The sequence below is a fragment of the Mastigoproctus giganteus genome, chromosome 12 (genome assembly GCF_048544385.1).
Source record: "Mastigoproctus giganteus isolate SK-2022 chromosome 12, ASM4854438v1, whole genome shotgun sequence".
NCBI lineage: Eukaryota > Metazoa > Arthropoda > Arachnida > Uropygi > Thelyphonidae > Mastigoproctus > Mastigoproctus giganteus.
The window spans coordinates 54984465-55089486 of record NC_143586.1 but is presented as its reverse complement, the minus strand read 5'-3'; the positions used below and the strand labels follow the sequence as shown (position 1 = coordinate 55089486).

At 36.7% G+C, this 105022-nt stretch overlaps 1 protein-coding gene across 1 annotated transcript; it reads right to left on the bottom strand.

The window, feature by feature from the left end:
- Nucleotides 1–3721: 3721 nt before the first annotated feature.
- Nucleotides 3722–82514, bottom strand: LOC150077076 (transmembrane protein 145). The gene is made up of 6 exons (XM_090385782.1): nucleotides 82033–82514; nucleotides 69346–69520; nucleotides 33624–33857; nucleotides 19926–20063; nucleotides 5808–6063; nucleotides 3722–3926 (listed from the first exon to the last, which is right to left on the bottom strand). Exons 1-6 carry the CDS (start codon nucleotides 82512–82514, stop codon nucleotides 3760–3762), a joined length of 1452 nt encoding a protein of 483 aa, XP_090241908.1. The 3' UTR covers nucleotides 3722–3759.
- Nucleotides 82515–105022: the final 22508 nt, after the last annotated feature.

The following is a 105022-nucleotide window of genomic DNA, read 5'->3' as shown; positions in this document are numbered from 1 at the left end:
GAATTATCAAAAAAAAAAAAAAAATCTCAGGGCTAAAATTTCTACGTTATATTAAAACTAGAAAAAGCTGTCTTGATTTCATATAATTCATCTCCTGATCATCAAGTTGGCTGTATGGTGAAGGATGAAGGTAAAATTAAAATGACTAAATTAAAAGTGATTCCTATAAAAGAACATGTGACCTTTCTGCAAGGTTTGTAATTACAGAGGGTAGAAAAATTATATAGATGAACAGACTAAAGGACTCAACACAAACTTAATTTTCAATAAATATTCCACATTAACTAATGGAAGCAAGGTAGAAAAGAATGAATGTGCGTGCACACTTGTGTGTGTGTGTATGTGTGTGTGTGTGTGTGTGTGAGAGAGAGAGAGAGAGAAACATGACAATAATAAAGTAAGATTTCTCAGCTAATAAGCTAATGAAAAGCATGGTAATTCTGAAAAAAAAAAAAAAAAAACAAACCATTATTCTGCAGAATTTTATTCTATAGAATGAAATGCAAGTATGTTGTTAATTAAAGAAATGCACATTTGCACAGCATTATGAAAACCCAGTGGAAGTGCTGTGATATACAAGGGCAGGTCATTATGTTACACACACACACACACACACACACACACACACACACACACACACACACACACACACACACATGGGGGTGGGGGATTTATGATATACACATTGTACTACCAATTACCCATTAACACACATAATATCATTTTTTTTTTTTGTGTTTTTAGATGTGAAGATATGGATGGACAAAGTGACAGACAACAGCCATTTACATCAACGATATGTGATGGAGTTCCTATCCAAATCGGGTGATCAGTCAGCCACATCTATCCATAAAAAATTCATTCCTGGCAGTCTATGGGGGACCAGACAATTAAAGTAATGTCCAGAAGTGGCTCCAACAGTTTCAGAAAAGTGATTTCAACATTAAAGGCAAACCAAGAGCCAGAAGACCAACATCTGTCACAAACAATGAAAAACTAACTGGCCCGCTCATTCAAAATGACAGGTGCATAACCACCAGACAAGTAATGGATGCTGTGAAAAGTCAAAGAGAAAAGTTCCATCATTAACAGACTGGAGTACAAAAAATCTGTTCTTGGTGAGTGCCTAAGCTACTCACATGTGAGATGACAGCTGTGAGGAAAGAGATCTGTGAAGATCTTCTGGAGAGGTTTAGTGCAGGTGGTCCTTAGTGCTTTAAAGAGGTTGTCACATGTAACAAAACATGGCTCTTCCATTATGATCCCCAAAACAAATGACAATCCATGAGATGGGCATCACTTGTAAACAAAAAGCTAAAACTTTCCAAATCATATACAAAACTTATGGCCACCACCTTCTGGGATCAAAATGGTATTGTTTTTAACCGATTTCTTACCAAGTGGAACAACCATCAACTAAGAAAGATACTGCTTGTCTCCAAAAAAGCTTAATCGAGTTCAGAAAAACAAAAGACCCGAACTAAATCGGCAGGACATTAAGTTTAAACAGGTTAATGCAAGGCCACACTGCACAAATGATACCATCAAACATCTCCCAGCTGAGGTGGAGCATAATGTCTCACCACCTTACAGATCTGACCTCATGACATCAAATTTTTTTTTTTTTTTTTTTTGTTTTGTTTGGTAGACTGAAGCCATTCCTGCACACAGTAAAGGTGTTTAAGAGTAATACGGAACTCATTTCTGACATTTAACATTGATGTAAACATCATCCTCCTGATTTTTACCAAAGTGTGTTCACTGTCTGGAAAGAATGCTGGAGAAAATACAGCAAGTGTGGTGGTTCTTACATTAAGTGATATTTTCACAAAGTTGAAAGACTATATTATGTATGTGAAGTGTGGTTACAATATTTCAGATAATAAAGATGTTGCAGCTTACAGTGCATTATTTATTGACCCTCCTTGTAATTGTAATTATTCTGCTGTAAGTATGATTTAGTATTAGCAACAAAAATTTCTTCATTCCCTCCAATAATTTATCCAGAACTTCCTTATATTTATTCTATCTACTTTCACAATGGTGAATAGAAGTTTATTCCAAAAACTGATTGCTCTTTGACTGAATGTGAGTTTCTATATATCTATTCTGCAACCATCCTTTTTCGATTTAAATTTAGTTTATTCAACCCTTTTAATGCCTTAAACACTTCAATCAGGTCACCATTCAGGTGCCCAGTTTGCAGACTGCAACATACAGACCCCCAAGTCTTTCTTCATTATGCTTGTTATTTTTCACAAAATATATTAAAACAAAACTTTTAATTCTTTTGGGAAAAAAAGAAAAACATTATCATGAAACTACAGTCTCTTTCAGTTTAAAATTTATAAAACTAAAATAAGTATAACCATCACGTGATGCAATGTAAACCAGCCATATTTCTTCACACAAAGCTGCAAAGAAACATAACATACTCAATAAGACTTTAGGAAGGTATATAGATCAAAAGCCACTAACCTTGAACAAAGCAATTAACTGCTCAGTTAGTAAATCACTGCAGCATTGACAGATGCCAGAGATCAAAAATAAAAAAGTGTATGTTGTATTGTTTAAGGATTTTCTTTTTGATGGTTATATTTTTTTCATAGCCAATCAGATTGTTTAGCAACAAAATATTTCATTAAAATGATATTCATTAAAGAAAATTATTTTTACATAAAAATATAAAGTATATTGACAAGCAATGTAATGAGATGTAATTTCATTATATCGAATAATTTTGCTCTGGCATTTACTATACTGACTTATTAAAATTAATAAAGTAATATGAGCATGAAACTGACTTCAAGAATTAAACTGTAAAAGTTAAAATAAATCTAAAAAATATGTGATGCAAAACATTTTCACAGTCACAAAAATACATTAATTCTCTATACAGTAAAGCACTACATTTTTTACAGGTATGGGTTAACACCTATAACAATGCAAAAGTTACATTTTGGGAATTTCACTTTGTATAAATCATATATGATTAAGATATATGGTATTTTACCATTTCACATAAGGTATCATTATAGCAGCTATCCACACCATAACTATCTACAGAAAATATTTGGCCAAAATTAAGTTAACTCTATAGCCTTCTTAAATATATATAGTTTACATTACCAATTATTTTAGCATTTCCCATATCTCTAAAATTTAAAACAGAAACATGGAAAAATTGGAAAGACTGCCAATTAAGATAACCACGCTTATGAATTATATATGTATTTCAATATTTTATTACCCACCCCAGTAATATATATATATTTTTTGAGATATTTTGTGTGAATTCTTTAAAATTTTTTAACATTTATAAACCCCTTAATGTTCCAATTATGAAAAGCACTCTGCTCACAAATATATATATATAACAATAATCAAACAAGGAAAACAATCATTGAACTTTTTAGTTTTTTTTTTATAAAGATTTGTAAAAACATCCCATACCTTTTGAGCTCTTGGAACATTTGGGGAACTCCATCAGACTTATATATATATGAATTATATACATACACATTCTGTCATTCCCTCACTCCCAGTAATAATTTTATATTTTTAATTGCTTTAAATCAATCTGCTGCCACCATTGTGAATTCTACCAAGTGTTTCCACTGTTACAAATTACAAACCATGTTCCAATTATGTCATGAAATATAACCCCACCCTTCCCAAAAAAAAAAAAAAAAAAAGGCCACAGAGCTTTTTAGTTTTTCTTTGGTAAAGCAGCAGGATAAAAACACATCCTTTCATACTTCATACTTTTTGAGGCCTCGGAACATTATGGGGAGCTTCATTAAATTCTTCCAATTCTTCTCCCGGATCAGATTCTGATGCTAGCTGGAAATACTGCTCACTGCGAGTCGGCCATAGAAGATGAGCCATAATAGCAAAAGCAAGGAAATCAGCACTGGACGTGATTCCTAATGTTCAAAAAAATAAATAAATAAACTAATAAAAAGAATTTCTGAAATATTTATGTACATTTTAAAGTTTCAAAAACAGAAAATATAATGTGCAATAGAAGATACCAAGAATAATTTTATAATAAACATATCTTTATTAGTATATGACAATGAGCTTTATCATCTTTTGAAGTAGTTTCCTTTTGAGGCTATACCATTTTATCAATAATACTGCTGCTGCCATTGTGGAAACATTTCTGGAACTTCAGAAATGTAGCTTGCATTTACAGTTGCATTCACTTTAATGCCATCAGTCATAAATGGTGTAAAAAATTCTTCCCTTCACTGAACTTTTCTAACTTCAGAAAGCAGAGAAAGTTTTCTAACTTTAAATGATATTTGAAGTTTGAATCGATTCCACACATCTAGCAAATAATATACAATCATCTATTTGCATTTTTTGCAAAACTGAAATACGGAGGGCTGCTCCACTTGTATTCCCCAATTTCCAGTCCCAATTTCAAACTCTAAATACTCATTATATTTTCCAAATTATATATCTATTATTTATCTTAATTATATATGCTAAATTTTTATCTTAATAATATAGTCTATTATTTTATATCTTTATATACCTCACGCTTGCACCTTCAACAAAAGTTGAATGACGTAAATATCTCCCAACTCAACGCATCATGGACTAAGTTGCCCAAGCACCATAAAAATTCAAACAAATCTTTATATCAATATTTATATTTTTATTACGTCAAAGGAGTCTGAATATGAACATTGAAAAATAATTTTAATAAGAAATAAAAAATGAAAATACAGATGATTTTGTATGTATGACCAAAAACTTTAATTTTATGGTAATTCTGAATTTTCTGTGATAAATGAAATCATAAAAAGTTAGTGTTCTTTCATGCTGCAATTTTTAGGAAACTTTGAATGACATTCTTCTTTCAGTTTTGTACTGAAAGATTTCATTTTAGTGTTGCCATATTGCACTTCATAATCTGAAATGCAATATGGCCTCAGATACTATAATGCACTACATAATGATAACATCATAATCAGAGCATGCACCATATAATAATGATAACATCATAATCAGAGCATGCACCATATAATAATGATAACATCATAATCAGAGCGTGCACAATATGGCCTTAGCAGCCCTTATGCTATTAAACAACATAACAACATAATCAGAGCAGAGATAATTTAGAAAACAAAAAGAGTACCTATTTTTTTTTCTCTCTACTTTTCATACCTGGCAACAAAACACTGAGAGAGAGAGAGAGAGAGAGAGAGAGAGAGAGAGAGAGAGAGAGAGAGAGAGAGAGAGAGAGAGAGAGAGAGAGAGAGAGAGAGAGAGAGAGTAAAAAATAACTTTTAAATCTAAAAACCTAATTTAGTTATTTATTTATTTACATATCCTTTTCGCAAATTTCTGAAATTTATAAATATCAGCAGTGGGGTAGTGTTGTTTGCACTTCCAATTATATAATAAAAATATGGTACACAAGATAATTTAGCAAAAAATGTTACTTAGAAAAAAAAAAACAGTTATTTTGTTAGTTAATATATTAATTTTTGGTATTACTGTATTAAATTATTTACATTCAAAACTGGAACTACACCTAACCCACAAACCACAAAATTACTGAAAACCCTGACCAAGGTCAGTAACCCAAGGGTTTTGACAAGTACCTGACCCAATGCAGGACTCTAACTGAAAGTCATGAGATTCAGCTGGCTTTTAAACGTACAAAACCTTCAAGATATAATGCATACTTTCCTTTCCAGCTACAAGTTCCACTTACTTGTAAGTGAAAAGGCATTTTGTATTATAAACTATAATACAGAAATATAAAATATGAAACGTGATATACTTACCAAGGAGAAGTTTTAATCTCCAAAGAGCAGATATCTGCAGAGCTATGAGAGCAACTACTGGAAGATAAACAAACCATACAAGAATGCCTGCTCCAAAATGTACATAGAATCGTAACTTAGCTCTATCATTTTCATCTAACATAGTAGATCGCAATTCATAAAGAAACCAAACCATAATCACTAATCGGAAGATAAGAATAATGCAACCAGGAAAAGTCTGGTATTCATCAATATCATCAATAACATCAACTTCAGTCTGAAAGAAAGAAAAAAAATTATTTCAATTATAATTCAAAAAGACCACATAAGTTGCTTTTTTTAAGGTTATTTTTGAGAAATGCTTTATTTTTATTACTAATAACATTTCACTTTTTTTTTTCACAGTATCTGTATGAGATTTTATTCTCACAGAAGAGAAGAATTTCACCAATTATAAATACATATCCTAATTAGCATGCTTTCAGAAATCAGTCTCCCAATTTCTAAAAACAAAGATATTAGCATTAGTAGAGGCATATGATGCAAGAAAGCAAGCTTATTCAGCATCAGCCAAAAAAAAAAAAAAAAAAAAAAACCACACACCACTCCCATTTCACCCCTCCGTTCGTTCGAAATACCTGTCCAGTTGAGCTTTAAATTTGTTTAGGCTATCAACTTCAACAACAAGTGATGGAAGTCGGTTCCACCAACCAACCACCCGCTGGCCAAAGGCAAATTTCCGCACATCTATCCGACATCCGTCCTTCCTCAATTTGAATTTATGCCCTCTGAGGTGATTATTCTGAGCAAGATGAAGAATCCCATTGGCATTGAGCATGCTCAAACCATTCAAAGCCTTATACACCTCTATCAGATCACCTCTCCGGTGCCTAGTCTCCAGACTCTGTAATTTGCAAAACTTAAGCCTTTCTTCGTAAGAGCAACCCTTTGTTCCATTCACTAATCTTGTTGCCCTTCTCTGTACCCGTTCCAGCAGCTCCACATCCTTCCTGAAATGAGGCCTAACCATTGCCTTATACAAGGGAATAATCACCTCCTTATCCCTGCTAGAAAAATTCCTCTTTATCATTGACAAGACACCATTGAGCTACTCTTGCAGCTCGTCTGCACTGCTCAGAGAACTTCATATCTGCCTGCACAATTATCCCCAGGTCCTTTTCATTCTCCACCACTGTCAGTGTAGTACCGCAGAGTTGATACGTTGCTCTGGGGTTACTGTTTCCCATATGTAGTACTTTACATTTGTCAATGTTAAACTTCATTTGCCACCTCTCAGCCCATCTGTTCAACCTTTCCAGATCCTGTTGTAGCAGCATAGCGTCAGTAGTGTCCTTAACAACCCTGCCAACCTTTGTATCATCTGCAAACTTGGACATTAAACTTGATATCCCATCATCAATATCATTCATAAACACCGAAAACAACAACAGACTCAACACTGAACCCTGAGGAACTCCACTAATAACATTAGTCCACGTTGAGCAGTGTCCATTGATTACCACTCTCTGTCTTCTGCCACTCAACCATCCCTTATCCATAGCAGCAATTTGCCTCCAATGCCACACTGCTCCAATTTGTGCAGCAGTCTTCCATGTGCAACAGTATCAAAAGCCTTTCTAAGATCCAAATATATAATATCAAAGTTATTCCCTGCATCCAGTTCTTTTGTGACTACATCATAGTATCCAATCAAATTGGTCAGGCAAGACCTGCCCTTAACAAAACCATGCTGCGTCTGAGCTATAACTGAATTCTTGTCTAGATGATCCTGCAGTGCTTCTTTAACCAGTGCCTCCATTAATTTACCTGGAACAGAAGTTAAACTAACAGGTCTATAATTACTTGTGTCAGCCTTTGATCCTCCTTTGTGAATTGGGGTTACATTTGCACATCTCCAGTCTATGGGTACCTCCCCTGAGTCCAAAGAAGCTCTCATAATTATGGCTAGGGGCTTGCTTACTTCCTTTGCTGCCTCCTTTAATATAACTGGATAGATCCCATCCACCCCAGGCGCCTTTTTTATGTTTATCCTCAACAATCTCTCCTCCACTTTCCTCTCAGTTATTACAAAATCATCCAGCTCACTGCCAATGTTCACTTTACCTACATCATTCTCCTTCCTGAATAACTCCTCATGCGTGAATGTAGATGCAAAATACTCGTTTAAATTGTTAACCACCTGAGCAGGATCCTCAACTGTTGAACCATCAATATCCAGTGGACCAATCCGATTCATCCCTTTCCTTCTTGAGTTTAAATATGTAAAGAACTCTTTTCTGTTTTTCTTTGCATCCTTTGCCAAGGATTTTTCGTAGTCTGCCTTTGCCTGCCTAATCTCCTTTGTGACTTGGTTACAGACCAACTTATATCTATCATAGGCTTCCATGTCACCCATTAATTTGTATGTATCCCATGCATTTTTCTTCTCTGCCACATGTCTCATTAGTTCATCTGACAACCATTTAGGCCTAAACCTTGAACAATATTTCTTAGTTGGTATGTAAAGCCTGGTAGCCTCCGAGATTAGTTCCTTGAATGCCTCCCATTTTAAGTTTGCTGTTGGTAACATCATCAGTTGGTCCCACTGTATAGAATTTAAATACTGTCTCAGACCATCATAGTCGCCTTTACGAAAACAAAAACCCTTCCCTTTACCTCTGATGGTAGTTACCTCCTTGAGTAAATCCCACTTCAACACACTGTGATCACTGCCACCTAGTGGTTCATTTACCTGCAGATTCTTAATGCATGAAGAATCACTACTGATAATCAGATCAAGAGTATTGCTCCCTCTTGTTGCCTCACGAACATGCTGATGTAGAAAACAATCATCCAATAAATCCACAAAAGCCTTGCTAGTGTGCGAGTGACCAACCCACAAATTCCAGTCAATATCTGAGAAATTAAAATCCCCCATTATAAGAGTCTCTGATTTACTGGCCCACTCTATTTCCTTGTACAATGTCTTATTATACTCATCAGAGTCATTAGGCCTATAGCACACTCCTACTCTCAATTTTGATTTCCCTATGCTTATGTCACACCAAACTGACTCGACACTGCCCTGTCCATCGATGTCAACTGGCTTCACTTCCTTGGACTTTATGTGTTTCTTAATTAATAGCATAACCCCTCCCCCCTTCCTATCCTGTCTATCCTTTCTGTAGACGTTGTATTCCCCAAATTCCAGTTCCGCATTACTTATATCTGTGTGACACCACGTCTCTGATATCCCAACAATATCTGCCTTTGATGTTTTGAGCAATACCTCAAATTCATCAAATTTATTTACCAAACTCCTAGCATTGGTGTACACGCAGGTATACATGCACCTGTTTCTATTCTTAGCTACCCTAACACAACCCATGTGTTTACTTGTACTGCAATGACTCCCAGCAGTCTCTGAAATATCCTGCATCTTGTTTTTCAGGCTTCTGCTCATTTCAATAGAAGCAGTGCAAGAATCACTTCCACCTCTGCCAGTGGCTACTGTTAATCTATTAGTCCTTGTATCCCCCCCAACTAGCAGTTTTCCGACCCACCTAACACTGCCTCGACAGCATCAGCAAAAATTCTTGCACCCTTTCTATTTAAGTGTATCCCATCCCTGTAGAAGCAATCTCTCCTGTTAACAAGTACAGTCCAGGCTGAAAAAAATTCTACCCCTTGAACCTTGCACAATCCCTCCAGGGCCGAATTGATCGACAAGGCTCTCATCATATACTCCCTCCTATCGTGTCTGGGCAGAATTGCAGACACTTTCAAATTCAACCCTAATTCATGGCTTTTTTTCAACAGTGACCTGTACTTGCTAAGTAATTCCGCCGGTCTCCTACTCTTAATATCATTAGTGCCAACGTGTACAACTATATCACCTTTTGTGCCCTTAAAAGATGATATCCGCTCTACAACGTCATCAACCTTTGCCCCTGGCAGACATACCCTGGTCCTATTCCACCTATCCTTTTTACAAAGCATGTTCCCCGTTTCCCTGACAATAGAGTCACCAACAACTACTAGTTCCTTTGGGACCAGCGCATTCTGCCTAGGGGGCTGCCTCTGTGTTGCCTGATGACCAAGTGCAAGCTCTGGCGTTGATGTGGGCAGCTGAGAGCTTGATGGGCCCCTCAATTTATTTCCTTCGAGGGCATCCACCCTGTCCTTCAAGCTCTCATAAAGGCCCATAACAACGCTGAGTTGTCGCCTGATTTCCTTACACTCCTTACATCGTGCACACACAAAGACATCCCCCTTGGCAGTATCATGTCCCGTACCCGACTGCTACGCAAACATCAAGCAAACAGTGCATTTTAAAAGACTGTGATTCAGAGGGCAACTGCCCCCCTCAGTTCTCCCCTGAACCACAGCACTCCCATTAGCTTGAGCCTTTTGCTTTGCTGCTCTGGTCAGAGTCATGATTCCGATTTAATTCAATAAAATTTCAAAACAAAAATTAAATCCTTAAGTTATATCCCAAAACAGTTATGTTATATATATATATATTTTTTTTTTTTTTGGTATCTAGTGTTTTCTACGAGTTCCCTTTATACAACTTCCGTATCACGTGTACCACTATAGTTATGTATTAATTATTTGTTACGATTAAGTCGTTATATATATATATAGAGTTAAAAATACAATTTAATTGACAATAAAGTTTATCAAGATTAATAGATTTACTGATTAATTGACAATATTATAATATGCACTATACTACACTAAGCTTATGCTATCGTGTAAAAATGGCAGGAATTCTCGAACGGTACTTCTACGGACTCGTAAGTATTGATTTGCTTCCAAATCTCGCTATCTCAATTTAGAATAAACTAAGGATCCTGACTAGGTCTATAATCTACTTATAGAAGATAATTTGATATAACAATTGGTTAATAAATCGACTAAATTTGGTTAAAAAAAAAAGACCTCTCGTTCAATTTGCAACACGTGGATTTGATACCGTTACCGATACTAAGTAATACCTACAAAATCTCTGTCTAAGTTAAACTTTAAACTAAGTATCGTAACTAGGAATATAAAGCTACTCTAGAAAATAAATTAATTTGACAATTTAAGCTAATAAATCAGAAAATAAATCAGGAAAAACTTCTCTGTTCCAAGAGCTCTTCAAGGAGCTTCGTCAGCACAGGCTAACCTCGAACCCAGACTCCATCAACTCCTATATCTTATATCTTATATATTTCTAAACTTAATTCTAATTATAGATTAAAAACCACTCCATTCAGGGTATACTTTCTGTGCAAATACTATCAAGTTTATTGAAAATAAATGATAAGTGAAAAAGGTTACAAAAAACATTCCAATAACGCAACATCTTATGTCAATTTTAAATCTGTGTGGGTTATCACCGTCAAGTCTAAAATACAGAAATGACTGTTAGTGATTGTAGTAATAGTAATAGAGGTATGTGATGAAAGAAAGCAAGTGTATGAGCTTATGTAGCATCACCCAAAAAAAAAAAAAAAAAAAACAATTTCACACATCTATTCCCTCTAAAAATTTTGTCCAGTTCCTCCTTGAATTTATTTAAGCTATCAACTTCCACAACGACAGATGGAAGTTTGTTCCAGCAATTAACCACCCACTGGCTAAAGGCAAATCTCCGCACATCTATTCTACAACTATCTTTCCTCAATTTGAATTTATGCTCCCTCAGTTCGCAATCTGAGCAAGCAGAAGAATCGCATCAGAATTCAGCATGCTCAACCCATTAAAGGCCTTAAACACCTCGATCAGATCACCTCGCAGGTGCCTACTCTCCAGCTACTGCAATTTGCAGAATTTGAGCTTTTCTTGGTTTTCTTGGACCCCTTTGTTTCCTCTCACCAATCTTGTTGCCCTTCTCTGTACACGCTCAAGCAAATCTACATCCTTCCTAAAATGAGGCCTCCAGTCTTGTACGCAGTACTCAAGGCGTGGCCTGACCATTGCCTTATACAGAGGGACAATCACCTCATTTTCCCTGCTAGCAAAATTCCTGTATATCATTGGCAATACCCCATGACCTTCTCTGGCAGCATGTCTGCATTGCTCAGAAAACTTCATATCTGACTGCACAATTACTCTCAGATCTTTTTCATTTTCTACCACCCTAAGTGTAGTACCACACAGTTGGTACATTTCTCTGGGGTTATTTCTACCCATACGCAGTACTTTGCATTTGTCAATGTTAAACTTCATTTGCCCAAATTTTCTAGATCCTGCTGCAGTAGCACGCTGCCATTACTGTCATTAACAACCCTGCCAACCTTTGTATCATCTGCAAACTTGGACATTAAGTCTGATATACCTTCATCAATATCATTGATAAATATAGAAAACTAGAGTGGGCCCAATAGCTAACCCTGGGGCACTCCACAATAACATTAGTCCATGAAGAGCAGCATCCACTGATTACCACTCTGTCTTCTCCCACTCAACCACCCTTTTATCCTTTGTAGCAATTGCCTTTAATACCATACTGCTTCAATTTGTACAGTAGTCTTCCACGTGCAACAGTGTAAAAAGCTTTCTGAAATCCAAGTATATGATATCAGAATTATTTTTTGCATCCAGTTCCTTTGTAACCATATCATAGTATCCAATCAAATTTGTCAGACAAGACTTTCCCTTAACAAACCCATGCTGTGTCTGAATTATTACTGCAGTCTTGTCTAGACGATCCTGCAATGCATCTTTAACCAGTGACTCCATTATTTTCCCTGGAACGGAAGTTAAACTGACTGGTCTGTAATTACTCATGTCATCCTCTGATCTCCCTTTGTGAATTGGGGACACATTTTCACATCTCCAGTCTATGGGGATAAAATTCCCATGGACTGGAGATAAACAGAGAAAATATAACACTTGACAGTGGGGAGCAGAGAATTATATGTGGTATTGTAAGTACAGGGTAAATATGACAAAAATACAGCCTTTTCAAGCAGCAAAAATAATAAAAATTGAAAATATATTAAACCACAAAGTGAAATGAATGACTGGGTATTAACACTAAAAGCTAGGTAAAAGCAGATAAAGTTACTGAAGTGGATGGAAGAAGACGGTATAATTTTTCTTTAAATAATTCAGCTAGTAATTTTACATTTTTATATAAATTACAGGTGGACCTTATATGTGATAATTTTTGAAGCAGCAATTATATTTTATAATTTATCCCCCCACCGAAACCAGAGGTTGCTGTAAGACAGGTACTTATTCTTATAGATGATGCACTTTAATTTTTTTTCACAAATGCAGGAGTTCAGCTTTGTCAGGGATGTGTTCATTCATTGGTTGCCAAAGTGTAGAGCTACAGCTACTCAACTCAGCCCACATAATGGGTTGAGAGATGGTTAAAAAAACTTTCTCTGAAGAGATCAGCAGATCTGATCTCTTCTGATCAGAAGAGATCAGCATTTACTACATATCTGAGAACATGTACGTATCTCAGATATGTACATGTTCTCTTTATTTGGTGCACAACTATTAAATGCAATTTTTTTAAGTAGACCTTATATCTTTCCTTTCTCTAAGTGTAGTGCTGAAGTTTATGATCACTTGTACACTGGAAAAAGAGAATCACCAGATACTTCTTTGATTTTTCTCACTTCTGCAATTTCTTTCAACTTCAATGTATTCACAAAGTGATTTATTTTTATCTCTTCAAATGTGCCAATGCTATTAATATTAATATTAGCAAAACAATGCAAGGAAGCAAGCTTAAACAGCATCAGCAGAAAGAAAGAAAGAAAGAAAGAAGAAGAAGAAGAAAAAAAAAACCAAAAAAAAAAAAAAAAACACAAATTTGCCCTATTTCACTTGCTCACCCTTCCCAATAATTTATCTAATCCTTCAAATTTATTAAACTGCCTACTTCAAACAATGCTAAAAGGAAGCTTATTCCTATCAGTGTTGTTGAAGTAGATACCAATTATTATATCACAGTCACCAATTATGAACATTCAATCTCTGACCAAAAGAAAATTTTAAAACACATTTTGCAACCATTCTTTTCCAATTTAAATTTATGTCATCTTGTGTGTCATATCAGAAAATGTAAAGATAACAATAGCATTTGGTTTACTCAACCCCTCATGAAGCCTTAACCTTTTCTGGAGTATATACACATTTTTATATGGGCATCCTGAGGAGTAATGGACATACATATACATATCTATTTTCAAGGTTATTTAAAATAATGCCTCAAACTATCTTAAAATTTTAGTAGGTGTTGCCATCTCTTATCTGCACATCTAAGTAACTTTAGATATGGCTATAATATATTTTAAAATTGGATTAGGGGGGGGATCACACCTGTCAGCCACTGATGCCTGATTTGGCTTAAGAAATCCAAAATTCTGTGGAATTCAGATCCAAAAGTTCACAAAAAATTGAATCAAATATTACACAAATAGAGGTATAAGATGGTAATTATATCAAAAAAGGAGTGCAATGAGTTTTTTTTTTCCTACCCAATTTTTAAGAATAATCCTATAATTGGCAATTTTTTTTATAAAATTCTGATTTGATTTTTGACAATAACTTCAATCTAATACTGGGAAGACAATTCAAAATAAGAACAGCAGAACAAATTAATATTTAAAAGCATTTATATATAAAGTTTTCATTTTAAAAATTTTCAAAATTTCACAAGGCAGTTTACTCCACAGATGCCATTACTCTCATTGCTCTTCTCTGCATCCTTTCCATCAACAGATCTAAAATGTCCTAAAATGAGGTGTCCAAACCTGTAGTATGCAACATTCAAGATGTAGCTTAATCATTACTTTAAACAATAGGATAATTCCCCTCTCTCTCGGTAAAGTTCCTATATATCATTGACAAAACTCCACAAGGCTATCTGCACTGCACATCTCAGGAAAATATCTGGGGGAGGGTCTGCCTGTGCCATCACAACGATGCTCCTTATCAAGTGGGGATCATAAGTGGAAGTAGTTTGGGGACAATGTCATCAAAAAGTGGACACGCAGAATATATTTGGAGCAGGTCCAAGAGACCACAGGAACATCTGTTAGTACATCAATAATCTGAAGGGAGCTGCATAGCCAGTGGAGGTTCACTGAACATAAACCAATGAATCTTACCATATAATGTTTCATTCCAATAGACATGTATGAGTGTGTGGAGATTTTGCAGAGAATGCTTCCTATTGGAGGGCATCATCTCAACCATAAAGTTTAGTAGAGGGGGTTCAACAGCATGAGGCGGTTTCAGCTGGTTCATGAAGCCCATAATTGTCCAGAAAGTCCAAGGTGGTTTTTTTTTTGTTTGTTAATAATAATGACCTTACACACAAAAGTTTGGTGGAAACCTACAATACTCTAGTAAAGTGTGTGGGTTGAGAAGACAAATGATACTTGTTGACACTGGACTTCAATTTCTGTAGACTGTAATTTTCAGGAAATACATATGAAGTAAGGTTGTTCCAAACTGAAGTAGAAGAGATAAAAGAGGAAGATAAAAAGTTAGTTCAGTGAATTTGAAACTGTAAATGGATGTTGACCAACTGGCACAAATGTTTAGACTATTTTAGAAGATAGAAGTAGAATTACAGATGCTAATTCAGTAAAACAATACCAATGAAAACATTTGCAGAAAAGGCCTATAGCTGAAACTGAACATTTATAGAAAGGCATGCAGTAGAAACTGAACATCTGCAGAAAAGGGATGCAGTAGAAACTGAACATCTGTAGAAAAGGGATGCAGTAGATACTTAACATCTGCATGAGTTGAAGTGGAGTGAGTCTGTGAGGAATCATTAATTAATATGACTGACCTCTTTTTTTGACCTCTTGTTCTACTTGATTAATATCTGCATAAAAGTGCCTTCCAGCAGCATGTATAAAATTTTACCAGTATCTTATGAAATGAACTAAACTAGTAACATTAAGCAGTTTAGAAATATAACTGCTTAAATGTTTCAAATTTGTTTATTTTATGGTTTATGATTTAGAGCTTTAGTATGGAAGTTGTATACAATTCAAATGCAGCACAAACAGATTTATTTTTGGGAGTGGAGTGAACTGCAAATTGAAATACCTTTTAATACACATTGTGATTTAATTTATGTTTATATGAATGCAACGCATCCTTCAGGTCAATAATACTCTGGTGTTGAAAAGTTAAATTGCATCTTTTTTTTTTTTTTTTTTAGATAAAATTCTGTTCTGTAGTTTTACATGAAATTTAATGCTTTGATGTTATTTAATACAATAAATGTAATATATATCAAAATTTTTAGCTGCAACATGCACAGTACACAGGCTATAAAATGTGCACTATGATAGCACTACTCATCTCAAAGTTGATATGGTAGAACTCATCCAATCAGCTTTTTCCTTGTGCAGAATGCAATGCAGATGTCAAAAGGAATGGCAGGGTGCTTCAAGCTGATGTAGACAGAGCCTTACATATGTCAGGAATGGTAAATGCAAGGTTATTGCAATATCAGTAGAAAGGTGTTACAAAGACAAGCTTAAAATTGGTCATATTTACAATCCCAGAATGACTGTTAACTGGCACTAATAGTGAGACCCAGGACATTCTCTCTCTCTTTCCCCTGGTGGCTCACCCCACCACCCACTTGCAACTCCCACCATCTGGGGTGCCTCCGTAGTCAGGTGGGAAGGAGCAGCAGTGCGTAGCACACGCTTCTTGATTAGACCGGGGTTCGAGCCCGTCTCCACCAAATACGGAAGATGCGGAAAGGCTAGGGAATGACCACCGCATATCCCGGAGCAATATGGCCTTAGTTGTTAATGCTCCTAAAAACCAAATAACAACAACAACCCACCATCTGGGCCAGGATGGGAGTCTCCCTTTCAAATCAGGCATGTGCCTCAACTACTGCCCCCCCCATTCTCTACCCCTTCTATTCCACATTCTTCCTATTTCCCCATTATCTCCTTTCCTTTCAAACTCACTTCTATCTATCCTCCCCTTATTTCTTTTCCAATAATTCCCCCCCACCCTCTGGGCACTCCTTGGATGCCTAGGCTACCCCAGGATTTGCCACGCCACAGCTATTTTCCTCTGTGTTCTGGTCCACCACCCCAGGGCCAGTGATAGAAACTGGGGGTGTTGGTGGCTCTCCATAGGCCCTCAGGCCAGAAGAACAACACAACCCACACTAATACCTCAACAAAACCCACCCTGGCCTTATACAGAGTATTGTATTCTACACAGAGTAGAGTAAAAACATGGAGTTGGGGAAAATCCCCGGTGCCACCAGACAAAAAACACTGTCTCTCTCTGTGGCCATAGGAATGAATTCAAGGCAAAATGTATGTGGATGGCTTTGGTAAAAATCTATCAGAGACAGCCCATAGTTTATGCTTCCCTGACTTCTCCTGTAAGAGGTCAGGAAAACACAAACAAAGAACCCATCTGACTGTATAGAGAACAGTACATCTGTAGTTAAGCTAATGTGCTTCATAGATGAATTGAGATTATCTTTGAACTAATTCTTGATGTATTTTCATCAAAATAAAATGTGGTACATGCTCCCATTCAGAGGGGTATTGCTAAAAAAAAAATAGTACCGGAATGCTCGTTGATTAACTACAAACAGTTAAATATGCGTTTTTCATTTGCAAAAATAAATAAGTCAAAGATTGGAATATTTGTTCAGTATTTATTTATAACTATTAAATAAAAATTTCAAAAGTTAAAAAACAAAGACAAAAAAATAAAAAAAATCAGAAAAGAAAAAAACAAAAACTCCAAAATAATAGAAAAAATACTGTTCAAAAGAATCATAGCAATTCCCATACAGGATCGATTACGTATTCTTGTGACTGCCCTTTTTGTTTGTTGAACAGCAGAACAATGAAACCACAACCAAGTTCGGACATAAAAATTTGGATTCCATAATTCTAATGGTGGGACCTGTAGGTTAATAAACAAAAAACTTGCCGTTGTTGAATCTCTTTATCTAACAGTACTTTAGTAAGAAATGTTCAAGTTTCATTGAGAAATTTATATTTTTGTTTTAAAATAAATTTTTAAAGAAATCTATTAATTTTAAAGATCACTATTAATATATATTTTTAGTAGCAATGGGTAAAATAGATATTATTCCTCCCTCCCCTTTGGTGTATAAATTTAATGATTTTCTATTATGACATTTAGAAAAAAGTACCGGAATGTTGTTCTGGTGCATTCCGGCCCGAATACACCACTGCTCCCATCCTTCTAGCATCATGTAAAGAACCCACTATCATGGCAGTAGTCTGATGGGCTGGGAAGGCATCATAATGAATGTCTGCATCAATCTCCATATTTATGAGGGAGGCACCTTAACTGCTCAGGGTCACAGGGATGAGATCTTTCAGTCCAACATGAAGCATTTCAAAAGTTCCCACACATCACAAATTCATTTTCATTGATGCTCTTTTGCACAGGACACAAATTAAATTTCTCAAAAATTAGGATATACTTTATGTAAAGTAGCTAGCCAGAGATCTGTACCCAAAAATGGACACGTCAAATGATCCTAAAATCTCTATCTGCTAGATCTGCTCTTGAAGCAGCTTGAGATCCAGTACCATAAAAGATCTCATTGTCAGTTCTGTAGAGAGAAGTATGATTGCTATGGGTAATATTTCTCATTAAATGCCTGAATTATGTAGTATTTTCACGAATGAAGAAAACAGAGGCATATTTCTTTACAATATCAACATGATTGAGTCTTATAACAATACCCTTCAAGAAAAGATTTGCTAAAATTTCGCAGTGACTTACCTTTTGGAGATGGTAACACAATATGATTTTCAAAATCTTTTGTTTTCAGCTGGGTTACACAGATTTTTACTTGCAACAGTGGAGTTGATTACAAGGACTGAATATAAAACTTTCACTGAAGATTTTGTTTTATCGTGTGTATATATATTTTGAATCTTTTACTGTATTTTTTTCCTTCATATTTGTAATTCAATCAGAGAGAGACTCAAATAATGCAAGATTGCAAGGAAATTCTGATTCCTCCAAAGTCATATTGCTTTCCTATATGCCATTAGTTGCAAATTTCCTTCTCTAACCAGTTGAAGACGGAAGGTTAGGAATAGCCAAAAGTCATGTGCTGCAAAATCAGCAAATAAGATGGATCCAACATGACAATGTATTTGTTGGTCAAAAGTTGCTAGAAGGCAAGTGACATGTGACACGGTACATCTTTGTGGTGAAGAAGCCAACTATTTTTCAATTTTTGGGGCATTTGTGGCAGATTGAATCTTGACCATTTTAAAATTTCTTGGTAGCAGGCTGCATTAACAGTGATGTCTTCCAAAATTAATTCTGATAACACCATCCCCTCACTGTCAAAAATACAATCAGCATAACCTTCACATGTGATTTTGACTGCCATGCCTGTTTTAGCCTTGATTGTAACATTGTTTTCCATTTAGAATTTTGAATCTTGGTCTCTGTATCATATCCATAAACCCAAAGTGCATAATAACATAATTTTTGTTAAAAATGCTCAATTCAAAAACTCAGATGAAACAAAGACTCAATGATATCTTTGATCTTGAGTGAGAATGTATGTGGAACAATTTTGGCACTTGCCTCACACCTAAATCTCAGTCAAAGGTCTAAACTGAACTAAATGAAAGAGATGTCCCCCTCAGCAGTTTCTCAAATAGTCATACATTGATATGATTGAATGACAGTGCAAATTTTGTTGATGTTCTGATCTTTTAGGATGTTGACACAAATGTTTCTTTCTTCAAATTCAAGCGAAAAATTTCCAACACAAAAACATATGAAACAACTTGAAAACTATTTTTTTGTTTTCCCCCTGTCCTAGCGCCACTTCCATAAACTTGTTCACAGGTTCAAATTTTGTCATTTTCAGTACACACAACAAATTAAAAAATTCTATTTTTTTTACTTTTAACTCTTAACTCAAAATTATCCTTTCAAAGCTAACTTCAATATTTTACCTACCAATAAATTAAATCAAACCAGATTAAAAGAGAAGGTACATTATAAAATATAGGTAGGAACTACATTTGAATTAGAATTTTTAATTTATAAATGTACCAGTCAGGCACTTTAATAAGATCAAAGGTAAAGAGAAACTATGATGCTATTACTACTTACCATATTCCAAACATATAGCAATACACCCACACAAGTATATAAAAGCCACATGCAAAATAATACAGGTTTCCAGGTAATTTCAATGCGTGTAATAGCCCAGCCTTTTGCCAAGAGCAACAGCAAGAGCATGAACAAACTCTAAAAAAAGAATGAATAAAATTCAGGAAAAATTAATTTCTGTAATATGATTTGTAATGAAGAAAACTATACTTTTAAAATAGTATAAAATCAAATATATCAGTAAATCACTAGCTTCTTGTTCTTGAGAATTTTGCATACTGACTATTCAAGCCATAATGTGACAGTTATAGTACTCCAGTATTCATTAGTTAATCTGCATATCATACACATTAAAATACCTGGAATAGTCATCCAAACTCTCTCTCTCCACCTGAAACTGTTTGACTGAAATAAATTATTGCTTAACCACCTTCATGATTTGTGAAAAAAAAAAAAAAGCTTGCATTTCCTTAAAAGAATTAGGAAATTAGATGATGCGATTACAATATTAGAGAAGAGGCTGGACAAATTGATAGATCACACAAAGCACTGCCACTATTTTTACAGGCAGACGCAAAATTATACATGCAAGTAGTTAAATATTACAAGATATAAAATTAAGAATAAGTCTTATCTAAAAAATTATTAGGTTAATACATTAATACTGGCCTGGGAAACCCAAATCAGCCACTTCCAAAAACAAATTTTTCAAGGGCTTCATAAGGAAAATAAAAATCTCAATTTTTGCCATAACAATAAAGTTTATTTAATGAGAAATTTGTTTGTCATAATACTGACTTCATTTGTCGTTATATACTACAATCCTTTAACAGTGATTCTGACTGTTCATGTCACTGTCACTGAGCTTCAACACAAACTTTAACAAATTTTATTTTTGGAGGGGGAAAAAAATTTAGAAAAGTGTTACATTCCCCAATTTCATAAATGTTGTTGTTATTGGGTTTAAAGACAAGAGCTGCTTGAGGCCAAATTGTGTCTATTCATTGTTTAATTGCATGATCCTATCCAAATTTTATAAATGGGGTGACACTGATGACATATGATAAAATAACACTTCATCTTTATTATTATCATCATCTGTTTATTCCACAAAAGGAAACCACCCCGGAACGGCAAAGCGCCAGGAAAGTGCCAATTACATGACAGGATACGAGATGCTACGGGCAGTGGGTTACATATACTGAACAAGTAGTTGTTCAGTATATGTAACCCACCATCAGTCTCATCCCGAAATATTATATATACATTTTATATTTAATATACAGGGTGATTCTAAATTATTGTCGGGGTTTCCGTGGCCTATAATTTTCAAACTGGAAACAAAAAAATAAAACTTATGGAATATGAAAGTGTAACTCAAAAAGTTTTGTAATGAATGGGCCTGGTGTACTGGGGTCCATGGTTATGAAAAATATATACAGTGATAACCCAGTTTAATATAATACAATAAAATATACAATAGCAGAAGCTTTCGAGACTGTAGCATCTCTTTTTCAACTGATAATTTGATTTGAATACAACATATATAGTGCAATGAGCTGAGAGTGAGGCACGTTATTTATTCAAGCTGGTTACCTATTGTTGTCGCACGGACGTGCGCTGTTTTACTCCAGCATTTATCCAGCGGTAAAATGGTTGTCTCTAGGATGGGGCGCAGACGTATGCCTTTGCAACAGTTTATGGCCTTTGGATTGTTTAATATATTAAGTGACTCTAGCCATACTTTTTTAATTCCATAGGCGGTGGCGAAAGTGTCGTGAGTGGTCTACTATTTCGAAGTCACGTTTGGGATCAAAATTGTGGTTGGCTGCCCAAAAATTCTCCGTGCCTGTGGACTGGTCAGCTTCGGCAAGCAGGATTGCTCTGTCATGCTCCGTAAGGCGATCTTGATCCCAAACATGACTTCGAAATAGTAGACCACTCACGACACTTTCGCCACCGCCTATGGCTAGAGTCACTTAATATATTAAACAATCCAAAGGCCATAAACCGCTGCAAAGGCATACGTCTGCACCCCATCCTAGAGACAACCATTTTAACGCTGGAGTAAAACAGTGCACATCCGTGTAACAACAATAGGTAACCAGCTCGAATGAATAACGTGCCTCGCTCTCAGCTCATTGCACTATATACGTTGTATTCAAATCAAATTATCAGTTAAAAAAGAGATGCTACAATCTCGAAAGCTTCTGCTATTGTATATTTTATTGTATTACATTAAACTGGGTTATCACTGTATATATTTTTCAAAAAGTTTTATTGCCTATAGAATCAATACTGCAGAATGCTAAACTTCAACATGCGTGCCTTTCGTGGCACGTAAGATGTCCAAGTGATATTCAATTTCCCTCCAAGTGTTCTCCAGCATTTGTGCTGTAACTGTTTCGATCGCAGCATCAATTCTGAGCTTCGGTTCATCGAGGAGGTCACAGGGGTCTTGTACACAATGCCCTTCACGTATCGCCACAGGAAGAAATCAAGCGGCATAAGATTGGGTGAGCGCAGAGCCCACAGAATTGGTCCACTACACCCAACCGCCAGGAAAATGCATGTCAAGAAATTCTTGGACAATAAGAGCCCAATGTGGCAGTGCACCATCTTGCTGGAACACCACATTTGGCTGATGATTTTCCAACTGGGGTAACAGATACAGCTGTAGCATGTCCAGATAGGTCACCGCTGTCACTGTTTTTTCCGCAAAGAAAAAAGTACCCTAAAACTTCCGAACAAGACAAAGCACACTAGACATTGACCTTTGGACTATCTCTTTCGAATTCTCTGATGGCGTGAGGGTTTTCTGATCCACACTCTGCAGTTATGATGATTTACTCTCCCTGATACGTAAAATGTTGCTTCATCACTAAATCTCCATCTCTGAAAGTAATTTTCATCGAGGGAGGTCACAACTTCAATGTTTGACAAAATGTCTTGGGCAAATTGGAAATGGGCAGGGTTTATCGATTATGCAGGCTTTAAAGCCTGCACAATCTGCAGTTTGTAGGCATGGAGGTGAAGGTGGTTATGAACAACCCTCCAAACAGTTATCTGTGGTATACCTAACTGCAAAGAAACTCATCTAGTTGATTTTTGTGGGCTTTGAGAAAACACTTCGTGGATTCAATCAACATCTTCCTGCAAAGCATTCGGTCTTCCTTCTCCTTTTCAGTACAGAACACTACCAGTCTCTTGAAATTGCTTTAACCAATGTCGGATAGCATTATCTGAAGGTGGATCTTTTCCATACTGAGTTCTGTAACGATGTTGCGTTGTGATAACGGACTTTGTTTCGAAAAACCAAAGTATGCACATTGCCTTCTCTTGAACAGCTGCCATTTTGAAATAATGCTCAATATCTCCCAGACATCAATGCAGCAAGTACAGTGTTGCCAAATAAAACTGAGTTACGCTTTCATATTCCGTAAGCAGTTTTATTTTGTTGTTTACGATTTGAAAATTATAGGCCAAGGAAAGCCCAACAATAATTTAGAATCAACCTGTATATTTACACATTAATAATTCTGTACATACATTATACAAATCATATATTTACAATTCAGTAATTCCATATATAAATTATATATTTACACAACTGTTAGTGAAAGTATATTTCCTCAGTCAATAGCTTACCAAATCATTATTGTTCTTAAAACAGAAAGTTTCACTTTTACTCGCAATTCTTTGGTATGTTGTCACTTTGCAGCTGATTCATATTTAGTGTCTATAAGAATTCTGGAAGATCTCTTTCCGGTATGCTGCATCCTCACAGTGTTTTTCGACAACTATGTGCAGAGAGTTAAATATTTTTGCTGCATTTGATGGGAAGAATCTTTGCAGGCTACTAAGATTGTTCAGGATTGGACCCAGTCCACTCTGCCTGAGAGCATTTGTGCGGGAGTGTGTATGTTCCTGTTAATTGTCCACGGCATCCAGGATGTGATGTTAAGGTTTGAGCAGAGAATGGCCCTTGAGGGTGGCCAGCAACTCTGTTAAGCCATCGCAAGAACTAGTACTCGATCCCAAGGATGGACTTATAATGTGAATCAGGAGCTGAGGACCAGATTTGAGAGGCGTACATTGGAATTGGCAGGACACACTTTAAAATGTACTTAGTCGCTAGTTGAGGATCCCTAATTCCTACCAGTTCATGTCTAGTAGCCCATAAAGCAGCATATATTTTTGTCTTCATATGGGCAAAGTGTTGAGAAAAGGTGAGTCTGTCATCCCATTTAAGGCCCAGGTCAAGGTGAGAGTGCACTTTTGCCACACTAGACCCATTCACAGAGATCGAGATGTCAATTTTATTCTGCTTGTAAGTTATGGCCATTTGAGCAGACTTCTGTGCATTAATATGAAGCCCAATGCAATCCAGATAGCTCCCAAATACTCAGATTGTGCTATTTGCAATCTGGCAAATACCTTCTGCTGATTCATGGTCTTTGGACGTGATGAAGAATTTAACATCGTCAGCATATGTTATAAAATTGCAGTACCGAGAAAGAAACGGCTCCAGGGTGACCACAAAGAGGATAGCCAAAAGAACCCCCCCCCATGGCACTCCTCGTGAGATGGTAAAGCAAGATTGTAGCTTTTGGTGCTTAACAGTAGGTTTTCTTTGTCTGAGCAGGCTGCTTATTATGTTTAACAATTTTCCTCTTATATCAAAATAATTGTATGATTCCTTTTGCCTCAAAGGTGGTACTTGTGCATATGTTCGTTCCGATATTCCCTGTCAGAGACTTGGTAATTTGGAATCACTTCTTTTCGATCTTCTCTGGCTTAAAATCTCTCTACCTCATACTGTCAAATTCATCTGTTGTCTCTACCGTTCTCCGAACTCTACTAATCACTTGGAACTCTTTGACTTCCTCTCTTAGCAACTTGACTTTCTCCAGTCCAACTTTCCTAACAGTGAGGTAATTTTCCTTGGTGATTTTAATGTTTCCAACTCCAGCTGGTCGAGATGCTGAGGCTTTCGCAATTACTAACGACCTCGCACAGATTGTTCATTTACCTACCAGAATACCGGACAATCCTAACCATACAGCCAACACACTTGATCTTTTTCTCACAAACAACCCTTCTAAGTACATAGTCGAAGTGAGTGGTCCTTTAGGCACCTCAGATCACAACTTGGTGATTGTCTCTTCTCCAACGGAGCCTTTATCTCATGGCTATTCCCAACCTCGTGTTGTTTGGTATTACAAGAATGCAAAATGGGATGACCTGCGAGATTTCTTTTCTTCTTTTCCTTGGTCAGATTACTGTTTCAAAACTTCTGATGTCAAGGTTTGCTCAGATTGTGTCAGTGAAATTATTCTTGCAGGAATGGAATCCTTTATTCTACACTCCACATTAAAATCTCGTCCTTTATCTAAACCTTGGTTTTCATAATAACCGCACAATACTAAACCAATCATTATTAAATAAAATAAATAAATAGTGTTGTGTTATATTAAAATAATAATGATACAAATAAATGAAATAAATAGAATGATATAATTCACCGGATAAAATTGATAAAAAGGTAACTGTCTGTACAATAAAATATGAAATTTTAAACTGCAATGAATAAATTACAATACACAATGTCAATAAAACACTTTATCTAGTCCTATTTAGCTTCTGTAGAAACACGTGCTGAGAACAGTGAGCCTGCTGATACTTAAGGATGTGCTGTACAATAAAAAGCTACGGTGTTTTAGCGCTTTTATTATCCTGTGTTTTATCTACATTGTTTATTGTAATTTATTCATTGCAGTTTAAAATTTCATATTTTATTGTACAGACAGTTACCGTTTTATCAGTTTTATCCAGTGGAATTATATACATATCATTCTATTTATTTGTATCATTATTATTTTGTATCATTGTTATTATAATATCATTATTATAACACAATGCTATTTATTTATTTTATTTAATAATGGTTGGTGCAGGATTGTGCAGTTATTATGAATATGAATATTCCCAACCCTAGAGGCCTATTAAAGTCTAAACCTTGGTTTTCCAATGAATGTGCTAAGGCTGTTCGAGAGAATGTTGCATATCGTAATTGGCTTGTTTTAAATTCTTCAGTTTCATTTTCTGCCTAAACTAAAGCTCACAACAATTTTAAAGCAGTTATTAATCAGTCCAAAAAGATTTTGAACAGGCTAAGAGTAGAAAACTTGCTTCTTGCCTTAATGGTAGCTGAGCATTCTGGTCTCTTGCCAAAAGCTATTGGCCACAACTTTTGCCCATATCTGCTCCCACCTGTCAAAGCTAGATGGTTCTATTGTCACTTCAGCCAAGGATAAAGCTGACCTGCTAGCATCCCATTTTTCTTCCAACTCATGTATTAATGATCTTGGTAAAACACCTCCCAACATTCCCAACACACTTCATGCAATGTTTCTTGTGGTCTTCCGTCAAAAGGATTTTGACAAACCTTGATGCTCAGAAAGCTCCAGGTCCTGATGGTATTTCTCTTCTTGTTTTCAAAACCTGTGCTCCTGAACTTACTCCTGTTCTTTGCTGCCTTTTTTCACTTTCTTATTCCAAAGGTGTTTTTCCTTCTGCTTGGAAATCTGCTCACATCCAGCCAGTTCCTAAAAAAGGGTGGCAAATCCTTCCCATCCAATTATTGTCCCATTGCAATTACTTCTACTCTTTCTAAAGTAATGGAGAAATCAATTAACCGCCAACTCTTAAACTACCTAGAAACCTTCCATCTGATCAACGATTGGCAGTATGGATTCTATCAGTGTCCATCTACTGATGATATTCTGGCTTATGTTACCCATTTATGGACAAATTCAATGGAAAGGTTCAGTGAAACACAAGTAGTTGCTCTTGACATCTCAAAGGCTTTCAATCATGTTTGGCATAAAAGTCTTCTAAACAAACTTCCATCTTATGGTTTGCCAACTGTTTTTTGTAATTGGCTATCCAGTTTTCTCTCTGATCGCTCATTGAGGGTGATGGTAGATGGCTCTCTGTCTTCTAACTTCTCCACTAATGCCTGTGTTCCCCAAGGTTCAGTTCTTTCCCCCACTCTTTTACTCTTGTATATTAATGACCTTCTTCCATTGACTGGAAATTAGCTTCAACTTCTCGAATATCCACTACCAATTTCTTAAATGCCGATCTCCAGGTAATTCTTCAGCAGGACAAAGACAACTTAGTTGATTTCAATCCTTCTAAAATTCAGTGTTGTCTTATATCTCGCAAAAAAGGATTCTTCTGCTCCTATGCTTATCTTTGGTGACACACTGATTTCCAGGCAAGATAATATATCTGTTTTTGTCGATTACCCTGACTTCTAATCTGTCTTAGCACAAGCACATTACAAATATTGCTTCCCCTTCACCTAAAAAAATTGGTTTTCTCTTTCACTCTCAGTGTTACTTTTCTTCCAAACAGTTGTTCAACTCTGTACAAATTGCAAATTCGCCCTACCATTGAATATTGTTCCCACATCTGGGGCGGTGCCCCCAATACCTCTCTCAGGCTTCTTGATTCCATTCAGAAGACGGCAGTTAGGTTAATTAATGACTCATCTCCAACACAGTCTCTCCACTCGCTGTCTCATAGACGTACTGTTTCTGCTGCACGCCTTTTCTACAGATACTTCCATGGACACTGTTCTTCTGAATTGGCTTTTATGATTCGTGCTCTCTCTTTCAAAACAGTCCAAACACGTGCCTCTACCAGCCAACATCCATTTACTGTCCAACTTCAAACTCACAGAAGAAATTTTTCATCTTCCTTGTTTATTCATTCAACTGCAGTTTTCTAGAACAACCTTCTTTCATACGTATTTCCTGAAAATTACAGTCTACAGAAGTTCAAGTGCAACGTCAACAAATATCTTCTTTCATCTTCTCCACTTCCAATCCAAGCAGGTTTGGAGTTTTCATAAAAAAAAAAAAAAAAAAAAAAATCATTAAAATCCCAACAAATGCCGGAATTATCTTTTTTTTTTTTTTTTTTTTTTTAATTTAGTGCTTTCTGCATGACATAAAAGGGTTTCCAGTAAGTTTTTTATTGTTGATCTCCCTGAAATGACTGAGTGCAAATGTGGTGGTCTATGGCTGAAGCAGTGAGGGTTGATGGTAGAAAGCAGTGCTTTTTCAAATACCTTCTGTAGGGTACAACTAACAGAAATTGGTCTGTAATTCTTAGCCAATTTTGGGTGTTTAATCTTTGGTATTGGGGTTACAATGCAATTTTTCCAAGCTTGCGGGAGCGCTCCTGATTTGATGATTTCCTGATAGATGTGTAGTAAGAGATCTATTATAAATGGGTTACTTATTTTAAGGATAAACATTGGAAATTTATCTGGTCCAACAGTGGCCTTATTGGGCAGATCGTTGATTGCCTTCATTACGTTCTCTTTGGTGATTTGAATTTCACTCAAAGGTGGTCTTGTTGGTTCCTCTTGTGTTGAATACTTTCGCTTGTTTAAATCTTTCAGGAGGTACAAAATTTTGTTCCTATTATCAGTAGTCTCAATTTGATTCAGTCCGGGGGGGAGGGGGGGTTACCAAAAGTGTTATTAGCCCATTCCTTGAAAACGCATTCGATCATATTCTCTGTGCTATTTCTATTGTTAACAATTCTTTTTGCTTGTCTTAATTTCTTATAAACAACATTGCAGTGTGCCTGTCTTTTTGATTTGATGAAATGTGCTCTCTCCTACTTATAATGAATGTGATTGGCAGGATGACCTGTTCTTTGTCATTTTCTATACAGTTTTTGCTTCTTAGGGAAACTTGCTTTCATTTGTGGGGTGAACCATTCTTTTGTTCTCTCAGATATTTTGAACTAAATTACATTACAGATTAAAAAGAGACAATTGCTGGAAAAAGCATAACATAAATCTGGCTGTATGTGGTTCACTGGAAGTACTGTTTGTTTCTTATTTGGTTTTTAGGAGCATTAGCAACTAAGGCCATACTGCTCCGGGGATATGCGGTGGTCATTCCCTGACCTTTCCGCATTCTCCGTATTTGATGGTCACGGGCTCGAACCCTGGTCTAATCAAGAAGCGTGTGCCACGCACTGCTGCTCCTGCCCACCTGGCTACAGAGGCACCTACTGGAAGTACTACAGTAACAAAGGTTTACTTTCCTTGGAGGTCTGGGAACAAGAGACTAAGGAGAACATTAGGAACTGTTCACTGGTTACAGGTTGGATACCGTCATTCTCACATTCTCAGCTGAGATACACCATTGACTGTCATAGCAGATTTCCTAGGAATGATGGTTACAAATACACAGGTAAATAATTACATAGGTCATTTTCTGATTAGATATCGACCAGTGTGTTTTGACAGGTGCTTTTTACGTAGAAAAGATTTGACCTACTCCATATACCTGTACATTTTATGTAGAAAAGCGTGTGGGGGAAAATCCCACTAGTCTAAATTAATAAAATTTTCAAATATTTCAATTTTAGGTTTATCATCATATTTATTTATTCACCTTAATATTGAAAAGCAATGATCTTTTTCAGGTTGTAAATTTTCTAAAGTGAGCATTTAAAAGCAAAAGTAAAGTATTTTAAAAAAAAACAAAAGTAAGTCATATTTTTATCATTTTAATAAAATCTAAAAAATAAATCACTGACATAGATTTGTTGCACATAAAAGTGCTGGGAATCTACATTTTTTACATATAGCCTGAAAATAAAAAAGTGTAACATGAAAATAGAAATCCTTTTACGTGTAACAAGATATGGAAAATGTGACACACGATTTTTTTCTCTAATCACTCTGTGCGGCCCACGAAACAAATCTAACTTTGAATACAGTCCCCGTACGGGAAAAGATTGGACACCACTGCCTTATGCAATGGTGTAATCACCTCCTTATCCCTGCTATACTAGCAGAATCTCTGTATATCATTGACAAAACACCATGAACTGTCCTGGAAGCCTGTGTGCACTGTCCAGAAAACTTCATATCTGACTACACAATTACTCCCAGATCTTTTTCATTTTCCACAACTCTGAGTACAGTACCATACAGTTAGTATATTACTCTGGGGTAACTGCTATCCATATGAAGCACTTTGCATTTGTGAATGTTCAACTTAGGTTGCCATTTCTCAGCCCATCTGCCTAACTTTTCTAGATCCTTTTGCAATAGCACACTGTCATTAACCACCCTGCCAACCTTTGTATCATCTGCAAACCTGGATATTAAACCTGATATTGCTTCATCAGTATCACTGATAAATATAGAAAACAACAATGGGCCCAATGCTGAACCCTGGGGCCTCCACTAATAACATTAATCCATGAAGAGCAGTGTCCACTGATTACAACTCTGTCTTCTCCCACTCAATCATCCCTTTATCCATAGCAGTAATATCACATTACTCCAGTTTGTACAGCAGTCTGTTATGTGCAACAACACAAAAAGCCTTCCTAAAATTCAAGTATATGATAAAATTATTTTTTGCCTCCATTTTCTTTGTGATCATATCAAAGTATCCAATCAAATTGGTCAGACAAGATTTCCCCTTAAAAAACCCATGCTGTGTCTGAAGTATAACTGCAGCCTTGTCTAAATGATCCTGCATTACTTCTTTAACCAGTAACTTCATTATTTTTCCTGAAACAGATGTTAACCTAAGAGGTCTGCATTTACATTTACTTGTGTCACCTTTTATTATTATTATTAGCCATATGGTGCAAGGAAGCCTGATGCTTATGATACGCCAACCGAAAAAAAATGAGTTATCGTGAGAGAGAGAGAGTGTAAGTCAAAGTAGAAGGGAATCGCCAAGAAAGAGAAGAATGATGATATCCAGCTCAGGACCTTGGATGTGCCAAGCCCACACTCACCAGATATGGACACCCTGGGTAGTTTGATACCCCTTTGTGAATTAGGGACAAATTCGCACATCTCCAGTCCACACGGACCTCCCCATAATCCAAGAGTGTTCTCATAATTATGGAACTATAACCCCTGGTACGTATGGACCAACGTTTCACTGGTGAGGTCTACCAGAAGCTCTTAGGAAACCAAGTGCACCCTGTCATGTTGCATTGTTTTCCCAGACAGAAACAGGATCTTCCAAGACAATAATTCACTGTGTCATCAGGCATGCACTGTGCACTCGTGCACAGTGCATGCCTGAAGGAAAGGCTTACTGATCACTAGTCGAGAATAAGGTAGGACTTGTTAAATTAAAGCCAAGTGCCTATTCAAGCAGTATAAACTCCCAGTTGGTAATTTTATAATTTCCTAATGTACTCTTATATAAAGTGGTTGGGACTCTTAAAAAAACAATGCATGTAAAGGAACACTGCATGTTAATAAATGTTATTGTTAAAAAGTTTTTAAAATGAGAAAAATACTGTTTAGTTTTTAGAATTAAAGAAGTGGCCACCAAATCTTTTATAGTCAAAGTCTTAAAATTGTGATCTGACTTGCCATGTTAATAACTTTAGATTCCAAGCAACTTTGTAAAGATCATTTATGTATTTCAGATATGAAAAAATTGTCTATGAAGAGAATATACTAGTACTATTTACTTTTTTAACAATTGTTCACTTAAATTGAAGTTCACTTAGGTGAACTGGACCTGTGTTAAATAAAAGTTAAATAAAAGAAGGTACCATATGGTTCCCTCTTTTAACTGTGCATAGTTGGACAAAAATTATATAAAGAAATACTTTTTTTTTAAAGTTCTTAAGTTAAGGATACAAGGATCATAGATTTTCAGAAAAGTGGAGAAATACTATCAGGACCAAGATTGTTAAATTCTTCTGACATCCTTTCGACAGAAGACCACAGGTGGCATTAAGTAGACTGTACTAGGATTGGTAGGAGATTTACCAAGATCATCAATACAAAAGTTAGAAGAAAAGCAGGATGCTACTAAGTCAGCTTCTTTAGCTGAGGTGGCAATAGAACCATCAGGTTTTAACAGAGGTAGGAGTACAGATGGGCAAAATTTGCAGCCAATAGCTTTGGAAAGCGACCACAATGCTCAACTACTATTTGGACAAGAAGCAAGTTTTCTTCTCAAAAATCTAGAATCATGAATCTGTTCAAAATCTAGTTTGGACTGATTATAATAACTGGTTTACAATTGTTGCGAGGTTTAATGAAGCAGAAAATGAACCTGAAGATCTGGATGCAAGCCAATTGCAATATGCAACATTCCCATCTTGAACAGTCCCAGCATATTTAATGGAAAAACCAAGATTAAGACAAAGAGATTTTAAGGTGGAGTGTAGAATAAAGGAGTTCATCCCTATAAGAATAATTTCATTGACATCAGAAGATTAAAAACAGTAATCTAACAAAGGAAAAGAATATAAATCTTTCAGATCATCCAATTTCACATTCTTGAAATACCAAATAACATGAGGCTGACAATAGCCATGAGAAAAAGGCTATGGCTGGAGAAGAGACCATCACCAAGTTGTGACACAAAGTGCCTAGACCACTCACGTTGACCATATACTTGGAAGGGTCATTCGTGAGAAAAAGATCAAGAGTGTCAGCTGTGTGATTAGGAATATCTGATATTCTGGTAGGCAAAGGAGCAATCTGTGCAAGGTCATTAAGTAATTGCAAAGTCTCAGCATCTCAATCAGCTGGGTCAGTATGACTATAAAACTGAAACCAGCTGAATTTGTGAACATCGAAATCATAAAGGAAAATGACCTCTCTGTTATTAAAGTTGGACTGGAAAAAGTCAAGTTTCAAAGAATGGAAGTCAAAGATTTTCAAGTGATTAGTGGAATTGGTAGATTGATAGACAACAGATGAAATGACTGAATGGGGTAGAGAGATTTTAAGCCAAAAAACATTGAAAAGAGGAGATTCCAAATTACTACGTCTTTGACGGGGGAATGTCAGAGTGGACAATGCACAGCAAATAATTAGGACAACTGAAATGAGCAGTGGTTGAATAAACCGATAAATGGGAATATGCCACAAAAAAGTAAGTTGAAGCTTGGCAGATGTAAGTGGAAATGGACATTATTGACATTGGAACTGAGACTACACATTTGTGAAATGAAAAACTGTTTAAGAGATTTAGATCTTTTTGCAGACAAGTTTGTTCTATTAGCATGACTATTCATAATGTATTCAATAGTAAAGAAAAGGAGGAGGAAGCGTGTTATATGAAGTAATGAAATTTTTGGATATGGCAAGAATAAACTCAACTCCTTGGCATAACGTGGCCTCAACAATGCCCTCTGCATACACACTACTCGGAATCTCTCCAATCACTATCTGGCAAAGTAGAGACAGCGAAATTATACACTTGCTGATCCAGACACACCTCCTAGAGAGTTACCAACAGGTTCAGTCCAGTGCACTATCTAGCAGCGGGCCTGCAAGTACCCTCAAATTATAAGGAAGATTGGATCTCACCATGATTATCATCGTTGCTTCAAAATATATCAATCATGCTGTATTACGGAAGAGGTAGAGTTTGCCAGAACACACAATGATGAACTTTTTTTTTTTTTTTTTAAAGTAAAGTTTTCAAATCATACCGAATTTTTGAGAATTCTAGATTTATGAGGTTTTACAATACATAAAGGAAGTCATTCAAGTTGTAGAACAATGCAGAGTGAAATTCAGAAATTTTAGCTAAACCAAATATGTTAATTCGCTACCTAATATTAAAATCACATTATAACTTTTATTATGAACCATGTACTTACCTGAGAAAGTAAATGCATAACCTCACCAACAATTCCTAACACTTCCACTCCTTCACCATCCACAGCAAATTTAACCATGTGGACAAAATTACAGAAGACAAATATCAGTTGAAGAACTGCAGAACTAGTAAATAATCTTGTGATGTGGTGATGTTGGTGAAAAGCAGCATATAGTTGCAAAGGTACAAGTACAAGGTACACTGCCAGGAAGCCAAGATACATTTCGACAGTACCCTTTAGTGAAAAAATTAAATTTAATTGTGCTGAAATACATATATAAACACAAATTCATTAAAATATTTCTGAACATGAAGAAATGGTATTACTGTAATGCAGTTTCTTGGATAACCATGTATTACCACAGGAATGGATTGAAGAAAGAGTAGTGGCAACCAGGTAACAACAGAAAATGCAATTTACTATTACACAATTATTGATTACATTCCTCTAATAATAATTAATGCCCACTTGAACAACCTTTTCCAGTGTATATGGAGTTCTTCCAATTTGAGGAACAGGTGAAGTTGCAGGGACTTTTGTCAGGAGTATAGTAGATGCTCCTGTGCTTATGATTCCATCACTCATAAGCACTGGAGTTCAGAAGTTGCATAATAATTGACAAATTGACTAACAAATATTTTTGTTTCTTACACAATTTAAATCAACAATGGTGCAAAAAGAATACACAGTAATAATGTGCACTAACCACAGGATTGCTTGACACAGCATGACAAAGAATGGTACCTTCAAAGGATTACCAACATGCTTCTTTGTTCTTGCCAAAGTTTTTTTTGTCAAGAAGACCCCTTGATAGGGGCACTTGCTGCTTTGACACTTCAATCCAGGTTTGTAGGATTAACCCCTATGTCTCCTCTAATGCAATGTAACAATGTGTCACCTTCTCTGTAGTAACAGCTAAGTATACTCTTGCAAGTCCAGTATGCCATGTTGCTCAGTGTAAAAGGTAGATCAAAAAACTGCTTTCTGATCTAGTTCAACCTCCAGACCTAGAAAATGACTTGTCCACTATCTCCCAAGCTTCCTATAGAGATGCAGGATATTGCATTCTATATTCTTCAGTGGTGACCCAACAATTACGAGACTCATCATACACAGTCACAATTAGACCGAAAGGCTTTCATTCATCAAGAAACTGTCCAACACAGTATTACTTCTGCTCTATAGCTTCATGTAAACATATGCAAAATCAGCATCAAAGTGCCCACATGCAATCTCAACATTGATCTATGAACACTGTTCAGCTTGGTGAACATCATTCAGACTGGTTACTAGCCAATATCTACATGCTGCACCTGATGTACAATATGAATGCTGCAAACAACACCACTGCTGGTTCCTCACTTTTTCTTCAATCCTTGTATTATAATTTTAAAGATTATTAATTTCACATTACCAAGAAACACAAAGTTGATTAATATTTCACTGAACCATGCCATAAGTCAGTCAGAAAATGTTACATAAAAGTTAGCAAAGTATGTTGATTGTTAAACAATCATTTAATCTCCTTTATTTTCAACATAATTCTTGATTGACAAATAACAAAATTATGCAAAAATTTTTACTTTTGAAGACAAAAAAAAAGTAAAGTGCAGCCATTATCAACCCACTGCAGGATGGAAGCCTCCTCAACAATTCATGTTGAGGGAAATGGACCATAATCTGCCACGCTGGTCCAGTGCGGGTTGGCAGATCGACCATATTCAGTAGTCAGGGGCTTGAACCCCAGTCTACTCAAAGAGCGTGTGCTACTGCACTCCCGCTCCTGCCCACTCGGCTACGGAGGCCTTTTGAAGACAATGTTCAAACATTCAAGATAAAAAAAAAAACCACAATTTATTTTTATTTCATAAAAATAAAGTAAATTTTGACAATTCCTTCTTTTTTGATACTGGCTTGCAAATTTAAGTTTTTGCACTGAAAGACAAAACAAAACACTCTTCAACATGGTCTTATTTCTTATTGCCAACACCATCTTTTTCAAAAGAGTGCTAGTACTGCACTACTTTCAAGTAAATAACATCATGAAAGAAAAATATTTTGCAATTTATTTAAAAAGTGTCATCACCATGACAGCTGTTTAAGTTGTGCTGCATTTCACCAGAGGATGAATAAGCACAGTTGAAGTAATTCTGGCAAAACAGTTCCAAAGTGAAGTGGTTATGTGTGAGCACCATATAGTGAATGAAACTTCAGCTTCAAGAAAAGAAAGGCCTAGAATAAAAAACTATCTTTATTTGAAACAGCTGACTAGGTGGTGTTATCTTTTAAATAATAAAATTAGCAATTTGAATTAAGAATATTCTTAGAGAACAAGAATATTTTCAGAATACTCTCCAAAATTTATTCTCAAGAATTATCCATCACTAAATACACCTATTTTAGGAAGTGGCACATTTGTGGAGCAATTTGTTGAAAAAGTGGAGTTAGTTAAATGTGTGTGTGTTTATATGAGAAATCGAATAAATAGAAATAGGGTAGGCTTCTAAAATAGCTAAATAGTAAACATGGAAGTACAGCAGTAAATGCATTTGAACTGACCATGATTTGAATTACCATTAAATACACTTCATGACAATATGCATATCAATTGACAAATTCTAAACTCCTTTGATTTGTGTGGTTGCCAAAATATAAACAGAACTTTTTTTTAAATTGATATTTTTAGTGAAAGGGGTAGGACTGCCTAGCTATTCTACATGGTGATCATTTTAAGTGAGAATCCATGAAAATACAGTAATAACTTTGAAGTCAGTCAGAATTCATGAAATTTACAAGTAAAATTTTTATTCTCCAACTTTATTTAATTGTCACAAAAATGTTGAAAATTATTACCACAGTGATCACAAAATAACTGAAAATAATGAAGCATGTTCAAAAACATTGCCTGCATGTTAGAAGTGATAATAAAAAGGATGGTGAATATGTTACTTTTCAATTCTACCAGAGTGCATGGATTATTATTGTAGGCATTTTCTCTGACACAGCCCCATAAAAAGAAAAATAGTTAACAGATCTGGCAAGCAAGGTGGTCATATCTGGTTTACAGCACTGCATCTAGATGTTGACAAAGCTCTATGCAGTTCATGGATGGTGAAATGTCGGCTTGGTCATAGATGCATGTGAAGTGTGACTTGTGCTATCTTGCTAAAATCGTGTTTTAACAATTACCTCCTCAGTGAGATGTTTGAGGAATTCATGGACTATGTCAGTTTACTGCTGAGGTTAGGATTGTTGTTGTTGATTAAGGGTTTTAAGACACAAGGGCATCAAAGGCCAAGATGAGTCTTTCCAGATTTTTTTTTTTAAATGTAACTCAATTATTTTCAGATTTGTTTGTCAAATCGGATTTGCCAAATGAAATTAAACAGTTCATCTAGATTTGCAGAGTTATCTAATATCTATTGAAGGGTAGGTGGATTCTGATTATTACATAGACTTTGGAAGCAAAGTAGTTTGGAATTCCTGAAGCACGGGCATACCAAAAGGATGTGTTTTACTGTAAGGTGAACTTGGCATTGAAAACATAGAGGGGGATTCTCATTAGCTAGTAGATGATAATGTGTAAGGTGAGTGTGGCCAATTTGTAGTCTGGCAAGCATTACTTCTCTGCAACTTTTTCCGATGCTTGAGTTCCATATTTCTGGATTTGGTTTTATTTCTTGGAGTTTATTGTTGGTTTAATTTCTACATATCTGGGTCCATTCATCTTCACTTGCTCTAATAATAATTGGCCTAAAATCAGTGTATGGTACTATCATTGTTTTGTCTGGCAGTTCTGATGCTGACTTGGCTACATTGTCTGCTTTTTCATTGCCTTCTATTCCAGAGTGTCCAGGAATCCAGCAAAGAGTTATTTCAGAGTTTTTCTTTTTTGACATTAGTTGATAAGAAAGCCAATTTCTTGTAGAAGAGGATGGTGAGAATGTTGTTTATCCTGTATGGCTGAGATAGCACTGAGCGAATCAGAATATATTAGGACAGAGAGAGACGACTGTTGACATATTTCACTTAATGCAAGCTGTATAGTATACAGTTCTGCAGAAAGTATGCTGCATTCAACTGGAAGGGATTTTGAGATTACATGCGAAGGGAATACAGCTGCTGCATCTACATGTGAGTGGGACTTAGAGCCATTCATATAGATTATGAGTTTCCCACTGTATTCTGAAATATAGTTGGCATGTAACTGCCGGATGTTAAGTGACGGAATGGTATTTTTTGACCACTGAGCAAAGTATAGATCAATGTCTATATCATGTCTATTCCATGGAGGTAAAGGCATATTTGTACTTCCGCAATTTTATTGAGATCGATTTTCCACTTCTGTATTATTTCTTGAAGATGTACCCCAGCAGGTCTGGGTTCATTAGGCTCGGATTCGTAAAGTGTTGGCCAAAGAGGTTGGTTGAGATATACCCAGCAAGAATGAGATGGAGAGCTTCTTATTTTGACAGCGTATTGGCAGAGTAGGTGTTGTCTTCTAAGATAAAGCAGAGGGTCATGTGATTCAATGTACAAGCTCTGTACTGATGAGGTTCTATAGGCACCCAGTACAGATCAAAGGGCACAGTGTTGGATGGTGTTCAGAGACCGTAAGATGCTGTTTTTAGCTGAAGCATATACAATATCTCCATAATCTAATCGTGACCGGATTAGAGCACAATATAAATTCAGCAATGACTGCCTGTCAGCACCCCAAAATGTTGAGGATACTGCACAAAGGATGCTTAATTTCTGGAGGAATATAGTTCGCAAGTAAGTTATATGCTTATGAAAATTAAGTTTCGTGTCTAAAATCAAACCAAACAATCTTATGGAATCTGTCATTGGTATTTCTCTGTCTTTCAGTTTTAATAGAGGTTCCGGATGAAGGGATCCCAATTTACAGAAGTGTATTGCTGCTGTTTTCCCCTAGGTTAATTGATAGCCATTGCATTTTGTCCAAGTTTCAATTTTGTTTATTGCTATCTGTAGTTGTGTTTTAATGGTAGCAATGTTCTATGATTGACAGGAAATAGAAAGATCTGCATGCATATAAGTTTCCACCGTAGCTGGGATGTCTCGAATAATGCCATTGGTATATAACACAAAGAGTGTGGCACTTAAAATCGATCCTTGAGGTACTCCTCCTTCTTGCGTGTGAATTTTGGACACCTCATTCTGGAATCGTACTTGAAAGGTCCTGAGATGGATAAAATGCCATCTGGTCCAGCAGAACTATCTCGAGAATTCTGGAGAGCTTCGTGGAGTTAATTCATAGTGAGTGGAAGGTTATAAGAATAAGATTGATTTATAACAAAGTTAATTTTATATTTTTTCACAGACATTTTTTTTTGCATCTAAATGAGTCTTCATAAGATTGAGATGATGAAGTGACTGCAAATGTTTCTGCTAATGCCTCTGCAATGGCGCCTACGTAGCCAGGTGGGGAGGAGCAGCAGTGCGTAGCACACGCTTCTTGATTAGACCGGGGTTCGAGCCCGTAAACACCAAATACAGAGGATGCGGAAAGGTCAGGGAATGACCACAGCATATCCCCGGAGCAAGATGGTTTTAGTTGCTAATGCTCCTAAAAACCAAACAACAACAACAGCCTCTGCAATATCAGTTGGAGAAGAAATATCTATTCCTTTCAAGGACAGGATTGGGGCCTTGGTTTGTTTGATACTTTCCACTGAGGATACAGATCTTTCTCCAGATTATTCTGGGGTCGGTGTTTCTGCAAATGGCAGACCTGAATCGAATCCATGCATCCTGTTTAGCTCTTCTACGAATTCAGCGTGCTTCAGCTTTCAGTCATTTATAGTTTATAAGGTTCTCCGTTGTAGCATTTTGGGGAAAAATGTTCCAAGCTTTATTTTGTTTTCTTTTGGCAAGAAAGCAATCCCTTGTCCACCAACCTTTATATCTTTGTTTCGTAAAGTTTACTTTCGGTATTGCACTGGCAGCAGCTCCAAGTAGCTCTTCTACTATATGTCTAGTAGACGGATAATGTCTAGTGCAGTGGTTTTCAAATGGGGTGCCGCGGCACGCTAGGGTACTGCAACGACATTCTAGGGGTGCCGTGTAATTTGGGTTTAAGTTACTTAAAGTTATTTTATTATTTTTTTTAAATTTGTATATTTATTTCATTATAAAAGGTGTATGGTATCCATTGTACCGCATCTTTTTAATTTTGTGGTCATCTATAATCGATCTTTATTTAGTACCTCTATATAAAGAAAAAATATTACCTAGGTATATATATTAAAAGGTTGAAAACCACTGTGTTAGGTATTTCTTTTGGTCTAGGGGTGCCGTGAAAAAATTACTGGGTCACTAAAGGCGCCGTGAACCAAGAAAGTTTGGGAACCTCTGGTCTAGTGGATAATGATAATGTCAAAGATAATGTCTAGTGGCATTATTAACAGACACAGTAAGAATCAAGGGGTTATCAAATTGGATTGTTTTCGAAAACTTCTCCCAGTTAGCTAGGTAAAACTTCCACATAATTCGTTGGTTAGATGCAGTGCTTTTTTTGTAAAAAAATAGGTGCCGGAACTCATTCTTTGCTATCTAGAAAAATTGAAAATTAGAAGGATATGAAAAGTACTCTAATTCCCCCCCCCCCATGATATTGTTACTTTAATAGTAATTTTTTTTTTTTAGAATAGGAACAAGAAATTAAGTATATTAACACAGTTTATTAAGCATAAATTTATTATTCAAGTATATAAATAAATAAGTAAAATGTGAGTAAAATAAGTAAAAATAATTTCATAAAGTTTTTGTAGAATATTCCAAATTTTTATCAAGTTCTCATCCGACACCCTATGCTGACTTCTTTTCCTTCTTTATATCGGTTGCTGAATAACATTTCTGAAGCAGCCACGAATCGACATATTTTGCTGGATCGCAGCAGGTCAGCGGATGGCCCACAATTTTAAGAAACAGTAGTGAAATTGTTTTTGTCATCAACAAAGCGCTGGTTGGCGATCAGATTTACTTCTGAAAATCCTCGTTCACATTCATTCGGTGAAACTGGTATCGTACTCAGAGAATTCATCAAATGCTTCAATTCTTCGGAAACCTGCTTATCAATTAGGTATCCCCGAAATCCATGAATTGCATCTTTTTCATTTAACTGGAACCTAATCGACAATTTTCTAACTTCATTTTCACCAAATGCCAACAATTCATGTTTAGAAGGTTTAATACCTTTGTTGTCCTCGTTTTCCTTCTCTCGTCATCGGTATTGTCACTAGTTCTTAAATTAAAAAAAATTTTTTTTTTTTTAAACTGTCCAAAATATCGGTATCATTCGGATATTAGGGTAAAGTAAAGTGTAAACAGAGATAGGGAAAATTTTCGGAAAAATGTGGATAACACACTTCCGTGAAATAACAGATGATTATTTGTCGCGGTAAAAGAAAATCGCTTTTCTAATTCTCGAACGGGGCACTTACGGTTGATTCATAGCGGTGTCTAACCTATGGCCCATGAAGAAAGTGAACTAAAACAGCATTTTAAATTTTGTTAATTATCAAAAACATTTTCTAATTAAATGTTTTTTTCAGTAAACGTAATTGTGTATTGTACTTAATAAAATTTTTGAATATTTTCAGTTTTACTTACTTTTACATGCAACAGATAGGGAAAATGTAACACACTAAAGAAACTTTGAATTTTTTTGAATATGGCCCCGGTACTGGAAAAGGTTAGACACCACTGCAGTAGAAGGTGGGCCAGAGTCCATTGGGAATACTCCTTGATCTGATCACTCTTGACCAGCGCGACTTCTCCGTATGTGGGACAGGTGGTCGGATAGGTTTTAGCAGGTACCACTAAGTTACACAATACTAATCACTTTAGCTCTATTAATTCGCGCAGCAGCACTATTTGCCTGAAGGCCAGAAATGCAAACAGGCCGTACCAAGTTAATTCTCTCCTAATCCGTTCGCTATATGAAAATTTTCTTCCCTCAACCGAAACTATTTTAAATGTAACTTCCAAGGGGAATTCAAAATAATTAAACAGAGGTCCGACTGAGTAATTTAGAATTATAAAAATGGTTATACAGTTTTATAAAGAAAATATCTTAACAATAGACAGTAAAAAATGCAAATTTAGTTAAATCATTTTAAGCTTATTTGAATAGTAGGTAAACATGTGAAAAAATGTATGGAATATTATAAATTTCGAAGTGCATTGCATCCAAATGTCACACGTCACTGTTAATAAAGGTGCCTGTACACGTTACCGTTGCATACTGTCACAAAAAAAGCACTGGTTAGATGTATAGTTTGTATCCGTCTGTATTTTGCAAATTATAGGAATGTGATCACTGTTGTGAAGGTCAGTTAATACTGCCCAATCAAGGCTAGGAAAAATGTACAAGGAACATATGGACAGGTCCAGAGCAGAGCTTGATCCTGTAGGCAGGTAGATATAAGTATGTATGCCAGTATTCAGTAATATTAAGTGATGGTTATCAAGTACGGTTTCGATCATCCTCCCTCTACGATCTATGTTCGAGGAACCCTACAAAGGATAATGAGCATTTAGATCACCTAGAAAGAATGAGCAGTTAGATCAACAAGTTCTGCAGTGGAACATGAAATGTTTGGTGGAATATAAATGGAGATAAAAGTGAGATTAATGCCAAGAACAATACGAATGGCTATTGCTTCTAGAGTGTTGGAAAGCTGGATAGGTTTGGATGGTATATTACTACGAACTAAAATTGCTACTCCTCCTCTTGCTGGAGACTCAGAACATCTGTCATGTCTATATAGCATATACCGTGTGAAGTGTGGGGTATAATTTGATGATAAATAAGTTTCCTGTAGACTAATGCATGCGGGATCATGCTGGTACATTAAGTATTTTAATTCATCAAGATTGCTTCTTAGGCCTCTACAATTCCACTGAATGATTTTTCTGCATTACTTGGGCGTAGGTTAGGTGGATTGGTCTGATTGTTTGGTTTTCCCTCAATCCTGTTTATATTTCTTTCATTTTGGAAAGACTGGGCAAGTAATATCCATCTCATCATCAGCATGTAGCAAGAGAACTGTATCTTCATTATATGACTTCTCATCAATTTCCATAGTTCAATCAGTTGGTTTATTTTGTGTATGATGAGCATCTTTCTCTTTTGTTAATGTTCCTGACTTGGGGACATCTTGTTGTGGCTTGGATGGCTTTGTATTAATAAAATTTGGTGGACTCTTGGTCTTTGTTGCTGTCAGTGTCTCACCATCTGCGAGGATGGATCTGGCCCATTAAGCAAGAGATAATTTAGGAGGAATAGTAATATAAGTCTGTGTTGAAAGTTCTTTAGTATTTTTGACTGCATTGGAATATGATTTGGAAGGTATCACGTTTAATATCTGTTTTCGTGCTTCTTGGTATGTTACATTTTTCTCTACCTTGTATTTCATTATTTTCTTTCCTATTTTCCATGATTTGCAAGTTCTAGAATATGTGGGGTGAGCATCTTGGCAAATGGGACACTTTGGCATTGATGCTGTACATTCAGTTTGGGAGTGGTCTGATGAGCCACACAGGGGACAAATGGCCTTACCTTGACATGCTGTTTGAGAATGACCATACTTCTGGCATTTAAAGCATCTAAGTTGATTTGGAATATATGGTCAGATCTTACAGAACAGGTAGCTAGCTTTTACTGATGCTGGGAGATTTGAAGTGTTGAAGGTAAGGATAACGTTTCTTGTGGGTGTAAGGACACCATCTTGTTTGTTCGTAATTCTTTTAGCATTGATAACACGTTGTGCTTTAAGTTCGTTCTTCAGCAATTTCTTCTTCAGAAACATTACGGAGGTCCCATTTTGAAATGACTCCCTTTGAGGTGTTTAAAGTTCTGTGTGGGGTTCAGAGGTGTATTGCTAAAAAAAATAGTACTGGAGCACTCGTCGATTAACGACAAATAATTGCCTACGCTTTTTTCGTTTGCAAAAATAAATAAGTCAAAGATTAAAATATTTGTTCAGTATTTATTTATAACTATTAAATAAAAATTTCAAAAGTAAAAAACAAAGACAAAAAATTTTAAAAATCAGAAAAGAAAAAAACGAAAACAAAAACTCCAAAATAATATAAAAAATACTGTTCAGAAGAATCATAGAAATTCACATACAGGATTGATTATGTATTCTTGTGTGACTGCCCTTTTTTGTTTGTTGGTCAACAGCAGAACGATGAGATCGCAACCAAGTTCGGACATAAAAATTTAGATTCCATAATTCTAATGGTGGACCGTGTAGTTTAATAAACAACAAATTTGCCACATGTTGAACAAGACCACGGGATCTTTTCTCAGTTAATATTAAATTCATACTGCTGAAGCCATGCGCGCATTCAGAAGAACTGCAAGCTATAATTTTGGGATAAGTTTTTAAATGTTCCAAAGACCACCATTAGCTAAATAATCTCTGTAGGCATTCAAACATTTTGTGAAAGATAAATTAAAACATTTACAGAGAGATTATTTCATTTTCTCCAAATCCAAGATCAATTTCAGATGGCCATTTGCTTGGTTCAAGAATTTGCAACCCTTTTATAATGTCTGAAGTCGAAATTCCTTCACTAAATTCAGTAGAATCTGTACTAACGTTCAGCCTAACGCTTCATATTATTAATAATGCTGTTTAGAAATTGATTTCTATAAATTAATGTTACTTTGTTATTGTCTGTTAATGTTACTGAAAATAATTGCATTTTTTCAATAGCAGCATCTGAGGCTTCTAACAACTTTTTTCCTTTTTGAGGATCTTTTAAAAATTCCAAGTAACAAATTGTATGACGAATCAATGTCTGCATATACTATTGTCGTATCTCTTTTTTGCAATGACTCTGAAGGAATCAATAGCTCAAACAATACATCATACATCAGGGCTAAATTTAGAACAAACTGTCTGGATGAAATTCGTTTATATAATCCGTTGAACATGGATTGTTCAGTTTTGTTTCAGTTGTTATCTTTACTGGTATTTTCAAAATGATGACATAAAGATGCAAAATTTTTCCAAACTGCTGATACGGTCTTAAAGGAGCTTTCCACCCACCTTACATTAAATATCCATCCAATCCTTTTATTTTCTTCGTCAATGCTGGTAGTGCATACTTCTATTTCTCTCTGGTTTTTTGAAGATTGACTGTACAAAGTGTACAGCTTGTCCATAAATATTTGAAAATGGTTAATTCCATGAACTTCTGATATTGCATCTCCAACTGATAACTCAAGCTGATGGTTTAAACAATGCCATATGATCAAATTTGGATATTTTCTAATAATTTATTTCCAACTCCAGATTTTCTGCCAGCATAACACTTGCCCCATCACTCGTAAAAGAAATTAAAGTGTTTTAAATATTTGTCGTGAAATCCGTATTTTTCAAGACATTTTAAGAGACACTGTGAAAGCTGTTTGATCTGGCAATTCGATTAAATCAAGAAACAAGTAATGTGAATCTTTCATTTTATTGGTTTCACATTTTAAATAAATAATCAGAGTAGATTTCTTGCTTAGAGTGGTAGACTCAGCAATGAGAATTGATAAGTTTCCACGATGTCCACAATTTGTTGGCACAATTTTAATTTAATTTGCCTTGAGGCATGCTCTATTATATTAGTAGCACTTAATCTTGAATGCAAACCATGAGCAATAACAGTGCCATTCAATTCTTGAAGTTGTAACAACTCAAGATGGTCAGAATATGGTCGATCACATTTCACAATATAATATGCAGTTCTAAAAACCTTACAGGTGCTAAAAATTTTGAAGTCATTCATTTGATCAATTACCGCTTCTAAATGTTGTTCATTTGCAGCTTGCAAGATTTTTTTCAGCCTGTATATGAAGTACTTTTTGAATGTTCATAAATTTTCACAAAGATGTCAAATTGTGCACTTCTATCTTTGCCATAAGATGATACCACTACCAAACTCCATTTCTTTGAAATGCTAACTCCCTACGTTTTAGACAGCCCTAATTTTTTTACAGCAGCACAAGTCCTAGTTTTCCAGAGTCACATGTAAGACAAGGATATGCTTTTTTTCTTCTCAGTCCACATGTCAGCATTCCAAACATGGGGTCAATTAAATTTTAATTCTGCAGCATTGTTTCTCTCATCTTTAGATCTTGATGAAAAAGAAGAGGTCATGTCGATATCATTTTAACATGTTTGTACATTTTCTTGCACAGTTTTCAGTATTTTTTATCAAGAAATCTATTTAATGTTGTTTGCTTCATTTTTCGCTCATTTTGTATTTAATGAAAATTTCTTCTTTTAATTTTTAAATACTGAAATTACGTAAATTTAAATTTATATATTTAAACCAATAAAAATTAATTTTTACCTTAGAAGAAACAGTAATAAATAAAAAAATAAATTAATTAATCTAAATAGTAGAGCTCGATCATAAACTCACATCTACATATTATATATATAATACATATATGAATGACAAAAAAAAAAAAAAAAAAATCCTGCATGTCGTTCTCCAGAAGACTATATGATCATGCCACATCAACTGTACAGTAACTGAATCAGACTTCAGACTCACGGTTCATAGAACAACCAGTTATAGCGTTCAGCTCATGGTGGCGAATGAAAATGCGCCGTTCACATGCATCACAACATATCTCATTCATTGGATCTCTTAATCTAACACATTGTATTTTAGTAAGAAACGTTCAAGTTTCATTGCAAAATTTATATTTTTGTTTTTAAATAAATTTTTAAAGAAATCTATTAATTTTAAAGGTTACTATTAATATATATTTTTAGTTTTAGTAGCAATGGGTAAAATAGATATTATTTCTCCCCCCTTTGATTATGCCATTGTTTCATAATATCAGGTGTATAAATTTAATGATTTTCTATTATGACATTTAGAAAAAAAGTACTGGAATGTTGTTCCAGTGCGTTCCAGCCCGAATACACCACTGGTGAGATTATAGAAATGTGAAGGCCTCCGAATGTTGTTTGCTTCAGGAGTTGCTAGAATGACTGGCATTAGCTGTTTCAATAAGGAGATCCCCTGAGCGAAGTAGTTTGACAATTTTAGGAGTACCTGCTACGGCCTCAATGCTTTTCTGCACAAGAAATGGAGATAAGCTGCTGAGAGGTTTAGTTGACAATAAATGTAGAATTAAGAAAGCAGGTAGTTCAGGTGAAGAATCATCTTTTTTGATTCTTTTTGCTTGAGATGACCCAAGTTCATGTGAGCATGTAGGCTCTAAAGTTGGTGTTGAGGGATTCATAATTGCTCCTTTTTGCCCTGAGTATTGAATTTATACTCAGATTACCAGCCCTGCCACGTGGAGGCAGTTGTGGTGCCACCAGTGACCAAGCGATAAGAGGTTAGTGGTTAGAGAAATTAATTATATATATATAATAGAAAGGTGTCTTTCCTTTCTTGTCAGGAAGCTTACTTCTTTATTTAGGAAGAGCCAAAAATAAAAAAAAACTTTATAAAATAAAAGATTTTAACAATCTCTCTAACCAATCACTTGGAAAAAAGATGCTTTCAAATCGCTACAATCACTCGCTTGGCACTCAGGGTCCTGAGGTTAGGATTTCCGTGAAGAAGATGGATTCAACAATCCCATAGCAGGTTATTACACACCACACTTCAATCCTCATAGGATGAAGAGAAGTTCATGTGCTGCATAGGTATTTTCCATACATGCCTAGATGAGTATTTTGGGAGTATAAACACCCAGCCAAAAGTAATCAACTGTAATGGCTTTGTTTTCTACACTCTGGTAGCAAAAGTTGGTGCATGACATGCACTTTATACAGAAACAGTTTTAATTTCCTAAGTGATGCATGAAAACATCCAGATGACATTCCCTTTTTGTTGTACATGTCTCCACATCAATTAATGTGGACTTTCTGCCAGGCTCTCCTTAATCTACACTAAATTCCCGACAGTCACAAAAGTAGATGTGCGAATACAACTCAACATTAACATTAAGTCTCCAAAGAATATGGAAGCTTGTGAAAATGTTACATATATTTTCACAAGTTTCCATATTGCAGATTTTGATGATCCTGAATAACATAAGAATCACCAAAGAATCATGTTGAGTAGTTTTAAATGACCATTCTGAGATAATCCTCCACCATAAACATGCTCCTCTATACTGCATGCTATGTTCATTTACTTGTTGCAGTGATTATGAAAGTTCAGAGTGTTATAACTGTATTTACCCAAGAACTATTTTTTTTCTTCATTGTAATACAGTTATACAACTGTTAAAAAAAAAAAGTTCTTCTTTGGGATGAGAGATAAGATTAAAAATAAGCTCCTTATAATATTTACAGAAACTATAAAGACTTGATTGGAACTGTGATGTCTTTACTGTTTAGTTTGCATTTATTGTTTATATTGTCAAACTCACATGAATATTTGTATATTGTAGAAAAGGAAACATATCTTTTTATTTAGTTGGTATATACATATAATACTACATTGTGCTTAATAAATAAATTTTCTCTCTCTTAAGCACATACGAGGAGATATCAAAAAGTTTTTCCTTGACCTTCTTGTGTGTATTCTATGAACATTATATTTTACTGACTGCATTGCTTGTTTATCTAGTAATATATGCCCGAAGTTTCATTGCTATAACTCATGTTTCTTTTGTTACAGAGCTAAATGTGTGACAGAGTGTGATCATGGATAAAGTTGAATATCGATCCATTATCAAATTCCTATTTTTGCAAGGCAAACCACCAAGCACTATCCATGTAGAGATGCCTATTGTGTATTGTATGATGTTGTAAAAATTGGTGGATGCAGTTAAAGTGCAGCAAGGAGATGGTCTATGATGAGGAAAAAAGTAGATGGCCATCCACATCCCGCAATGCTGGATTCATGATGAAAACTGAACAGCTGATCCTGTTCAACAGTTAAACAAATAGTTACTAAGATAAGCTATTCACAATGATTTCAATGATTTGAATATGATTACACAATTCACAATGATTTGAATATGAATAGTCTCAGCATGATGGATTCCTCGCTTGCTCACACATCTTCAGAAAGAAAAAAAGGCAGGCCTGCTCTGCTGAACTGATTACCATTTGTGACAGCAACTCTGACCTATTTTCTGTCTGATTGGTGACTATGGATGAATCACAAATACATCACTTTAACCAAAGAACAAAACAGATTTCAAAAAAACAGAAACTTCCATCATCACCAACTCCCAAAAAGGCACAAATGCAACCATCTGCTGGAAGGGTGCTGCTGTCAGTTTTCTGAATTGAGATGGGCATTATTGTCACAGTTACATGGAAAAGGGTACCACCATCAATGCATATTACTGCAGCAAGGAAAAGCGACAATGTGGAATGTTCAGCGAAAAAGCATTAAATCCATCTTTAAAAGTAATGAATACCATTACTATTAAAGGTAGATCATTCAGAAAGTCATATTTTCTCTTTTAAAACAGAAGACAAAGTTTTGTGAAATGAAACAATTTCACATACATTTCAGTCTTTCAGGTAATTACAGATGTCTTCTCAGTACAGTTCAAATTAGTATTAGTAATGGCCGCATAGTGCAAGAAAGCACTATGGCTTATGCTGCACCAGCCAAAAAAAAAAAAAAACACAATAAAACAATGACAAAAAAAAAATAATAATAATTAATAAAAGAAAAGGAAATTAAACCTATCATCCTATGCTCTTCCCTCACCCTAAGGTACTATCCAGGTGACCTTTGAATTTCCCCAAACTGTCAGCCTCTACCACCCATGTAGGCAACTTATTTCAGTAATTTATAACTCGCTCGCTAAAATAAAACTTGCTGCAGTCCAATCTAAACATTTCACCCCGTAACTTGAATTTATGTCCCCTAGTTCTAGCATCATTTATAATCTTGAAAATTTCGTCCTCATTCATTTTACTGATGCCTCTCAGAGCCTTAAACACTTCAATCAAATCTCCTCTAAGGTGTCTAGTTTCCAAACTCTGCAACCCACATATTCAAACTCTTTCTCCATAAGGATGCCCTTTTGCCGATCTCCTCAGGCAAGTTACCCGTCTTTGCACTCTTTCAAGAAGCTCAATGTCTTTCTTTAGGTGTGGTCTCCATACTTCAACACAGTATTCCAAGTGTGGTCTAACAAAAGCCTTATATAATGGGATTATCACATCCCTATCTCTACTTGCAAAAGTTCGATAGATCATCAATAGGACACCATGGCCCTTCCTTGCAACTAGTTTACAATGCTCAGAGAATTTCATGTCTGACCGTATCGTAACACCCAAGTCCCTTTTCTCCAGTACTGGGTTTAGTTGAACTCCACCAAGTGAATAAGTTATTTTGGGATTACTGTTTCCCAGGTGTAATACCTTACACTTTGTTGGATTAAAGCATAGATGCCATTTTTCTGACCATTCCTGAAGTCTATCTAGGTCTCTCTGAAGAAGCTCAGCTTGACAGTGATCATTAACTACTCTACCGATTTTAACACCATCTGCAAATTTAGGCATCACGCCCTCTATCCCTTCATCGATGTCGTTTATGAAAATTAAAAACAACAGTGGTCCTTGGAGAACCCCACTTCTTACATCAACCCAATCTGAGGAATAGCCATTTATCACAACACTCTGCCTCCTGCTATCCATCTAAGGATTTTCCCAGTGATTCCAACCTGTTCCAGCTTATAAAGCAACTGCGTGTGTGGAACTGAGTCAAAAGCTTTGCTGAAATCTAAATAAACAATGTCGAAATTACTCCCTAAATCCAGCTCGTGAGTGACCCTTTCAAAATAGCAATCCAGATTTGTTAAACATGATTTTCCCTTTACAAAACCATGCTGAGTATCCTTGAGAATTTCAATTCTATCCAAATGATCCCGAATTCCACCCTTGATCATTGTCTCCATGATTTTCCCTACTACTGAAGTCAGACTGTCAGGTCGATAATTTCCCACTTCACTCTTAGAGCCACCCTTATGTATTGGAGATACATTGGCACTTTTTCAATCCAACGGAATCTCCCCAGAGTCTAGTGATGTTTGCATAATTAGCCTCTATGGTTCAATGCACGCACTTGCCGCCTCCCTTAAAATTATAGGGTATATTCCATCAACTCCAGGAGCCTTACTGGCCTGTAGGCTCGAAAGTTTTTTCATGAAATAATGTTGCGAAATTTCAATATCATTAATTACATATTTTTCAACTTCGCTACCACAATTTCCCACTGCCACAAAAGGTTTTTCATTTGTAAATATCGATGCAAAATAACTGTTGAGTTCATCTGCAACGGCAGCTGGTGTATTTAATACTAACCCCTTTCCCTTACACAAAGGTCTGATCTGGTTTGTCCTGCTCTTGTTGGCATTTATATATGTGAATAATTCCTTGTCCCCCCTCTTTGCTCTGCTTGCTAGTGATTTCTCATAAACTGCTTTTGCCTGTCGAACCTTTTCTGTGGCTCTATTACATATCATCTTGTAGCTGTTATAGGCTTCAGTACTTTTTATTGCTCTAACCTTTCCATGCCACCTTTTTCTGCTCAAGTAATGTGGCAACTTCACTATTCATCCGACTTGGAACTCTCCTCATGGAGTATTTTTTTTTAATGGTAAATACGCATTCAAGGCATCTGTGATTAATGTTTTAAAAGCATACCACAGTTCAAATGTATTCATTCTCTGTGCGATATCTACCCAGTTAATAGAGGCCATGTAGTACCTTAAGGCATTGTAATTTCCTTTTCTGAAATTAAAACCCATTCCTTTGCCTTTTACTACTGTTATCTCTCTCATCATCATCCACTGTAGAACTCCGTGATCACTTCCTGCTATTGGTTCCTCTACTGTCAGCCATGTTATGTCATCTGATTCATGGGTGATGATGAGGTCTAGGATATTCTTTTCTCTAGTACTTTCCCTGACATGTTGATACAAATAAGTCATCTGGTTGATTTAAAATTTTTGTTCCCCCATGTCGAGTTTCCTTCCCATTTACTCCAATCAATTAGAGGCAAATTGAAATCACCCATAATAAGACATTTACGCATACTTGCCCATTCCATTTGCATGTAGAGGCTTTCGTCATAATCTTCACAATCACCTGGTCTGCAGATTACTCCTACTTGCATTATACCTTTGTTTCCAACTATCTCACACCATACAGATTCCATACCAGCATGTGAAATGTCTGAATCCTGGAAAGCTATTGTCACACTCAGGCCGCTTCTGATAAGAAGCATTACCCCACCATCCCTTCTATCTACCCTATACTTCCTAAATACATTATACAAGCCGTACTGAAACTCGTCATCCCCAATTTGCGGGTGGCACCACGTCTCCGTAAGCCCTATTATGTCCGCATTACTTGTTTTAACCAGCAGTTCGAATTCACTCATTTTATTGACGACACGTCTAACATTACTATATAAACAATTAAGACTTACTGTTCTTGTATATTTAACTATCCTAACACAACCCTTGAAGCTTTTTAGGCTCTCTTCCCTGGCATTAGCTACCAGCTCACTTGAAATGTTTCTGCCCCCAGAACATCTAGATGATATGTCCAGTTGGGGAAACAGATAAGAACTCTTGAGGTATGTGCAAGAGTTACTTTGACCAATATTATCAGATAAATGCGTGTCAGTATTACCCCCCCCCAACTAGCAGTTTCCCTGAACCTTTAAGGTATCCTCGATAATACTGGCAAAAACGTTTGCACCGCCTTTGTTTAAGTGTATCGCATCTCTACAAAACAAATTCCTTCTACCTACAAGTGTGGGCCATGCTGATAGAAATTTCCCCCCAAAGCCTTGCAGAGTCCTTCAAGTCTTGAGTTAATCCACAAGGCTTTTATAACATATAATCCCTCCTATCGTGTATGGGCAGAATTGCAAACACATAGACATTGTGGCCTAGCTCATGGCATTTCCTCAGCATGGTACTGTATTTTTCCGACAAATCGTCAGATCGTGTATGTTTAATGTCATTAGTCCCCACATGAATAATAATATTCTCTTTACCCCCCTTAAAATCTGATAATCTGTTGGTGACATCATTAATAGTTGCTCCCGGCAGACATACCCTGGTTCTACTCCACCTATCCTTATTACAAAAAATATTCCCTGTTTCCCCAACAATGGAATCTCCTAATAAAACAATGTCCTTTTTAACAAGAGTAGTTTGCACTTGGTTTTTCTGTTTTGAGGCCCGAATTGGGTGTGCATCACTTGGTAGATTGCTGGAGTCTTGAGTCCCTGACGAGCTCCCAGATGCATTATTTTCGAGGGCAAGCACCCATTTTTTCAGTGACTCAAATTGTTCCATCAGTGCACCAAATTGTAATTTAAGATCGGTGCACTCCTTACATCGATCACAAAGAAAAGAATTCCCAGGTGAGCTATGATTAGTCACCAAGTCAACCTTGGAAAACATTCCACAGGTTCCACAACGGATTAAATCATGACTTATCCGTAAAATACCATCGGCTATTTCAGTGTGAGTCACGTTACCCTGTGACGTGTTTAATGCAGATATCGTAACTACCATTATAAAATTAGCTAAATATCAATGAAAATTAACTTTAAACAATTATATCTATAAAATAATAAAATATCAAACTGTTACAGGTAAACCTATAACAAAATAATCCAACAATATCTAAATAAATCAAATATCTAAAAGCACTAATCAACAGTAATCCAATCCACTTAACTGAGGAGCCCTGACGAAGCGTGTCCGCTCACCTCTAATGCCAACACTCGAACGTAAAAAGTCTTCATCGTTCTCGTGTAAAAAGTCTTCATCACTTTTAAGAATGCCTTTACGTATTGGTGATACACTAGCACAACTCCAATCCAACAGGATCTCTCCTGAGTCCAGTGATACCCTTATATTTAACCTTAATAGTTCAATGCACTTTTTCGTTGCCTTAATAAAAATTAATGAGTATATGCCAGTGGTTACCAAACTTTCTTGGTTCACAGCACCTTTAGTGTCTCAGCAATTTTTTCACAGTGCCCCTAGGTCAAAAGAAATGCTTAGCAGTTCTGTTTATTAAGTAGTTAGGTCCAAGCAACTTAAGTAATGTTGAAACTGTGATAATGTTGACACTGTGAACTACCTCGCGCTAATAGTTTGTGCAGTGTCTGACAGATGTCACGTATTGCTGTGTTTCCCTCGAAAATTTAAAATATCCAATGGCGCCACTGTGAGTTCGCTGCAGCGACCTGGGGTTCAGCAGCACACTGTTTGGAAAATGCTGGTATATGCCATCAACTCCAGGAGCCTTATTTACCTTCAGACTTGAAAGTTTCTAAAACAATCTTCTGTAATTTCAATGTCACTAATTTCATGTATCCCAGCTTTACTCACAGTTTCTCCCAACCACAAGGGGCCTTGAATTTGTAAATGTTAGTGCTACCTCTTCACAGTTCATCTAAGACTTACCTGCACCCATTATGCAAGGGTCTAATCTGATTCATTTCATTTTTTTGCATTCACATACTTGAAAATCTACTTCTAACCATTCTTTCTCTCTTAGCCAGAAATTTCTCATAATCTGTCTTTGCCAGCCTAACCTTTTCTGTGGTACTAATAAAATCAACTATGCAACTGTTACAGGCTTCAGTACTTTTTACTGCTCTGAAATTTTATCAAGCCTTCTTTTTCTTCTCTATTAAACTGACTAGCTCATTATTCATCCATAATAGAACCTTCTCCATGCTGCATTTTCTTAATGGTATATATGTATTCAAGGCTTCTGTGATTATAGCTTTACACCTATTAACTGAGTGTGTCAACATTTAACATATGGGGGAGTGGCCACAACATATTTTTTTACTTAAGTTTGAGGTCAATGCAACATTTAATTGTCTGTTTTGGATTATACAAGGACATACATTGGCGATTTGCTGAATAGTCAATGACTGAAATAAAATCATTTTTGGAGTTCACAAGCACTGATGTCCGCATTAAGAGGTACAGCTTGTGAATTCCTAGTTTTATTATTATTCATATACAAATGTGGACTCGTTTTTTTGGTGAGTGTGGGCATGCATCTCCTTGGGCCGGGGGTTGAACTCTATAGTCATTTTAGGCATAATGAACATTATCTCCTACTCTTCTATCTACAGAGAAATCTGCAAGTAGAAAAACTTATCTTTTAAATCAGCAACAAAATTCCTTCACTTAGCTCCTAAGGATCAACACCCACTTCCTACCTTATCTCAATTGTAGGCCTATTAACAGGTTCACTGCCGGCTTAACCTACATCCTTAATGAACCAAATTCAAAAATTATGAGATGAGACTGAATCAATCTGGATTGAGGAAAGCAGAGACATGTTTGGCTTTCTTCTCATTATGGTTGAATTAGTCAGCTGCAAGTGAAGGATGCTTAACAAAAATATCCAGCTTTTCTCCCATCAGACCAGAAAGAAATGGTTCTTAAAGTCATGTAGTTTTTCATCCGCTTTGATTAAAAACCCCTTCACACATATGTGTCAACATGCAGTTAATACGTTAAACACGTTAAGGAAGAAGACATGGTATGGAAAAAATTAATGATCATTTTAGCATTAGTAGAGGCATACGATGCAAGAAAGCAAGCTTATATAGCATCAGCCAAAAAAAAAAAAACATTCCCATTTCACCTATCCATTCACTCCACATGTTTGTCTAGTTCTGCCTTGAACTTGTTTAAGTTGTTGAGCTCCACTACAACAGATGGAAGTTTGTTCCAACTAGCAACCACCCGCTGGCTAAAGGCAAATTTCCACAGATCTATTCTACAACTGACTTTCCTCAATTTCAATTTGTGTCCCCTCAGGTGAGTAATCTGAGCAAGAGGGAGAATCCCATCAGCACTGAGCTTGCTCAAACCATTCAAGACTTTATACACTTCAATTAGATCACCACGCAGGTGCCTAGTCTCAAGAAGCTGCAATTTGCAGAACTTAAGCCTGTCTTGGTAACAGCAACCCTTTGTTCCACTACTAATCTTGTTGCCCTTCTCTGTACTCGTTCCAGCAGCTCTGCATCTTTCCTAAAACGAGGCCTCCAGACCTGTATACAGTAATCCAGGTGTGGCCTGACCATTGCCTTATACAAGGGGACAATCACTTCCTTATCCCTGCTAGTAAAATTCCTGTATATCATTGGCAAGACACCATGAGCTACTCTTGCAGCTTGTCTGCACTGTTCAGAAAACTTCATATTTGACTGCACAATTACCCCCAGGTCCTTTCCATTCTCTGCTAACCTGAGTGTTGTATCACCCAGTTGATACGTTACTCTCTGGGGTTCTACTACCCATAATGCAGTACTTTACATTACAAATTCATATTACATTACAAACTTAGACATTAACACTGATATGCCTTCATCAATATCATTGATAAATACAGAAAACAGCAATGGGCCCAACACCGAACCCTGGGAGACTCCATTAATAACATTAGTCCATGAAGAGCAATGTCCATTGATTACTACTCTCTGTCTTCTTCCACTGAACCATCCTTTTATCCATTGTAGCAACTTATCCTTAATGCCATATGGCTGCAATTTGAACAGTAGTCTTCCATGTGCCACAGTATCAAAAGTGTTCCTAAAATCCAAGGACATGATATCAAAATTTTTTGCATCCAGTTCCTTTCTGACCACATCATAGTATCCAATCATATTAATCAGACAAGACTTCCCCTTAACAAACTCATGCAGCATCTGAACTATAATTGCAGCCTTGTCTAGATGACCTGCATTGCTTCCTTAACCAGTGCCTCCATTAATTTCCCTGGAATAGAAGTTAAACTAACAGGTCTGTAATTACTCATATCACCCTTTGTTCCCCTTTGTGAATTGGGGACACATTTGCACATCTCCTGTCCATGGGGACCTCCTCTGAGTCCAAGGAAGCTTTCATAATTAAGGCTAAGGATTTGCTAACTTCCTTTGCTGCTGCCTTTAATATAACTGGATAGATCCCATCCAGCCCGGAAATCTTTCTTATGTTCAATTTCAAGAATTTCTCCTCCACTTTGCTCTCAATTATTAAAATCATTTAGCTCCCTGGCAGAGTTAGATAAACTTCTGGCATTCACCTCGCTGAATAACTCCTCATGTGTGAACGTAGATGCAAATACTCGTTCAGTTTGTCAGCTACCTCAGCAGGTGCATCAACAATCGAACCATCGATGTCAAGTGGACCAAACTGATTTATCATCTTCCTTTTAGAGTTTATATAAGTATAGAAGTCTTTACTGTTTTTCTTTGCATTGTTTGCCAAAGATTTCTTGTAATCTGCCTTCGCTTGCCTAACACCCTTTGTGATTACAGACTATCTTATATCTACAACAGACATCTGTGTCTCCTGATAACTTATATGCGTACCATAGATTTTTATTCTGTCACGAGTCTCACTAGGTCATCCGACATTCATTTAGGCCTAAACCTTGAACAGTATTTCTTAATTGGTATGAAAAGCCTAGTAGCTTCCAAGATTAATTCCTTGAATGATTCTCATTTAGAATTTGCTGTTGGTAACGTAATCAGTTGGTCCCACTGTATAGAATTTAACAAATCTCTGATATCACTCTAGTCACCTTTACAAAAGCAAAAACCCTTTCCTTTATCCCTGATGGTAGTTACTTTAAGTAAATTCCACATCAGTACATTGTGATCACTGCCCACTTAGTGATTCCTTTATTTGCAGATTCTTAATGCATGAAGAACCACTGCTGATAATCAGATCAAGAGCACTACTCCCTCTGATTGCCTCTCGAACATGCTGCTGTAGAAAACAATCATCCAATAAATCCAGTCTTGCTAGTATGTGAGTGACCAACGCACAAGTTCCAGTCTATATTAGATTTTTATCTGTACAGTACAGTATGATGCAGCAGTATTTTAAGTTGATGTGATTTCAATGCACTGTACACTGTACTGATGATTTGTTTTTTAATGTTTATTACTGATAACAACTGTAATTGCATACATTGTTTTATGTATTTAAGATATTTGTTAGTTGTACTACTTTGTACAATATTACAGTGAACCTAAGATATACTCAATTTAATATAATTTTCTGGGTTACTTAGGCGAAAATAACCAAATAATTGAAGTACTGACTATCTTTTTTTTTTAATGTGAACCCCAAACACGAGAGGTATTAGAACCTATAGTACTTAGTACCGTGCTTGGGTTTGAGGTTAAGAAGACGAAAGAAGATATTTGTTGACATTGGACTTGAACTTCTGTAGATTGTAATTTTCAGAAAATACGTATGAAGGAAGGTTGTTCCAGAAAACGGCAGTTGAATGAATAAATGAGGAAGATGAAAAGTTGGTTCTGTGGGTTTGAAGTTGGACAGTAAATGGATGTTGGCTGGTGGCGGCACGTGTTCGGACTGTTTTGAAAGAGAGAGCAGGAATTATAGAAGCCAATTCAGAAGAACAGTGCCCATGGAAGTATCTGTAGAAGAGGCATGCAGCAGAAACAGTGCATCTATGAGAAAGCGAGTGGAGAGACTCTGTTAGAGATGAATCATTAATTAACCTAACTGCCCTCTTCTGAATGGAATCAAGAAGCCCGAGAGAGGTTTTGGGCGCACCGCCCCAGATGTGGGAACAATATTCCATGGCAGGGCAAATTTGCGATTTATACAGAGTGAGCAGCTGTTTGGAAGAAAAGTAACACCGAGAGCGAAAGAGAAAACCAAGTTTTTTAGATGCAGAGGAAGCAATATTTGTAATGTGCTTGTGCCAAGAGAGATTAGAAGTCAGGGTAATCCCCAAAAGAGATATATCATTTTGCCTAGAAATCAGAGTGTCACTAAAGATAAGCATAGGAGTAGAAGAATCCTTTTTGCGAGATATAAGACAAGACTGAGTTTTAGAAGGGTTGAAATCAACTGAGTTGTCTTTGCCCCACTGGACAATTACCTGAAGATCGGCATTTAAGGAATTGGTAGCAGATTTTCGAGAAGTTGAAGCTGATTGAGCATGACAAGGTTTCTCAAAATGGAAAGTTGAATGCAATGTGCTATCATCGGCAAAACTATGGATAGGATTTCCAGTCAATGGAAGAAGGTCATTGATATACAAGAGGAAAAGAGTGGGGGAAAGAACTGAACCTTGGGGGACACTGGCATTAGTGGAGAAGTTAGAAGACAGAGAGCCATCTACCATCACCCTCAGTGAGCGATCAGAGAGAAAACCGGATAACCAATTACTAAAAAACAGTTGGCAAACCATAAGATGGAAGCTTGTTTAGAAGACCTTTACGCCAAACACGATCAAAAGCCTTTGAGATGTCAAGAGCAACTACTTGTGTTTCACCGAACCTTTCCATTAAATTAGTCCATAATGGGTAACATAAGCCAGAATATCTCCAGTGGATTGACACTGACGGAATCCATACTGGTGATCGTTGATCAGACGGAAGGTTTCTAGGTAGTTTAAGAGTTGGCGGTTAATTGATTTCTCCATTACTTTAGAAAGAGTAGAAGTAATTGCAATGGGACGATAATTGGATGGGAGGGATTTGTCACCCTTTTTGGGAACTGGCTGGATATGAGCAAATTTCCAAGCAGAATGAAAAACACCTTTGGAATAAGAAAGTGAAAAAAGGCAGCAAAGAATAGGAGTAAGTTCAGGAGCACAGGTTTTGAGAACAAGTGAAGAAATACCATCATGACCTGGAGCTTTCTTAGCATCAAGATTCATCAAAATCCTTCTGATATCCTTTTGACGGAAGACCACAGGAGGCACTGAATGGAGCGTGTTGGGAATGGTGGGAGGTGTTTTACCAAGATCATTAATACATGAGCTGGAAGAAAAATGGGATGCTAGCAGGTCAGCTTTATCCTTGGCTGAAGTGGCAACAGAACCATCTGGTTTGGACAGAGGTGGGAGCAAAGATGGGCAAAAGTTGCGGCCAATACCTTTGGCAAGAGACCAGAATGCTCGACTACCATTAGGGCAAGAAGCAAGTTTCTACTCTTAGCCTGTTCAAACTCTAGTTTGGACTGGTTAATAACTGCTTTACAACTATTGCGAGCTTTGGTGTAGGCAGAAAATGAAATTGAAGAATTAGAAACAAGCCAATTACGATATGCAACATTCTTCTCTTGGACAGCCTTAGCACATTTATTGGAAAACCAAGGTTTACATAAAGGACGAGATTTTAAAGTGGAGTGTGGGATAAAGGATTCCATTGCTGCAAGAATAATTTCACTGACACGATCTGAGCAAACGTTGACATCAGAAGTTTTGAAACAGTAATCCGACCAAGGAAAAGAAAAGACGTCTCGCAGGTCATCCCATTTTGCATTCTTGTAACAACACGTGGTTGGGAATAGCCATGAGATAAAGGTTCCGTTGGAGAAGAGACAATCATCAAGTTGTGATCTGAAGTGCCTAAAGGACCTCTCACTTCGACCGTGTACTTAGAAGGGTTGTTTGTGAGAAAAAGATCAAGCGTATTGGCTGTATGATTAGGATTGTCTAGTATTCTTGTAGGTAAATGAACAATCTGTGCTAGGTCATTAGTAATTGCAAAAGCCTCAGCATCTCGAAATGCTGGGTCGGTGTGACTAGAAAACGGAAGCCAGCTGGAGTTGTGAACATTAAAATCACCAAGGAAAATTACTTCACTGTTAGGAAAATTGGACTGGAGAAAGTCAAGTTGCAAAGAGAGGAAGTCAAAGAGCTCCAAGTGATTAGTGGAGTTGGGAGAACGGTAGAGACAACAGATGAATTTGACACTGAGGTAGAGAGATTTTAAGCCAGAGAAGATCAAATAGAGGAGATTCCAAATTGCCAACTCTCTGACAGGGAATATCAGAACGGACATATGCACAAGTACCACCTTTGAGGCGAAGGAATCATACAGCGAATAATTTGGGCATCTGAGATGAGCAGTAGTTGAATCAACCGATAACTGAGATTCTGTCAGAAAAAGTACATGGGGTTTGGCAGACTGCAAGTGGAAATGGACATCGTTGAGATTAGAATTGAGACCACGTATAATGAATTAGGAAGTCCTTGGGAGGTTTAGATCTTTTCGCAGATAAGCTTGCTTTATTAATTTGACAATTCATGGTGTATTCAATAGTAAGAAAAAGTAGGTGGGACATGCTGTATAAAGTAATGAAATTTTTGGATATGCCGTACATGTGGTAAGAATATACCCAGATCCTTGACATAACGTGGCCTCGACAATGCTCCCCGCATACACACTACTCGGACTCCCTCCAGTCACTATCCGGCAGAGTAGAGGTAGCAAGATTATGTAGAGTAGAGTAGAGGTAGCTTCCGGATCAGCAAGATCACTAGCTGATCCGGAAGCGTGCTAGAGAGTTACCAATAGGTTTGATCCGGTGTACTAACTAGCGGCCAGTCTGCGAACACCGTTTTAAAACTGTACCCTCGAAATGTAAAGAATATTGGATCTCACCACGACGTTCATCGTAACCTCAAAAGTCATCACTCATACTGCATGATGGAAGAGATAGGGAAGGGTTGACTGGAACTTAGCTCTAGAGACTAAACAACATGGGTTCCACCACTTCAAGCCTCCAATAAGCAAAGTGGTGGTATTTCACCGGTTGATGAGAGTCATCTACCACCTAGTACTGCCTGGTAACATAGAGGGGCAGCGTTCCTCCATGTGGTGTGGGCGCCACACCTCGACCCCTGCTTACGTTGGTTCACACCTGGGTAGTCACCCACCATGTACTTGTGCATGGAGGTTATACCCAGGATTACTAACAGTCCCACCATCGTGAAGGTGCAAGCAGAGGATTTGGGGGCGCCTCCGTAGCCAGGTGGGAAGGAGCAGCAATGCGTAGCACACGCTTCTTGATTAAACCGGGGTTCGAACCCGTCACCACCAAATACGGAGGATGCGGAAAGGTCAGGGAATGACCACCGCATATCCCGGAGCAATATGGCCTTAGTTGCTAATGCTCCTAAAAAAAAAAAAAAAACAAAAAAAAAGAGGATTTGGCTGTCACAGACCGTCCGGACTTCGCCGAAATTGGGTCCACTTGACTTGAGTGTCACCCGAATATCAGTTCCATCAGCATTTTAGACTCCCAGGTAGCAAGTACAGCTTGTCTGGCATATCTGAGAGAATGTCTGTGACAACCTCAAATCTGACTCTTTGGAAAGAACATAAGATTAATTTATAGTGTCGTTCCAATGGGAAATAGATTTTATCAACCAAAAGTTCATAGTCTGGCATGTAATGCAGGAATGCACCATATCAAACAACTAAGTACTTCCTGTACACACTTTCTCCACATATCTAGAGGGATTATTTATTCACAATGTGGCAAAGCGAACCACAACTAAATGGTCAAGGAAATCACCAGCCCCACTTGTGGCCTGCACTCTTTAAGCCTACTTTTTAAGTGTAATTTGACACCTGGCCTCATGATAGAAACTAATTATTTCTGAAATTTCTACTCAATCTACAAAACTGAACCTCTCAATATACATAAACAGAATTTTTTTCTTTGATTTTCTACCTTTAAAGTTCAGCAAAAACTATTAATTAACGCGAAAAAAGTAAAAATTTACGATCATATATTCATTTTTGTAATTATGTCTACAAAAAACAACCGGCAAATTCTTTTGATTTATATAACGCGTCACTCCATACGTTTGAATTTCCCGCGTGAGATCACGGCGCCGCTGGCTAGAATGAATCAACTTACACAGAGCCATAATTGACTTTGAAGCTAAGTCCGTCACAGTTACCAAGGTGATGGACATAGCCAACAGGGAGGGAAAAAAAGTATGCAAAAAAAGCAAGCTTCCATCTTATGGTTTGCCAACTGTTTTTAGTAATTGGTTATCCAGTTTTCTCTCTGATCGCTCACTGAGGGTGATGGTAGATGGCTCTCTGTCTTCTAACTTCTCCACTAATGCCGGTGTCCCCCAAGGTTCAGTTCTTTCGCCCACTCTTTTCCTCTTGTATATTAATGACCTTCTTCCATTGACTGGAAATCCTATCCATAGTTTTGCCGATGACAGCACATTGCATTCCACTTTCCATTTTGAGAAACCTTATCCTGCTCAATCAGCTTCAACTTCTTGAAAATCTGCTACCAATTCCTTAAATGCCGATCTTCGGGTAATTCTCAAGTGGGGCAAAGACAACTTAGTTGATTTCAACCCTTCTAAAACTCAGTCTTATCTTATATCTCGCAAAAAGGATTCTTCTGCTCCTATGCTTATCTTTAGTGACACTCCGATTTATAGGCAAAATGATATATCTCTTTTGGGGATTACCCTGACTTCTAATCTCTCTCTTGGCACAAGCACATTATAAATATTGTTTCTTCTGCATCTAAAAAACTTTGTTTTCTCTTTCGCTCTCGGCGTTACTTTTCTTCCAAACAGCTGCTCACTCTGTATAAATCGCAAATACGCCCTGCCATGGAATACTGTTCCCACATCTGGGGCGGTGCGCCGAAAACCTCTCTCAGGCTTCTTGATTCCATTCAGAAGAGGGCAGTTAGGTTAATTAATGACTCATCTCTAACAGTCTCTGAACTCGCTGTCTCAGACGTACTGTTTCTGCTGCATGCCTCTTCTACAGATACTTCCATGGGCACTGTTCTTCTGAATTAGCTTCTATAATTCCTGCTCTCTATTTCAAAACAGTCCGAACACATGCCGCCGCCAGCCAACATCCATTTACTGTCCAACTTCAAACTCACAGAACCAACTTTTCATCTTCCTCGTTTATTCATTCAACTGCCGTTTTCTGGAACAACCTTCCTTCATACGTATTTCCTGAAAATTACAGTCTACAGAAGTTCAAGTCCAAGTCAACAAATATCTTCTTTCGTCTTCTCAACCTCCAACCCAAGCATGGTACTAAGTACTATAGGTTCTAACACCTCTCGTGTTTGGGGTTTACATAAAAAAAAAAAAAAAAAAAATGCAACTGTTTCTTGGCATAAGAAACTAACGGAAAGAACTGCAACGAATTGTTTTTGAAAAACAAAAATATCATATTCTTCAATATATATATATTGTATCTCCTAACACAAAATCAAGGAAATTCATCTATTGGAAGCCACACAGTGGAAACAAAGAAAAAAATTTAAAAAAAACTGGCGTAAAACTGATACACAATGCGCATGCATTTTTATACTTTCTAACAATACTTTGCATTTTTACTTTCTAACAATATTTTACATTATAGCTCTGTTACAATGTTTTGCTTTGTTATTTACATAATTGCTGTAGCCAACAATATCGGTGTGCAGGAAGTTTCATCATTGATGCTGAAGTTGTAGTAATTGAACTTCACCCCAGGGACCAATATCTGGTGAGTATGGGCTTGGCACACCCAGGGTCCTGAGCTGGATATCATCATTCTTCTTTCTTGGTGATTCCCTTCAACTTCTCTCTCTCCCCCTCTCCAGGGTAATTCAAAATTTTTTTTTTAGCTGGTGCAGTATAAGCCTCAGGCTTCCTTGCACTATATGGCTAGTAATAATAATAATAATACCGAAGTTCAGATTAGTCCAATTTTGGTCCCGTTAGGGTTAACAGGACCAAAAACCGTCAGTTGGTCCCATTAGCCGTAATCCGTTAGCTTTGTATTGTTCAGCTTTATTCTAGGATGCTGAAGTCCGGTGCACATTTGCAAAATAAAAAAATAATAAAAATTTCAATTGGGTATCTCTTTTCATTGCAGCTCAGAACAGAAATGCAGACTTCGTAACAGCATACACACTGCATGGTGAATTTTTTCGGCAACAATGTAAAAGAATTTCTTCCTTGAAATTCTGACACATTCCCGGAAAACATTCTCATGGCACACCAAGGAATTATTATTATCTATATGGTGCAAGGAAGCCTGACGCTTATGATGCACTAGCCAAAAAAAAAATTTCTCGAGTTACCATGAGAGAGAGAGAGAGAGAGAGAGAGAGAGAGAGAGAGAGAGAAGGAAATCACCAAGAAAGATGATATTCAGCTCAGGACCCTGGGTGTGCCAAGCCCATACTAATCAGATGTGAGCCCCTGGGTTAAATATATTGAAATATTTTTTCTAACAATACTTTTTGAACAGCCCGTTAGCTGTAGTCAGCCAGTAATCCGTTATCTGCAATATTTCCTAATAATTTGTATTGTTAGAAAATATTGCAATTTTGTGAAGAATACACATTTTAAGAAACAATCCGTTATTCATAGCGGATGATTTTTTTTCTTCTTTTGCGCACCAGTTTTCAAAGTTTATAATGCTTCTATCAATAGATGAATTTCCTTGATTTTGTGTTAGTAGATACAATATACATTGAAGAAAAGAAATATAGTATTTTTATTTTTCAAAAACAAATGTTGCGGATTCTTTCGTTGTTTCTTGTGGTTAGGTTATATATACTGTACAAACAGTTGCATGATTTTTTTTTTCTTTGGAGTACATACGGAGAGCTCTGACATCATGCGGGAAAGCATTCCCATGACAGTTTCGTAAACACAGCACACGCTCGGTCACTAAAATAAGAAAAAGAATGGAATATCATGTTTCATTAGCCCTAGGTTAGTTAGGGTGGGGGTTAAAAAAATAACTGAAATAGGCCTAAAAAATGCACACTCGACGTCACATTTTTGTCATTTACATGAAATTCAATAGAACTTCTGAAATTTTAGTGGGAAGATTCAAGAAAACAGTTCTGGTTCCAGCTATACCGAGTTTCAGCTCTGTAATTAGTGTAAAAATTATAGAATTTATGAATTGAAATTTGATCTGGGTAGATATTTACCCAGAGGACCGTTTCTGGCTAGTCCTTGATCGCAAGTTTAGTTTGGTTAGTTAAAAGGTCTACCTTCAGAGTGTCGTTTTATATGGCCTTTGTTCACTTTGAGTTACATTTTCAAGACATTTTAAGTTTGCTCTGAACCCTTTTGCTATTGAAACAACATTGAAAAAGATATCATACATAACACAAAATATGTGGATTTATTTATTTTACTGTAAGTTAGAAACTATACACATAATAATACTGATACTGACTTCACTGTTTTCAATAGAATTTTTAATGAAATTTGAAAAGAAAAGCTTCTTGTAAAATTGTAAAAAGAAAAAAAAAACACCTTTTTCATAAATTTTAGAAACAGTTCATAAAAGCTGGCAAGTATGCAAAAGATGTCAATAATTCAAAACTTAAATAAATTTAGAGAAAAGGCATCAGAAGCATACAAGACTGATATATATGAGTTTGAAAAAAAGTTTCACTGCATATAAAGCTAAAAGCATACTAAAACTGCTATAAAATGCATCAATCCCATATTTGGGTCATACACTGATAGTGTAGTTACCAACCAATGAGGAGACAATTTCTGGAAACTGTCTGGGTTAGGCAAGCAAAATATGTAACATATTTCTCCTTAGGAAGCAGTGATGTTCATGCAAAGCACAAGATTGACGCAACCAGTGGTGCCCCCAGGGGCTCACATCTAGTGAGTATGGACTTGGCACACCCAGGGTCCTGAGCTGTTATCATTATTCTTCTCTTTCTTGGTGATTCCCTTCTACTTCTCTCTCTCACTCAGAATAATTCAGAAATTTTTTTTGGCTGGTGCAGCATAAGCTTCAGGCTTCCTTGCACCATATGGCTAATAATAATAAATAATGTCACAGAGATTGATGCATTTTTTTTTTTCTTTAGTAAACTCAGTTTGCTTAGCAATACATGAGGAGTGATCAAAAAGTTGACAGCAGAGTATAAAAGACATAGGTATAAAATTCTATGGGACGGTTTTTCTTTTTTTTTCAATGCATTCACCCCAAAGTTCAACACACTTATTTTAATCTGCAAAGAGTTTAATTCTTCAAAAAAAAAAATCTTCATGTTAAACATCAAGCCAAGCTTCCACAGCTGCTTTTAACTTTTCATCATCTTTAAAACAAGTTCCATGAAGATAAGACTTGAGGTTTCTGAACAAAGAATAGTCACTTAGGACTAGATTTGGGCCTGATGAATGTGGATTTTATTCAAATCCACATTCATGATTTTAGCAAACCGGGCTCTATATATACAGGTGCATCATCATGGAGAAGCAAAACCAGATGATCCAACTTCCCTCATTTCTTTTCCCAGGACTGGAGCTTTTAATTTTGATGCAAGGCTGGCACAATATTCCCTGTTATTATGATTTTAGGCACAAGGTAGCCACAGTTAACAACCATCCTTTTGCATCCTAGCAAACCGAGCCCAACACTTTTCCAGCTGATGGTTGCATTCAAAACTCTTTCAGGGTTAGAGATCACATGTGCTTCTGCTGAATGCTTATTAATTTGGATTCAGGATCATAAAAACATAGCCAAGTTTCATCACTAGTCACCAAACAGGATAAAAATCTATTTGGATTAGGAAGAATTAATTTTAAATTCTCTTCTGATGACCCCGTCCTCTGATGTTTGTCATGAATGTAAAGGTTTCTGTGAATCCATCTTGCACAAACTTTGAACATCCCGAAGTGCTCATGTATTACTGCTAAAATGCTTCCATGGGAAATGTAAAGTACTGTTTCAAGTTCAGACACTTCAATTCTTCTATTTTCTCATTTTTTTCCTTTAATGGTGGCAACTATTTCAGAAATAATTGCATCACCGACTCTCATTCTCTTTTGAACTCTGCCGACCACCTTGCAACAGTAGCATAACTGGGTGATACATCCCCCAACACTAGTCATTCTTTCGTGGATTTCTTTAGAATTTCTACCCTCTTTGTTCAAAAATTTGATTACTGAATATTCATTCATCTTCCACCACCAACATAAAAAATGAAGATTTAGAAACTACATAAGAGAGTGCTATACAATTTTTTTCATGTTATTTCAATTAGGCTATCAAAACAACCTATTCTACAATTTATTAATACACTTTATACACTATTTGCAGAACTTTTTGACCACCCCCTCATTAATTACCAATTCAGCTTATAAGAATTACAATTTCTAACAGTGAACTTATCTTTGTTTTTAGATCTAAGTAAAAGAGCATTCTGTATTTTAAAAAATGAAGGCCAGGTGAGGGTAACAGATCTGACAGTATTTGGATCATGGAGAAGAATCAATCAGAATAAGCTTCTATTCATATAAGTAATTTCATATAATTAATTACAGGAAGTTCTCAACTTTACGAGTTAATTCGTTCCTAGCGCGTGCTTGTAAAGTGGGAATTTATTTCCCATAGACATAAGGGGTTACGTTCTCATAAATAGAGGTTAAGTTCTCAACAATGAAATTAGTTAGCTAATTAGTTTATGTTTAAAAAATGATTTATTGAAAGAAATAAAAACATAGCCTGTAAAATCAAGCAAATTATAATAATAGAGAAATTATTTATGACTTACAAATGTTAAAATGTTTATTCTTCGTCATCATCGACTGCACACTCGTTGATCACTCATTATCGGCTCAGCACACATTAGTTTGTTGCACAAGGAGTCATCTTCTTCAGAAATGTTTCAAGAGGCGTTCGTTTCCAAGATAATCTTCTCTTTTAATTATAAATTTCACGATTGCATGCATAAGCATTTTTTAACGGCACACACAAATTGCAACTAACACGATTCATGTGGAGTAACAAGTTTACGAAGCTAAAAAAAGGAATGAAGAGAGGATTCAGAAAATTTATTTGTTTTTTATACGATTGAAGATTTCAGTAAAGGGGAAACATGTTATTTTTTATTATTTGTTATTTGGTGTTTTGGGAGCATTAGCAATTAAGGCCATATTGCTCCGGGATATGCAGTGGTCATTCCCTGACCTTTCCGTATCTTCCGTATTTGGTGGTGACGGGCTCGAACCCCGGTCTAATCAAGAAGCGTGTGCTACGCACTGCTGCTCCTTCCCACCTGGCTACGGAGGCGCTGGGGAAACACATTTCACCATAATAACATAAAAACCCAACAACTCCAGCTATTGGTATTTTCACAAATGCAAGAAGATCGAGTTTACTAGCCGTTTATAATTGCTTGCAGTAGGTAACAGAAAAGCCCAATAAACCGGAAAGTGCAAATTGTTTTTAGTGATCTATGGTCGTGACCTCCAGAAATGTGCTTTAGAAAAATATCACAAAGCCGTTCAAAATTGGTTCTTATAATGGGAACATATGATAACAATGAATGTGTAGTGCATTTTAATGATTTGACTTGGTAACTAATACAATTTACAAACCACGTTAACGACATTTTATACTGCCTTAAGGTCACGCTCGTGACCTTAAAAATGACATTTTAGAGAGATAAATAGCTTAGTTATACAGCGAAAATTTCAACTTCCTAGATCTTGAAACAAATTACCAAAAAACAATGTGTTATTGGGTTCACATTACGATATTTTAACGATACGATGGTGTCTCTGGAACTGATTAATATCGTAAAGCGGGGTACACTGTATTGTATAACTACACACATGGTTTGGAATGCGGTATTTATGAATATTTAACATTCATTTTTTGCAATTAATGTTCATATTTTCAATTTTGTTGATACTTGGGGAAAAAAAACTTGTAAACCCGGGAACTCGTAAAGCGAGAACTGCCTGTTACGAAATATAATATATCATATAATTTCATATAAGTCATTAAGGCTAATTATCACAAATTTTAACTATACCATGTGAAGAATACTGCATAATTAACTGAAATTACTATCATATTTGATGCTGCTTTTTACCTGTTGCTCAAAAGAGAGTTGAAATTCAAATGGATTTCTATGAGGCCCATATGGATTACCATTAACAAGCCAGAGATCATAATCTATTGCAATATTTTCCAGTATAGAATCTTTCCATGTGCAATTGCTTCCCATTCCTTCACGGTGACAAGAGACAAGGCTGATATACCAAAACCTAAAGTTTGTAGAAAGAGGGTTGGAAGAGAGAGAGAGAGAGTAAAAACAAAACAAAATATAATTATAGATATTCCACATATGAAGATAGATTAGCTCCAAAGATTCAATATAAAACTGAATAATTATGGTTTACTTTCATTTTGAGGCTGATAACAGAAATCAAGGATTTTTTTTGAGCTCTAACAAAAAAGTTCTAAAGTGAGCTATACATGCAGCTTTTATTGTTCAATTAATTGATTAATGACATGGGCAAATGTTTGTCATCGCTTTTTGAACCTTGTTAAAATTCAATAAGCATGAGCAATTTTGGATTTAGAATCCTATAAGCCAGTCTCAACCATGCAGTGACACCGTCACTGCATGGTCGAGACTGCATGCAGTGACAGGTTTCACTACAAAAAAAATCAATCGTGGGTTAACTGTAGGATAAAGATTAAAGGCTGTAACGTTCTTTACCATCCTAAATATACACACCCTTTCACTTTAGTGATTTTTGAAGTGATATTTTATGGTTTTCAGAGAGTAATTGCATGAAAACATCCATGAGAAATGCAACTATTTTTGTTGGCCAGTGTTGCCACACCTCATAAATGACAAATCACTCTTAAACAACAACAAAAAATAAGTAAATAAATACAACACAAGCCCAATTATCAGCATCTACAAGGAATGAAGAGCACTGGATGCATGAATTTGCCAGATGAATGAGCATTACTTGTATAGGAGCCTAAACCATAAAAGAAATGCTCATTCAACCAACATTACATTTATAGGTGCCTACACAATACAATGAAATGCTGCAATATGAATTATAGCATTTCGTTGTATTGTGTATGCACTTATAAGCGTAAGTTAAGCTTTACTCACACCAATGTACACAATATACTTATTTTCTTTTGGATTAATTTTAAAACACTCCTTTTCACACTTCTTTAAAACTTAACACTGATTGTGTTTGTAACATAATAAATATTGTTGGAAAGCCATGATCATGTTCCTTCATAAGTTCGTTATGATTTTCACCAAATACTAGTTTTCTATAAATATCCAGTTTCTGTTTTAAGCTTAGCAAGTCTAACAACTTTCTCAAGTTTTTTGGATAGTAGTAGTGGCAAATGATGCAAGAAATCAAGCTTATATACAGCATCAGCCAAAAAAAAAAAAAAAAAAAAAAAACCACGCACAGAGTTCAGCCATCCATACCTTCCAAGAATCTGTCAAGTTCTCCCTTGAATTTAATCAGCCCATCCTTCCATAACAGCAGATGGAAGTCTGTTCCAACAATCAACCACCCACTGGCTGAAGGTAAACTTCCACTCATCTATTCTGCAACCATCATTCCTCAACTTGAATTTATGCCCCCTCGTGTGTAGTCTCAGCAAGTGGAAGAATACCATTAACATTCAGCTTACTCAATCCATTCAAGGCTTCAAACACCTCAACCAGGTCTCCTCGCAAGTGCCTGGTCTCAAGACACTACAATTTGCAGAACTGAAGCCTTTCTAGGTAAGAGCACCATTTAGTTCCCTTCACCAATCTGGTTGCCTTTCTCTGTACCCATTCTAGCAGATCTACATCTTTCCTAAAGTGAGGTCTCCAGACCTGTATACAGTACTCAGGATGCAGCCTAACTAACCATGGCTTACTTAAAGGGATAATCACCTTCTTATCCCTTCTAGCAAAGTTTCTGTATATCAGTGCCAAAACCCCATGAGCTGTCATAGCAGCATGTCTGCACTGCTCAGAGATTTCATGTCTGATTGCATAATTATCCCCAGGTCTTTTTTGTTCTCCACTACCTGAGTGTGACACCACACAGCTGTTACATTACTCTGGGATTACTGCTATCCACATGCAGTAACTTGTATTTGTCAATGTTAAACTTCAACTGCCATTTCTCAGCCCATTGACTCAATTTTCCTAGATCTTGTTGCAGCAGCTAAGCTAGTCCTGATGACTGTCATTAACGACAGTCATCAGGGAGACAGTCGACAGTTAACTACCCTGCCAACCTTTGTATCATCTGCAAACTTAGACATTAAGCCTGATATGCCTTCATTAACATCATTGATAAATAGTGAAAGCAACAATGGACCCTGGGAACTCCACTAATAACATTAGCCCACGAAGAGCAATGCCCATTGATAATGACTCTGTTTTCTTCCACTTAACCATCCTTTTATCCATAGCAGTAATATGCCCTTAATGTCAAATTGCTCCAGTTTGTACAAGTCTTTTATGTGCAACAGTATCAAAAGCCTTCCTGAAATCCAAGTATATGATGTCAAAATTATTTTTTGCATTCAGTTCCTTGGTCACTGCATTGTAATAACATATCAGATTGGTTAGACAGGACTGTCCCTTGACAAATCCATGCTGTGATTTCAGTATAATTGCATGCCTGTCCACACAGTCTTGCATTACTAATTTTAATGGATGATTCCATTATTTTCCCTGGAACAGACATTAAGCTAACAGATCTATAATTACTCATGTTTCCTTTTGATTCCCCTTTATGAAATGGGGAAATATTCACACTCTCCAATCCACAGGGATCTCCCCTGAATCTAAGGATGCTCTCATAATTATGGTTAAGGGTTTGCTTATTTCCTTTGCTGCCTCCCTAATATAACTGGACAGATTCTATCTGCCCCAGGTGCCTTTTTTATGTCCATACTCAAGTTCTCCTCCACTTTCCTTTCAGTTATCAAAAAGTCGTTTACCTCCTCGTTGGTTTGATAAGCTTTTGACATCCCATTCCCTAAAGAATTCCTCATGTGTGAATGTAGATGCAAATGAATGGATGGATTGAAGATGCAATGATATAAACACAATTGCCCAAATAACCAATACTTTAATGACAGTAGCTAGACAAAGGAGGGCAGATTTTGGCACTTCTCTGCTGGTAACTTTTATGTAATGTAAACAGCCACTAAAGTAATTTACAAATTTCTAAAAAAAAAAAAAAAAGAAAAAAAGAACATAGAAGCTCTCTTCAAAAGAAGATTAAATCTGAAACAGGATTAACAGCTATCCTATGTAACAAAATTGTTACCTAGAGTCAGTGAAGTTAAAGTATTCAGGCTTCAAAAATCTGAAGGCACTGGTTTAATTACAGCTGTGGATCTGCTTAAATCTTTAATTACATAAATTTAAAAACTCTTAGTATTAGTTAATAAATATGGAAGAGGCCAAAAACCATTATCCTGATATTTTATTTGCAATATTGGATATGCAACGTGGCAGGAAGCAGAAGTTTTATAAAAAAATAATTTAAATCATGTGAAATTATTCAAATAAAAAAAATCTGAAGTCAAGACTGTTAACATAATAGTTGATAAACTACATCAGAATTAATTAATTGCATTGTCACTATGTACAAGAGAGTTGCAAGTGAGTTTTCTAAATGTGCATTATGTGCACAGGGTAAAGAGTCTCTGATAGCAATGGGAATTCAATAGAATTTAAAAAATCAGTTTTTTTTTTAAATCGTACAAAATTTTGTAAAAAAAGTTTTGTTTTTCTTTCTTTTGATGCTGTAATATCCTCTATAAGTGTTTATAGTAATAATAGTCACCATACAGCGCAAGGGTGGCAAACGTTTAACTGGACTTGGGGGGGGGAAACACAAGTAGCTAAGAAAATACAAACTCTGTGCTTCACTCCTCACATAGGTAACTATCCAGTTCACCTTTGAATTTATACAAAAATGTCAGTTTTCCCAGTAATTTGAATTAACATTAACAGTGACAAATGATGTAAGAAATTAAGTTTATACAGCATCAGCCAAAAAAAAAAAAAAAAAAACAGGCACCTCCCATTTCATCTATTCATTCGCTCCAATAGTTTGCCTAGTTCTTTCCTGAATTTATTTAAATTATTAACTTCCACCAAAACAGATGGAAATTTGTTCCAGCAATCAACCACATGCTAGCTAAAGACAAAATTACACAAATTTTCTGCAAACATCCTCAATTTGAATTTGTGCCCCCTCATGAGTATGGTCTGAGCAAGAGGAAGAATCAAATCAGCCTTGAGCTTGCTCAATCCATTCAAAGCTTTAAATACCTCAATCAGATCACCTTGCAGGTGCCAAGTCTCTAGACACTGCAATTTGCAGAATTGAAGCCTTTCTCAGTAAGAGCATCCCTTTGTTCCACTCACCAATCTTATCTCATTGCCCTTCTCTGTATTCATTGCAGCAGCTCCACATCCTTCTTAAAATGAGGCCTCTAGACCTATATATACTCAAGGTGTGGCCTGAAAATTGCCTTATACAATGGGATAATCACCACCTTATCCTTGCTAGCAAAATTCCTGAATATCATTGACAAAACCTCGTGAGCTGGCAGCCTGTCTGCACTGCTCAGAGAACTTTATATCCAACTGCACAATTACTCCCAGGTCTTTTTCATTTTCTACCACCCAAAGTGTAGTACCACACAGTTGGTACGTTTCTCTGGGGTTACTTCTACCCATATGCAGTACTTTGCATTTGTCAAGGTTAAACTTCAGTTGCCACTTCTTAGCCCATCTGCCTAAATTATCTAAGGTCCTGTTGCAGTAGCACACTGCCATTACTGTCATTAACAACCCTGCCAACCTTTGTATCATCTGCAAACTTCAACATTAAGCCTGATATACCTTCATCAATATCATTGATAAATATACAAAACAACAGTGGACCCAACACCGAACCCTGTGGGACTCCACTAATAACATTAGTCCACGAAGAGCAGAACCCATTGATTACCACCTTCTGTCTTCTCCCACTTAACCATACTTTTACCCATTGTAGCAACTTACCCTTAATACCATTCTGCTCCAGAGTTTTAAAGGTAGTTATAATGCTTTGATCTAAAGCTGAATTAAAGTTGTATTAGGTGGTGGGAACATTACTTCAACATTTTGGATGACTTAAATCTTTTGGAGGGCCTGGAGCATTATCCAATAGTAATAAAACTTTGAAATCTAGATTTTTCAGCTTTAAATAGTTTTACACAGCTGGCACAAAACAATTTACAAAACATTCTTTAAATAAATCAGCAGTTATCCAAATCATGCCTAAGTTCCTTAGGCATAATTTAAATTCACAACAAAGAAAATTATTCCAATACAGTTCCTTAAGAACAAAGTTTAGTAATACATACCCGGAAAAATTTATAAACGATCAAATGAAAACCAAAATAACCTTAAAAGTCACGAACTGCACGCTTCGAAGTCACAATTTTTTATGGTTCAATAGCAGAGCCTAACACAGGGATTTCCCAATAAAATAAAATAAGGGGATTTACCTTTTTTTTTCTTTTTGCATAATGACTAGCGAGTCAACAGCAGAGATTCACAAAAAAAAATGGATATGTTGGAAAATTACATCCAACATAATAGCAGAGTTTTCTCTGCACAAAAGCTCAAAAATACGGTGTTATGCAAGGTTTCCCGCAATTCTCTAACCATATTAGAGTGAAACCGTGTTATATAAGTACCGTGTTGTTCAAGGATTTCCGCAATTTATCAATCGTGTTAGAGAAAAACCATGTCGTAGAAGTACCGTGTTATACGGGGGTTGCCTGTATATATAATTTTTCTTTTAATTCTTCTGTTGAAGTTCAATTAAAAAATACTGCTGAATATATACTGGAATCTGTAAACTTCTGCTAGTAGCATACCAAACTACATACTAAGTAAAAATATATGCAAGCATAATTATAAGCAGAAATACGTGTACATTCATAAATGAAAAACAAAGTTGTTCAACTGACAGGAGTAGCATGACTTCCCCACTCTGCAGTGGTTGTGTACTGCTTTTTATATTAATATAAAAAGCAGTTGGTATATGTAAGAATTTGAAATGAAATATGGGATATAGAAATTATATCTCCTAGCACCATGCAGCTTAAAAAGAATGCAAAGTAGAATATATATATTCATTTTTTAAAATGCATTAGAGAAGGGGTGCAGTGTATAGAATACCTGTTTCCAAGCCTAGAAGATGCTAAGACAGTAAGATGCTAGAATAAGAGGAAGAATGAAAAGATAAGGAAATAAGAGTAGATGATATGAAAATTATTACTAATGCAAAATTAAAAGTAAATTATGGATTATAATTTATGAATTAAATATAAATTACTGGTCAGAATTCTATTAATGCACATGGGAGGGTTAAGATTTATGCAAGAGGTCAAAATATAGAAAAGTATAAAATGAAGGTTTTGCAAGGTATATATTAAATTAGTTTGAATACATTAATAATATTATTATTATCATTAGCCATATGGTGCAAGGAAGCCTGAGCCTTATGCTGCACCAGCCAAAAAAAAATTTCTGAATTACCTCTGAGTGAGAGAGAGTCAGAAGTAGAAGGAAATCATCAAGAAAGAGAAGAATGATGATATCCAGCTCAGGACCCTAGGTACCAAGCCCATACTCACCAGATGTGAGCCCCTGGGGTTATATCATAAAGTATTACAAAGGATTGATTATCAGAGCCATCATCTTCAGGGGACTACAAGCAACATATTTGAAACACATGGCATTTTGTAGCTCCATATCAATGCAAACAATAACAGGTCTAAAGTTAAAAGTAGCAAATGGCTAGTAGAGGAATTCAGAAAATCATTAACACATAAGGAGAGTAATTCCAAAGCTATGTAAATGATAACAGATTTTATTTTACTAAATAATGATTAAAATGTACCCGAATACATAACACGACGAGTTGGAATGTATATTGTCTCTAATTGGAAGATTTTATGTGATAGTATCAAACAGTATATCTGTAATGATGAAAAAGGATTGGGGAAAGAGAACTAGGAAGCTAAAAGAAGGCAAAAATAAATGAAATTGCCAATTAATAAAGATTATTTAATAATGGCAGAAAACTGCTAAAGAAGGATTAATACCCAGACATGCTGGAAGCATAAATATGCCCCCAGCAACACACGATAAACATACATATATATGAAATTTTCCTGTATGTGAGGTAGCAAAGATACACAATGGTAAGTGACAAGCTAGTGCAATGCAGCTATTGTTTCTTACAGCAAGGGCATCACTTCAGCAGAAATCTGTTGCTGCGTGAAAAATAGTGCAAACGAACAACTGTGTCAACATTAAGTGTACGAATAGTTGTCACAAAAGAAAATGTTGTCATCAAGACAGATGGTGTATGACAGTCAATTATATAGCCAAGGAGCTTGGATATCAGTAATGGGTCTTTGCCATCATCTATAACAGACTGTGGTACAGGAAGGTCATTACCAAATGTCTTAACAACGAACAGAAAAGCATGAATCATTGAAGTTAAAGTCTTCCTCTGCAACAATTGAAAAACTAAATACTTGAATGTCACACTATGGTAACCATCATGAAGTTGCAATGAGAAGTGACTGTGCAACCTCCATGCAGCCCACACTTATAGTTCTCACTTATTATGGTTAAAGTTGTGATTTTTTAATTATTCTGAGTAATTGTAATTTGTAAATCAAATACACAGAAACTTAAGAGTACACTGAATAATAACTGTTTTACTTTCTGAAACATATTTTCTCATTTATCTAAATCTAAATCTAAACTGTTGGAACAAACTTCAATCTGGTGTTGTAGAAGTGGGCAGTTTGAATAAATTCAATAAAGAACTAGACACCCTATTAGAGGGAATGAACAGGTAATGTGAGATTTTTTTTTTTTTGCTCATGCCATATAAGCCTGCTTTCTTGCATTGTATGCTACTACTCATACACTAAACGTTAAAAACACTGCATTTACAATTACTTATTTTTAAATACATATTATAAAGAAATGAGTAACAGAACAGTTACTAACCAAAAGAATAACCTAAAGTGTAAACAAAAAAGACAGTAAGCTTGTATGATGTCAAGCAGAAGAGGTAATGGCCCCATTTTTAGCTTTTTTTTTTTTTTTTTTTAATTCTGATTATGTAGCGTAGAGGATTTTATTCTTTTTATTCTGATTATGTAGAGAGGACTACTGTTATTTATTTTCAGTGGTACCACCACCCAGACAATTGTTTCGAAGCTGTGCAGCTTCATCATCAGTGGGCGGGCAGGTACCCAGGTAATACAACAAGCCATCACTGTTGCAAAGTTATATCCACATTATGAGAGATGCCAAAATGGTGTGCAGGTAATGTATTTGGAAAATTAAATGCACAGGGCATAATCCTTATGGGTTTTGATAATTAACTATATAGTATCGGTGTAAATACACCATAGTTAACCCATATATTTGAACTACATATGTAGCGTAGAGGGCATCGTTTTAATTGTATCTCATAATGTGGTTGCCTTCACAACGAGATAGCTACTATTGCATTACTTCAAATAAATAACGCTTCTCTAGTAGAGAGGACTACTGTTATTTATTTTCAGCGGTACCACCACCCAGATGATCGTTTCGAAGCTGTGCAGCTTCATCATCGGTGGGCGGGCAGGTACCCAGATAATACAACAAGCCATCACTGTTGCAAAGTTATATCCACATTATGAGAGATGCCAAAATGGTGTGGTGTGGTGGTAATGTATTTGGAAAATTAAATGCACAGGGCATAATCCTTATGGGTTTTGATAATTAACTATATAGTATCGGTGTAAATACACCATAGTTAATACATATGTAGTTCAAATATATGGGTTAACTATGAATATATTTGAACTACATATGTAGTTCAAATATATAGGTTAACTATGGTGTATTTACACCGATAATATATAGCTAATTATCAAAACCCATAAGGATTATGCCCTGTGCATTTAATTTTCCAAATACATTACCACCACACCATTTTGGCATCTCTCATAATGTGGATATAACTTTGCAACAGTGATGGCTTGTTGTATTACCTGGGTACCTGCCCGACCACCGATGATGAAGCTGCACAGCTTCGAAACGATCGTCTGGGTGGTGGTACCGCTGAAAATAAATAACAGTAGTCCTCTCTACTAGAGAAGCGTTATTTATTTGAAGTAATGCAATAGTAGCTATCTCGTTGTGAAGGCAACCACATTATGAGATACAATTAAAATGATGCCCTCTATGCTACATATGTAGTTCAAATATATGGGTTAACTATGGTGTATTTACACCGATACTATATAGTCAAAATTTCATGAAAAAACTCACTCCACAGAACTCACACTATCAAAAAACTCACCCCTCAGGGTTCATACATTAAGAAACGCATTCTGGAAAAGTTAAATTTGGAATAAAGAGTGTACCCAAATTAACATTTTTTTTTAACAGTGCATATAGTGCTGTAACTAAAAAAAATAAATATGAATGAGAAACTTTTATTAATGAGTGCATTATAAGCTACTAAAAGTGGGAACATAAAGAAGTGTGCATTATAAAAGTTTTTTAGCTACTTTTTATTTTATTTATTTATTATTATTATTTCTTAGTTAATTTTTCAGCTGAAACAGCAAAAGCCTTGGGATTCCTTACACCATATGGCTAATACAAATATCATTACTATTTTATCTGAAACTTGACTACATTTAGGAGGGTCAGATGACCATTATAATTCTGTAGCTTTGTTCTAAAAGGACCACTGTCAGTTATGCATTCTACATTTATAGTATGATTGAACTATTATTTTGTATCTTTCTTATGTTAAATTGGCCAATGTCTGGCTTTCTTCAGTTACTATTAGGGGTAGGCACTAGCCATTAAGCCTACATAAATCCGTGTAATTGAAAAATAAAATATTTTCAATACTAAGAATACAAAACTGAATGCTCCAGATAATGAGAAAAACCAGAGCAAAACAGACAACTGTTAAGTGATGTAACAGTCTGTTAGGGAAAAATACAAAATGATTCGGTGATGCTCAGTTTGGTATAGTCAAAACAAATTATTTGTCCAAGTTTCTTTGGCTTCTAAACCCTTCAGACCAAATACAATAAGAGTACTAAAAGTAGTAGTAGAGGCATATAATGCAAGAAATCAAGCTTATGTAGCATTGGCCAAAAAAAAAAAAAAAAAAAAAAAACATTTCACACATCCATTCCCTCTAAAAGTTTGTCCAGTTCCTCCTTGAATTAATTAAAGCTATCAACTTCCACAACGACAGATAGAAGTTTGTTCCAGCAATTAATCACCCGCTGGCTAAAGTAAAATTTCCGCACATCTATTCTACAACTGTCTTTCCTCAATATAAATTTATGCCCCCTCAGATTTGTAATCCAAGCAAGAGGAAGGATCCCATCAGAATTGAAATCCATTCAAGGCTTTATACAACTCAATCAGATCACCTTGCAGGTGCCTAGTTGCCAGCTGCTGCAATTTGCAGACTTAAACCTTTCTTGGTAAAACCACCCCTTCGTTCCCCTCACCAATCTTGTTGCCTTTCTCTGTACTCGCCCAAGAAACTCTATATCCTTACTAAAATAAAGCCTCCAAACCTGTATACAGTACTCAATGTATGGCCTGACCATTGCCTTATACAAGGGGATAATCACCTCCTTATCTCTGCTAGCAAAATTCCTGTACATCATCGACAAGACCCCATCCCTGCTCTGGCAGCCTGTTTGCACTGCTCAGAGAACTTCGTATCCGACTGCACAATTACCCCCAGGTCTTTTTCATTCTTTACCACCCTAAGTGTAGTACCACACAGTTGGTACATTTCTCTGGGGTTACTTCTACCATTTTTGCAATACTTTGCATTTGTCAATGTTAAATTTCAGTTGCCACTTCTCAGCCTATCTGCCCAACTTTTCTACATCCTGTTGCAGTAACACACTGCTATTACTGTCATTAACAACCCTGCCAACCTTTGTATCATCGGCAAACTTGGACATTAAGCCTGATATACCTTCATCGATATCATTGATAAATATACAAAACAACACAGGACCCAACACCGAACCCCGTGGGACTCCACTAATAACATTAGTCCACGAAGAGCAGCACCCATTAATTACCATCCTCTTTCTTTTCCCACTCAACCATACTTTTATCCATCGTAGCAACTTACCCTTAATACCATACTGCTTCAATTTGTACAGTAGTCTTCCATGTGCAACAGTATCAATAGCTTTCCTAAAATCTAAATATATGACATTAAAATTATTTTTGCATCCAGTTCCTTTGTTGCCACATCATTAGCACATGATGCAAGAAAGTAAGCTTATATAGCATCAGCCAAAAAAAACACACACACACCCTTCTCATTTTACCCATTCACTGGTCCAAATGTTTGTCTAGTTCTACCTTGAATCTGTTTTAGCTATCAACTTCTATAACAGATGGAAATTTGTTCCAGCAATCAACCACCTGCTGGCTAAAGGCAAACTTCAGCACATCTATCCTACAACTGTCTTTGCTCAATTTGAATTTATGCTATCTCAGGTGATTATTCTGAGCAAGAGGAAGAATCCCATCAGCATTGAGCATGCTCAAACCATTCAAGGCTTTATACACCTCAATCAGATCACCTCGCAGGTGCCTAGTCTCCAGACACTGTAATTTCCAAAACTTAAGCCTTTCTTTGTAAGAGCAACCCTTTGTTCCATTCATTAATCTTGTTGCCCTTCTCTGTACCCTTTCCAACAGCTCTATATACTTCTTAAAATGAGGCCTCCACCTGTATACAGTACTCAAGGTGTGGCCTGACCATTGCCTTATACAAGGGGATAATCATAGTATCCAATCAAATTTGTCAGACAAGACTTCCCTTTAACAAACCCATGCTGTGTCTGAAGCATTACTGCAGTCTTGTCTGGATGATCCTGAAATACTTCTTTAACGAGTGACTCCATTATTTTGGAACAGAAATTAAAATAACAGGTCTATAATTACTCATATCATCCTTTGATCCCCCTTTGTGAATTGGGGATACATTTGCACATCTCCAGTTGGTGGGAACTTCCGAAGTCCGAGGATGCTCTCATAATTATGGTAAGGTTTTGCTTACTTCCTTTGCCACCTCCTTTAATATAACTGGATAGATCCCATCCACCCGAAGTGCCTTCCTTATTTTTAACTTCAACAATTTCTCCTCCACTTTACTCTGTTATTACAAAATCATTAAGCTCCCTGTTACAATAACCTTCTAAGTTTTGGTTTAGCATAAAAAAAAAAAAAAAATGCAGGTAGTTACACACCCAACTGCATAGCAGTTTAATTATTACCATTGTGTTAATTTTCTTGTTAATAATTTTTTCTTGTATAGCACAACCTGATCTAACCTAATTGATATTTCAGGTTAAATTATTTGATAATTACAATAATATCATTAATTGTTCTCATATACATTTATGCTTAGTAATGCTTGCTTTTGTAATCAAGTGTACATGTTGTATATCGCAATGTAATTAATCAGTACAGTGCAATGCCAATGAGAATGTAATGCGCATTTCATCGATAACATATACGAACAACCCTGCTTGAGAATACGAATAGCAGTAATTAAAGCTGTCTGGGAATGATACTTATAGTAGAACCACACCAAAATATTACGGTAGTCAAGTGGAATTTGAACATTCTTACCGAGCTTGGTTGTTGTCCTGAACCGCAAAAGTGAATTGATGTTCCGATACTACGCGTTCTGGAACATCTTCATCTTCACAAAGTTCTCCAATACTGCAAGGTACATTTCGTAAAAAGTCTTGTGTACCATTTTCTTTGCAGTTTTTGTCATATGCAATGGTATCTATCTTCTGGAACATAAGTTCACATACATTTGCTTTGGTTCCTTGAGGATTAGCTCTATTTCCATAGTACTGGAGAAAGTACTCCCTGTCTACTACAACAAGTGTTGCACGGTGTGCAAATTTGATGTCACCACTTCGTGCAGTGATATTGCCATATATAAATCCAAGTGTATTCAATCTGTCATGAATATCGGTCTTCTGAAAACCAAATTTAGCTAAAAAGTGAAAAAATTCTCCCGTATGCCAAGTACCTTTCAAATGTAAACCATGAGAACTGCTAAACAGAATGATCAAATTAAATATACAAAACCACTTCATTATTTATATAGATTTCGCATAAAGTAAAAAGCATTATGCATTTCTAAACATTTGTGTAATCCGGTTTCATTTAGATATTCTCCGACAAAGTACATAAATTTACATTATCCTTGAAAATTCACGAAAAGTTAACGCAACCAGTTATATTTACGTGTTTCCGAAATACTTTCGCTTCAAAAACATTGGTGGCGCTCATCACGACCCCTGGCGTTTTTCTTAAAAATGATTTGGATGTACCGTTAATTAATTTATATAGTTTTTAATTGGTTGGTTATTATTACACATCAGCAACTTAGGCCATATTGCGCCGTATGTATATCTGTAAATTACATGTGCTCCGTGGTCGATTTGCTGATTGCTGAACGAAAAACCCGAGTTTCGGGGAGCTGGGGGAACCATGCTACTCCCACCTGGGACCGACAAACTTAGCCACGTTCTGAAAAAGGACCATAAAAACATTTAGATTTTCTAAATTATGGGGCTCACATTTGGTGAGTATGGGCTTGGCACACCCAGGGTACTGAGCTGGATATCATCATTATTCTCTTTCTCTTTCTTAGTGATTCCCTTCTACTCTCTCTCTCTCTCGGGGTGGTTCAGATATTTTTTTTTTTTTTTTTTTTGGCTGGTTCAGCACAAGCCTCAGACTTCCTTGCACCATATGGCTAATAATAATAATAATAATCTTGGAGAGTTTCTGCTGCAATATTTTTACTCTTGTTACCCTTCTCTTCCCTCCCTGTTGGTTTGATCGTTGTGTTTAATTTTAACTATTTTCTCTCTTCTTTCTTGCCATGCTGCGGGCATTATTTTTATTTTTTTTAATCCTCATTCTAATTTATTTTTATATTTCAAGCATCATGTAAAGAAATATGCTTTTTGATGCCTCTGATGTTTGGTTTACCTTTTTATTTTTTATAATGAAAGATTCAGTTTTCAACTATTTCAAGCATTATTCAAATATATGTATAAGTATATATATGTACTTAATTTATTTATATATTATTACTTTTTATAATTAATTTTGGAACTACAGGTTTGTAGTGACTCCAACCAACCCGCTAGTTATATACAAATCTAGCCCTGACATGGATAGCCTAATATACCATAGATACATATAAATATAAAAACAACAAAATTAATGTAAACTTTAAAGAAGATCATAGACATTGAAAGAAAACTGGAAAATACTGGAGAAAATTGTATAATTTTAGAAAACCATTCTGTTTATTTAAAAATTTAGTACATATATTCAAAAAAATTACTCTCTTTATTCCAAATTATTCACCAAGTAATTACCTAAAGTTAACCTGGAAAAACTGGTATAGAGATTACAGAAAGGGGTATGCATAATACATTCTTCTAGTATGGCTATGTCTGCTCAAAGCCCCTGAGGAAGTAGCAGATGTATGGCCATGAGGGAGAATGTTAATTTTCGCTATTTTTTTCTAATTTTCTCCAATTTCTCCAGTATTCTCTAATATTATACAATTTTCTCCATTATTCTCCAATTTTCTTTAAATTTTACATTAATTTTTCTGTTTTTATATTTATATGTACAGTATCTATGTTATACATTTGTATATTTATATGCATCTATGGTATATTAGGCTATCCATACCAGGGCTAGCTTTATATGTAACTAGCGGATTGGTCGCTACAAACCTGATGCTCCCAAGTAGTATCAAAATTAATTATAAAAATTAATAATATATAAATAAGTAAAGTACATATATAACCCGTGCACGTATAATGTCTAATTCTCATTGTACAATAGCATTAACGTAGCACCTAATACTCTCATTTACGCTATTTAAAAATTTAATACTTAAATCTAATTTACATCAGATATAATTCCAATATACATATATGCCGTATACCCTCTGGAATTCGATTAATAATTCTGATATTGCAAAGTATACTCTGCTTTTCGTAACATTCACAGAGTATACCTTCTGCTAATTTTACGACTACAGCACTATATGTACATATACACTGGTGTGCAAAACTTAAGGATCGGTCGGGTTTTCACCTGTAGCTTCTAATAGCAGTGGCTTGGATATGAAAAAAGCATTCCAAAGGAACCTCGCGAGGAACAGAAATGATGAAGGAAACAAAACAGTACAAGGGACTTTATTCAAAAATGGCAAATAGTGAGCACGGTTGTTACACACGTTCGATTGGTTTCATACAGTGCTACAGACAGCAAAATGGCCAGTAGACAACATCTGGATTGATCCGCTGGCTGACATGACACAGATGCATCACTGCCAAAAATGGAACAAAGGGAAGAGGTGGTCCTCAGTAGGAGATATGGCCACCCCTAATGTCGATGCAGGCTATGCACCACCTGTCCATACTTAGAACAATGTTGTTGATAAGTTCTTGCGGTAACATCGTCCATTCCTCTGTCAGCGCAATCTTCAGCTGGTGAAAATTTTCTGGTGGGTGTGGACGTGCGGCCAAGCATCTACTCAGACCGTCCTTTAGCATTAGCATTAGCATTAGCAGAGGCATATGATGCAAGAAAGCAAGCTTATTCAGCATCAGCCAAAAAAAAAAAAAAAAAAACCCTCTCCCATTTCACCCCTCCGTTCGTTCGAAATACCTGTCCAGTTGAGCTTTAAATTTGTTTAGGCTATCAACTTCAACAACAAGTGATGGAAGTCGGTTCCACCAACCAACCACCCGCTGGCCAAAGGCAAATTTCCGCACATCTATCCGACATCCGTCCTTCCTCAATTTGAATTTATGCCCTCTGAGGTGATTATTCTGAGAAAGATGAAGAATCCCATTGGCATTGAGCATGCTCAAACCATTCAAAGCCTTATACACCTCTATCAGATCACCTCGCCGGTGCCTAGTCTCCAGACTCTGTAATTTGCAAAACTTAAGCCTTTCTTCGTAAGAGCAACCCTTTGTTCCATTTACTAATCTTGTTGCCCTTCTCTGTACCCGTTCCAGCAGCTCTACATCCTTCTTGAAATGAGGCCTCCAGACCTGTATACAGTACTCAAGATGTGGCCTAACCATTGCCTTATACAAGGGAATAATCACCTCCTTATCCCTGCTAGAAAAATTCCTGTATATCATTGACAAGACACCATGAGCCACTCTTGCAGCTCGTCTGCACTGCTCAGAGAACTTCATATCTGCCTGCACAATTACCCCCAGGTCCTTTTCATTCTCCACTACTGTCAGTGTAGTACCGCAGAGTTGATACATTGCTCTGGGGTTACTGGTTACCCATATGTAGTACTTTACATTTGTCAATGTTAAACTTCATTTGCCACCTCTCAGCCCATCTGTTCAACCTTTCCAGATCCTGTTGCAGCAGCATAGCGTCAGTAGTGTCCTTAACGACCCTGCCAACCTTTGTATCATCTGCAAACTTAGACATTAAACTTGATATCCCATCATCAATATCATTCATAAACACCGAAAACAACAATGGACCCAACACTGAACCTTGAGGAACTCCACTAATAACATTAGTCCACGTTGAGCAGTGTCCATTGATTACCACTCTCTGTCTTCTGCCACTCAACCATCCCCTTATCCATAGCAGCAATTTGCCTCCAATGCCACACTGCTCCAATTTGTGCAGCAGTCTTCCATGTGCAACAGTATCAAAAGCCTTTCTAAGATCCAAATATATAATATCAAAGTTATTCCCTGCATCCAGTTCTTTTGTGACTACATCATAGTATCCAATCAAATTGGTCAGGCAAGACCTGCCCTTAACAAAACCATGCTGCGTCTGAGCTATAACGGAATTCTTGTCTAGATGATCCTGCAGTGCTTCTTTAACCAGTGCCTCCATTAATTTACCTGGAACAGAAGTTAAACTAACAGGTCTATAATTACTTGTGTCAGCCTTTGATCCTCCTTTGTGAATTGGGGTTACATTTGCACATCTCCAGTCTACGGGTACCTCCCCTGAGTCCAAAGAAGCTCTCATAATTATGGCTAGGGGTTTGCACACTTCCTTTGCTGCCTCCTTTAATATAACTGGATAGATCCCATCCACCCCAGGTGCCTTTTTTATGTTTATCCTCAACAATCTCTCCTCCACTTTCCTCTCAGTTATTACAAAATCATCCAGCTCACTGCCAATGTTTACTTTACCTACATCATTCTCCTTCCTGAATAACTCCTCATGCGTGAATGTAGATGCAAAATACTCGTTTAGATTGTTAGCCACCTGAGCAGGATCCTCAACTGTTGAACCATCAATATCCAGTGGACCAATCTGATTAATCCCTTTCCTTCTCGAGTTCAAGTATGTAAAGAACTCCTTTCTGTTTTTCTTTGCATCCTTTGCCAAGGATTTTTCGTAGTCTGCCTTTGCCTGCCTAATCTCCTTTGTGACTTGGTTACAGACCAACTTATATCTATCATAGGCTTCCATGTCACCCATTAATTTGTATGTATCCCATGCATTTTTCTTCTCTGCCACATGTCTCATTAGTCCATCTGACAACCATTTAGGCCTAAACCTTGAACAATATTTTTTAGTTGGTATGTAAAGTCTGGTAGCCACCAAGATTAGTTCCTTGAATGCTTCCCATTTTGAGTTTGCTGTTGGTAACATCATCAGTTGGTCCCACTGTATAGAATTTAAATACTGTCTCAGACCATCATAGTCGCCTTTACGAATACAAAAACCCTTCCCTTTACCTCTGATGGTAGTTACCTCCTTGAGTAAATCCCACTTCAACACACTGTGATCACTGACACCTAGTGGTTCATTTATCTGCAGGCTTATACTGCACCAGCCAAAAAAAAAAAAAAATTCTGAATTACCCCGAGAGAGAGAGAGAGAGAGAGAGAGAGAGAGAGAGAGAGAGAGAGAGAGAGAGAAGTAGAAGGGAATCACCAAGAAAGAGAAGAATGATGATATCCAGCTGAGGATCCTGGGTGTGCCAAGCCCATGCTCACCAGATGTGAGCCCCTGTTCCTGGAACCATTCCATAGTGATTCGGGCTTTGTGCACCGGCGCATTATCTTGCGGGAAGTAGTCATCTGACTGCAGATAAACTGTCAACATGAATGGATGCACTTGGTCAGCAACGATGTGGCATTCAGACGTGAATCTGTGGGTATCAATGGACCCAACGTGTGCCAAGAAAACATTCTCGTGTGCAACTCGAAAACGTGTGCCAAGAAAACAATCTTGCACAGTATTCATCATACATGACGGGTCCATGGATTCATGTTGTTTTCGCCAAATTCTGAGCCTTCCATCCACATGATGCACCAGCAACTTTGACTCGTCAGACCAAGCAACTGTTTTTCAATCCTCGATAGTCCAGTGCTGGTGTTGCTGTGTCCACAGCAGGCGTGCTCTCTTGTTCTTCATTGATAACAAAGGTACGCGATGTGGCTGTTGGCTGTTGTAGCCCATTCGTGACTAGTGGTCCGTTGCGATATTTTGTTGTGCACACCAAGGTTGTATTCTGACGTGATGTACGACATTGTGGCCGTCTGTTTGCTTGCACAATTCGAGCCATCCTCATCTGACCTCTCTCATCAACAAGCGATTTTCTTCCACAGGAGTGCCGTTGAGAGGATATTTTCTGTTCGTTGCGCCATTCTCGATACACCCTTGAAACTGTGGTAAGGTGTAAGGTGTAAGGTATATTGTTGTCATGCGGCCCCAGGGGTTTCCCCCATCTCCGCGTTGCTTTCTTTGTGGGTGTACCAGTTTCCTGGGAATGCCAGAGGTTTAAAAGTGTGTGGGTATTGTACCTGTGTAATGTCGTGTACCGTTGTTCATCTGGTCATTTAGCCGCTGGACCCCTGCTGGAGCCCAGCGTTGCCCCACCTTCGCCCCGTGGAGGCAGACCAGGAAACACCAGTAGACTAAGATTTACTCTGGCAGGTCCTGCCGCTTAATTTCCTGAGATTTCGGCAGCTAGGACCTAAAAAAAAAAAAAAAAAACCTTATGTACACATACACATATATGCACATATACACAACAGTGGTACATAATATATACGCATCCATGCAATCGTAATTACTTTGGATGTTTGCATACAGCACGTGTGCATGCATTCATATGGCAGGAGTAGGGCATTGCGTAGGATAATTAGGCCGAGACTGGGCGAAGATTATTTTTCGGCTAGATAAAATTTAGTGCGCAGGGCGCCCGCGTTGTGTACAGACAGAGCGGGGGAGGGGAGGAAGAAGGTTGGGGGGAAAAGGCAGAAGTATGGGGGACACAGAAGAGATTCCCCCAGGTGGTCAGTGAGGCATGCCCATGCCTCACCAGAAAGAAAGGTGGGGTAGCAGGGGGGCGAGGCGACTGGTCATCTCGTCCTCCTGCCAGGAAGGGATATTAAAGGAGAGCCAGGCTAGTGCTTGGCTCAGGCCGCCAGAACAGCTGTTATTCGTCCTTCATTCAGATTTTTTTGTCTATCTTCATGGTTGCTTAGTAGTCCATCTTTGGTGTTATGCACATTTTGGCTTCTAGCCATTATGTGGCTAATGTGCATTCAGGTCCAGTCTTCTTCTGTACAGGGCTTCAGCGAACTTTGAGAAGGCAATATATTCCTGTCTCCCGTCCAGAAGGTGTTGTTCTCTATCTCTGGGCAAAAAAGTGATCCGAGTGATGAGTTGGCAGCGGAGGTCATCATAAAGCTGGCATTCATGCATGAGGTGGTGCCAGCTCTCCACAGCAGCAAGTAGGGTCATCTGTAATGCCCAGGGCTGTAAGTTTAGCCTTAAAGGCACCATGTCCTGTTAGCAGGAAGGTCGCGTGGAGTCCCGGCGTGAACCATGCTGGAGCCATTGGATAGAGTTTTCGAACATTGGGGAAGAATCGTTTGGTGATTTCTCCCTTTGGGGAATTCTCCCATCTGGTTTGCCAGGTTTGCATGAGATGATTTGCAAGTCTCTTTTTCTCAGTCAAACGATTTGTGGTAGGATCTGCGTCGAAGCCGGCGAAGGTGCAGGCTCTTCCCTTGGAGAGTTCATATAATATTCCACATTTAGCTACTTCGAGGTCTAAAGGTAGGGTTCCCGCCAGCACCTGCAGCGCGTGGGTGCTAACTGTTCTGCAGGCCCGGGTTATAGCGAGCAGCATGGCTCTATGGATCGAGTCGAGGATTCTGCGATTTACAGCCATGGTGACTTTGGTGGTACCAAGCTCCGGAAGCATAGGTAGCTATCGGCAGGAAGGCGGCTTTGTAAAACAGCTTGAGGGTCTTCTTTTTCAATCCCTTTTTGCGACTCTGGTAACAAGGGCTGTATAGCCCCGTATCTTCTTACGGATGTATTTCAAGTGTGCCTGGAAGCAGAGAGTGGGGTCCAGTATTACTCCCAGGTATCTAAGTTCCTTGGACAGTCGTAATGTGATACCATCAATCTTAATCTGTGGGGGTCTCCTGTAATCCAGGGCACCCTTGAGGAGAATGGAGTCCGTTTTGGTTGCAGAGATCCTAAGGAAGTGGATATTGGTCCACTCTTGTAGGATTTTTAAGGGCATGATTTGCCTTTCTTTCCAGCTGGATTCTGCTGTTTCCCTCTATCATCAGGATGAGGTCGTCTGCAAAGGCTTGTGAAGACGCCTCTCCAATATCGGTATTTAGGAATTCATCCAAAACGATGTTCCATAACGTAGGTCCTAAAACGGAGCCTTGTGGACAGCCTCTGTTGATTTTTCTGGTGAGTATTTTATATGGAGCATTCACCATGATGAGTCTACTGGAGTGGTAGCTTTGGATTACTCGATAGAGGTTGCCTGGCATCCCACTCCCCCGGAGCCGGGCCAGGACGCTCGGCCACCAAAGGGTGTCGAACGCCCCAGCAAAGTCGATAGAGATAGCCAGGAAATATTTGTTTTCTGTGGCAGCTGCACGTGCAAGGACATTCTTCAGGGCATCTGCAGTCGACGTTCCCGGTCTAAAGCCGTACTGGTTTGGGGACATTAGGTTTGCCTGTAGGTAGTGAGCCTGCATTCTGGTTAACAGGAGTCGTTCCAAGAGTTTACTGCAGACTGTTAGTAGGGCTATTGGTCTGTAGGAAGTTGGTTGGTCTGGTGGTTTTGTCGGGTTTTTAATTATGAGTTTAATATTTGCTTTTTTCCAGTCCTTCGGATAGGTTCCAGTTTGGAGACATAGATTGAAGAGGTTCAGTAGCATGTCAGGGGCTATCTCCACCACCTTCCTGATCATTTCCTGCTCCAAGAGGTCCGGACCCGGACATTTCTTACTGTTAATAAGGTGCGCAGCCGCTTGTAGTTCCTCTATTGTGAAATCCGGTTCCCTGGCCTCTGTTCGGTAGTCGTCATTCTCTGTGCACATCTTGATTTGTTGGGGTGCCTGTGGGTCTACATGAGGGTGGAAGGTTGCGTCCAAAATATTGTTAACAGATGCCTCCCAAGAATTGGTAGCATCTCCCTGTGGTGTTATGGTGGTTGAAATTACCTCTCCCCTGGGAAGTTTATTAGTGGTTACTTTGTAGACCATCCCCCAGGGGTCAGTGTTGCCAGTGGTTGCGACCAGATTTTCCCATGAGAGTTGTTTATTTCTGCGTATGAGCGAGGTGTACTGGTTTCTGGCCTCTTTGTAGATTTCCCGTAGTGCATCCACTTCAGGGGAAGGCCAGGAGCGTCTGGCTCTCTGGAATGCTTTTCGTTTGTCCTGGACTTCTCTTCGGAGCCTCTGGAGCTCCGGACCCCACCATGGTACAGCACCTGAGGCAGGTTTTCTTCGTTTTATGGCAGCATTCGCTGCTTTAGTAATGATCGCTGTGACTATTTTTTGGAGTTGGTCAGGGTCTTGGATTGTTTGAATTGCAGCTTGCTGTGTATCTTTTTCTGCTATTAGGGTGTCTCTGAATTGGTTCCAGTTTGCAGTGTTCAGCGCATATCTCTGCAGCATTTTTCTCTCAGGATATTGTCTCTGATGATCTCTGTTGAGTTGGAAGGTCAGGACCCTGTGGTCGGACGTTGTCCAGGCATCCTGAACTGTCCAGTCTGTTATATTGCCAGCAATGTTTCTAGTGGCTAGGGAGACATCGATGGTTGATTCCCATCGTAGGTTGCAGTAAGTCGGTAGTTGATTAGGTTGGTTTAGCACTGTTATCGTTGATGTTGCTAGGAATTCCTCCAGGCGCTGCCCATTCCTTGTCCCCTGCCTGTCCGGGGTATGGCTGTACCAAGCTGGTGACCTGCAGTTCACATCCGCTCCTATTATAAAGAACTGCAGTTTCAGAGATGCTTTGTCCAGCAGATCTTGCACCTACTATCATGCCATGTTCGAAGTCCGCTGGATCACTCCTTTTCCCCATTCTTGCTACGGTTTGTACGTTTAACTGATACTAGAAAGGTTCTCCTGGCATTTATATCCACAACTGTGGTCATGTCACTTGCAACGTTATGGGACAAACCATTTTTGTGCACAGCAGGGGTGTACCTAATAAAGTGGCAGCACAGTGTATACCTCGATAGATCTATATATAGCAAGCGAAAAGGATAATATAATGTACAAAAATTAGTATATATACAAAACTTATCGCTGCTTACCCACGATCTAGGTGACTTCGTCTTGGTTCAACCACCCAAAGTGAAAGTAAAACAGTGATAAGGGGTTCTCGGTTTCTGTGATAATCAATATGGGGCTAAGGCGTAATCAATTTTGAGGTTGAATAACCAAAAATATAATTTGGTGGTGTAATATAACAAGTAATAAATTTAGAGGTTACCAGAATAATATGAATCCAAACCATAATACAATAAGAAAGATTTTTTAATAATACTGCAAAGAGCTCATTGATCATTGTTGATCATAATGATCATCGTCGACGGGATTCAAACCCGGGCCTTTTCCACCAGGTGTGCGGAGGACGGTGACGATACCTGCGCAGACGGCTAAATCACTAAAAATTCTGATCTTAGGGTTCCTGTAAATGATTACATCTATTCATATATTTATGTTGCCTGTAAATTGCGTCTCTTCTCTAGTCGATTTACCTGTTTGCTTGCAGAACGAAAAAATCCCGGTTTCTGTTGGTGGGGGGTGACCTTTCTGTCTACGTCTGAGACCGACTAACTAAGCTGATCTTGTCCCACCGATGCCAACCTCGCGGTTAGTAGCACATACAGTATAAGCACCGTATTCCCTATACCGTAATGGAAAAGTCACGCTTTCGAATCCTTCCAATGACATGAGGAACTTTATGGGTTTCTTTCACAATGTGGCTCAGTTAGTCGGTCCCGGGAGAGGACTGCATGGTTATTTCTTAAGAGATTCGAGTTTTCGAAGTGGCAAGTAACTACTCTCAATTCAGAAGTTACTTCTGAATTCAGAATACGCTGCCAAGAAAATTTAGCAGCCTGTTGTGGAATATGTTGCATTATTATTGTTATTGATTGGAGTTCTAATTTCTTTTCTTTTCCTTTTTTTTTAAATCACGAGCATTCTTTGGACATTTTGTGCCTGTAATATTTGGGTTTTATTCTTAGGCTTTGTTTCCTTGGTCTGAGTTAAATATGCGACCATGTGTGTATATCTTGTTTTCCTTTTAATGTGAAAAGTAATTTTCTATTACTTTCTGCATGTACTATTTCTGGCAACGGTATTGCATGTGACAATAGTAATAGTACTATTTGGTTGAGATTTTTTGAAAGCAGAGATGAGGAATAAAATTTTCTCCCTTTCTTCTGTTTTTTTTTTTTTTAAATTGACTTTGCATATTTAGTAGTGAGGCTATTTCTGAAACTTGATCACTGATTTGCAGAAGGTATGGAATGGTTACATATTGCTATTTATATGGGAATTATACTTAAAGGTGAGTGATTAATTCACTTAGATATGATTGCTTTCAACTAGGCAACATTCAAGTATTCTTCTCAGTACTCTACAGTAAATTTGCCCAACATGCTCGCGAATTTTTGCTTGAAGTTCTTGTGTTTGAAGAAGAAAGTTACTTTCTCCTCAGTGAATTCCTCATATTCACGTTCATCCTTCATTTTTTGAGCTGACCATGTTACCTTTGTGGGCAGTAGAGTTGGTAGGATCGCTGTCCTTACCACACCTGGTGTAAAAAACTTGATTTCGAGTCCAGTCGATGACGTGAGGAATTTTATGGGCTGAGTTGATAATAGTGTGTTTAAAACACACAATTATCACCCTTAGGCGATAGTGTTTTTTTCCCTTAACCCTATGTTCTTTTCAGAAAATTTCATTTTGACCGTTATCATGGTGCCGACTAAGAGAATAAGTGACAGCGCTACTAGTAAATCTACCAACCAAAGGAAAGCGATCGATTTGGATCAGAAAATTAAACTAATACGAATGTATGAAAATGGCCAAACGTTAACAAGTATCCCGCGGAATTCATATTTGTCAATAATAATATAGTAGCAATATGTTATTAGTCATTCCCGAGTTACGTAAAACTCGACGAAGTAAGAAGTCCTGGAACGTATGTCGGGGCCTTTTGGATTAACCGGGATTTGTTTTTTACCATCTATCTCGGAAAATCGAGAGTCTACTGTATTTATGTACGGGTACATATATGCTGCGATGCCAACTGTATTGTCTCATGTATGCTGACCATATGACAGTAGTGGCCTCAGGCAGTCAGTGGCAACAGCGTCCACTTTTCTTAATTCCATCCTGACGAGACGACATGATAGCTTTTCATTTCACAATTTATTTTTTACCCCTCTAAATACAATCGAAAATATATCTGGGTCTTGGTTAGAAATCATTGTCAACAACATGCGTTATGTTTGGCAGCATGTTTTGCTCCATTTGGCAAATAATTTCATTGGTTTTGAATCGAGAGTTCAGACAATCGCCGAAGACTTTGTGAAGATTGGAAAAGACTTCGGATTCGAAACTTTGGACACTGCCAATGTACATGACTGCATTGACTCACATGCAAATAACTTAGATGATGCAACTCTCCTTGAAATTAATAAGAAAAAGAGGAAAACAATTCTGAAGTGGATAACACCGAAACGGCACCAAAAGAATTTTCAACAGAAGAACTGAAGAAAGTTTTTCGGGCTTGACATTGCCTGGGAGGCAATTATGAATGGAGATCCAAATGTTGGATGTAGCATCCAGATACGGCAAATTTTATAAGATGGGATTCAATGCTACAAAGATTGTATACCGAGAAAAAGAAGAGGACTTCACCAAACTTCATTTTTGAAATACCCAAATAAACAATAAAGCTTTTTTTTTTCTCATCTCTCATGATATTAGCTTTTCATTAATAAAATTTTTGCAGTATTTTTTATTTCAAATCCTTTTAATTGGCTATCAAGCACAAATTGTTTATAGTTTATTATAATTTGTTTATAGACTGTTTCTCTGGTACGCATTCATTTAAACCCCATTATAATTATACCTCAATCAGCACGGTTTCACATAACACGGAACAGTTTCGGTACCAATTATCGATGCTATGCGGGCATTGCTGCATGTTGTTTGTGCTGTCTTCTGAAATCCGACAATGCTAAAATGAAAAGACCCTCTTAAAAACCCTATTAGAAAAATTAACATACTAGTCAAAATACTAGAAATTATGTCTGACTTTAAAACAATGTATAATAACCACAGCCTGTATATATTATGGCATAAACTCTGCAAAGCACGGCACGGCAGCTGATGAAGTTGTAAAAGATTCTGCATACAGACATGCCAAATTCAAGAACATTCTGTAAATTTTAATACAGTATTCAGATCATGATGGATGCTATGGAAGATGTTCCCCAAACCATTTACAATGCATCCAATGTAAATACTGGTGCTGTCCTGAAAGTGACTATTATAATCTGTTGATGGCAATGATGATAGTGGGTCAAATATGTGCGTGGCAGATAATGGACAAGAAAGTCTATTATTCAGTCCAGTTCTTTTCTTTATCTGCTGTGCAAAATGTGTGCTGGTATTATTATTTGGTAAGCACCCATGGTATGGCTGTCTTAAAAAAATAATACCTCTAGCCCTAAGGTATCAAGCATATAATGACTGTAATAGTCCAGGGAAACAACCATAGCCTTGCCTAACTTAAATTTAAAAAGGCCCTTACTTTATCAATACCATTTGAACCAAAATCTTTCTAATTAGACAACTAATAATAGCCACTCTACTGCCATTAAGCAAAATTTATGACCATCAAATGACCCCAGTGTTAGTTTTCATCTTGTTAGAGCTATGATATCTGCAGTGAAATACTGCCTGTCACACCAAAGTACCTTCAACATAGTTTGCAGAATATAGGAATATTCCTACCATTACTGAAAATGAAAGTTAGATGTAACACACCTTGCATATCTGTTGATGTATAATCTTGTCTAATGCTTTACAGTCCCACTGTCTTTTTGTTAGCTGGTTTTCCAGGCATTATACACACCATTTAGATCGACATTTCAGTGCCATAGTCTGCAAAATTGTTTCAACAAAGATTACACTGCACAGTTATATAGTAAAATCCCATTATAACAAATACTGTTGATCAAAATTTTCACTGTAACAAAAATATTTCTAGGTTCCAGCTGGAACTTTGGAAGGCTTGTCTGAACAAAACAGTTTTGGAAAAAAAAATCATTACAATGAATTATTTTCAAATCTCACCTATGTCTAAGATGTATTGGCTTAAAATCAATGAAAAAACATTTTTGGGAAATCAGAAGGGCACCATGCAATCTGTATTTTAAATAAAGATATGGGAGCTTCCTTGAAGAAAAATGTGGAAGTTTAAATTATTCAGGAAAATAACTCAACATTACACACACTACAGGTTGCCCATCACTAATCCAGCAGCATTGGGACCTGTGGGGTACCAGATTAGTGAGTATTCCAGATCATCGGTGGTTATTTTAGCACATACATTTTACCCAACAGCTAACCACCACCTTCTACCTTTAACACATTGACTGCCAAGCTAGTTTAAGAGAAAAATTCCCCAGGGGCCAAAAAATATTTAGGAAATAATTTGATTACAGGTAGTTCTCAACTCGTAAAGTTGAGAACTACCTGTATTGTAATGTTGGTGTTGTTTTTTTTGCTTAAAATAAGCGCATATATGTGACCAGGTTTACGGAAAGGTGGCCCCCCGCATTTCGCCCCCCAGTAGATGAGTAGGCTACAGAAATGTAAAGCAACTCTCGATAACTCGAATTTTTATTGAAGTCCCAGCCCCTTTAGTGGAGATTCCATGTTAAAATCTCTCGATTACTCGAACTGAACTTTCGATAACTTTTAACTTTTCCAAACAAAATTTCAAAATGACATTCGTGTACAAATTCACTTAGCTTTTAAACTAATTTCTCCCCTTTTGTATGTCTTCAAAGGATATGTCTTGAAAGGATTAACTAGAACTGTTAATCCTTTCACAATGGAAAGAATACATACTCGACCATGAGGGCGATAGTCACGTGGTTAGTGACGGACATGTGGGAGGGAACAGTGACTAATCTTATAGGAGTCTTTTCAGTAACAAGTTAATCTTGTTCTGATTTGTCTAAATTCAAACAATAAAAGTTCCTGCATCTGGCTCTCCTCACATTTCGTGGCGCAGTCCACAGCGCACGTTTGCTGTTTTCGCCGCCTCCACAGAGAAGTAAAGTACAGAGTGGACTCTTGCTCGATTCAAAAACGTTCCACCTGCAAAGGGTGTGTTTGGAAGGCCCAGTTGTGAAAGTCGTAACTAAACATAACCATGCAGCTCAAGCTGCAAGGTCGGAAGCATTGCAATTGATTGGTCAAATACGGCAACATGCAACAACCACGAATGAACGGCCACAGCAGATTGTTGCATCAGTTATTGCAGTGGCTCATACCAATGTCACGGCACAATCTCCAGGACCTAGTAATTCCACAAAATTATCAATGGCAATGTACAACAGTTTTTAATTATATTATAAATCAACAGGGATTACCTTTATTTTAGATATAGGAAGCTTCTTTTCCAACTCGCTAATAATTGAGGATGGCGATATCAATGATTGTGAGTTGCTCTATTCCTGTAAACATGACGCCCGAAAAGTTTTAGTCTGACTTAAGGAACGTAGAGAATAATGCCCCCACCCCCATATCCATTTTATTAGACTCCTAAATTTAACTCTAAAGTCCAGCTACAGGACCAAAAGAAATAATCGGTCCATATTTATTAAACAGTTTAGACCTTCAAAAATCTAATTTTATGCCAATCCATGTAATGGTTTCCTTGCTGCCAGAGGTATGGTGTTTGAAGACAGAAGTCTTGAGCGCTCATTGTAGAGACCGCATGGTCTGAACACTATGGTTCTGACAGTGGGGAAGATGTCCCACCTGTTTTTCAAAATTGATATCGCCATCCTCAAGAATTATTAGCGAGTTGGACTAGGAGAGTTGGAAAAGAAGCTTCCTATATCTAAAATAAAGGTAATCCCTGTTGATTTATAATAGAATATAGGAATTATTGAGCACTTAATAGCTCTCAATTATCAAATCTATTAAAGTTTTTAATGTATGATTCTCAGGACGAACTGCTCCCGGGTCCCATGCTTATTTTTTCCACGAGTAACAATCTTCAGTTATTGGCGCGTAGCCAGGAGTGGTTTTCTGATGGAACAAGAAGTATGCTGCAATTTCTGCTAGAATCAAAAGAATAGTCCAAGATTTTCAAAATCGTAATGTGATTGATTATCTTAGAGGCATTGCATACAACTTCGAGTTTTAAACAATGTGCATTTATTCTATGATTGATTTTACCTTTGATTGATTCATTCTATTAAAACAAAATAAATTAGAATTAATAAAAAATTAGGTGTATTATTTACATTTCTATAGCCTATTCATTATCTACTGGGGGCGAAATGTGGGAGACGAAATGTGGGGGGCAAAATGTGCCAGGGGCGAAATGCGTGGGGCAACTTTTCCGGATCCCACGTGGCCACAATGTCGGTTACTTTATTTCTTGAGAAGCCGTGTCGGCCACATACGTGTGACGCTATTACAGCATACATATGGTCATTTGTGATTAGTTTATTGCACACGCAGTGAGCGTTGCAATAAACTCTCAAACATCGCAATAAGTTTGTCAGTATTGTTAGAGATTTTGTGAAACAAGTTCGCTAGCGCGCTGTATTAGCCATCATATTGTGTTGAGTTTTTCTGAAAGTTTGTATTGAGTGTTGTAAAAAAAAAAAAAAAAGTCTAAAAAGGGATGGCCAAAAGAAAATTACTAAGATAGGAGGAACTGAGAGAAATTGCTGGAATTTACAATTAAGCAGAGTTAAACTTCTCACAGACTCACCGCTATCAATTTTTTTCAGAAGTTCAACTTTATCTGTTATGGACAATGCATGGTGTTTGCATTTTCCACCACAAGATGCACTTCCTTTATGCATTGGAACCATGGCTGGGGCTAAACGTGAGGTTATAAAAATAAATGCAGAAAAACAAGTGGGAATGGCTTGCTAGTGTTTACGAGTTCGTGCCAACAGCTGATGCTGCAACCAATGCCAAAACAGTAGCGGCAGGTCAGTGCGCCGAGACCCGGGAAATTTGAAATTACATTCGCAGAAATTATGTCCGAATTAGCGGTGGAACCAGATTAGTGATGGTCCACCTGTACTACATTTTGCACATTTCTGAATGAATCATATGCTTACCCCCCCATACCCCCAAAGCAATTGCACAGTATTCAGGCATTTCACACACACGATTTGTGATTACAAAGTTGGATAACCACATTAATTTATCTTTTTTTTTTATTATTTTGTAGTGTAAATATTTAAAAAATATGCTCATATTTGAGGAACAGCACAATGGGGACAGCAACAAAATAGGTCCTACTTTTTCTTGGCCTCAAGGTCTTCCCACTTACATTCACATAAGGCAGGCCTGGTCAACCAGCAGCCCACGGGCCACATGCTGCTCGCCACATTATTTTTTGTGGCCCACCAGATGATTTTTATGCTACTCGCTATATCAGGAAATCATTCACTAGCTGCACCAGGCATGATAAATAATGAGAAATATAATGCTAGACCAGTGTACTTCTCCAAATCCCCACCACTCCTTTCCTTCTTCAAACTGGAAGCTCTGCAGATGGAAGTAATTGGTTTACAGTGCAACAATGAATTAAACACATTCACACATCATCAAAAATAAACTTTTACAACACATATGTGACAGCAGAAAAGTATCCCAAATTAAGATTTTTTGCACAAAAATTGTGAGCACCTTTGGATCCATATACGTTTGTGAACTTTTTCAAAAATGAAATTTATTAAAAGTAAATCTCAAGCTTCAACAGATGAAAATCTGGAAAAAGAATTAAGATGTGCAACTACTAACGTTGAAGTAGATTTTAAGAAATCGAGTGATCGCAAAGAAAAGCAAATCTCATTAATATAGATATATAATAAAAACAAATGAATAAAATAAATTTTTAAAGCATTTGATTTATTTTTAAAATATTGTTTTATTTTTATGTGTGGCCCATGGAAAATTGTAGTTCGTTGAGGTAGCCCGCAGAACAATTTGGGTTGGCCAGGCCTGACATAAGGACTTCACTTGATCAGAACTAAGAAGTACCATAAACAGTAATCAATTTTACTGAAAACCGAACCAACATATTTGCAATTGCACTAAAAGTGAATTCTCATATTAAGAGAAGTGGAAAAAACTGTAAGCATTAAATACAAAAATGGATATACTTTATATCTACTGTACCATATTTCTGAATATATGATATTTCTTATAAATAAAATGTGCTTCCAATGAACAAAATATTTTTACTTTTATAGTACACATTTTGCCATTTTATGATTTAGTTAATATTTAAGTAAAATAAAGCAAAAATTAATACCTTCCGCATATCAAAAAAAGTATAGTAGAATGTTGATCAAATGATTCTTTTGAAATAACTTTAGCAATATTCATTAAAACAAAATTTTGGTAGAACAAAATGTGTGCATCCTCTTCAAGTTCATTGTAAAACCATTTTACCATATCTTTCTTGTTCTGTTGTGGAAATGAATATACCTGCATTCCACAGGGCTCTTTTTGGTAAACATACTATGCACTTGATGGTTGTTTTTATCACAGTGCATTATAAAGTAAAAATATTTTCTGTTTCAGTCACTATGGGATGTTTAAAACACTTTGCAATTTCAACATAGTCACAATGTTGAAACAAACTTCTGAAGTTGCATCTAGATGTAAGCTGTTTTCATCCTCTCCTTAAGGTGTGTGCAGAATGGCAGTTTTATTTTAGGAGTTATGACATGATATAAAATGGAAGACCCTAACAAATCTTTATAAAATAAAACTAAGAATTTGCTCAATGGATTTTAAGGATGTAATAATTTATTTAAGGTCTTCAAGAATACTGTGAAGCAGGTAATAAGAATTGTAAGTTGTCTTATTGTACTTTATTCTTTATCATCTTTGTATATTCCTACATGCATGTTTTCAAATTCCTGATCTAACCTGAACTTGATCTTTGTTAGATCTTGAAAACTGATACTTGATTTACTATAAGAGAAATAGATGATGACAGCCGAGTGTTACAAGTTCCAAAAACTAATCTTGTGCATTTAAAATTGCACTGGTAATGACACATTACTGAATTTTGCATTTATCTGAAAAGTTTATAAAACACATTTAACTTTATGCTATAGGAAAGTTTATTGGTGAAGAGCACTATTTTTAAAGTGCAATTTTATTTCAAGTTATGTCAACGCACATGATTTCCAGTTAGTTAAGCCATTAGCACATTATGAAACGCTAAAATCATGCAATGCTGGTATATTATCAATGATGGAACTGTACAAAAGCAATTTCAAAATCAGAAATTTTTGAAGAGCATGACCAGAAGTGAAGGAATAGTATGTGGGTGTGACAAACAGATGCATAAGCAAAAAAAAAGTTCATTCATTATAATCAAACGAAAAACTGTTGTTTTATCCTTCTTTTAAATATATATATAAAAAAAAAGATTAACATTATCAGACAGGGTTTTTGAAAATATCCAGTTAATATGTTTATGATGTGACACTGGTGATTCTTCTACTTTAATTCACCAACATCATAAGGGGGTCAAGCTGCTGCTGTGTTATGAGAAAGAGGGAGAGAGACTACATTACTATACTACAAGAAGTCTGTAAAATTAATGTGAAAAATATTTCGGGGAAAAAAAACATGCACAATCTGTATCATTATTCAGATATAATGGAAAGTAACAAGAAGCAAAAATCAATTCATGCCATGAATTGCTCAATGCACTCTAATGCAGCAAAACAATAAGTTTGTTTGTTTGTTATTTGGTTTTTAGGAGCATTAGCAACTAAGGCCATATTGCTCCGGGATATGCGATGGTCATTCCCTGACCTTTCCGTATTTGGTGGTGACGGGCTCGAACCCCGGTCTAATCAAGAAGCGTGTGCTACATACTGCTGTTCCTTCCCACCTGGCTACGGAGGCGCCTAAAACAATAAGTAGTTTCTCATTAAACTGACTGTTTCAACTAGCAACGTACTTTGTCAGAATGCCTGTTAGTATTGCTGTCAGTTCTGGTTACCAACTAATAGAAAGCTAGTTGGAAAATAGAATAGAAATATCAATATATATATATATATATATATATTGATATTTCTATTACTGATATTTCTATGTGTATATATATATATATCTCCTTTGATTAATAATTTGATCTAGTACATTGTTGAACTTTAAATAGTATGACCCAGAGCTGTAATGCTCAATACGTTCTACGTTGATATCAATATTTGTAAAATAATAAGAGTTTACCTCAATAGTACGTAGAACACTTCTGTATGATACTTTCCAGAAATTGAAACGAAAAACTTACATTAGAGTAACAAATAATTTAAAAAATAACCGACATATCACAAATTTTTTCTCTTATACGCTATCACAGGACAAGATTTCTCTTTTATCCAAATGATTAAATTATAATTTACCACCTCAAAAACTACCTAAGAAACAGTGCGTAATTGATATTGAATTTGGACATCGTAATGTTCCACAAAAAGATTTATTTATTCAACAAGTTAACCAAGTGATGAATAACATAAAAGAAATGAGACTTCCTAAATTGAATATGCACGACAGTTCAGCTTTAGGTGAACTTCGGGAAAATAAAGACATTATTATGCAGAGGGCACATAAAGGAGATATAGTGGTAATACTTGATGAACCTAATTATATTAATTAAGTTAGAATCAGTTGTTTCAAATACCTCCACTTATCTTGAAGTAGACCCGGCACTATTTACCAATTTAGTCAATCAATACAATAAAACGTTAACCACGTATCAAAAAAACGACTACATTACTATGGCTCAGTTAAAGGAATTGAAGGCCAGAACATACAATATTGCTGCACTTTTCGGTCAAGTAAAATTACACAAGACTGGATTTCCTATTCGGCCTATTATTTCCTACAGACAATGCAGTCGAAAAAACGACTACATTACTATGGCTCAGTTAAAGGAATTGAAGGCCAGAACATACAATATTGCTGCACTTTTCGGTCAAGTAAAATTACACAAGACTGGATTTCCTATTCGGCCTATTATTTCCTACAGAAATTTAGCATTTTCATCCTTGGCCACCCATGTATATAACATTATAAAACCCTTTAGACAGGCGATACAATTTGGGATTAAGAACTACGATGCATTATTTAATAACCTTAAGGATTGTAGACTTGGCGACAATGACAATTTATTCTCACTAGATGTTACCTCATTATATATGAATGTAAACGTTGAATACACATTAGATATTATTTGGGATATGTTAAATAATAACTCTACACCGATTAACTATATGAAACTTCCTATTAAGGAAATTTTTCACTTGATTAAACAATATCACCTTTCGAGACAAAGTGTACAAACAAATTTTTGGTTTGCCAATGGGATTGAGTCTAAGTGGCTTAATATCAGAGATCTCTCAATGACTGAGCATATAAATTTGACGCTTTTCGACCCTGTATCACATACTATGGGAGGTATTTAGAGGATGTTCTAGTTATTACTGATAGTAGTACTATCCAAGACATTTTACATTTGTTTAATAATATTCATCTAGGCTCAAATTTACATTGGAAAGGGAGGATACGGATACAAAGTCATTAAATGTTCTGAATTTCACGCTTACCTGGGACTCGAATAAAATCCAATTTAATATCTATCGAAAACCTACAAACACCGGTATGCTTCTACATTATAACAGCTATCACCCGTTCACCTACAAAAGATCGATTATCTTTAATCAATTTCTAAACTGCCTACAAATATTCAATGATGGAATCTGCTTTGGGCTCAGAAATACAAATATTAACCAGCAGATTCTTAAACCCCTTGCTACAATAAACCAAATTAGGGTACAAGCTAAGGATAGGATACAAAATACTACACCAACCAACAATAGTAATATCAAAAAATATTTCTGTCCCACATGTTGAACGGTGGCACAAACAGCTTAACAGATTCTTTAAAGATACCGAATTTAAAATTGTGGCCAGGCCAATACGGAAATTACACACTATACTGAACAATCGCTTGGTTCTTCCCTTGTTCGCAACACAAATTAATGACCTGGTATACAACATTTCTTGGGGTGATTGTGACCCGTCTTACTAGGGTTCAACGTGTTTTCCTTTGAATATTCGTGTTAATCAACATGCGGCCTCAGTTCGTGCTTCTCGTTCAGCAGCGTCAGAATTAGCCTTTCATGTCTTTAATGAAAAACATACTTTTTTATTTAACGAGGCCAAAATACTTAGTGTCCAACGTAATTATACGCAACTATTAATTGCAGAAACTGTAGAAATTAAATTACACAAAAATTGTGCAAATGTTTGCCGGCCCTATCTTATCTCCGATTTGTGGGCTTTTATGCGCATGCACGAAGACAAATAATCCCTATTTAAGTTTCATACTCATCCATATTCGGTAATTTTCATTCCTTTGATCACGACATACGGTCAAAAAGCATTGTTAGCTTCAGGAAGGAAAATCGTTTTGCAATTTTTTTCGTTAAATTCTTTTAATTAATTTTCTTATTTTTAATTGCGTTAAATTCATTTTTAGTTATTTTTTAAATTATTTGTTACTCTAACATAAGTTTATAGATTTTTTTGTTTTAATTTCTGGAGAGTATCATACGGAAGTGTTCTACGTACTATATTGAGGTAAACTTCTCTTATTATTTTACAAAAATTGTTGAACTTTGTATTCAAAAGCTAACTACTGTATAATTTTAATACATTTTCAAATGAAAGTGTTCACTGTGCATTTGGTGCTTCATTCTAATTGCATATTGCCTGTTTTTTTTGTTTTTTTTAATTTAGTTATTATAAAGGTATGCTGCCCGATTCTCTGTTGAATAAATATACTGGTTACACCAATAAATTTATCCAAAATTTATTTCACTGACCCATTTGAATTAGAGCATTATTGTGCATGATATATTTTTTTATAATTTCTAATAAAGAAATTGTGTTCTTGTAAAAAGCTTTTAAAA

Coding starts and splice junctions, on each gene's coding strand:
- LOC150077076 (XM_090385782.1), bottom strand. CDS start 82,514: ATGAAGTGGTTTTGTATATTTAATTTGATCATTCTGTTTAGCAGTTCT. Junction 69,521..82,032: donor CAGGACAACAACCAAGCTCG/GTAAGAATGTTC, acceptor TACAAACTTTAG/GTTTTGGTATATCAGCCTTG. Junction 3,927..5,807: donor GAGATTAAAACTTCTCCTTG/GTAAGTATATCA, acceptor TTTGAACATTAG/GAATCACGTCCAGTGCTGAT.